This window comes from Euleptes europaea, chromosome 18, assembly GCF_029931775.1.
Source record: "Euleptes europaea isolate rEulEur1 chromosome 18, rEulEur1.hap1, whole genome shotgun sequence".
NCBI classification, from domain to species: Eukaryota; Metazoa; Chordata; class Lepidosauria; order Squamata; family Sphaerodactylidae; genus Euleptes; species Euleptes europaea.
Window position 1 is genome coordinate 2,442,144 of NC_079329.1, and position 125,402 is coordinate 2,567,545.

The 125,402-nt window shown below is 50.6% G+C and overlaps 3 protein-coding genes across 4 annotated transcripts; 1 reads left to right on the forward strand and 2 right to left on the reverse strand.

Moving 5' to 3' along the window:
• Positions 1-270: 270 nt before the first annotated feature.
• Positions 271-56,067, forward strand: CHD3 (chromodomain helicase DNA binding protein 3). Its single transcript, XM_056863463.1, has 40 exons — positions 271-446; positions 10,217-10,335; positions 11,210-11,383; positions 12,807-12,928; positions 20,493-20,764; positions 22,226-22,356; positions 23,236-23,383; positions 24,852-25,027; positions 25,883-26,113; positions 27,068-27,271; positions 27,591-27,802; positions 29,038-29,169; positions 29,330-29,429; positions 30,112-30,303; positions 31,405-31,605; positions 32,045-32,182; positions 32,316-32,437; positions 34,108-34,281; positions 34,858-34,999; positions 35,581-35,712; positions 36,692-36,809; positions 37,825-37,949; positions 39,475-39,706; positions 40,827-40,993; positions 41,124-41,301; positions 41,990-42,055; positions 42,617-42,702; positions 43,407-43,540; positions 44,916-45,060; positions 46,108-46,273; positions 46,851-46,969; positions 47,717-47,876; positions 49,638-49,733; positions 50,130-50,270; positions 50,464-50,572; positions 51,069-51,201; positions 52,519-52,714; positions 53,815-53,978; positions 54,903-55,029; positions 55,888-56,067. The coding sequence occupies exons 1-40, from the start codon at positions 368-370 to the stop codon at positions 55,983-55,985; spliced, it is 5,961 nt and encodes a 1,986-aa protein (XP_056719441.1). The 5' UTR covers positions 271-367; the 3' UTR covers positions 55,986-56,067.
• Positions 56,068-65,506: 9,439 nt separating this feature from the next.
• RNF227 (ring finger protein 227) lies at positions 65,507-65,929 on the reverse strand (the record flags this gene model as incomplete). Its single annotated transcript, XM_056863629.1, has 1 exon — positions 65,507-65,929. A coding segment is annotated over exon 1 (423 nt), but the record flags the coding sequence as incomplete, so codon positions are not given.
• A 12,047-nt stretch (positions 65,930-77,976) lies between these two features.
• KCNAB3 (potassium voltage-gated channel subfamily A regulatory beta subunit 3) lies at positions 77,977-105,475 on the reverse strand. 2 transcript variants are annotated; one of them, XM_056863466.1, is made up of 15 exons: positions 105,240-105,475; positions 93,918-93,961; positions 93,636-93,673; positions 92,541-92,620; positions 90,210-90,254; positions 90,046-90,090; positions 89,684-89,727; positions 88,844-88,930; positions 87,878-87,913; positions 84,784-84,869; positions 83,998-84,118; positions 83,095-83,189; positions 82,333-82,453; positions 81,210-81,298; positions 77,977-78,296 (listed from the first exon to the last, which is right to left on the reverse strand). In XM_056863466.1, exons 1-15 carry the CDS (start codon positions 105,473-105,475, stop codon positions 78,207-78,209), a joined length of 1,257 nt encoding a protein of 418 aa, XP_056719444.1. In that variant the 3' UTR covers positions 77,977-78,206. The 2 variants fall into 2 exon arrangements, with proteins under 2 accessions (XP_056719444.1, XP_056719445.1); XM_056863467.1 differs by lacking the exon at positions 87,878-87,913.
• Between the last annotated feature and the right edge of the window lie 19,927 nt (positions 105,476-125,402).

The window sequence follows — 125,402 nt, forward strand, 5'->3', positions numbered from 1 at the left end:
CAAATGCTGTTTGTCATGAAAGAGATGGCAATTGTAGGCAGGGTATGTAATTTGTAGTTATGGCTACACATTTTCATTGCTACCCTAGTCTCCCCCCCATTGCCTTTCCAGATCCTTTGTTAGCTTTATATAATATATATTTTCAAGGTAGGGAGTAGAAATGTCACGTGTGTGGAAAATTCTAGTTGATTGCTTGCCAAATATAAAAATCTTCTGCGCATGTGTGCCAATATTATGATTAGGGAAGGGGGGAGAGGGGGGAGAGGAATGCGTGCAAGAAGTAGGAGGGAAAAAAAGATGGATAGATGGATTAGAAATTGACAAGAGTTGCGGGGGAGGGGGTGTCTGATAAGCCTTACCCTGATGTATGCCCCCCCTCGTATTTGTCAATTCCATCCCACCAGAAGCGGAAGGAAGGCGGCGTTGTATGAGGGAAATGCAACAAGGTGAATCAGCTTGGAGGATTCAGAGATAAATGTTGTATTGTCAGAAGAAGAAGAAGCTAGGGGTTGTGCCAGATGCAAAATGTAGCAAGCGGAGAAAAAAGGGAGGGAGGGAAGGGAAGAGGGGCCTCAATTGTGGTTATTGCACCAATATCCATTAATCCTGATGGCATTTGTTTTCTGAGGTGGGAGGAAGCTTTTGGGAAGGGATTATTTATTTTGTCTTTATTTGCAGGATTGGGGGGGGGGAGAAATGTTTGGTTGACGAAGGGCGGGCAAGGATTGTGTTAGAATTTGCAGTCTGTGCCCAATTTGAGAGGCTGCCTGTAGAGCAGCATCAGTCCCTTCTGAGTTGGCTAAATCCACAGTTGCTTTTTGCACCTGTTTTTAATCCCGGGCACTAAAATTAGGAGGTCTGCTAGGAATGATACGTTATTTTTGGACTGCAGTTTAAATAGAGGTTTGACCAATCAGTGGTTTGTCTTGGAAATCTGGCATCCTGATGGCATTTGTTATCTGAGGCATCTTCTCGCCAGCAGGGTATGAGTTGGCTGATCTCAGGCAGCAGAGGGTGGGGGGCGCATGAGGGCAGATCTGAACTGGGAGAGGTGGGCTAGGCTGACAATGGCAAAAGTCTAAATGTGATATTTTTTTCTTGCAGGCCTGATTTAGCTCTCAGCATAACTCCCATGACTATTTTGAGTTTGGCACTGATGGAGATGGAGGTTGGGTTGGCATGAGCCAGGAAGAGCTGGCTTGCCTGCAGCATGGATATAAAATCCTGTGGGGAGGGAAAGGAAAGGGTTGGATTTGAATAGGGGGTGGAAACCCACAGGCTGTGTGTTTATCCGCAAAGCGTGGATGGCCTTGCTGTTCCCACGCATGCTGGCTCTCTCTGTAGTCAGTATGTTTAATCTTTGACCTGGAGGAACCCCCCTGCGGGGGCACAAGAGGGCAGTTTAGCTTCCTGCAGCCCCGTTTAGCCTGCGACCTCTCGGCAGAGGCGGCTGGCGCAGGGAGCCAATTAGTGCCAGCTGTGATTTATACAGTAGTTTGTGTCCTGTGGCTCGAGGGGGTGGGGTGATGGGAAATGCGAAAAGAGGGACTGGGACAGAAGAGCAAGATAACACGTTGTGCGTAGGTCATCCAGGAGACGCCGGGTGGCGGAGAGCTGGAGGCAAATGCCTGTGTACTGGCTTTGCTCTTGAAGATGCATACTCCCCTGTCTAGGTCTGCACTCTTTCATCACACAGAGTCTCAAAATATCAAGAAGTGTTTTGGCTGACTGGTGGTGGTGGAGGGACCCAATGAAAATATCTCAGTCAACCAGGGGAAGAAGAAGACCCAAGTGTGAAATGAATGCAAAACTTGGCAGGTGAAATGAAAAAAAAAACAGTAGAGCCAGCCTCTGGACCTGGGAACGGTTATCTCTGTGGTGCTTCTTGGCTGTTTGATAGGCTTTAATTAATTTATTTAAAACGTTTAATGTGTTGGCCCTTGTGGTGACCCAGTGTCAGGTAAGGGCCAGTGTTACAAAGCGTATATGAGAAAGTGATCAGGTTCCGGCTCTCCCGGACAGCCTAGAGCTGTTTCACGCATTATGCATGACAAAGTGGTAGGACAAAAACTTCCCTCCATGTAGATAGTGTCAGAGGGCAGCCGTGTTGGTCTGTAGTAGAGCAGCTAGATTCGAGTCCAGGAGCACCTTAGAGACCAACCAGATTTTTGGGTGTATGAGCTTTTGAGAGTCTTCGTCAGATACCATTTGCCACCTGAACTGGTAAAGTCCATTATTTTACCATCTCATTCTGCAGAACGCGGGTCATGGTTTGCACGTACATGCAGCAGGCTGAAGTAGTAGAGTGCTAAACTGGAGGTGTAGGCTGTACCACTTACCAGATCCAATGTTGTATTCTTGTCTTTGGAGGTGGCTGAGGGGAAATGCTGTCATTTCAACTATGGGGTGAATAGTGATTCAGGTTAAAAATATTTGGGCATGAGCAAAGGCTCACAGTTATCAGTTGACCCAGTTCATGGCTGTGAACGGGAGAACGCTTATGAAAAAGTTTCTCTCAGTCTACTTCTTTTTGTAACTGGAATAGAAATATGTAAGTGAAGTAGATTTTTTAAGTCAGGTCTGGAAAAGGGCACAGTGCTGATTTTGAATCTGCCTTTAGTCCAGCCCTAGTGTGCTTTTGGCAACATGTGTATGCCCTGACATGTGTGAGGGTATGTGTGTGTTAAGTGCCATCAAGTCACTTCCGACTCATGGCGACGCTATGAATCAATGTCCTCTAAAACATCCTATCCTTAACAGCCTTGCTCAGGTCTTGCAAATTGAGGGCCTTGGCTTCCTTTATAGAACCAATCCATCTCTTGTTGGGTCTTCCTCTTTTCCTGCTGCCTTCAACTTTTCCTAGCACGACTGTCTTTTCCAGTGACTCTTGTCTTCTCATAATGTGACCAAAGTACGACAGCCTCAGTTTAGTCATTTTAGCTTCTAGGGTCAGTTCAGGCTTGATTTGATCTAGAACCCATTGATTTGTGTTTTTTGTGTGGGTTTTTTTTGGCAGTCCATGGTATCCGTGTGAGGGTATACTGGTTTGCTTACATATGAAAGACCATTCCCCTACTCCTCCTTGTGTAGCACCATTTTGATTTGGATGTGTACAAGTTCTCCTTCCATCTCTACAGAAGTCTTGCAGCCTCTGATGCGAAGACACACCGCCTGGCTCAGTGGCTGCCTTTGAGAGTCCTTGCTTGGCCTTTCTATCTTTCTTGCACTGCCAAAGGAGGCAAAGGGGGTAACGGGAAGGGAAAACCCTTTCTCTACTGCAGAAAAAATTCTCTCCCTAAACCATAATGCTTCCTCAGATAGTTGCCTAGTGTCAGATTGTAGTAAATCCCACTCTGGTGCAAAGATAATAGAAGTATGCCAAGAACCTCATGTCAGTTATGCCTGTCTGTCTGACTCATGCCCTGCCACTTACGTCTCCATGAGTTAGCTGGAAATGCTCCTGGGAACTCAAGGGCATTGGAATGTGTGTCCAGAGTTCTGAGGCCAGCTGTGTGAAGGAGCAAAGGAAAGACAGATTAGCTAGCAGGTGGCAGCTATAAGGTAAGGTTAATTCTTTTTTATTATTATTATTATTAATTTTTATTGAATTTTACAATATAAAAAAGAAAGAAAAAAAAGAAAAATACAATAATATTAAAAAAAAAGTGTAAAAGGGTATTCATATAACATATTCAGTACCATTCAATTTTCAATACAATCATCAAAAAGTACCCTTTCCCCCCACCCACCAGAAAAAACAAGTGACCCATCACCAGGACTTCCGAAGAAGTGTCTGGTAGTTTTATTTGTTAGTTATCTAAAATTTAGCTTTACCTAAAACAACATTTTCTATAACTCACTAAATAACATAGTAAAATCCATTTTTGCCATCTTATCCCAATATGAGGTGGCCTTAAACCATGTTTGTTTAAACTCTTCCAAACCATTTCCATGTAAAAATTCCGTTAATCTGGCCATCCTCATATATAACCACAGTTTCTCTCTCCAGTCTATAGGTAAGGTTAATTCTTAAATTGTTGCATTTATACCTCACTTTCCTTCTAAGAAACTTGAAGCAGTGTACATTGCGGGGAGAGGGTGTTTGCCAGGCACAGACCTGCTTGTTTTCAGAAGTGTATTCTAACCATATTCACTTCAGACCTTTCCTTGGGTTGAGAGACTTCAGGACGGACAAAAGGAAATACTTCTTCACACAATGAGTGATTAAAATGTGGAATCCGCTGCCACAGGATGTAGTGATGGCAACAGACGTAGATGGCTATAAAATGAGATTAGCCGGGTTCATGGAGGAGAGGTCCATCAGTGGCTACTAGTTATGGCGACTAAAGGGAACCTCCACATCCAGAGGCAGTCAACCTCTGAATCCTAGTGCCAGGCGGCCTCAGGGGAAGGCCTCAGCCTCTAGGCCCTGTTGATGGCTCTCCAGCGGACCTGGTTGGCCGCTGTGTGAAACAGGATGCTGGACTAGATGGATCGCCAGTTTGGTAGTCTGATCCAGCAGGGTTCTTCTTTATTTATTTATTTAGTTAGTTAAACTTATAACCTGCTCTACCCCAGCAATGCCAGGCTCAGTTCTTATGAGACTTGCGAAGGCCACAGAATGAGTCAGTTGCCAGAGGCAGGGCTCCTCAAACACAGGACCTCTAGAACAATGGCCTTCAAGGTTTCTTAACCTGGGGCTGGCATCAGACCTAACTGAGCTGCCAAATCATGGCAGGAAGTTGCCTGATATCCTGGTCAGGTGAGAGGGAGACCAGATTATGACTTCACTGATGTCGAGGCTAGGACCTTGGATAGCAGCCCAAGAGAGCCAGGGACAGGAAAAGCACCAAGAGGAAAAAGCCAAGGGTCAGAGTCATGGACGAGTTCTCTCCACCTCATCTAGCCACCCTGCTGCTCCTGTCAGAGTGCATGCAGACAGAAGGGGGGTAGTGGCCTTCGTACATTCATGCTATCAGCAGATCCAGCTGTCAAAGATAGGACATTTTGGAGGACTTTGATTCATAGGGTCGCCATGAGTTGGAAGCGACTTGACAGCACTTAACGCACACACGAGCAGCATGGCTTTATTGTATCTTTTCGTTTTGCATAAGAGGTTGCCCTGCTGGATCAAACTGGTTGTCTGTCTAGTTTGGCATCCATGTTCACAATGGTAGCCAACCAGTTTCTTAGTTTCCAATGTAACTTGGATGTAGCCATTATTTTCACCCAGCTTGGAGGGCTGGCCAGAGCTACTGTTGGTGATGTGTAAAACTGTATCGTTTGAACATTACATGGCCGCCCACCCCTGTTTCTTTCACTGTCTCCCCTCCGGGGAAACTGTCAAGAGAGAAGACCTGGGGGCAGGTGACTCTACTAATTAGAGGGAGAGTCTGTTTCCCACTGCTTCAATGACAGAGGAGCCATGGCCTGGATTGGAAAGATGGGAAATGAGGCAGATAGAAGCAATCCGCCCATTAATAGTACTCCCTGCCCCTATCAGCACTCTCAGTCTGTCTCTTTCTGTATTCATGTTTGGATAAGGTTTCCCTGCCCTAACTAGTGGAATAGTGGCTGTTCTCTCTGTCTCTGTCTCTCTCTCTCTCTCCCCCCCCCCCCCGGTGTCTGGTAGGTGAATAGACACCTGATTTTCAGGAAAGTTTCAGAGGGTGGTCGTGTTGGTCTGCAGTAGAATAGCTAGATTGAAGTCCAGTAGCACCGACTATCGAGACCAACAAGATTTTGGTGGTTATAAGCCTTCAAGGTTACCGATGAAGGGAGCTCTGACCCTCAAAAGCTCGTATCCCGAAAATCTTGGTGGTCTCTAAAGTGCTACTGGACTCAGATCTAGATATCCAGGGAACAATTGCTTCCCGATAACAAGGGGATATTATATGCTAGTGCTAGAATCACGTGAGCAAAAAAAAATTGTGTTTGTTTTTACACTGATCCCTAGGTTAAGTTCTAACATGTTCAGAGTCATCCAATAAGCTGTCTGGATGAGAAGGACTTGAACGAGAGCTGTTGGGTGTTTCTGTCTTGTCTCCAAGAGGCCTTATGGCCTCTCTCATCCTTTCCACGTACAGTTCTGTATTCTCCAGCCTCAGTAGCCTGGCCTGACCCTGTGCTGGTTGACATTTCTCGCAGCTGTCCAAGGTTCCTTTTTTCCTCTCTTGGCCAGCTTTAAAGGCAACAGAGGCTTCTGTCACCCAGGTTCGGAGGGCCTGACAGACCTTTCCTTCTGGTTGAGAGAAAGGTTTTTCCGAGCACCAGCACTTAGCCGGGTTACGTCCCACATTAATCACAGCCAGGTTAACTGCGAGGCTCTTCTGTCTTCTTCCCCGCCCGCCTTGTCTGGCGAGACAAGAGGAATCGCTCAAGGGGGCAGAGTGGCTCTGGAGCGCCTAATTACCACTGAGCCGGCTGTCCTGTGATATTAACGAGGCGGCGGCGTGTGCAGCCTCCGCATGCGGCTCGTGGTAGATGGAGCCTTCCTCTGTGCACCGAGGGGAGCAGGAGGTTGAAAAGCTGTCGGGGGAAACGCAAAGGATTAATAGTCCCTCCTCTGTCTTAATATACTGAAGTGATTTCTGTGGATGTCGGTGGAGTTGCTCCTGATTTACAGCAAGTGTGAACGAGAGGGGAGTTGGCCCTGGTGACTCCAATTAGGAGCGATGCTTTGTAGCAGCCTCTAACGCATAGCGGTGTGACTTCGTGTCTGTGACCATCGGCCCCTTCCGCAAAGCCCTGAGAGTTTTTCTTTCCTAACTTGCTAGAGTCCTAGGCGAGATGCAGCATAACAGCTAAGGTGTCCTGCGGTGTTTTTGGATAGTGATCCCCTCAGGTTCAGTGAAGTTATCTCTTCTCCCAAGGCCTCTCAGATTGCAAGACTGGTCTTGGGTCTTGATTGCCGCAACACCCCCTGTCCCACATGACAAAAGGAGTGGTCGGATTTCTTAAGGTTGTAGATAGCCCCCCCTCAGTTGGTACCTAGGGAGGTGGTGAGCTCCCCCTCACTGGCAGCCTTTAAGCAGAGGCTGGAGAAGCACAGGGATGCTCTAGGCTGATCCTCTGTTAAGCAGGGGGTTGGACTAGATGGCCTGTATGGCCCCTTCCAACTCTATGATTCATGAAGTAGCCCATCAGGACATGAGGGAAGTGACCCCCCTCACTTGAGTGGAACAGGCAAGTGTGTGTGTGTGTGTGTGTGTGTGTGTGTGTGTGAAGAGCGCAGTTCTGATTCTGGGAGAGACAGAGACCCATTGCTGGTAGCTGGCTGAAACAGCCTAGGGGCTGAAGGATCTTTCTGGGATTTGATATGGGGTAGCAGATCTACTGCCCTATGAGAGCTCTCCTCTGTTTTCACCTGTGCTGTGCTTATACGTTTGGAAATGCAACAAATGCCACAGAATTATCATAAGCCTCCAAAAGGAACCAACCTGGGTGAGCGCCAGCCTCTGGAATCTCTCGCTGCACAGAGAAGTGGGGCGTGTGTCAATCGTGGAGTTGCGTTTCCTCTGAGAGAAACCGTGAGCTCCCGTGTCCGAGCCAGCATGAAGGATCAGATGTTCCTAGAAGAAGCGGCTGTTCCAGACAGCAAGGCCAGAAGCTGGAAGCCAGGTTCCAGAAGTAAAGCCAGCAGCTCAGAAACCAAGCCCTGGCGAGCTTCACAGAAAACGGAGGCCTTTTTGCAACAAAAACCAGCAGCTGATGCATTGCCCAGAGTTTTAAAACATCCAAGTGAGAGCCGTTCTCCTCCAGCCGGTACAGTGGCTCTAGGCCGGACCCAAAACCCAGTTGCAAAGAACCAAGTTGGGGCAGTTCAGGGGGTCAAGAAGGTGGACGAGGTGCTGATGGGCTTGGACTGTGAACTTGTGTAGTCAGTCGCTGAAAAGCAAGAGGCTGTCTCTGCTCTGGAGCCTGGCAGCAATTATGATACTAGTGCGGTGGGTCATCTGCTGAAGCTGGAGGGTGAGAGATTCAAAACTGATGAAAGGAAACATTTCTTTATACAATGCATAGTTAAATTGTGTAACTCCCTGCCTCAGGATGTGGTGATGGCTGCCGGCTTGGGAGGCTTTAAGAGGAGAGTGGACATGTTCATGGAAGAGGGGAGTATTCATGGCTACTAGTAAAAATGGATACTAGTCATGTTGCATACCTGTTCTCTCCAGGATCAGAGGAGCATGCCTGTTATATTAGGTGCTGTGGAACAAGGCAGGATAAATGCTGCTGCAATCGTCTTGTTTGTGGGCTTCCTAGAGGCCCCTAGTTGGCCACTGTGTGTGAACAGACTGCTAGACTTGATGGGCCTTGGTCTGATCCAGCATGGCTTTTCTTATGTTCTTATGAGAGTGACAAACTGGAGTGCCTCAAAGGAGGAAAGGACAATGAATCTCCACAATGAATGGGGTTAGAGACTTTTAAAAAAACTGAAGCTGGGAATTCAGAGAGTTATAACATAATGATATGCCAGTTTTTTTTGTTTTTGTTTAAAAAACAAGCACAAAGCCCTCCAGTGACAGGCAGGGAAAATGGCGTCCATGTGTGCTGGACTGGAAGGATCTGGACTTTCTCATCCACATGGGTGCCAGCTGAGTTTAGCTGTGATCTTTCTCAAAACATGGCCGTGAAGTAGGTTTGGGAAAGATGGGGGAAACCCTGGGAAGTGCATGGAAGCACCACCAGATAAGGATATGTGCCAAGACTTAGTTTTGAAGTTCGGTCTGAAGCCAGAGTTGGGTTAGCCTGAAAACCATTTCAGGAGCAACCAGAAGGAAAAAGAGAAATGGTTTTCACAACTTGTCACAGAGAAACATTTTAATTCAAAATTCTGTTTTGTTCTTAATGCTTTCTCCAAGCAACAGGAATGACCTTTCTTATGTTCTTAAAGAAGAAGAATAGAATCATAGAGTTGGAAGGGGCCACCAAGTTTCTGCCTTCCCCCAGAGTCTCTGTGTGTGTTTTGCATGGGGGGCACTGCCAATTTCTGGGTGCTTCCGAGCTGATGGGAGCAGCCGCAAAGGTGGGGAACTGTCTCACCGGGACTTACAGGGAGGGGGCGAGCAGCAACTTACAGGGAAGGTCTTGGCTTCTATGGCCTGTTTGTTGATCCTCCAGGGCAAGTGGCTGACCACTGTAGGGAACAGGACAGTGGACTAAACAGGCCACTGGTATGGTTGTCAACCTCCACGTGGGGCCTGGAGATTTCCTGGAATTACAACTCCAGACTAGAATCATAGAGTCATAGAGTTGGAAGGGAACACCAGGGTCATCTAGTCCAACCCCCTGCACAATGCGGGAAATTCATGATTACCTCCACCCCCAGTTACCCCCACTACATGCCCAGAAGATGACCAAGATGCGTTCCCTCTCATCATCTGTTTAAGGTTATAGAATCAACATTGCAAGAAGAAGAGTTGGTTTTTATACGCCTGTTTTCTCTACCATTTAAGGAAGAATCAAACCGGCGTACAATCACCTTCCCTTTCCCTCCCTACAACAGACACCCTGTGAGGTAGGTGGGGCTGAGAGAGCTCTTAATAGAGCTGTGACTAGCCCAAGGTCACCCAGGAGGTTGGTGTTCTGTGACGTTATGGTAGAGCAGACCGAAGTTCTCTCTTGGGCTCTGATCATGTGTGGATGGGTGGTGTTGTAACTCCAGAGACCCTTTTCTTGTGCTGCCATCTGCCTGGCCTTGTGTCAGCTCCCTGTCTAGCTGGTGTGGCCATATGTGCTTCTAGCTTAATCTGTCAGCAGGCCACACCCTTCCCCCTCCTCCCCTGGCTTCCAAGTGGTTTTTCTAGTAAAATGAGCCAAAGCTACTGTGGGGAGTTCCTTAGGGGAGCTGTAATCTGTGGCCTCTGACCAGCTTGGAAGGATTGGGGCAGACGGTAGCTCTTCCAACTGGTGGAGGACAGAGGAAGAATTAAACAGCAACACAAAATTAGAAATGATCCAGCCTCTCTGGGTAAGGCTGACCACAGGGGAACCGGACCAGCGTTTCGGCTTCCTGTCGCGTGGCCCCTCAGTGCTTGTAGTGAAATTTGCTGGCAAGAGAGCGCAATGCAGGGGTAGGAGGGCAGGCAGGAGAGAAGATAATCCCTTTGGCATGCCTGTGCACTGGGGATGGTGGCCGGCCAGAAGCAGCAATGCAGATGGGTGAACTATTTTGTCTTTCTTTCTGCCTTGGGTTCTCCACCCTGCGCCCCTGCAGACGAGGATGATGAGGAGCTTCGCAGCTTAGAGAGCCCCCTCATCGTCAAGAAGAAGAAACGAGGGCCCAAGAAGCAGAAGGAGAACAAGCCAGGGAAACCCAGGAAGCGCAAGAAATTAGTAAGTAGAACAAAGCGTGAGTTTCCGCCTTCCCCAAGAGTCTCTGTGTGTGTTTTGCACGGGGGACACTGCCAATTTCTGGGTGCTTCCGAGCTGATGGGAGCAGCCACAAAGGTGGGACACTGTCTCACCGGGACTTACAGGGAGGGGGCGAGCAGCACATGAACACATGAAGCTGCCTTCAACTGAATCAGACCCTCGGTCCATCAAAGTCAGTATTGTCTACTCAGACCGGCAGCAGCTCTCCAGGGTCTCAGGCAGGGGTCTTTCACATCACCTACTTGCCTGGTCCCTTTAACTGGAGATGCCGCCAGGGATTGAACCTGGGACCTTTTGCATTCCAAGCAGAGGCTCTGCCACTGAGCCACGGCCTCTCCCCTTGCAAGAAGTTGGACTCGGTGGTGTGCTGCATCGCCTGTCCTTCTAGCGCTGCAGAGCCAATTAAGAGCAAGCGGCATAACGTGGCACCCTGCCAGGAGCGCCTGCTGGCTCTTCTGCATTTTGAGGGAAAGTGGGTTGTTCGTGCCCGCAAAACATGAATGTTGTCGTGTGCCAGCATTCCCTTGGGTCTCCCTTTCGAGGCCCTGCACCCCCTTTAGGCATCCTGCTGTGCATCAGACAGTTTCCTGCCTGGAGCTGCCTGCTGCTGCCTTGCCTGCCACTTTACCTGCTTCCTGGTTTTTGTCTTGTAAGTGGGTAGAGCCCACAGCCTGTTTGCTTTAGCTAAGCCCCTTTGCTGCCCTGTAATTAACGGGTTACCCTCTTCTTGGCACTGGGCTTGTCTGTGCCCAGCAGTCAGCCTTGTCATTAATTACTGCTAATTATCTTGTTCGCTGTGTCCTCCCCCCCTCTCCCTCTGTCTCTCTCTTGGCAGGTCAGCGAGGATGAGTTTGAGTCGGACCGAGAGGAGTATCGGGCCAAGTCCGAGAGTGGTGGAAGTGATTATGGGGGAGTGGGGAAGAAAAAGCGAAGGAAGCATCGGGAGAAGAAGGAGAAGAAGACGAAGCGGCGGAAAAAGTCGGAGGAAGATGGAGTGCAGAAGCCAAAGGTCGGCTGCCTTTCGCTCTGGGCAAAATCCCCTCCCCTTTTAAGAGACGACAGATAGGCAGGTGGGGAGAGACAGAGTAGACCCATCTGTCATTTCAGTCCTATGCTTCATCTGTTCCTACCCTCCTCCCTGCCATGTGACTGAAAGCTCCCCCTCCCCACCTGGATGCGCTCTCCAGTGTTGTGTTTGGGAAAGGATGGGCCCAGGGCTTGTGGCTTGCGGGTGTACAGTGTCTTGCTCGTGCTCCCGTGTGCTCTGCTTTCCACTGCAGTCCCTCATTTGTTGCTGGTAGTTGCCCCTTTATGCAAGGGCATTCCATTTGAGCTGCCGGTCATCATTCCTCGGCTGGAGTCTACTAGTAGCTTCTGGTAGGCTGTTGCTCTACAAGAATGTCCAAAGGCCAAGCGACCCCCTCAGGGCTGCTCTCCTCAAGGCATCATCTGAACATTTTGTTCAGGAGGCCTTAAAGCAGGGAACCCAACACGGTGCCCGCCATCACCTTTCCCGCCACATATTTTTAGAAAGTGGGTGAGGCCAGGTGGGCTTTTGCCCAGCAGGGCCTCTGATTGGACATTGAAGACCTCATTGGCTGTGCGGATTCTTTAAAAGTTGATTCGGCAGCAGCTGGCACCATGGTACAATGATCTTCACTGCGTGACCAAAGATGTATTGAAGGAAAATCTTTGTTCATTTTAAAAGGCATCCTCTGAAGCAGAGCTTCTGCTTGAAATGTTGAAGAGCTAGTCTTACAGTGCATTCCTAAGGAGAGTTACTCCAGTCTAAGCCCATTCATTTCAATGGGCTTAGACTGGAGTAACTTTCCTTAGGAATGCACTGTTAGAGTTATATATTTATTCACTCCCTGACATTTTGTGGTTATGCCCAGCACGTTGTGTCAGAGTTGCAAAGATTTCCGCAAGCTCAGAAAGGTTGAGGACCCCTGCTAAGGTTTCCAAGATCTTTAATACTTAGGGAATGGATTTTTCCCCTCCCTGCACTAAAGCTGGAGGTATGCTTCACTATAGACTCCAAGACCGACAGACAAAGAGAGAAAGACATACTTTCCTTCCCAGCTGGCAGAACAATGGGCAGGCATCCCCCTTGCAGCTTCAGGGTAGCTCAGTTAATTCAGCCTCGTGCCTCTCCTTCCCCTTCCCCCCGTCAGCCAGGGCTCAGGGATGGGGCCGTGCCGTTGAGGATCGTTCTGTGTCTTGTCAGCTACAGCACAGCTGCCTCAGGGATTGCTCGTACATCCTTGGTGTGACGTTCTTTGACCGTGAACGGGAAAAGTTAGAAGGGAACGATGTTCCGGGGGCTTCTCCTCTCCAAAGAGCGTTGGCCGGTGGCTACATCCGATGTGGTGGCTGGAATTTTCAATGTGGTGATTTCAAACACCCTGAACAATTTGATTGTCCCTTTGAAGGTGGAGCAGAAGTCCTCTGCTCAGCTGCTCATGACCTGGGGGCTGGAGGATGTGGACCACGTCTTTACCGAAGAGGACTACCACACCTTGACTAACTACAAAGCCTTCAGCCAGTTCATGAGGTGGGTTCTGTGGGGTGTGGCTGAGGGCCTTCCTGAAAAGAGGGGTGGAATCAGGATTTACCCATTGAAAAACCATCTAGCAAAAGTAGAGCCTGTCTGTATTTGGAGAGGTGGCTTCCTGAACAGTGTTGAACCCTTATGGAGGGTTGTTTGCTTTATTCGTACCCTATCTTTCTCCTGTCCTGGAATTTATTTGTTTTATACCCCACCTTTCTCCTCACTGGGTACCCAATCAGCTCACATATTACTCTTCATTTTATCCTCACAACCATCCTGTGAGGTAGTTCAAGCTCAGAGTGTGTGAGTAGTCCGAGGTCATCCGGAAAGCTTCTGTGGCAGAGTGGGGATTTGAACCTGGGTCTCCTAGATCCTGGTCCAACACTGATCACTACACCACACTGGCTCAAGTTGGTGAACATGGGGGAGGGTGTGTGTGTGTGCCCAGGAGATCTTCCATGCAGCCAGGCTGAGACCTGCTGAGCTGTATCAAGGTGGTTGTGTCATGTGTGCATGTACGAGCGGGCCCATCGTGTTTGTGTGTTGCTGCTGGGCTCTGGGCTCTGTAATGTCATCCAAGGATATCGCCGGTATTCTCCTGACCTGCTTTCTGGGGAGAAAATAGTTCTTCTCTCAGGGAAAGGGTGATGAATCAGGCTCTGTTCAGGTGCCAAAGATCACAAATGAGCAAATGCTTTAGGACTGCAGGCTTTTGCCTTGGAGCTCCCAGCAGGAGAGCCCTTAACCGATCCTCACTTGTGGGTGCCACACAGCAGTGTGAAATGACTCTCCGTGTGAATTTAACCTCTGTTAATAGGCTGTGTAACAAAAGGGCAGATGCCACTAGAGGAGACAAGGAACCTGCGAGTGTAGGAAGGATGCGGTGCAGATGAGAATATCTCTTGCCGCGTCCGTGGCCTTGTGTAGTTCAAGCACTGGAACAGAAGCCAAGCATACCCGCAGAGCGGAGGGCTTGTCTGGCTGCGACTCAATCCTAGTGAGTCTGAACTCCTGTCAGCTACAAGCAACCAGCCAATGGCCTTGGCAGGCCCTGCCGTGTCTCCCTTCTTTGGCTTGGCGGGCAGAGCCACGTTCTGCCGCCAACAGGCCTCTGTGACCAATGGGAGAAATCCGGCACCGAGGCTCGGGAGATTTAGAGGCCACCTGGGCCTTGCCAGTTTTAATCATGGCAGTGATTTGTGCCAGGTGCTTGGGGGACGGGATTGCCAGTGGGGGCTTTAGGGAAGGGAAAATTCTCAGCCTGGCTCTAATTAGCTCTAAATTGTTTGGCACTTGCCCGTACCTGAGACAGCTTGCCGCATTCTCCCTCTGCTGCCGCTGGGAACATGCAGGAGCTCTCTTGAGACTGGCGTGATGGAGCTCCTGCTGGCGAGGCCCCTTTACATGTTCCTCGTGGCTCCCTGAGGCTTAAACATCTACCGCTGTACGTTTGGGACCTGCTGTGTTCCAAAAACGCAGCGTATAATCTGGGCTTTTGGAGGTCTGCGGAGCTGCCGTTGTGCTGCGCTGTCTGGTGTTGCGTTATCCTTTCATGCACAAAGTGCTGCACGGTCCCTGTTGTTATTATTGCAACTGGCAGTCCTGTGAGGTTATTCGAGTTGAGAGAGAACCGGCTGCCCAAGGCCAGCCAGAGAGCTTCCGGGCAGAGCTACTGTGGGTTGAAGCATTCAGCAAAATCCAGCTTTCTGTACACCATGGTAGCACTGCACCAGAACAGTACCCCAGTGGGAATTTTTGTCTGTTTTTTTTACAGCGTTTTATAGTCTGCCTTTCTAAAGAATGGTCTCTCTGCTGCCTCATACCCAACTCTGCTGCATTCTTTCCTGCACCCCTTGGTCAGCTGTATCAACTCACAGCTGGTGGGGGTAGCGAGATGAGGGGACAGAATGGTAGGACCCCCCCTCCTCACCATGTGGGTTTCATCAGCAGCTTTTTGTGCATGGAGAACAGTTAACGACTCGTATGGCCCAGAGGTCAAGAGAGATGGGCAGCTTTCAAAGTAAGGAGGGAGAGAGAGAAAAACTTGTGTAAGGACAGGAATAAAAGTGATTCTATGACCTTCATGAGAGGGAGGGCATCTTGGCCATCTTCTGTGCATGGAGTAGGGGGTCACTGGGGGTGTGTGGGGGAGGTAGTTGTGAATTTCCTGCATTGTGCAGGGGGTTGGACTAGATGACCCTGGTGGTCCCTTCCAACTTTATGATTCTAAGGTTCTATGATCAGAGTAAAAGAAAAAACAGATGAGCTTATCGCAAGAGGTCTGAACTGGGGAGGAATCTGAAACTGGATAACTTTGCCTCTTATTATTGGGGTAAAACTTCCAGAGAGAGTTTAGCCCGGAGGATCCAGATTCTCCACAAGATGAGATTTGGTGGGAGGGCTTTCCCAGCCCTGCAACTGCCATATGCTGTGGTGGATCACCCCTCCACCACTACCTTCTGTTTTTCTCCCTCCCCCCCCGCCCCACTCCTACCGACCCCTTTCCTCTCCCCTCCTCTTTAATCTGTTCTTAATATTCTGCCTCTCTCTGTTCTGCTGAAAGCGGAATTGTTCCCATATGGAGCTGCAGTCTGAAATATGAAGTAATCCTGGCCGGCAGTTTCTTTATCTTGTTGTTCTGCTTGTCTCTATCCCTTTAGTTCCTCCATCTCCTCCTCCCTACTAACGCTCTTTCCCAGACTCTCTCCGCTCAATAGACATGGCAGATCGGCTGCTGGCGTTTTTTTTTTTTTTTAATGCAGGCTTGTCTTTGTCTGCCAGCCCCGCCTATTTCTGGAAAGCATTTTGAAATGAAATAAATGGCAGATTCCCCTCCCGCCCCCTGGTTCAGCGCAAGCGCTTACCCCCTCTTCCTTTTAACATAAGAGCTCGTATTTCTCTAAATAGTCTGCAGTGCATTATGGGCTGCAGCGACCATTAATAATTAAGAAGTTCAATTGAATAGTCAAAATGAGATCATAGCCCAGGTCGGCGTAGCAGCCTCCTGATTGGCTCAGTTCATCCCATCCTGTAAAACCATGGTTTACATGATCAGGGATGTGCTACTGCTGACGGCCGCCCCCCTCCCTGCCCTCCTCTCATGTACCAATCGCCTTCTCCATTTCCAGGTTGCTACAGTCATAGGCAAAACGGATGCCTGAGCCAACCTCCAAACCCTGGTTGCAAAACCCACTTGGAGGCTTTCTCAGTTTGGGTGTCATGGCAACTATAGTTAGAGCAACCTGTAAATGGAGGAGGGAGTCAACATGTGAACGGGGAGAAGAGTTATAGGGGGAAAATGGAGTTTGCAAGCATGCAGTGTGGGGGAGTGACCAAACAAAGACCTTATGGTCCTTTCCTAACTGTTAGCCCTGGAGTTTTTAGGCTTCTCTCTATAGCCACGAGGGCTAGAACCTTCCTGTTTGGAAAAATATTAAGACAGTTTGCGTCTCAAAGTACCTCAGCAGGGTCAGGCAGAATGGGCTTGTGGAATAGGGAGTCCCTTTTTTGTTAGCCAAGATGAAGCCCTTCAGGCAAACATCTTGGCTCAAATGGGTTCCTAAAAATCGGTTCTCCAGTGTTGCTGGAGCACTCCTTATCCTTGGGAAACGTCTCCTTTGGGTAATGGGCCTGGATCACGTGATCTTTGGTCAAAGCCCTCTTTCTCTTCCTCAGCCCTCCTCCTTACTTAGGGTTTAGGGGTGCCATTTTGGCTTGGTTCCACCCGCACTCCCTGGTCTCCAGCTGGCTCTAGGCCCTTCCACTGTGCAGCTCTTCCTGTGCTTGGCAGCTGGGCTTCCAGCTAGGCTGCCTTGTTGCTTCCGACAGTTGAGGCCATGTGTGCCTCTTTGCTCACCTTCTCCTCTTCACCCCGGCTGTGTGAGTGAGAAGAGAGGTAAGGGAGAGCACACGTCGGAGAAAGGGGAAGCCATGCTGTGGCAGGGGTGGTCAGAGCCTCTTCCCCTTGCCCTCTGCTCTTCCTGTGCTTTTCTTTCCCATCTTCAGTCCTCCTGGAAAGGAAGCCTGTTCATGTCAGCACAAGGACCCTCCAACTTCTGTCCGGCCCCTTTGCTTGCCATGTGCCTGTGCTGATGGCAAGAGAAACTTGAGCCACACAGGGTGTGAAGGTGGCCAGCACACCTTGCTCAACCTCAAATAGCTGAAGCACAGGATGAAGTAAGCTGTTCCGCATGGAGACACTCCAGTTAATTGTCACCCAGAAAGGGGTCGTCCAGCTTCCACTGACTTGTTTAAGGCTTATCTTCATATACTCATCTGACCACCGCTTTGGAGATTATTCCTGAGATTCCTCTGTGCAGGGAATCACTTTCAGTACCAAGCTCTACTATTCAGCCTGTCAGCCACACCCAGTGTATACAAAATTGCTAGTGGCCCACATCTGGCTCCAGTATGTTGCAATTTTCCTTTCCCTGGACCCTCTCTTGATCCAGTCGCCATCCGTTGCACTGGTTCTTCATGAGGTTTATTAGGCAGAAGGCAAAGGCATGCTTTCTAGCATGTTCCTGCCCATCCATCTAATTCTGAGGGTCATCCAGAAGATGCTAGATGAATGAGCAGAGGCGTTGCTGGTACTCCCGGCCGAGTTGCCTGTGGTTCCCCTCAGGTGCCAGTCCCAGACAGCCTGGCAACTCCCAGCATGCAAGAATCTGCAGATCTAAAGCCAGTGGTCCTTCTGCAACTGCAGCTGTTCCGCTTGGCATAAGCACAGGCCACAACACTGAATTGAGGCAGGCCCTTGTCTTCCCTCTCTGTTATGCACCTGTGCTTTCTAGCCTTTCTGGTTGAGATTGCTAGGTTTGAAAGTGTGAAATCATAGAGTTGGAAGGGGCCATACAGACCATCTAGTCCAACCCCCTGCTTAATGCAGGATCAGCCTAGAGCATCCCTGACAAATGCTTGTCTAGCCTTTGCTAGACAATCTCAAGGGGTGGATGGGCTGAGCATTAAAGTCCATGCCCGTGGCTCTGTTCCCCTCCACAGGCCTCTCACCCCTCTCCATGAACAGGATGTGAGCTAGGCAAATCCATGGCGCTGGACCGGTTTACAGGGCATGCTTGATTTGGAACGTGTTTTTCAGTCCTCACCAGGTTTGCCCTGTGACCACAGGCCGCCGTGATTCTTGACTGATAGATGTGGGACCTGAGGCTCCCCTAGTGAGTCCTTGGCAGACGTGGGGCTTGAGGTTGCATCTTTATCCACTGGGTTGTATTTAGGAGTTCACTGCTGCAGTTTCAGGCACTTGGCCTTCCTGTTCGGCCAATAAAAAATGCGTAGTTCTGCTCCTTGTGCAGAAAACCAGGGCCCGGGAATATCTGCCAGCCAAAGTCCCAAGGGTCCTTAGAGTCTGGAGCTCCAGTCGGGTCAGACATCAGCGTGCTGGTTCCTGAGGGCTGTGTGTTGACAGCAGATGAAGTGCTGAGGGCAGCGAGATCAAGGAGGCACAGCTTCTACCGCTAGGATTATTGCAAATGATGGATGTCCTTTGCTGTGGGGGAGCTCTTGGCTGGGGGGGCTGGAAGGAGGGAGGGGGAAGGAGGGGTCAGGGCACTGTGGCCTCTGGTCCTGTACCGCAACACCAAGCTTTGTTCCAGTGAGAGCCTGCCTTGGCCTCTGTCGGATTAAATGGAGCATTGGCCTGTTCTGGTTTGGCAGTTCTTGTCTTCCCTGGAGACCGATAAGATCTGAAAGGAGTGAGCAGCTGTAATCCTCGCTTTGCTGGGCTAGAAGGTTATCACTCTCTGCAACGGGAGAGGGAATAATGCTGTTGCTTTGGACAGGCCTGATTCTGTGTCCGTCTGATCTTCCAGCTGAGCAGAGGGCTGCCTTCCCATGACTCACACGCTGCAGTCATGGTTTCGAGGCCTGGAAGGGCCCGTTCACCCCCCCCCCCGATCCCAAACGTTTATCAATGTTATCTACTGCGCTTCCTAGGATGGGAGTATCTGGGGAGGGCTTGCGCTTTGCCCAGCTGCACCCCTGCTGAAGCAACGCCACTTCTGGCACAGACACCGGGCATAGGGCAAGGGAGCCTTTGGGGGTTTGTTCTGGTTTGAGGATCTACCTGACTAAGCGCTCATTCTTTGCAACTGAAAGGAGTGTTGGGTAAATATATTTGCAAGCTTCCTTGAAGACCTAAATGGTAGAAAGGTGGGAAATGAATCTTGGAAGTCACAGTGCGATCGTGCCCTGGCTTGGTAATGTGATTATTATTGTTCCTGGGAACCACTCCTGTAGGATTCTCCTCTGTAAAAAGCCAACCTGAACAGTGACTCAAATGTTTTCCACCTCTGTCTTGAGATCAGCTAGACCCTGTTCTCATCCCTGTATTGTAGTAGAGAATGATTAATGTTACTTTGGGGGAGAAAAGCAGGGTATAAATTAACTAAATAAATAATATAGAAATTGCACTGAGGAGGCGATTTGAGAAGTGTCCTCCTCTGGTGTAGCTAGTCACCTTCTAAATCCTACCCTAACTGTATGAAGAACCAGACACAGGGAGCTTCGACACTCAAAAGCTCAGCCCCCCAAATCTCGTTGGACACAAAGGTGCTCCTGGACTTGAACCTAGATCTTCTACGGCAGACCAACACAGCCACCCTTTGAAACTATCTGTGACGAACTTGAGCCTACTGTGGATGGGGACGGAGAGGCAGGGATTCATTTCCTTCTGTTCCCACATGTAAAACACTAGTGCAGAATAGATATATTGAATTGTCCTACATATGTTTATCATCTCTCTTCCTCTCTCATATATATAGGAGAGAGAGAGGGAGATGGTAAACATATGTAGGACAATTCAGTACATCCGTGTTGTGTACAGAACTGTTCCACTGGGTTTGAAACCTAGAACTGTGCTGTCACTGCCAACCTAAGCAGTTACACCCTTCTAAATCATTAGAAGTCAATGGGATTGCAAGGGTGTAACTCTGTTTAGAGGAGCCCCGTGGCACAGAGTGGTAAGCTGCAGTGCTGCAGTCCTAGCTCTGCTCATGACCTGAGTTTGATCCCAACGGAAGTCGCTTTCAGGTAGCCAGCTCAAGGTTGACTCAGCCTTCCACCCTTCCGAGGTTGGTAAAATGAGTACCCAGGTTGCTGGGGGTAAAGGGAATAAGACTGGGGAAGGCACTGGCAAACCACCCCGTAAACAAAGTCTGCCTAGTAAACGTCGGGATGTGACGTCACCCCATGGGTCAGGAATGACCCGGTGCTTGCACAGGGGACTTTTACCTTTTCCTTTAACTCTGTTTAGGGGGAACTGTGTGTTCCATATGTGAGGTGGGATCAGGATTGGCAGAGGAGAGAGACGAATTGGGGGCGGGGGAGTCAGGATTTCTGTGCTCTCTGGAAATAACGGAACCAGGACTCCTGGATTGTGCTTAGAGGTAGATATGAAGGGTCAAGCATGTTAAGAGTGAGGGAGGCGGCTGTGAGCCAGCGACATTCTTAGGACGTTTTTCCTAGCCCCAGAAAGAGACCGTGTGGGGGGTTTGGGCATTGACACGAGGGTGCTTGAGCAGCTAATATTCTGTTCCCCTCCCCTTTACAGGCCTCTCATTGCCAAAAAGAACCCCAAGATTCCTATGTCCAAAATGATGACTATCATGGGAGCCAAGTGGCGGGAGTTCAGCGCCAACAACCCCTTCAAAGGGTCCACAGCAGCTGTAGCTGCGGCAGCCGCTGCCGCCGCCGCTGCCGTAGCTGAGCAGGTGTCTGCCGCGGTGTCGGCTGTCACTGCTGCGCCTGAGCTGCCACCACCTCCTCCGCTTCAGCCAGCTCAGCCTGCTCCCCTCCGCAAAGCCAAAACCAAAGAAGGCAAAGGTGAGTGTTGTGTGCAGGGTATGTGTGTGCTGGGCTGGGTTAGACGGGGCTCCTGGCTTGATCTGTCCAATTGCCATTGGTCCTAGAGGCCAGGCCTAGTTTGGGAGGGGCCGTGGCTCAGTGGTAGAGCATCTGCTTGGCATGCAGAAGGTCCCAGGTTCAGTCCCCAGCATCTCCAGTTAAAGGGAACTAGGCAAGTAGGTGATATGAAACACCTCTGCCTGAGACCCTGGAGAGCTGCTGCCAGTCTGAGTAGACAAGACTGACTGATGGACTGAGGGTCTGATTCAGTAGAAGGCAGCTTATGTGTTCAGAGCTGTGAAATGTCCAGTCCTGGGGAGGAGGGGCTGGTAGGTAGAGGGGGTTGGGTGACAAAGTTTGTATTTCCTTTGGAGAGGAGTGGCATCAAGGGGGGGTTAATGCAAGAGCCAGGACTCCTTGGTTCTCTGAGATGGGGCTGGGCCCTTTTGGCTTCTCTCAGAATAGAGAAAAAGAATGGCTTAAACTCGAACACGGAAGTCTGGTGTCCGGGGCAACTGACCTCTCCATAGGAACTCTTAACTGCGAGGGGGCTGGGAGTCTTGGTTCCTGGTCTTGGTGCTGTAGTCCATGAGACTACACTAAGAAGCACTGATGTTGGTCCTCATTGACATTGTCACACCTTAGCCTCGTTTTTCTCTGAAGTTGCAGTAAGACAGGGTGATAAATGGTGGCTTGAGCAAACCCTAGTTGGTTGTTATGTCTGAATGCAGACAGCCCAAGAAACCACGGATTGTTGGTTGACACCGAACATGGATTTCAAACTGGGGGTTGTAGCTGGTTTATTTGTTGTTGTTGTTTTAAAAAAATATCCTTTATATTAATTCTGGTTGGTTTGTGACATCTAATTCACAAGACACAGTTTGTTGTCCAGTACTACCTCTTACGGCTCCAAATGGGGATTTGCAACTGACAGCTGGTAGACTTACAGGAATTAGTCTTGCAAACCACACCTTAGAACAAACCAGAGTTTATTGGGATAGCTCAACACAGCCCAAGAGGGGTGGAGTGCAACGAGTTGGAGCAGGATGGGGTAGCAGCAGAGGACTGTCCAGTTCTTGGGGAGGGGAAGCCTGACTCTTGCCAAGCGGTGCCACCTGCCTGCGGTTCTTGTCGCTTCTTGGAAGCCCACCCCCTCGGCAAGGCTTCTCTCTCTCTGCCCTTTCAAGCGAGAGGCAAACCCTGGCGAGGCTTTTTAAGATGAGGTTAGATGGCCATCTGTCTGCAAGGCTGATTCTATGACCTTAGGCAGTTCATGAGAGGACATCTTGGCCATTTTCTGGGCATAGAGTAGGGGCCACTGGGGGTGTGGGGGGGAGGTAGTTGTGAATTTCCTGCATTATGCAGGGGGTTGGACTAGATGACCCTGGTTGTCCCTTCCAACTCTATAATTCTAGGTCTGTCTGTCTTTGCCAACCTTAGGTCCTGGCCACAAGAAACGGAGCAAGAGCCCACGCATCCCGGAGGTGAAGCGGAAGGGCAAGGGGAAGCGGATGGCACCTCTGAAGATCAAGCTGGGCATGATCGGGGGAAAGCGCAAGAAGAGCAGCTCAGTAAGGCTCGCTTCATGATGGTGATGTGAGAATGTCTGTTGTGATGTGGGGAGCTGTTTGGCAGCATGCAAATTAAATTGTATTTGCATATCCTGATGCCTGAACGTGCTTCTGCTAGCCATTGTGTGTGTGTGTGGGAGAACAGGGCTAGATAAGTCACTGAAGCCCTGGCTGGTAGAGATTCTGTTTGCTCCCCCTCCCAGCCCCAAGATACCCCCGGGTGCTGCCTGCCCACGTTGGTGGATGGTGGTGCTAAACTAGACTCGATTCTGGGTTGCACATTCTCTCTTCCTGTCTTGTCACATGGAACAGTGACACTGAATCTCCTGCCCCAGACCATCACCCGGCATGATTAAGAACCTAAGGAGAGCCTTGCTGGATCAGGCCAAAGGTCCAGCTAGTCCAGTGTCATGTTCCCCACAGTCGCCAACCAGATGCCTCTGGGCAGCCCTCAAGTGGGGCCTGAAGGCATTGGCGGTCCCCCTGAGGTTCAAAGGCACACTTTCTCAAACATAGCCCTTTTGTTACAAGCAGGATTCAGACTTGACCAGGGATGACAATCTGTTGGGTTTCAAGTCCAGCACCTTAACCACTCAGCCGACACGGCAACCTTCACAAAAAGTTACCTTGCTCTGTGGTCTTTCTGAGCCCTGTCATTTGAGACCCCTTTTGCCTTATCACTTCTCTACCCTCCCCCAATTTGGAATGCCAGAGATGGATGGATGGCAAGCTGCCTTCTTCTTGCTTACTCTGGGGTCTAGATGTAAGCCTGAGGTGCCCACTTCCTCCCTTCCCCCTGCAATCCTTTCCCATCATTTCCCCTCATTTCTGCCTCTGGAAGGGCCTTTCCTAATGGAGGGCTGCTCCGGTTATGTACAGCATTTGTTTCAGAGCGACGAGTTGGGAGAGCCAGAGGAGGAATCTGACCTTGACAACTCCAGCGTTCACAGCTCCTCCGTGCGTTCAGACAGTTCAGGGAGGGTCAAGAAACTGAAGCGGGGCAGGCCTGGACGGAAGAAGAAAAAAGGTGAGCTTGGGGCATGGGTTGCCAGCAGGGGACACGCGCCAATGCGGCCGTCTCCTTTCCTGCTGCGCTGGGTGGTCTTTGCGTTTGGGTCCAGAAGAGGCAATCCCTGTAGCTTTCCCCTAAAAACAAAGGCCTCTGCTGAGTAAGAAAAGAATTCTAGCTTCCTGGCTGAGTGGAAAAGGAATCCAGAGTTTCAGCCACACTTTCTTCTCATTTCCCTTGGATAGGTCAGCATAAGCATGCAAGTAACTGTGCGCTCCACACCTGTGCTGATAACTTAGGGGGAAGGTCCGAGCCCTGGACTTCCCAAAGGGCTCCTTTCTGCTCTTTCACGGAACACGTGAACACATGAAGCTGCCTTATACTGAATCAGACCCTTGGTCTATCAAAGTCAGTATTGCCTGCTCAGACCGGCAGCGGCTCTCCAGGGTCTCAGGCAGTCTGAACCATCCTTAGTGAACGTAAGGGGTGAATTGCTGAGCATAAGAAGAGCCCTGCTGGATCAGACCCATCAATTCCAGCATTCTGTCCACATCGTGGCCAACCAGCTGTCTCTAGGAAACCCACAAGCAAAATGACTGCGACAGCGTCCTCCTACCCTCATTTAAAGGGGCATACCGCGTCTGGTTCTGGAGGGAGTCCATGTCCATCATGACTAGTAGCCATGATTAGGCCCATCCTCCGAGAATTTGCCCCCTCCCCTTTTAAAGCCTTCCAGATTGGTGCGGCCCATCATGGCATCGTGTGGCAGGGAGTTCCACCATTTAACTATGAGCTGTGTGAAGAATTACTTCCTGTCCTGAATCTCCCAACCTTCAGCTTCAGCCAGATGACCCCAGATTCTAGTATGGGACAAGGAGAAAAGCTTCTCCTCCACTCTCTCCACAGCATGCATAATTTTATAGACCTCTGTCGTGTCTCCCCTTGGTCGTGGAAAGCGCTGTCAAGCAGCAGCTGACGCATGGCGACCCCTTGGGGGTATTCAAGGCAAGAAACGATCAGAGGTGGTTTGCCATTGCCTGCCTCTGCGTTGTGACCCTGGGCATCCTTGGTGGTTGCCCATCCAAATACTAAACAGGGCCAGCCCTCCTTAGCTTCCGAGATCTAATGAGATCGGGCTAGGCTGGGCCATCCAGGTCAGGGCACATCTCCCTTACTCGCCTTTTTTCTACGTTAAACAGCTCTAAGGATTTTAACTGATCCACATAGGGAAGCCGCTTCTCCCTCTCATTGTGGTGCACAGTTTTAATGTGTTTCAGTAGCATCCCTTCTTTGGGGTTGGTGGTAGATGCAATTTGATTGGTGCCCCTTGATTTCCTGGAGAGGGGTCTGGTTGCTGACAGCCCTCCTGCCCCCCCCCGCCCCCCAGACCTGTCCCTCTTCAAGTAAAGAAGTAAGTTGCACTCAGCTTGATGCCCGGGACGTTCGCTTATGCCTTCTGCTTTCTCCCTGCTTCCCCGCCTGGCAGTTGCTGGTGAAGAAGAGGCAGACGGCTACGAGACAGACCACCAAGACTACTGTGAGGTGTGTCAGCAGGGCGGGGAGATCATCCTCTGCGACTCATGTCCCAGAGCTTACCACCTGGTGTGCCTGGATCCGGAGCTAGACAAGGCCCCCGAGGGCAAGTGGAGCTGCCCCCACTGTGTAAGCTGCTCGCCTTTCTTCCTTGTTCTCTGCACACCGGCACCTCCCACCCCTGCCTCCTCCGCTTGCAGGGAAGGAGCTCGCCAGCTGCAGCCCTTGCTTTGCTCCCGGGATAGGTCCAGCTGCCGTTCCAGAGCAGGGGCCCAGGATTCTGTGCTTGCAAAATAACAGTCCAAAAATTAGGCTGATTCAAATCCTGCAACTGGGATAGGTCATGCAAAAAACACCATGCATTTGCATATGCTGATTCGTAGGGTTATGGGCGCAAAACGGGACATGTTTTTAGGCTAGGGGTGGTGGGAAAGATTGGGGTGCAGAGGGACTGTGGGGGTGCTGTGTGCATAGAGACAAGGAGACGGGGGCTCGGGTTTAGCGGAGGGGGCTGCAAGCGGTCCACTCAGCTGCCTTGTAGTTTCCAGTCAAACCTTCATGTGTTGCTATATTGCTTCAGAACCGTGAGGACCAAAAGTCCGCTCTCAACAAAAATGGGAAACGGTGATGCTTTCCATTCTGGTGCTTTGTTAGGAGCTGCAGTTTGCTCTGGTGGGGTGCAGGCGTCTGGCTCTTTGGGAAGAATCCCCAGCTTAATTCTTGCGGGCAACTCTGGGCTTCCTAACTGATGACTGCTCTGTCGTGGCTACGGCTTTGCCCGTTTGTTGCTTGCCTTTTGCCGAGAATTCAGGCATTGCGAAGTCAGGCGCCAAAATGGCTGAAATCCATCTGAGTGCTTACCAAGATGCTCTGGCTTCTGTCGTTCTGCACCTTTGTGTGCCGATAGCCACGTGGCCCGTATGTCATGATCCAGCTCTCTCTCTCTGCCTCTCTCTTTGGTTGTGCCGTGCCCCTGGCTTGCAGGAGAAGGAAGGGGTGCAGTGGGAGCCGAAGGAGGAGGAAGAGGAGTATGAAGGGGAGATGGACGACGGTGAAAAGGAGGAGGAGGATGACCACATGGAGTACTGCCGGGTCTGCAAGGATGGCGGCGAGCTCTTGTGCTGTGACGCTTGCATCTCCTCCTACCACATTCACTGCCTCAACCCACCGCTCCCAGAGATCCCCAACGGGGAATGGCTGTGTCCTCGCTGCACGGTGAGGGCAAAGGGAGATGGTTGTCATGATGGACGTGGGAGAGACCGGGCTGTGAGGGGTGGGGTGTGATGAGAAAGACCCCAGGACACCCACTAGGTAGTGAGGCGCCCTGGTTTCATTCAGGACCGTCTCCCGAGCAAGGTGGATGAAATGGATGAAGGACTGTCTTCTCCTGTACATTCCTGCCTGGGAACTAAGATCACAGGCAGAAACCCTCTTGACTGTCCCATCAACCAAAGAAGCTTGTCTGGCGGGCACGCAAGAGAGGGCCTTTTCTGTGGCAGTGCCGCGACTATGGAACAGCCTTCTTGGGGTGATGTGTCCAGCTCACTCATTCTCAATCTTTAGGAGGTAGCTGAAGACAGTTTTATTCATGATAGCATTTTATTAGTTCTTCTGCCTACCAGCAGAATTGTAAATGGTTTTAAATGGTTTTTATGAATTTTATGTATTTTGTAAGCCACCTTGAATTCCTATAAGGTGGAAAGGTGGCTAATAAATGTTTTAAATAAATAAAATAAACATAAGTGAATAAATTATGTTGCCCCAGAAGGTCGGAACAGAACCAACGGGTGGAAATTAAATCAAAAGAGTTTCCGTCTAGACATTAGGAAGAATTTTCTAACAGCTAGAGCGGTTCCTCAGTGGAACAGGCTTCCTCGGGAGGTGGTAAGTGCTCCTTCCCTGGAAGTTTTTAAGAAGAGGCCAGATGGCCATCTGTCAGCAATGATGATTCTGTGACCTTAAGCAGATGATGAGAGGGAGGGCATCTTGGCCATCTTCTGGGCATGGAGTAGGGGGTCACTGAGGGTGTGGGGTGGAGGTAGTTGTGAATTTCTTGCATTGTGCAGGGGGTTGGACTAGATGGCCCTGGTGGTCCCTTCCAACTCTATGATTCTATAAAATGGCTGGCTGGGACCTGGTGTCTCTGATGCTTTTCTTTCCCCTTCCCAGTGTCCCATGCTGAAAGGCCGTGTACAGAAAATCCTACACTGGCGATGGGGGGAGCCCCCGACCCCAGTAGCCATTCCCCTGCCGTCTGACCTCAAGCCGGAAGACCCGCCGCCGAAGTTGCTGCAAGGGCGTTCGGAACGCGAGTTCTTTGTCAAATGGGTTGGCCTCTCCTATTGGCACTGCTGCTGGATCAAGGAACTACAGGTACAGCTTTGTCTAATATTGGGAGGGGCCATGGCTCAGTGGTAGAGCATCTGCTTGGTATGCAGAAGGTCCCAGGTTCAATTCCCAGCATCTCCAGTTAAAAGGACTAGGCCAGTAGGTGATGTGAAAGACCTCTGCCTGAGACCCTGGAGAGCCGGTGCTGACTTTGATGGACCGAGGGTCTGATTCAGTATAAGGCAGGTTCATATGTTCATATGTCACCTCTGAGCCAGGTCTGCTATTGGTCTCTGGACTCATTCTTATACTTGCACCCCTATTTCACTCTCCTCTTGTCCTGGCCCTCCTCCCTCCCCACTAGCTCGAGATCTTCCACCTGGTGATGTACAGAAATTACCAGCGGAAGAATGACATGGATGAGCCCCCGCCGCTTGACTATGGCTCCGGTGAGGACGACGGCAAGAGCGAGAAGAGGAAGAACAAAGACCCTTTCTATGCTGAGATGGAGGAAAAGTTCTACCGCTACGGCATCAAGCCTGACTGGATGACCATCCACCGCGTTCTAAACCACAGGTCAGCCGGGGCGTGTGTGTTAGTGAGTGAGTAAGGGAGACAGGCACAAAAACGGAGGCTTTGCATGGCCTGGTGAGAACCCGGCCAGCCCTTGGAGACTCTGTGGTCAGCCCTGATGGAACATAAGAAAGGCCCTGCTGGATCAGACCAAGGCCCATCAAGTCCAGCAGTCTGTTTACACAGTGGCCAACCACGTGCCTCTAGACAACTGCACCAGCCTTATCGTGCCTGTGTTCCACAGCACCTAATATAATGGGCATGTTCCTCTGATGCTGGAGAGAATAGGTATGCATCATAAGTACATAAGAAAAGCCCTGCTGGATCAGACCAAGGTCCATCAAGTCCAGCAGTCTGTTTGCACAGTGGCCAACCAGGGGCCTCTAAGAGGCCCGCAAACAAGATTACTGCAGCAGCATTATCCTGCCTGTGTTTCACAGCACCTAATATCACAGGCATGCTCCTCTGAGACTGGAGTGTTTGGATGCATTAAGAGCTGGCTACATGCACTACTGGGACCACCAGAGGAGCATAGATTGGGGTGCAGATGTCTGTTGCCTCCCACAGGGCATCTGTCAGGTTCCTGTGATTCTTTTCTTTTAAGGACAATCAAGCTTCCAGCTCTCATCACTGTAGAAAAGAATCCACATTGATTTTAAATGTACAGCATTTTTAATATGCTTTCCACCAAGATAATATTTTTGCTGGAAGAAACTTAGTTATTCATGGAGGTGCCAACTCCCCCCCAGGACATGATAATATGTTTTGTGGTGTTTGTATAAAGTGGGGCGGGGAGGGCAGCATGGTACACCCCGATCTTGTCAGATCTCAGAAGCTAACTGGGGTTGTTACTTGTATGGGAGACCACTGAGGAAGACTCAGATGAGGAAGGCAATGGCAACCCACCTCTGCTTCTCATTTGCCTTGAAAGCCCCTTGCTGGGGTCACCCTAAGTTGGCTGTGACTTGACAGCACTTCACATACATTTATTAAGTGGATCTCACCACTTGCTTGTGGCAAGGAGGGCATCTTGGCCATCTTCTGGGCATGGAGTAGGGGTCACTGTGTGTGTGTGTGGGGGAGCTAGTTGTGAATTTCCTGCATTATGCAGGGGGTTGGTCTAGATGACCCTGGTGGTCCCTTCCAATCTATGATTCTAAGCCAGCCCAATTTGCATGTTCTTGTTTCCCCCCCGGTTTTCTCCTTTCCCTTTGTCTCACTTGTTTTCTGCAATGCAGTATTGACAAAAAGGGCAACTACCACTACCTGGTGAAATGGCGGGACCTTTCCTATGATCAGTCCACGTGGGAGGAGGATGAGATGGCCATTCCTGAATATGAGTATCACAAGCAGGCCTATTGGCAGCACAGGTAAGAAGGAGCTGTGCCCCATCCTCATGGTTGCTGGGTTGGAGGGGCATGGAGAGGGGCAGAGCAGGGCAGCATTTGACTCTTTGGGTCGTTCTGGCAGCTGCGGCACGAGGGGCAAGGCAGCAGGTGAACACCTGACTAATGGGTGCCTTTCCTCTAGGGAGCTAATTATGGGTGAAGATCCCGCTCAGCCTAAGAAGTACAAGAAGAAGAAGAAGGAACTGACCTCGGAGGACCCTCCAAACTCTCCCAGCAACGATGTAAGTTCCGGGGCAGTGGCTGCTAGAGTGGTGTAGGCCTGAGGCAGTGCGGTGTTAAAATCTGGTGCTCTCCTCTGCTCTGCTCTGGTTAGACCTCACCTGGAGTATTGTGTTCAGTTTTGGGCACCACAATTTAAGAAAGATGTAGACAACCTAGAACGTGTCCAGAGGAGGTGAGGGGTCTGGAGACCAAGTCCTATGAGGAAAGGTTGAAGGAGCTGGGTATGTTTAGGCTGAAGAGGAGAAGACTGAGAGGGGGTATGATAACCATTTTCAAGTACTTGAAGGGCTGTCCTATAGAGGAGGGTGCCGAGTTGTTTTCTGTTGCCCCAAAAGGTTGGACCAGAACCAACGGGTTAAAATTAAATCAAAAGAGTTTCCATCTAGACATTAGGAAGAATTTTCTAACAGTTAGAGCGGTTCCTCAGTGGAACAGGCTTCCTCGGGAGGTGGTAAGCTCTCCTTCCCTGGAGGTTTAAAGAAGAGGCTAGATGGCCATCTGTCAGCAATGCTGATTCTATGACCTTAGGCAGTTCATGAGAGGGAGGGCATCTTGGTCATCTTCTGGTCACTGAAGGTGTGTGGGGGGGGGAGGTAGTTGTGAATTTCCTGCATTGTGCAGGGGGTTGGACTAGATGACCCTGGTGGTCCCTTCCAACTCTATGATTCTTCCTCCTTGCAGCCCACAGTGAAGTACGACAGCCAGCCGCGCTTCATCACCGCCACGGGGGGGACTCTGCACATGTACCAGCTGGAAGGCCTGAACTGGCTGCGATTCTCCTGGGCCCAGGGCACAGACACCATCCTGGCGGACGAGATGGGTCTTGGCAAGACCATCCAGACCATCGTCTTCTTGTACTCGCTGTACAGGGAGGTAAGACCTGATCCACACTGTCTGTGGATGAGAAGGGCGGCCCTGTGTGAGTTATGCACCTTGCTTGCAAAGGCAGGAGCAGAAAATGCTGAGGAGTGGGGCGGGGGCTCCTCCATTCTCCTTCTGCCCACTCCCCAGAGACTTGGTGTGTCCAGACTCTGCTCTTTTTCTTTTCTTTTTTGCAAACAGTTCCTAAGATTTCCTAAGGAAATTCAGCAGTCCTCCCAGGAGTTTGCATGCTCGTCTGTGATGCACACACATTGCATATAGTTGGCCTGCCGTAGAAGAGCTAGATTTGAGTCCAGTAACACCTTAGAGACCAACAAGATTTTCAGGGTATGAGCTTTTGAAAGTCAAAGCTCAGATACAAGTAGGAATGGAGACCCCTGAGTCCTTATATCCAGACAGAAAATGGCAGGGGTGTTGTAAAGAAAGGAGTCAGGATGCACGGGGGTGAGGGGTGGGGAAATGCAGAATGTAGTCATTTTTATTAGAGCCGGTGAGAAATGCTCAGGGGCAGAAAATTACCATCTGTTGTGAGATAAGAATCCTAAGTCAAGCTGATTGCATTTTGCATTGTACTTCTTCATCCCGACTTCCTTCCTCACAATACGCCTCTCACACATCTGCATGAAATATTGGTGTTTCAGTCAGCATTCATAAAGCCGCCCCAGGCTTTTCTGTTGGAGGCAGGGGGTCAGTCCTCAGGGCAGTGACTGTGTGTGCGTGTCTTGTCCACCTTCTGTGCAGCACCCAGCACAATGCTGCTGCTGAGTAAACGTTTGGTAGGAAGAATGCACGAGGCCTAGGCAAAGGGCCCTTTCTGTGAGCAGCTGTTATTTCTGTATGAACAGCTGCTGCAGCTGGCTGTGTATCAGCAATCCCAGCAGAGCCACGGGGAGAACCTTGCTCGTTCTGGCAGCCAGCATTTTATGAATGGGTTTTTCTTTGCCTAGCTTAGCCCCTGGGAGCCAAGAGCGAAGCGCTGGAGAGTCGCTGCATCAGACTTGGTCAGGGCTGGGAGTGGCTGACAGCCCACTCACTCCCCAGAGAAGCTCCTTCCAGGCCTGACGTGGCTTCCTCATCCTCTGCCTCCTTCAGGGCCACACCAAGGGTCCCTTCCTGGTCAGCGCTCCACTGTCCACCATCATCAACTGGGAGCGGGAGTTCCAGATGTGGGCGCCCAACTTCTATGTGGTGACCTACACGGGGGACAAGGACAGCCGCTCCATCATCCGCGAAAATGAGTTCTCCTTCGAGGACAATGCCATGAAGGGTGGGAAGAAGGCCTTCAAAATGAAAGTAAGTGGGAACACATGCATGAACCTGCCTTAAACTGAAACAGACCCTTGGTCCATCGAGGTCAGCATTGTCTACTCTAACTGGCAGCGGCTCTCCAAGGTCTCCGGCAGAGGTCTTTCACGTCATCTGCTACCTGGTCTTTTAACTGTAGATGCCGGGGATTGAACCTGGACCTTCTGCATGCCAAGCAGATGTCCTTCCATTCAGCCACAGCCCCTACCTACAGGGGTTCCTCTCCCTGCTAGCTGCAGCAGCTGCTCCTTTGTTTACGTGGGAGCTTGCCCTGGGTCTGGCGTTGCTGGGTGCGGACAGTGGGTAGCCACAGTCTGACCCTTTAGGGTGAGAGGCAGCTGATTAACCCCTTCCCTGAAGAGGAGGGGGTAATCCTTGTTGGTCAGGGTGGAGCACAGCTGTGTTTAAACCCCCCCTTCTTCCACAGAGAGAAGCTCAGGTGAAGTTTCATGTCCTCCTCACCTCCTACGAGCTGGTCACCATTGACCAGGCCGCACTGGCGTCCATCCAGTGGGCCTGCCTTGTTGTGGACGAAGCTCACCGACTGAAGAACAACCAGTCCAAAGTGAGTTGTGAAGCTGCGTGTGGCTGGCATGGAGCAGATTCCAGGAGCAGGCGGGGGAGGGGAGCTGTGCTCTGGGCAAGGGGAGGGGGACAAGGCCAGCCGCTCTGACAGCAGCCCCCGCTCTCGGCTCCAGTTCTTCAGGGTGCTCAACGGCTACAAGATCGACCACAAGCTGCTGCTGACGGGGACCCCGCTGCAGAACAACCTGGAGGAATTGTTCCACCTGCTGAATTTCCTCACGCCGGAGAGATTCAAGTATGGCCAAGTCAGCTCTTCCTTTTCCCATTGTAGCCAGTCATCGAGATGCTTGGTCTTAGGGGTGTAGTGGTTAAGAGCGGTGTTTTGGAGCGGTGGACTCTGATCTGGACAACCGGGTTTGATTTCCCCACTCCTCCACATGAACCCTGCTGGGTGACCTTGGGCTAGTCACAGTTCTTTCTGAACTCTCTCGGCCCCTCCCACCTCACAGGGTGTCTGTTGTGGGGAGGGGAAGGGAAGGTGACCGTAAGCCAGTTTGATTCTTCCTTAAGGGGTAGAGAAAGTCGGCATATAAAAACCAACTCTTGTTCTTACCACCATTATTGAATGGCAAAGTAGCCGGCCTGGACGTAATAGGGTGGGATGGCTACAGGGCTTGGCGCCTATGATCTTGCCCCACAGCATGAAGGGGCGCTCTGCCTCACTCTGTTATTGTAAAGAGACTAGGGAGGAAAACTTTACCAGGGTGCTTTTCAGCATTTGAATCCTTGAAAGGATGTCTCCCCCTGCTGGTCAGACCTGCACATCGCCACCACACTGGCTTGGCCCTTTGGTCATTCCCAAGGGAGAAGTGGCCGGTGGAATTTTATTCTGCTGGTAGCGCTCCCTCCACAATTTTGGCTTCTCTTTCAGGCGAAGGAGAATGTCCAGTGGGCAGGAGAGAATTCCCCTCTCATGCTTTTGTCCAGATTTCACAGAGGAAGCTGTCAAATCTATCCCAGTCGAGTCCAGAAAACGGAAATGTATTAAGGCCCCCTCTCCCAAAATCACTGTTTTAGTTAGAGTTGATTGAGTCTTGGCGTTTCCTCTCCTCATTCACACCTCCTGGCCCCTGGCGCTTCGCTCCCTCTGCCACCTCCATCTCCCTCCCACAAACATTTCACCGCAGGATCCTCCGGTTTGCAGATTTAGCAAATGTGTTGCAGCTTAGTCTTGGAATTTGTGCCTCTCTGTTGACAAATGTAGAGGACTTCTCCAGAATCTGAGCAGGGCTGGTGATGACTCGCCTCTCCCCTAAAGTCACAGGAGTGGTTAGCAAGGGTTTCTGAAGCCAGTAAACATTCATGCTTTTAGATTCTGATTTCTTCCCTTATAAATTCCTGTGACTTGAATTCCTGTGACACCTGCAAAATTGCTTCCTCTCTGGCTCATGGTGCCTTCCCTTCTGTGTGGGGCTTTCTCCCTAGTTTCAAGTTTTTATCTTGGCAGATTCATAAATGAGAAAATGCTGAAGCAGCTGAAAAAATGGAGATCTGGCTGCTGCTCTAAGCCACAGTCCTCAGAGCAAACAGTGGCCGGGTCTTTGGCCTGGAGCATCATGCTGCATCTCTTCTAATGTGCCTTGACCTGGATGGTTCATGCTAGCCCGGTCTTGTCCAATCTCAGAAGCTAAGGAGGGTCAGCCCCGGTTGGTACCTGGATGGGAGATCACCAAGGAAGTCCAGGGTTGCTACCAGAGGCAGGCAGTGGCAAACCAACTCCGAAGTCTCTTGCCTGGGAAAACCATACGGGGTGGCCGTAAGTTGGCTGTGACTTGATGGCACTTTCCACCACCCCCTTATGATGTAGCTCTTCATCCCGACGAGGGTTTCTGCCTCTGCCTTTTCTGTGCGTGAAATGGTTCCAGGGGTGTTAGGCTAACCGCCGCCTTGTCACCTCACCCGTAGTAACCTGGAAGGCTTCCTGGAGGAATTTGCTGACATCTCCAAGGAAGACCAAATCAAAAAGCTCCATGACCTGCTGGGCCCCCACATGCTCCGCCGATTGAAGGCCGACGTCTTCAAGAACATGCCCGCCAAGACTGAGCTCATTGTCCGGGTGGAGCTCAGCCCCATGCAGAAGTATGAATGGGGCTGGGGGCTGGGTGGAAGTTGGGGTTTGGATGGGGAGGAAGCAAGACTGGAATTGTGTGGGTATGAGTATCATCCTTGGTAAGAATTTACCAGTGGAAGTGAGGATTCTTCGGTCTGGAAAGGGCGGCGGGGAGATAGAGTTTGCCAGGTCAGAGGAGTTGGCTGGGTTTGTGGGGGGTGAGTCTAGTTTCCTGAATTCTCTGAAAGGACAATTTAAATCATGGGAGGGGAGGGTGGAAGAGCCAAGTGGTGGTTTGGAGCGGTGGACTCTGAGCTGGAGAACCAGGTTTGATTCCCCCACTCCTCCACATGAGCAGTGGATGCTAATCTGGTGAACCGGTTTGGTTTTCCCACTCCTCCACATGAAGCCAGCTGGGTGACCTTGGGCTAGTCGCAGCTCTCTTAGAGCTCTGTCAGCCCCACCTACCTCACAGGGTGTCTGTTGTGGGGAGGGGAAGGGAAGGTGATTGTAAGCCAGTTTGATTGTTCCTTAAGTGGTAGAGAAAGTCAGCATATAAAAACCAACTCTTCTTCCTCCTCTTCCTCCTCCACCCCCCAAATCAGGAAATACTACAAATACATCCTGACTCGCAACTTTGAGGCTTTGAATTCACGTGGAGGTGGGAATCAGGTCTCCTTGCTCAATATCATGATGGATCTGAAGAAATGCTGTAACCATCCCTACCTCTTCCCTGTTGCTGCAATGGTACGTCTTGCCCTGCCAGCGGGGTGGGTGGGGCTAGAGCAGCACAGTCCACTGGGGAGGGGGCTGCGTCATAAGAACATAAGAAAGGCCCTGCTGGATCAGACCAAGGCCCATCAAGTCCAGCAGTCTGTTCACACAGTGGCCAACCAGGTGCCTTTAGGAAGCCACAAACAAGACGAGTGCAGCAGCATCATCCTGCCTGTGTTCCACCGCACCCAAAATAGTAGGCATCCTCCTCTGATACTAGAGAGAATAGGTATGCAGCATGACCAGTATCCATTCTAACTAATAACCATGAATACCCCTCTCCTCCATTAATATGTCCACTCCCCTCTTAAAGCCCTCCAAGCTGGCAGCGATCACATCCTGGGGCAGGGAGTTCCACAATTTAACTATGCGTTGTGTGAAAAAATATTTCCTTTTATCTGTTTTGAATCTCTCGCTCTCCAGCTTTAGCAGATAACCCGGTGTTCTAGTATTATGGGAGAGGGAGCTGATTGTGTGTTGTCTCCAGTGAAAGGGTAAGCCCTCCTGATAGTGGACTTCTGCACTGACGGAGGCTGCTGCGTTTGCCTTGGCAGGAGTCCCCCAAACTGCCCAGTGGTGCCTACGAAGGGGGTGCACTGATCAAGTCCTCTGGGAAGCTGATGCTGTTGCAGAAGATGTTGAGGAAGCTGAAAGATCAGGGCCATCGGGTGCTGATCTTCTCCCAGGTGAGGATGGGGTGGAACCTGAACTGTTGCCCCTTAATGCCGACTGGGTGTGTTTGTGGGTGTGTGTGGGGGAGAGAGGTGTGCCTCATCAGGTTGTGAGTTCGCCCTCCCTCAGTAGATAGCAGCCAGTTTTGTGGTGCAGGGAGACTTACAACACCTCACCTAGAGTCTTCTGTTCAGTTTTGGGCACCGCGATTTAAGAAGGATGTAGACAAGCTGGAATGTGTCCAGAGGAGGGCAACAAAGCTGGTGAGGGGTCAGGAGACCAAGTCCTATGAGGAAAGGTTGAAGGAGCTGGGTATGTTTATCATGAAGAGAAGACTAAGAGGTGATATGATAACCATCTTCAAGTACTTGAAGGGCTGTCACGTAGAGGAGGGTGCTGAGTTGTTTTCTGTTGCCACAGAAGGTCTGACCAGAACCAACAGGTTGAAATTAAATCAAAAGAGTTTCCGTCTAGACATTAGGAAGAATGTCTAACAGAGCGGTTCCTCAGTGGAACAGGCTTCCTCGGGAGGTGGTGAGTTCTCCTTCCATGGAGGTTTTAAAGAAGAGGCTAGATGGCCATCTGTCAGCAATGCTGATTCTATGACCTTAGGCAGGTGATGAGAGGGAGGGCGTCTTGGCCATCTTCTGGTCATGAAGTATGGGGGTCACTGTGTGTGTGTGTGTGTGGTGGAGGGGAGGTAGTTGTGAATTTCCTGCATTGTGCAGGGCGTTGGACTGGATGACCCTGGTGGTCCCTTCCAGTTCTATGATTCTAGTCCAGTCATGGCAGGAGAAGCATTGCTAAAGTTTATGGGGAGAGGCTTGCCCTGGGGGTGCTTGTTTTGGGGGCCTGGTCATGGCTTGGCCCTTAAGACCCGGCGGGGGGAGGAGGAGGAGGCACGTCGGTTCTACAGCGTACAGGAGTTCTAGTGGGGAGTGTGAAGGCACCGGAAGTCTCACCTCGCTCATGGGCATCTTTTTCCAACTCCAGATGACCAAAATGCTGGACCTTCTTGAGGATTTCCTTGACTATGAAGGATACAAGTACGAGCGCATTGACGGAGGCATTACTGGCGCCCTGCGGCAAGAGGCCATTGACAGGTTCAACGGTGAGCGTGTAGGCTGTGGGGCCTGATGGGCAGGCTCTTGGCTGTACGGCTCCACCTGGGTGTCATTGGCAAGAGACGGGTACCGGTCCTGCTTGAGAAAAATGTGTGGGACGTTATCCAAAAATTCTGTGGAGGACAGGCGAGGGAGGGAGGCAGGTCAAAGGAGTAAGGACAGCCAGAGAGAAGAACACAAATGAACGCATGAAGCTACCTTATACCGAATCAGCCCCTTGGTCCATCAAAGTCAGTATTGTCTACTCAGACCGGCAGTGGCTCTCCAGGGTCTCAGGCAGGGGTCTTTCACATCACCTACTTGCCTGGTTCTTTTAACTGGAGTTGCCGGGGATTGAACCTGGGATCTTCTGCATGCCAAGCAGAAGCTCTACCACTGAGCCACAGCCTCTCCCCCAAGAGCAAGAAGGTCCTGAGTGACAGGCATTTATCTAGCTCAGTTTACGTGTCCTGCCTTTCCTCATGGTTCAAGGCATGCAGTGTTCCCACAGGCCAGAATACCGGCAGGCCAACGCCCAGTAGAAGAGAAAACTCCCTAGTGTGAGTATAGTGGGTGTGGGGGGGAGAGATCTTGGGCAGGAGTCTGCATGGAAACCTTAAAATCCTAGCCTTTTTACAGTGTATATGTGCTTCAGTACTTTGCAAAAGTACAAAATGTTGGAACAGATAGTTGTGGTAGCCAGATACTATCTGTGCAATTAATTTAGGTCATATAAAGAATTCCATTCTGTGGGAATCTGAATAGATAAGCCCTTGAAGTGTACATCTTGAGGAGGAGGCCCCTGATCCTTTCCTGGTTGCTCTTTTTGTGCTGTTTAAGGGGGAAAGCCAAGTTCTGTAACCTTTAAGAGCTCTAGTGTGCATGTGTTTTGTCCGTGGGGATCTGTTCCCAAGTAGCAAAGCTCTTTTGTGAAGTAATCCTGCATGTGTGAGTCTGTTTCTGAGCTTGGTTCATTTGCCCTCCCATTCTTGTTTGCTTCCTGAGACCCTTGTTCCTTTTCAGCTCCAGGAGCTCAGCAGTTTTGCTTCCTGCTCTCCACCCGGGCAGGGGGTTTGGGCATCAACTTGGCCACAGCAGACACCGTGATCATCTTTGACTCGGACTGGAATCCCCACAATGATATTCAGGTGGGTCCCTTGCTTTTCTTGCTGTTTGCCTCCTGAATGCTCCCTCCCCTGAGATGTCTGTTCAGGGAAAGTCAAACCCTAACATTTGATGCCTTGATAATTCACAGTGGGTAGCCGTGTTAGTCTGTTTGCAGTAGTCAAAAAGGGCAAGAGTCCAGTAGCACCTTAAAAACTAACAAAAATATTTTCTGGTAGGGTATGAGCTTTCGTGAGCCACAGCTCACTTCTTCAGATACTTCTTCAGAAAGCTCATACCCTACCAGAAAATATTTTTGTTAGTCTTTAAGGTGCTACTGGACTCTTGCCCTATTTGATGCCTTGGAAAGCTACGTTCTGGACTGGATTGGTAGATTATGATGAAGCACTCTGTGCATGCCTCTGCATTTATAGACCATTGCTGTAGTTGCCTCCAGGCCATAACTAATCGCCTCTGCTCTGTCTATTTCGGATGCATTGATTGCTACAGAAAGGGGCAGGGTTTTTTCTTCTTCTCAGGGCTGAATCTTTAAGTTCTTTTGCTTGCCTAAAAGAGAAATAATAGTATTAAGTTGAGCAGGTCAAACTCAATAAATCTGTCTGAGCTAGCCGAATGGGGCCAGTCCAGTTTACACAGCATTATAGATTTGGAATGGATGAGTGGGTGGGTACATGAACACACACATGAAACTGCCTTATACTGAATCAGATCTTTGGGTCCATCAAAGTCAGTATTGTCTACTCAGACTGGCAGCGGCTCTCCAGAGTCTCAGGCAGGGATCTTTCACATCCCGTACTGGCCCAGTCTCTTTAACTGGGGATGCCTGGGATTGAAGAAGAGTTGGTTTTTATATGCCGACTTTCACTTAAGGGAGACTCAAACCGGCTTACAATCACCTTCCCTTCCCCTCCCCACAACAGACACCCTGTGAGATAGGTGGGGCTGAGAGAGCTCTGAGAGAGCTGTGACTAGCCCAAGGTCACCCAGCTGGCTTCATGTGGAGGAGTGGGGAAACCAACCCAGTTCACTAGATTAGCCTCCGCTGTTCATGTGGAGGAGTGGGGAATCAAACCCGGTTCTCCAGATCAGAGTCCACCACTCCAAACCACCGCTCTTAACCACAACACCACGCCTGGGACCTTCTGCATGCCAAGCAGATGCTCTACCACTGAGCCACGGCCCCTCCCCATAGGCCATCCTGGATAAAGTCTGCTTAGGAAAATGGAGATCCTGTCAGTCGCACTGGCTGGGTCTGGTAGTTTTTCCTCTCCTTTCAAATGTGTAGAAGGCAAACAGAGGGCTGGGATTAAGACTTGGGGAATGTCAGCTAACTATAGGAACAAAAGTGGTTTTCTGAATGGCAGATTCCTGTTCTGTTCCCCCATAGGCAAAGAAAGCCCCGATCAGATTGCCCCCCCAACGTCAGAGCCTTCAGCCATGACTGTCCCAAAGACCAAATCTGGACCTCTCCCCACTGTTATCTCTCTTCGTATCATGACTCACTCGTCTCTGATCCTTCATGTTTCTTCCACCCCACCAATCCTGCAGGCTTTCAGCAGAGCTCATCGCATTGGCCAGGCCAACAAGGTGATGATCTACCGTTTTGTCACGCGGGCCTCAGTCGAGGAGCGGATTACGCAGGTGGCCAAGCGCAAGATGATGCTGACTCACCTCGTGGTGCGCCCGGGACTGGGCTCAAAGTCGGGCAGCATGTCCAAGCAGGAGCTGGACGACATCCTAAAGTTCGGCACTGAGGAGCTCTTCAAGGACGAAAATGAAGGTGAGGGCTTTGCGGCGACAGGGGCTGTTTCAGGAGGTGGACAAGGGTAACCCCATGTAGAATGCATTGTAGTAGTCTAGCCTTGCGGACACAAGAGCAATTGCTGCACAGTCAGCATCTCAACAGAAAGGGCTGCAGAGCTGGGGACGTTGTGCCTGGGCGTTGTGGCAATCTAGGCTTCCAGGCACAGCGATGAATCAAGGAGCTCTAGAATTTGAACACTGAGGCAGGTGCTAATGGGAAACAACCACTGCGTCTTGGGACCAACATAGCTGAAGGACTTTCTACTCCCTTATGAACCTGACGGGCCACAATGGTTGTCTTCAGAGGCCTGCTTCGGGTGCCTCCACCTTCTGAGATTAGGCAAGTGGCACCCCGGAAGAGGGGCCTTCTCAGTCATGGCACCAAAACTCTGGAACTCTCTCCCCAGGGAGATTCATCTGTCCCCTTCTGTTGCCGTCTTCCACCAGCAGGTGGAGACTTCTTTGTTTTGTTTGGCATTCCCTCAGTGATCCCTCCTTCCTAACCAATGTTTTCGTTGCTGTTTTAATATTTTGTATGTATTTTAACTCAGTTTTTAAATTGTTTCAATGATGTGAGTTTGGGAGGGGCGTTGATTTTAATAGTTTATTTTTATTTTATTTATTACATTTTACCCTGCCCTCCCCCAGCCCAAAGGCCACGCTCAGGGTGGCTTACAAAATTTAGAATAATGAAACCAATAAAACATTAAAATATAATTTAAATACATTTAAAAATAACCCAATCAGTTCACTAAATAGGGGGAAGATTCTGTTATTCCATATGTACAACACACATCCTTAGAGACTTCCACGCAACTAGTACAAGTCTCACATTCAATTTAAAATGTGCTTTGATTGTGTATGCTTTCAATTGTTAGCCATCTTGGTGGTCCTTATAAGGGCAAAAAGGTGGCATACAAATTTTGCAAATAATAATAATAATGTAACTTGCCAGAGAAGCCTGTTGTCCCAACAGGGATTGGACTAGGGGTGAAATCCATGGTTGTTTGACCACAAATCCGAGCTTACCTTGGGGGAATTTAGCAGCAATTTCCCAAGCCCCAGCCTTGACCCTCTGCCTTCTCTTCTCCCCACAGGGGAGAACAAAGAAGAGGACAGCAGCGTCATCCACTACGACAACGGAGCCATCGCGCGCCTGCTGGACCGTAACCAGGATGCCACCGATGACGCAGATGTTCAGAACATGAACGAGTACCTCAGCTCCTTCAAGGTGGCGCAGTACGTGGTCCGGGAGGAAGACAAGGTGAGAGGGAAGGAGAGGGGCCAGGTGGCAGCAGCTGAAGCCAGCAGTGGTGGCTGCAGTTGGTGGGTCCACAGGTTCACGAGCTCGTGTTGGAACGTGTGCGTCCCTGACCCAACTCTGTCCCCTGCAGATCGAGGAGATCGAGCGGGAGATCATCAAGCAAGAAGAAAACGTGGACCCTGACTACTGGGAGAAGCTGCTGCGGCACCATTACGAGCAGCAGCAAGAGGACTTGGCCCGCAACCTGGGCAAAGGGAAGCGGGTGCGCAAGCAGGTCAACTACAATGACGCGGCCCAGGAGGACCAAGGTGAGTGCTTGGGGGGGGGGGCCTTTGAGAGATCTTAGGTGCACCCTTGGAAGTGCTTTGGTGGGGGTGGAAAGTGCCGTAATGTCACAGCTAATTTATGGCAATCCCTCATGAGGTTTTCAAGGCAAGAGAGGAACAGAGGTGGTTTGCCATTGCCTGCCTCTGCATAGTGGCGTTGGACTTCCTTTACGGTCTCCCATCCAAGCACTAACCAGGATTGAACCCTGCTTAGCTTTCCAGACCTGACGATACTGGGCTAACCTGGGCCATCTTGTGTTTGTTAATGGTTCCTCATCCACTTGGAGAGGAGTGACTAGTGGAGTGCCTCAGGGATCTGTCCTGGGCCCTGTGTTGTTCAATATCTTTATAAATGATTTGGATGAAGGAATCTGCTTATTTGCAGATGATATTAAATTGGGAGGGGTAGCAAATACAGTAGAAGACAGAGCCAGGATACAGGATGATTTTGACAAGCTGGAGAATTGGGCTAAAACCGATAAAATGCATTTCCACAGAGATAAATGTTAAGTTCTGCATTTAAGTAGGAAAAATCATCGGGGTTTGCTATTTTATTTTGCATTTAATTGAAAATGTTTTTGTAAACTATTATTGTAAGCCGCCTTGAACCCCGAGGAAAGGCAGGATATAAATATTTTAATAAATAAATGCTGGCATGGTGATATTTCAGACAATCAGTCCGAATACTCGGTGGGCTCCGAAGAAGAGGACGAAGATTTCGACGAGAGGCCAGAAGGTGAGGACTTTTCTTACCCCCTTGCCCGCCTTGGGCTGTTGTCCAACCCGTCACCCTCCCACTTTTTCACATGGTGTGTGAGTTTCCATCATGCTGAGAACAAATGGGGAATTAACCAAGTGGTCTGGGTGGCTTGCCATTCTGACCTGGGGAGAAACCCTTTTCCTGCTGTGTGTGCATTCATTCTCGAATCTCGGCCTGCTCCAGTCTGTTCCGTCATAACTCCTCTATCTGGCAGGCCCTGTTCTTTCATGTTGGCCTGGCTGAGCGCAATGAGAGGCTCCTTTCTATTACAGTGGCAGGCTGCACTTGCCTCTCCGGGACCCGTGCCAGCCCTCGGTGTGAGCCTGCCAGGGGGCTGGGCTCTGTTTTCTGTCTTCCCTGGGCCAGACGAGCACGCGGCCTCAGGCAGGCCAGCATGAGGGACTTTGGTTCAGCAAGCTCTTTCTTCTGCCAAGCCAGGAGGAGGCTTTCTGGGCACCCAGCCATGCCTTTAGTAACTCTCCAGTGCCAGAGGGATTTGATCTTAAGCCCCCCATCTCTCTCTCTCTGGTTGCCAAGGTCGCCGACAGTCCAGACGGCAGCTCCGGAACGAGAAGGACAAGCCCCTCCCCCCGCTCCTGGCCCGGGTTGGCGGGAACATTGAGGTGAGAGAGCAGACCCACAGGATTGCTTGCGGGTGACGGGGTGGGTGGGATATCTTGGGTCCCCTTCCTTATCAACCCTTGGCTCTGGGGAATGCAAAGTAGGGATTTACCAGCGAGGAGAGGATCTTGTCTATGCAGACAGCATAAGGGAAGGAGGGATTTGTGGGGCAGGCTGATCGGGAGAGGGACAAGATGTTTGGGAAGGCACTCGGGTTCAGAAGAAGAGGAGTTGGTTTTTATATGCTGACTTTCTCCACCACATAAGGAAAAATCAAACCGGCTTACAATCACTTTCCCTTCCCCTCCCTGCAACAGACACCCTGTGAGGTAGGTGGGGCTGAAAGAGCTCTAAGAGCTGTGACTAGCCCAAGGTCACCCAGCTGGCTTCATGTGGAGGAGTGGAGAAACAAATCCAGTTCACCAGATCAGCTTCCGCCGCTCATGTGGAGGAGTGGGGAATCAAACCTGGTTCTCCAGATCAGACTCCACCGCTCCAACCACCGTTCTTAACCACCACACCATGCTGGCTCTGCACCATGCAGTGCAGTGATGCCAGAGAATGTCACCAAATGGTTCACCGGTTGCGTACTCGAGCAGTGGGTGAGTTGCCTGGAAGGACGGCTGCTCCCCTCGACAAGGGCCTGCTCCAGGCACCCAGGGTCTTCTAGTCTCAGCGGCTAACAGTGGTGCTTGCTCGCTCCCAGGTGCTGGGCTTCAACACTCGCCAGCGCAAGGCCTTCCTGAACGCTGTCATGCGCTGGGGCATGCCTCCCCAAGATGCCTTCACCTCCCAGTGGCTGGTCCGGGACTTGCGGGGCAAGACAGAGAAAGAATTTAAGTAGGTGGTTGCTTGGGGGAGGGAAATTGGGGAGCATGCTGTTCTGTGCCCTAAAGTAGTGAGGGGGCTATGGCTCAGTCCTGGAGCAATTGCTTAGCATGCAGAACTTCCCCGGTTCAATCCTTGACAGCATCTCCAGGTAAAAGGGATGATCTGAGACGCCAGCGAACTGCTGCCACTCGGAGTAGACAATACTGACCTTGCATGACTCAGAAGAAGGCAGCTTCATGTGTAACAGAAGCCAAGTCACACACTGTGAAGCTCCTTCTGGAAAGTTGTACGAATCCCATCCTCCTGGTAGGTAAGCAAGGGATGCCCGAGAATGCCATTTTGAAGAAGCAGTTTTCTGGCCATTCTGGCAATAAGATGAGCTTGGAAAAAGGACCGTCTGTGGCTGCTCAGAAGCCAGAGGGAGGCTGGACTGGAGTACTGTGGTTTAGTGGCTCAGGGACTAAAGCTTCTGCTAGGCATGCAGAAGGCCCCAAGTTCAATCCTCAGCAGCATCTCCAGTTAAAACAATCAGTTAGCAGCTGATGTGAAAGACCCTTGCCTGAGACCCTGGAGAGCCACTGCCAGTCTGAGTAGACAGTATTGACCTTGAATGACCTGTGGTCTGATTCAGTGTAAGGTACTTCCACCCCAAAGGAAAATGGAGGGAAGATGTTTGTCGAAGTCACTGGGGACAAAGTTCAGCCTCATTGCGTACCCGGGAGAGAAAGTCTGTGTTGTAACCTATCCCTTGAGCCCTTCTAAGAGAATAGGGTGAGTGAAATCTCAGGCCCCTCTTTGCCAAATGATGATGGTTCTTACTCATCTGATGTTGCCTCCTGAACATTTTTCTGTCTGTGTTTCCTGGAGGGTGAGAGGAAGAGGCCATCCTCCCCTCCCTCATGCAGACACAGAGTGACCCCTCGGAGAAGGGGAGCTGTGGCCCGCTGCACTGGGGGGCCCGAGGTGTGGCTTCTGCCAGGCTGGCCTACAGCGACAGAGACCCAGGGGCTTGCTGGGTGACGATGAACTAGAAAAGTCTGATGGCAAAACCAAGGAGGGGCGTGGAGCAGCCAGGCTGGTCTCCAAGGCCTTTGCAGTGTGTGTCTGGGAGCCATATGGCATACTCTACCCTTCCTTTCCCCATGGGTTTCCTCCACTGGTTTTGGGGGTTACCAGCTGCTTCGGGGATCCCACTTAGTAGAGATCTGCAGCTGAAGTTTGGCCAAAATTGTAGGTCAGCCAGTGGAGACAGCGGAAAGCGCCCCTTCCTTTCCCTTCCCCACAATTAATCTACCTCGTGCAAACCGCAGCAGCTAGCCTGATGCAGAAAGTGGTGCTGGGTGGACTAAGTCCTTCTTCAGCTGTTGGTTTCATGCTTCCTCAGGGCCTACGTCTCTCTCTTCATGAGGCACCTCTGTGAGCCCGGGGCCGACGGCTCGGAGACCTTCGCTGACGGGGTGCCCAGGGAAGGGCTGTCGAGGCAGCAGGTCCTCACCCGGATAGGCGTCATGTCTCTGGTGAAGAAAAAGGTAAGGAAGCCAATACCAGAGCCAGAAAAGCAAGCTCCTGGCAAGGACAAAACCATCCAAGAGATTTTGCATAGGGATGCACGCCTTTAAGAAGACATTCAGAGTCTTTTCTGCAAGGGAAGAAGAGAGAATCTTGAATATCTTAGGATTCCCATTTTCCCATTCTGGTCCTCAGGGTGGTGGAGAAAAAGCCTGAGAATGTGCCACAGTTGTCTGCTTAGTGCTGGAGAATTTATTCCTTTAAAACATTTATTAGCCACTTTTCTGCCTTGTGGAACTCAAGGCAGCTTACAATATAAATAAAGAACAAGAAGTCACAGCAACAATGGCCATAAAATCCACACAACAATATTGTGTATCCCATCACTAACATTAATGAATGGCAAGTGCATAGATACCTGTGGTTATCTGTGAAGAGTATAAGTATGCCTTAGCAACATCTATGCACTTGTCATTCAATGTTAGTGGTTGGATATACAATATTGTTTTGTGGGTTTTGTGGCCATCATTGCTGTGACTTCTTGTTCATTGCTCTATACAGCATGGGTATCAGTTTGACTTCAGTAGCCTACAATATAAGTAAAACAATGATTATAAAAAAACACCTAAAGACCACAATTTACAATCTCCAGTTAGGACTGCCAGTAAATCAAAACATGCAGTCAAATGCAGTCCTAAATAAAATTGTCTTCAACCGCATCCTGAAGGTAGAAAGTGTGGGGTCCAGGCACACCTCCCTGGAGAGGTTCCATACTTTGTGGGGCTGCTGCTCTCGTGTGCTCGCCAGACTAACTTCTTTTACGGGACAGTTAGGAGGGCCTTCCCTGTGATCTTAATTCCCAGGCAGGAGTTGTATTTTGCAATGCTGTGTGTTTGTGTGGGGCGCTGGGATGATTGTGGCAGAAGGGGGCCTCTGAAGGAAGTCTTACAGAGGCAGCAAGGTGGTCTCCCCCCCTCCCCTTGGTGTTGGCTGGTTTTTGTGGCCCTCCTTCCTGTCATGCAGCTCAAATGTGTGCTCACAGAGGAGTATCTCTTTTGCATGGGCAGGTGCAGGAGTTTGAGCATATCAACGGGCGCTGGAGCATGCCAGAGTTGATGCCTGACCCCAGTGCCGACTCCAAAAAGTCCTCCCGAGCATCATCCCCTACTATCAAAACGTCCACCACCACCCCGGACCCCAGCTGTACTAACACTCCCTGCACCTCCAAGCCAGGTACACACCCCAGTGACACAGGGACCCACAAAGGATCCTGGGCCAGGGCGTCCTGTATTTCAAATAACTTTTAATCTCAGACCAGAATCCACCTCTAGGAGTTTAGATTCAAGCCAGCTGGGTACGGGAAAGTTGTTCCTGAGGATTTTAGTTATTAGGATTTCTAAACTGCATTCTCGGTAAGAATTAGGATTGGTTACAGAGATTAGATCGCTCTAGATTACTTCCAGTGTTCAAGGGGTCTGAATTGTGACATCTAGTTTTTATTTATTTATTTATTTATTTTATTCAATTTATACCCCCTCCCTTCTCCTTATGTTTGTACGTATTTGTGTTCGTGAACCCTGAATTTAGGCCCCCTGAATTTAATGAAGTGGCAGCCACATTGTATTAGCACTGGTGTAAAATAGACCAAAATTCAGTTTGTCAAAACGTTAAATGTGTTATTAATTGGGAGTAGCTCCAGTTCAGTTCAGTACATCAATGGTCCAAAGGTATATAAGATTGTAGGGAGATGCGTGTTTGGAGAAGGAAAGGAATGATGAGTATTCCCAGGACTGATTATCCATCTCACCAGCTACCCCAGCTCCAAGTGACAAAGGGGACGGGGGGATCCTGGCAGAAAAAGAGGAGCCGGAGGCCAAAGACGAGAAACCAGAGAAGGAAGCCAAGAGTGGCGAGAAAATGGAGACAGAGGTTGGTGCTTCTACAGGGGGGTCTCTTCCACGCAGCTTCAAAAGAGGGGAAGGGCTATCTCGCAGTGGTACTTTGTAGGGAATCTGGAAGGGAGGTTTTTAAAAGAGCTAGTAGTGAAGGCACCCAGTGAACGTGGGACATGCCAGGGGCCCTGCCCTCCTCCTCCTCCTCCTCTTTCCTTTTAAAAAGGCCTTGACAAATGCTATTGTTTGTTTTTAAAACCAGATAATTCTTATATTTATTTATTTTGCTAAAAATTGTATCCCACCTTTCTGCCCTTACAAGGGCTGCTAAGGCAGGTAACCATTCAAAACGTACATGATAAAATCCCCTTGTAATTCTTGAGTTAAGTAAAGTGATAGTGCTGCCTGCTGGCAGTGAAGATACCACAGCAGAAGGCACCTCACTGCCCTTGAATGCTGTAGTGTCAACTGTCAAACATTTTCAAGTCCTGTAGAACGTCCAGCAGTGATCTCTTGGCACAAAGGATTGCTTCTCTTAAGAGAGCTTAGGAGCCACAGGACAGTCTCCCAAACTGGGGCACTGCATGTGTGCCAAGTGTTCCCTTAAAGGACAACTCCTCCTTATTTACTTATTTATTATTTACAAAATTTGTGTCCCGCCTTTCTGCCCTTACAAGGGGCACCTAGGCAGCTATCCTTGAGCCCTGCCCATCTTGACCTTGTCCTGAAAGCATTCTTCTCTGATGGCCTTCTGCATGTGTCCCTTTTTCTTTGCGTTTCCCAGCCTTCAGCTCCTGAGCAGCCCATTTCTAACACCCTCCCTGCGGAGAAAACAGAGCTGGAGCCGTCCAAGAAACCCGAGGAAGAGGGACCAATGGCCCTGGGAGAGAAGGAGCCGGAAGCTGAGCTTGCAGTCAAGGAAGAGAGAGAGAAATCAGGTAATGGTTTACAGGAGAGAGATCTGTTGTTGTTTTGAAGTGTGTGTGTATTTACACACACACATGCCTTCATTGGCATATAGAAAGAAAAATGCACATTAGGATAGATGGAAATACAAATAGATAAAATTGGATAAAACCAGTGGCTCTCAACCTTTTTTGCTCCATTCCCCACTTTCACCATTGTCCAGAATATAATTCCCCCCTTCCCAAGATAGTCATAAACTTTATTGAATGTCTCAGATTAAATTAAAAGCAAACTACAATTTTACAGATTGTACGTCATACTTTGCTGACTATTGGTACCAATCCCCCCGAACCCTGAAATCCCCCCCAGGGGGGAATTCCCCCCTTGTTGAAAACCCATGGATAAAACAATCCCGAATCACCCATTAAGGAATGCTACATACTATTCACAATACCTGATTGCTAGCTTTAAAATCCTTGCAACTGAATCAATTATTTTTGGATTTTGTGTGGTCATAAGGTAGGATGTCCTAATTTCAACAACATTTCATGTTGTTTACAAACAGCGGGTCAGTGAATTGGGATCGGTTGCAAGCATAAAAAGAGCAATTAAAAAGGACAGGAGCAAGTGATTCTGTTTCATCATTCCCGCAAGGCCAAACTCTATTTGTAAATAGGATTTTATGAAATCTTCCGCGTAACAAGGTGGAGGGTAGTGCATTTAGCTTGGCAAGCATATAGAATCATAGAGTTGGAAGGGACCACCAGGGCCATCTAGTCCAACCCCCTGCGCAATGCAGGAAATTCACAACTACCTCACCCCCACACCCCGTGACCCCTACACCATGCCCAGGAGATGGCCAAGATGCCCTCCCTCTCATCATCTGCCTAAGGTCATAGAATCAGCATTGCTAACAGATGGCCATCTAGCCTCTGCTTAAAAACCTCCAGGGAAGGAGCGCTTACCACCTCCCGAGGAAGCCTGTTCCACTGAGGAACTGCTCTAACTTAGAAATTTCTTCCTAATGTCTAGACGGAAACACTTTTGATTTAACAATATGCTCTACGCTGTTGTGGTACAGTTACAGTATAGCACGATAGATTTGTTTATTTGACCAAGACTCCCAACTCAAGGGGGAACATTTACTATTTGCATGGCTTCTAAGCTCCTGCGTTTCTATATCTAAAAGATTGCACTTTATCACATCGAACACTGACTTTTCTGTAAGGCAATACAGGGAATCTAAAGAAATTCCTATTGATCTGATTTTTTTTCTCAATATGTCTCATCCACATGGATGATTGAGATTCAGTTGACATATGAAAAATAAAACTCCTGTTAACTGGCATTGTGCTGGAGTCAGTTGTGTTTGCAATCTGGATCAGCACAGTCACTGTGACGATCCATGAGCAATAAAGGAAGGGTGTGCCTAGAGTGGTCAGAATGCCTCAGCCTCTTGTCCTTGGCAGTTTCTTACTGCAGCCAAGGAATTAACACCTGCTCCTTGCTGGCATGGAGAAAAGGAATCTGGACCTGAAGAAGGACTTGAATCAATGGAAGCTCCAGCCAGCCTCCTCTCTTGGTTCCTCAAGAGAGCTAGGTACTTGGCTTTTCCTTTCATAAGGAAAATTAAAGAGGTGCTCTCAGGATTGCTGCAGAAATCGCACGCAGCCTGGCATGGCCTTCTCAGCCACCTTGGTTCTCTAGTGCGTGTTGCTAGGGTACCGTTGGACCGAGAGGCTTTTGGCCATGTCTGGCTTTACCCCTTCATGCCGTCCCTTTCCTTACCCATGCTCCAGAAGCTGATCCGGAGAAACTTGCGGCAGATGAAAAACCTGCTGAGAGCGAGGAGAGCAAGGAAAAGGCTGAAGGGGAGATGCCGGAGGTGAAGAAAGGTAATCTGGTCCTTGACAGGCAAAGGGGTATCCACCTGTGGCTGCAGGACATCAGCCTGGCAGCACAACTTGACCTGGGGCTCTTTGCAGAAAACAAGCCTTTTCAGGATTTGGGCTGGGCAGCCTGCCAAGTCCTGAAGACATGAGAGGTCTTTTGACTTTGACTTTGCTTCTGAGAAAGATCTAATGGCAGCAGGCTGTTTCGAAAAGGAGTCAGTCTTTCCTCCCTCTGGTAGACCTTTGCAGGACAATTCCCTGTGGCCATGTGTGTGTGGTTAGAGGTGCAAGGGTGGCTTCTGCAGAAGAAATCGGGGAGACAGGATACGTTTCGGGCAGGGGGGATTTGGGGTCAGCTCCTCTTGCCCAACTTCCCATTTTAACCATCCCTTTTAAAAGAAGAGGCAAAACCCGAGAGGGAGACAGGAAAAGAGCCCAAAGCTGGCAGCGTCAAAGACGACAGCCGGAGCAACGGCAAGAAAGAGGACAAGGCAGAGAAGCCCCGCTTCATGTTCAACATTGCTGACGGCGGCTTCACAGGTGAGGTGGCGTGGGGAGGGGAGACAGCGGCAACGTTGGGGCGGCAGGAGTGTTAACATCTGCTCAAGTCCCAGCGGCCTGTTTGGACCATTCAGGAAAGGAAGCCAGCACCGTGTCCTTGATGTGGGTGTTGCCTAGTTGAGAGGATGCATTGTGAGTGCATGTTGTTCATGTTGATCTCTTTCACTTTTAGAACTTCACACCCTGTGGCAGAATGAGGAGAGAGCCGCCATCTCCTCCAGTAAGCTTAATGAGATCTGGCACCGCCGGCATGACTACTGGCTACTGGCTGGCATTGTCCTGTATCCTTTTTGACTCATTCATGCCCTCGAGATAGAGGGGAGGGTGTCTTTATTTCTCTCCCCCCCTTTGTGGACAAGTAGGAGGGCAAATTCTGCTACACACAAATAACCATGGATCACTGGCAGAGCAACTGCTTGTCATGCAGAAGTTCCCAGGTTCAATCCCTGGCATCTCCAGATAAAAATATCAAGTAGCAGGTGATGTGAAAGGCCTTTACCTGAGATCCTGGAGAGCCACTGCCAGTCAGAGTAGTAAAGACTGACTTTGATGGACTGATGGTCTGACTTAGTGGAAGGCAGCTTCCTATGTATGTAGATCCTAAAGGTGGGAAAGAACCCCTTTGTTGGAGATCCTAGACAGTCCCTTGTGGTTGTGGTAGAGAAGACATTGATGTCACTCAATGTAAGGCGATTTGTGTGTGCCTTGCCGGGGAGAAGCAGCCGGCTCTTTTCCTTCAGCCATGGAGGTTCCTTAATGCCTGCTGTTGCTGTGCAGCCATGGCTATGCTCGCTGGCAGGATATCCAGAACGACAACCAGTTTGCCATCATCAACGAGCCTTTCAAGACGGAAGCCAACAAGGGCAACTTCTTGGAGATGAAGAACAAGTTCCTGGCCAGGAGGTTCAAGGTATGGGGGACAAACAGGATTGGATGAGGACTGCGAGGGGACTGGGGCCAGGCTGAATTCTCAGGCACAGTTTCTGTGCCTTAACCTGAAACCTTGTTTTTAGCATTTTGAATGTTGGGTTTGAGCATATATGGGCAGTGTAGCCAGCATTAACAGTTTGAGTCAGCAGCCTGCAGAGTAATCCCCCGCAGACCTGACCATGCAAGCAGTGTGCAATGTATATTGCGTGGTCCCACAATCGCACTGCACGCAGCACGGAGTGCAATGCTCTGACTACCTCTGCTTTGAAAAACAAATTTCTCATCAGAATATAAAGGTATAATATGGCTGTAAAGTCTCAAAAGCTAGCAAGGGGGGATAAAGGGTGGGTGGGTGACCTCTGTTGACACTTCCCTGCAGAGCTCCTTTCCTTCGAATCTTACATGCTTGGTCAGAATCAAGAAGCAATACCACTTAAGAACATAAAGAAGAGAGGGCAGTTCCTCTAGCCTCCTGGTCATTTTTGACCACTCTTTTCTGGGAGCTGTCTAATGAATCAGTGCTGCAGAACCGGCCCTCCTTGCCGTACATTTAAGAAAGATGTAGACAAGCTGGAATGTGTCCAGAGGAGGGCAGCAAAGATGGTGAGGGGTCTGGAGACCAAGTCCTAGGAGGAAAGGTTGAAGGAGCTGGGTATGCTTAGCCTGGAGAGGAGAAGACAGAGAGGATATGATAACCATCTTCAAGTACTTGAAGGGCTGTCATATAGTGGATGGCGCAGAGTTGTTTTCTGTTGCCCCAGAAGGTCAGACCAGAACCAATGGGTTGAAATTAAATCAAAAGAGTTTCCGTCTAGACATTAGGAACAATTTTCTAACAGAGCAGTTCCTCAGTGGAACAGGCTTCCTCGGGAGGTGGTGAGCTCTCCTTCCCTGGAGGTTTTTAAGGAGAGGTGAGATGGCTATCTGTCAGCAATGCTGATTCTATGACCTTAGGCAGATCATGAGAGGGAGGGCACCTTGGACATCTTCTGGGCATGGAGTAGGGGTCACTGGGGTGCAGGGGGAGGTAGTTGTGAATTTCCTGCATTGTGCAGGGGGTTGGACTAGATGACCCTGGTGGTCCCTTCCAACTCTATGATTCTGCCCAGTCCTGCTGCAGGTTTCCTTGGGTCCGGTTGCAGTTTCAAGAAGAAGAAGAGTTGGTTTTTATATGCCGACTTTCTCTACCATTTAAGAGAGACTCAAACCGGCTTACGATCACCTTCCCTTCCGCTCCCCCCAACAGACACTCTGTGAGGTAGGTGGAGCTTTCTCACCGCTTTCTTCCTCCCCACAGCTCCTGGAGCAGGCCCTGGTGATTGAGGAGCAGCTGCGTCGAGCTGCCTATCTGAACATGACTCAGGACCCGAGCCACCCGGCCATGGCCCTCAACACTCGCTTTGCCGAGGTGGAGTGTCTGGCTGAGAGCCATCAGCATTTGTCCAAGGAATCTCTGGCCGGCAACAAGCCCGCCAACGCCGTCCTGCACAAGGGTAAGAGGCGGGCGAGGAGGCGGGCCCGGAGAGGACAGTCCATGTGAACCCCCCCTCCCCCCGCGCCACTGTGCGTCCTTCTGTACCATGCTCTGAATCCATTAAAGTGCGGTAATGATCAGAAAAAGCCGCTGTGTTCGGTTGTCTCCTTGATCCTGCTCTGTGTATCTTGCTTTGGTCTGTCCGCGGAGTATCTTCTGAGTATCTGCCAATGATCTTTTGTGTGCCCACTGAGCATTCTTCAAGCATATCTCTTCTCTTCTGGAAACCTTCTTTTGCCAAGCATGTCTGCTGAATATTACACAGAGTATCCTTTTGGCATAACAGTGGAAGTATTCCTTGAACTTCTCTTTACACAATCATCTTCAGTACTTTTGCTGCATCTATCTATATATTTAATCCCCAGAATATTCTCTCAAGTGACATAGTGAGTGCTTCTGGCATATATGGTTCACTGCTCTTGTGTATTTTTTTATGTGTATTTTCCCACCAAGTATCATTTGAGTAGCACTGGTTGACATTTGTCCCTGTCCGGTATTAAGTGAATGCCTCTTAAGTATTTCCCTTCCTTCATATCTCTAGTACATTTCTCAAGTTATCTCTATTTGTTTCCTTGTGAGTTTCTCTGGTGTATCCCCCTCCCCACACAAGTATCATGTGAATCTCTCTGGTGTTTAGTTTCCCATAAGTATCCTCAGTTTATTCATTTCCTCCCCACCCCATCCCCAATTCACTCAGCATAATCTGAGAATCTCTAGTGTCCTGCGAGCGGGATAGTTCTCTCTCTCTATGTGTGTTCAGTGATAGACAATCTGGACTATCTGATGGGTAAACGGCTGGAAAAAATATAGGTTTAATTTTAATTAATTAGAGTATCTCTGGAGTAGGTTTAGCTCAGAATTAATAGGCCCCAGGAGAGGGTATTGGGGCCACGTATCCACTTGTTTTGTGAAATAATTATAGTTTACAGAAGGTTGGGCAAGTGGGTTGCAGGTGCCAGGAGGAGTTCCCCCGTGCCTGGGGCTCTACCACCCTGACAGATTTCGGTCTCTCTCCTTCTCTTTCTTCTTCTCTTTCTCTCTCTCCTGCCGGCATGCCAGTGCTGAACCAGCTCGAGGAACTTCTCAGTGACATGAAGGCAGACGTGACGCGCCTGCCTGCCACGCTTTCCCGCATCCCCCCGATCGCTGCCCGCCTCCAGATGTCGGAACGCAGCATCCTCAGCCGCTTGGCCAGCAAAGGGAATGAGACACAGACTACCCCGGTAACTGTCTCCCCCCCCACCCCTGGCCACAGGATTGTGACGAGACTGTCAGCTGGCGTTTCATGATGCTGCTTTGCTCCTATTTATAATAGAAACTGACAGCACCAGGCTAAAGAATCTAAACATTTTATAGAGAGACTAGCATCAATAATTCTGAAACATACAACAATCTATATAAATCACCTAGATACATACAGAAACTACAACCCAACACCACAACAAGGTAAAAAATAAGTCCAACAAAAATGTGGTGAACTCCGTGGGAGAACTTCATCAAAGGAGAACACCAAAATAATCAGGTGAGTGTGGAAGGTAAGCAGCAGTACAAAGAAGATCAGAAGAATCCAGCGGAGATCAAAGGACATCCCGGATACAAATGATTTCCGTTTTCGCCAGTGGCTTCATCAGTCACTTGATCCCTGTAAAGTATGTGTTTTTTCTTTCCCAAAATAAGCTAGTTACCCTGCGAGCAATGGCATGAAATTGACACTGAGAGAGCTTTAAATTTATATGCTGCTTATCTTCCACACTCACCTGATTATTTTGGTGTTCTTCTTTGCTGAAGTTCTCCCACGGAGTTCACATTTTTGTTGGACTTATTTTTCACCTTGTTGTGGGGATGGGTTGTAGTTTCTGTATGTATCCTAGGTGATTTATATAGATAGTTGTATGTTTCAGAATTTTTGATGTTAGTCTCGTTATAAACTGTTTAGATTCTTTAGCCTGGTGTTGTCAGTTTCTATTTTACGTTGTTATTTACAACACTATATATTTTGCTTATGATTGCTTTTGCTCCTGTTTATGCCATTGCAGTCTGAAACCAAAGAAGTTGTGAAAGATTAGGGGTGCCAAACGATGTGCCCCATCTTGCCTCTTGAATCGTTAGGACTGAGTGGCTCCCCTTCTCCCTCTCTTCTCTTACAGGCTTTCCCCCCTGGGCCCTATGCCACCCCTCCGACCTTTGGGGGCTCATTTGGGGCCGGTCCCGGAGGGGTGCTGCCCACCATGGGCGCCAACTACAGCCAGATGCCAACCGGCTCCTTCATCACAGGTTGGTTGTGGGGGACAGAGACGATCACATTGGGGCAGCAGTTGGTGGCGGTGGGGCAGGTGCCCCGTTCCAAGTTGGGGGGGGGACTGGGTCATTGTGGCTGCAGGGTAAGGGCTTGGACTGGTGTGAAGCCTTCTGCATTCACCCCAGGCCATTCATCCTTGTGCGGGAAATTGGGGGTCGATGAGGAATGACGGCGGGTGAGGACTCCTGTGTGGTGAGTAAGAAGGAGGAAGGGAGGGGTTGTGGCTCAGTGGTAGAGCGTCTGAGCCCGAGGTTCAATCCCTGGCAGCATCTCCAGTGAAAAGGGTCAGGCAATAGGTGATGTGAAAGACTCTTTTCTGCCTGAGACCCTGAAGATCAGCTCCCAGTCTGAGTAGACAGTGCTGACTTTGATGTGCCAAGCATCTGATTCAGCATAAGGCAGATTCATGTGTTCCAGAGACGAGGTCGGTAGGGCTGGAATGTGCAGGCAGGGGGACCCGGCATAGCTAGCTTCTCTCCCTGGCTCCCTTGCCCTCTTGCCTCTGCTTTGAGAATCCTGGACTTAGAGCAAGGGGTCATCTGTAGTCCCCTTTGTGCTGCGAGCCTTTCTGGCATGTACAAAGGACATGCAAACCATCCTTGGGGGAGAGATGCCACGGTGGCCCCCGGGCCAGATGGCAGCCTTTGTGTTCAGAGGTGGGGTAACGCGGGGGTGTAGCTGGTGTGAGATTTCTGGGTCTGACGCAGCTGGGCTAGATGGGCTGTGAGCTGAACCCTTGGTGCGAAGGGGTGGGGCGGGGTGGGACAGCAGCCACGGCAGCTTCCAAATCCTCTTGCCAGTTTAGCCTGCTCTCCTCTCTTGTCCCTCTGCAGCCAACGGTCCCCCAGTGATTGTGAAGAAGGAGAAGGAAGGTGAGAGCCTAGAGAAGAAGGAGGCGAAAAGCGGGGAGGTGATCTGCATAGACGACTGAGGGGTGCTTCCGGCTCACCCGCCTGGTCACGACTGGACAGGTTCTGCCTCCTGGCAGGAGGGAGACGCTTCCCCTCAAGCCCCTCCTCTTCTTTTATTTTCTGATCACGTTGACGGCTTTGCCTGGGGGGTTGGGAGCGGGCAGGGGAGAGGGGGCGGATTACCCCTGCCCCACCCCTTCCACATTTGATTTTGTTGCTGTCCCCGTGCCCCTCTCTTTCCACTTCTTGGGGGTAGGGAAGTTGGGTTTCCGAGCTGACTGGCGCAGAGCAACCCAGAGGGGGTTTGGGAGCCAGGACTCCTGGGCTCTGTCCCTGGCTCAGGGCTCGAGGGGTGCAGAGGAGCAGGAGAGGGACAAGAATCCATGACTTGCGTCTTTTGGGGTGTCCTTCCTGTGAGGGAGGAGGGGGCGGCCTGCCTCAGGGCATGCGCCCTCAGCGGCAGTGCCTTTGAGCAACGCTGCGAAAAGCGACTCTATAAATATGAATATATATATAATGTATACACTCTCATCCTGTATGTTTAACCCCCTTCCCACTTGTGCTTGAACCCCATGAGGGGCAATAATGGGGCAGACTGGGGAGAGGACACACCCTCCCTAGTCATGTTCTGTTCTGAGAACGAATTGAGGGGGAGGGAGCAGACGCCTCCCTCCTGGATGTAGGGCTGTGGGAGGGACAGGCGCCAGATCTGTGCCTCTTCCAAGGGTGACTCCTGCTTCGGGGAAGGGGCTTGTCTTTCTGCCCTGTCCCCCCGTCTCTGGTCTTCAGAAGCATTTTGGTTTTTTTTTTGGGGGGGGGGCAATAGGAGGGCCAGGATGCACTCCTGAATTGGTTGCCGATTCTCAAGTCACTTCTTGTTTAAACCTTGCAGAATAAAGGCACACGGTTTCCTTCGCTACATACCCCAGTTGCGTTGCGTCATCTTTGCTTGGATTAGGAACGTGGGCCTTGGAAAGGAATGCGAGTCTCCCTCCCCGTTCTTCCCCCCAGCTTGGTTTTGGTTTGTGAAATTTAATTTAGTTTAATTTAAGGCAGCCTGAAGAAGCCCTGTGGCGCAGAGTGGTAAGCTGCAGTACTGCAGTCCAAGCTCTGCTCACAACCTGAGTTCGATCCCAATGGAAGTTGATTTCAGGTAGCCGGCTCAAGGTTGACTCGGCCTTCCATCCTTCCGAGGTCGGTAAAATGAGTACCCAGCTTGCAGGGGGGTAAAGGGAAGACGACTGGGGAAGGCACTGGCAAACCACCCTGTAAACAAAGTCTGCCTAGTAAATGTCGGGATGTGACGTCACCCCATGGGTCAGGAATGACCTGGTGCTTGCGCAGGGGACCTTTACCGTTACCTTTTTAAGGCAGCCTGACACATTACAGAGTACCTCCAGAGAAGGTGTATTTGGGACTGAATATGAGTCCTGGGAGTAGAGAGCTGCACATGACTATCACACGCTGCTGTGTTTGTGCTCTGAACCACCATGGTTGGTCACGCCACTTTGGTATGTGTGGTTGCACACATTTGCACTTGCCATGACCAACTTGATGATAAGGTCTGTGTGGATTTAACATTGACATCTCCATACAAAAAATGCCTTTCCATATAAGGATTGTTCTGGACAGAAGGGTTAGATCCAGGCTGGAATTTTCCTGGTCTCCATAGGGGGGTGGGTGCAGCAATTTAGTCTGGAATCAACCCAAAATGTAGCCGTAAATAGGAAGTGCATCACCACGCGGTGTTCAGGGAGGGTGCGCGCTGTCTGGGTGACTGCAGGAGATCCTAGGAGGAGGGCCCTGAAGTAGAAAGAAGAGTTGGTTTTTATATGCCGACTTTCTCTACCACTTAAGGGAGACTCAAACCGGCTTACAATCACCCCTTCCCCTCCCCACAACAGACACCCTGTGAGGTGGGTGAGGCCGAGTGTGACTAGCCTAAGGTCACCCAGATGGCTTCGTGTGGAGGAGTGGGGAAACAAAATCCAGTTCACAAAATTAGCCTCCGCCGCTCATGTGGAGTGGGGAATTGAACCCTGTTCTCCAGATCAGACTCCACCACTCCAAACTACTGCTCTTAACCACTACACCACGCAAGGCTTAAGTGGTGCAGCTGCCAAAGAGGATGGGGCTGTGATTGGTAGCCCCGGGTGCCTCTGCTGCTGGTCAGACTTCACTGATGCAAGAAAACCAGCCCTTTATAGAACAAGTTTCCCAAATGGAACAGAGACCTTACCTGACAAGCAGAGCCCGGCAGGTCCCTGGTAGCTCCAGTTGAAAGGTTAACAGCTGCTGGTAAAATCCATCCTCCATGTAGAGAGCATGCAAGATTGAGCTAGACAGACTGGCAGTCCCAAAACTAGGTCAGTTGGCACCAGCTGCCAGTCCAGATTCCAAGTCCAGTTGATTGCTTAATATCTATAGAGGCTTTGTGGAACTTCCATTCGCCTACCACTTTATCCGTTCTGTCTTGTCCTCATTTCCCTTTAGCAAGTGTTCCAAACGTAGGGTCCTTCAGACCTCTGCATCCTACACCAAAGGGGGCATTGGCAGCTTCTGGATCTATCCAGGTTCCCAATGCTTGAGACACACTTAAACTTGGTCATGCTTGGCAGTGGATACCTGGCAATGAAGAGTGTTTCCCTGCTCCTCACAATTTCTCTCACTCTCTCCCCCCCACCCCTGCACACTTGGCTCATCTGAAGCCCAACAGAGATACACACACTACTACTACACCGGAGCCAACTAAAGGTTCGGAGTTTACCTCACCTGCGTGTTACCATCCATGGTGAGACCACCTCACTGTTTACTTATGTCAGCTTGAAAAGCGCTCAATTTATTTCATGATCTTTGCTCTTAGTAAAGACAACGATGATGGTACTCATTTGACCTCCCAGTTATTTCCCCCATGCAATCCAGAGCTTAAAAATCCCTACAATTCTGCTTGGTCTCAGGGGAAAGCCATTAGCCATTCTCTGGGGAACAATTATGTTGGCACAAGCCAATTCTGTGTCGGCTCTAAGCACTTTGCCAAGTCACAAACCCTGTCAGGGAACTGGAGAATTATCTGTCCCAGCCCTCTGCCCAGCCATTTGTGCGGCTCCTGTCTTTGGGGACTCATTTCTGAAATTAAGTCGATCTCACGTTGGGTACCAAAGTGTTGATTGCACTCGAGACTAAATTACAGCAACAGAGAACAATATCCCAAGGGAGGAATTGCCTTACACATATTAAATATTGACATATTTTAAAAGTCCTTTTCCTTATTTAAATGTATCACATTTATTTTAGTAGAAAAGAACAAGAGTCCAGTAGCACCTTAAAGACTAACAAAATTTCTGACAGGGTATGAGCTTCTGGAGAAGTGAGCTGTGGCTCACGAAAGCTCATACCCTGCCAGAAATTTTGTTAGTCTTTAAGGTGCTACTGGACTCTTGCTCTTTTCTACTGCTAGTGACAAACTAACACGGCTACCCATCGTGATCTATCCACCTTTCTCCCTGATAGGAACCCAAAGGAGCTTACATTGCTCCATTTTATTCTCACTACAACCCTGTGAGGTAGTGTAGGATGACAGCATATTTGAGCTTCTGGCACGAATATTTCTACTGTGTTGTGTGTGTGATATATGGATGCAGGTGCCTTGCGTTATTCCATTTCTTGATTTTTGGAAAACAAAGAAAACACGAGAACAAGGACTGGCCCAACAAGAGATTGGCTTAATTTCAGAAATGAGTCCCTAATGATAGAAACCACACAAGCATTGGGACAGGTAAGTCTTGCCAGAAGCTGGAATACACCTCAGCCTAACCTACCTCACAGGGTTGTTGTGAGAATAACATGGGGAAAAGAACAGTGTAAGCTTCCTTGGGTTCCCATCAGGGAGAAAGTCGGGGTATAAAAAGTAAAATAAATAGCTGTGATACATTTTCCCCAATGTTCTGTATCCTGCAGATTGTGACAATATCAAGAGCCGAATTATTAGGTGTGCTTGTTTTGCTCCCGGCTAAGATGGCTGACTAAAAGGGCCAGTTGACAAAGCGGACTCACGTGAAGATCCTCCTTGACGCTTTCTGGGATTTCATTTCTTCATGCTTTAGCATCTTTCCTCCTCTCTTAGTGTATAACTCGTGTGCCAAGGTTGGTTTGATAACAGGTTGCTGTCCTAATCACAGAAGGCTGCGCATTATTACAATGATTGCCAGCCTAATTTTGAAACGAGACTTGTTAGCCACCAGAAGCCTTAGTCACATCCCTCCGCGATTGTTCTGTTTGCAGGTAGCTGGCTGCCTCCCTTGGTCGCTCTGCTAGCTAAGGTGGATCAACCCTTGTGAGTCACACTGCCTGCAGCCCACACAGGGCCATTAAAATATCTCGACCGGAGTCATGAGGGACACACCAGCTACAGGCACAGCGCGGTGATTAAACAGGATGTGATGGAGGAATGCTGCAATCCATTCTGTGGGGAATCTGAGGGACCCCAAACCAAAGTTGTGCCGTACGAAGGAAGTCTGGCTGAGTCAGCCACACGGAGAAACCAGAGGAAGGAAAATCAAGATGCCTGTATTATGCTGGCATTACACATAGGAATTACTCAGTGGTTGGGAAATGGCCAATTAACTGGATGCCAGAACAAAGCCTAGAATATTATCTCCTCAAATGCACAGCAAAGATTTTATTTATTTACTTCATTTACAGGCACACCCTCATCTTTTTCTCCAGTGTGAACCCAAAGCCGCTTATGTTCTCCATTTTATCCTTAAAACAACCCTGTGAGGTACGTTAGGCTGCAAGTGTGTGACTAGCCCAAGGTCATCCAACAAGCTTCCATGGCAGAGTGGGGATTTAAACTTGGGTCTGTACTAGTCAGGCACTCTTAACCATTATACCACACTGGCTCTGTTTTTCTTGGGATTATCTCCTTAAAGAAGGAATCAATTTGTCTTCAGGCAGTACTAGACTCTTCTCCCATCAGAGAGGCTGACTGCCATTTCCAATAGTTCACAGACTTTCTAGAACAGCCTGTGAAGCCAGTTATATGTAGACGTTTTCGTATTCTAGATGAAAAAAGCCAAGGCATGGTCCATGTCTAGTGTGGTACTGAGACAACATATCTCAAACAGTCCCCACTGTCCACATGGGAGAAAATTTCTCCAAACGGTATCACGGAACTTCAGGTAGGCAATGAACTTCAGTTTTGTGAGTCTTGGTTCGTTTAGACCAGTGGTTCCCAAAGTGGGCAGTACCACCCCCTGGGGGGGCAGTGGGATTACCTAGAGGGGCACTAAGGCAAGGGGGCAGCAGGGGGCGCTAGAGGTGGGCCCCTTCAACTGTTGTTCACTAACTTACAATAGATCAAGCTATGGCACCGTGCTGGCAAATTTGGTGGAAACGATCATAATTTTTTTCCAGACTTTGAAGAGCTGGTACCACTGGATCAAGTTCATCAGTTTTGTTGAATAAATTTCAAATAATTAAAACTAAGTTTTAATTTGATTTTGAATTGATGTGCAATTAACTTACTATTTTGAAACTATTATTATCTTCTTTAGTGAGTCATTCAAACCCCTATTTTGAATAATGCTTTTTGTAGGATAGGGTATGGGGTGCTTGGGGTTGAGTTTGTGGAACCAAGGGGGTGGTGGCCCAAAACGTTTGGGAACCACTGGTTTAGACAATTAGAGAATTTTGGTTGACCGCGGTAGTTTGGAACTGAGATGGAAAGCCTGAACACACACAAAATCCCATTTGTGGGTCCCTATGACTCATACATTCGGAAGCAGAAAAACTTTTTTCCATTGGTAGACAACAGCCAAATCAACATTTAAAATCTTAGGTTTTAATTAAATTTAAATAAGTTACAACTGCCAAAATATTGATTGCAAACAAAAAATTAATAAATATGAAATTAAGAACACATTTCACAGAAATGCTTCTTTAAAAACAAGAACTAAGAGTACTTATAACCTAACCTTCCCTGCAAGAAAACTGCTTCTAGGAAAGAGTATCTCTCAACATACATTTTATTTCCAAGTGGAATTTCCACCTCAGACAATGGTTACAGAATCTGCCCTGTACCTTATAATGAATGTAGTAAAAGGAACAAAGGGTGGTTTGGTGAGAGAAAGTAAGGACAAAGCTGGCCCTGGCACGCAGGAGCTGCCTTCTACCTGGCCAGCAAAGGATCCGGGTCCCACTGCCTTCAGGCCAAACTAGTCTTTTATTGCAGACTCCGCCCATCAGGCCCAAAACTGTCACCCTTCGCTGCCTTCAAGCCCCCTTTTTCCATGAAGGCTTTGATGCAACTACTAGCCCTTCTTCCCTTCAGAGATCAGACGTCCCAATCTTGTCCCACCTGCCCTCCCAGGAATCCAAGGTGGTAAATACACAACACGCATTCTCCTCCCCCTCCTGCCTTTTGTGATCTCCCTTAGGCCAAATTTTAAATGGTAACCTCATCAGAGCACAGGCCTGTTTTCTTCCCCTCTGTGAAATATCATGCTCACAGAAAGTATAATAATGAAGTCTTTAAAGGGCTGTTTTTAAAAAACCTTCTCTCAAGGATGGAAACAATACCAAACATAAAACACATTTTTCATTTGGAAGACAAAAAAATGCAGAAGCCAAATACGAGACCGCAATAAGGCCTGTTTCTAGCTTCTCCAAACACCCACATTTAATAAAAATGGTGCGTTCACAGTAGAAAAATGAAGTGCCCTTCGTGTTCGTCTTAGCCATATGGTCTCAATCCACATCTGCCTCTTGAAACTTGCCAGGGGGTACATCGCAGGGCAGTCTGGAGACGCTGACTACATGCCGGAGGGGATTTGCTGGTTCAAAACTGCGCCAAAAAGCGTGTCAGACAAATTAGAATGCAAGGCAAATTGCAATTCTGTTGATTTAATCCAGAAGGGATGCCACCCTGGTTCTCATAGGACCTAACGTGTCTGTTCTTTCCACCACCTCTTCTTTCTTCTGGGGCATTTCACATTGGACAAGAAGCAGCGAGGTCACATAAGCCTATCAGCCTCCAATGGCTCATGACAAATAATTTCAAGAGTAAACAAAAAAACTCTGTTGGATGCTGACCACACTGAGAAGACCACCTGCACACTCTGGGGAACCAGCATTCAATTCTGAGTGTGTCACAAAAGGCAGATTGTGCCAAATCTCACAGTTATCAGCCAGTTCCATTCTGCAGCCAAATGAGGTCAGGAAGTGTACTGGGACCATCTAGTCCTCAGATGACATAGCTCATGAGTGCCAAGTCCTTTATTTGAGGTGCGTAGGCTGTGAGAAAGAATGGAGAGAAACAGTAATGTTGATGCGCCCATAAATTTTAAAAATACATTTCCCCAAGCCCCCTTTCAGCGCAAATTCCACACTACTACAGATTCTCACACCCCTTGTATTTTTATTTTATTTACAAAATTTATATGCCATCGTTCCACCCTCACAAGGGCTATCAAGGCAGCTAACAACTTAAAACATACATGATAAAATCACATTTTAAAACCATTAAAATCATTGTAGCCACGCACTAACGTGTTTACTTAAAGTACAACTGCATTCCTATACTCTGTCATAGAAAGCTGAAGGGCAAACCAGTGACTGGCAGAGATCCAGTAGAATTAAAGGATCAGCTCTAAGATGCTCAACTTCACCCCAGGCCAAAAGGGACGTGGACTTGTCTTCAGGAATTATGGCTCGCAACACTTCCTTGGTCTAACCCTACAACTCTTTTTACCATCTTGTGTCAGCAGCAAGAATCATATTTCCTCCATGTAGATATTTTCAGGAGGGTAGCTGTGTAGGTCTGCAGTAGAAGAGCTAGATATGAGTCCAGGAACACCTTGGAAAACAATAACATTTGGGAGGCGGGGTATAAGCTTTCAAGGGTCTAAGCTCCCTTTGATTCTTGAAAGCTTGTACCCCCAAAATCTTAGCTAAGGTGCTACTATACTCAGAAATGACCCTTGGATGGCAAAAAATCAGACTTTATTTTCAGAGGCAGGAGGCATAGAGCACAACAGTTAATATAAACAGTTAATATAAAAAAAGATGTCTTCCCTGCTGTATGGGCATGTCAGAAAGACAGGATGCCTCTTCTAACATGGTGCCTGCTCCTGTGGTTTTTACAAATGTCAGTCATAGATAAAATATATGTAAAAGTATGTTACATCAATCCTATTTCTCATAAAAATACATAAGCTAACACAGGAACTATAAAAATAAAATATAAATTTTATATGGACATTTCATGGTTCTTTCTTTATTCATGGGTATTACACAGAGGTCTAACACCACCTCAAAGGTTAACATAAATTTATTCCAGCATAATCTTTGGTGAGATGCATGCTCTGATGGTGACCTCTGATTCCTGAGAACCCCTGCTGGGATTGATTTTTAGCGTGAGATGCTGCGGGACTCCTGCTCCATCTTATTACGTCTGATTAACATAGCCACTTCTACACGTGTGCATGAAATTTAAGAATACGCAGTTTAACTCATGTTACATCTGTTGAATTCTTAATCGCTGTGAGTGTCCCTGAGAGAAAGACCTTTCTCCGCCTGAAACCCTGGAGAGCCGCTGCCAGTCTAAGCGGACAATACTGTGATAGACCGATGGTCTGATTCAGTATAAGGTAGCTTCATATGTTCTTATGAAGGCAACAAAGATGGTGAGGGGTCTGGAGACCAAGTCCTATGAGGGAAGGTTGAAGGAGCTGGGTATGTTTAGCCTGAAGAGGAGAAGACTGAGAGGGGACATGATGACCATCTTCAAGTACTTGAAGGGCCGTCATAGAGAGGATGGCGCCGAGTTGTTTTCTGTTGCCCCAGAAGGTCAGACCAGAACCAACGGGTTGAAATTAAATCAGAAGAGTTTCTGTCTAGACATCAGGACGAATTCTCTAACAGAGTGGTTCCTCGGTGGAACAGGCTTCCTCGGGAGGTGGTGAGCTCTCCTTCCCTGGAGGTTTTTAAGCAGAGGTTAGATGGCCATCTGTCAGCAATGCTGATTCTGTGACCTTAGGAAGATGATGAGAGGGAGAGCATATTGGCCATCTTCTGGGCAGTGAGTAGGGGTCACTGGGGGTTTGTGCAGGGGGTTGGACTAGATGACCCTGGTGGTCCCTGATTCTATGTGTGTTCCCATCGCCTACCACCTTGTCCTTTTAGGTGGAGATACCGGAGACTGAGCCTGGGACCTTCTGCATGCCAAGCAGGTGCTCTACCATTGAGCCACAGCCCCTCCCAAAAAGGGCGACAGACAAGCCAGCCAAATCGCTTCTATTCCAATGTCACATATACGACCACACACACGCGGCATAACAAAACACGCGCATTGACTCTGTAATCGACTACTCGCGCCTACCGATCGATTATTCGGCGCACCGGGTAAGTCTGGAGCGCGACACTCACGGTTGATTGGCGGGCTACTTCGAGCGGGCGCGGAGCGGCTCCTCCTGGGCGCATGCGCGCCGCGGCCGGCCCCTCCCTTGAGGAGCCGCTTGAGGGCGCTCCAGAGCCGCCACTGGCCGGCGGCCTCGTCGTCCTGCTCCTCGCCGGGGGCCTCGTCGGCCGGGCGGCCGGCTCCCCGCCGCTCCCTCTCGGCCAGGACGACGCGCTGCCAGAGCTCGGCGTCGATGGGCGGCAGGACGAGGCGGCTCCGGCCGTAGCCGCTGCTGCGCCTCACGCCGGCCACCAGGAAGTTGCTCCGCTCGCGGAGGGGCGTGACGGCGCGGCAGTACGGGCACGTGACCTCCTCCCAGCCGCCCTCGCGCGCCAGCTGGCAGACGCAGGCGCTGCAGAGCACGTGGCGGCAGCGCGAGGGCTTCCACGAGCCGCGCGCGCCCCCGAGCCGGCGCGGCGCGCGCCCGCAGCAGTCGAAGGGCATGCAGCAGATGCCGCACTCCAGCTCCTCGGCCCCGCCTGCCTCGTCCTCCGGCGCCTGGCCCATCCCGCCACCCGTAGCTCGCCCCAGCGCCGGCAAGGACGCCTCGGAAGGCCCTTCGCGCCGGCACCCTCCCTATATAGACGAGGCGGAGGGAGCGCGCTCTCCCTCGGCCACGCCCCCTCCCTCTCGGCCAACGGGGCTCGTGGGGGGAAAGGGGCCACGCCCCCTCCGCCGCTGTTTAAAAGGGTGGGCGTGGTGACGTAAGGCGTACGGTCGCCGCCTTCCCTCTTGCTTAGCAGCTTAGCGAGAGGCAGGAATTAAACCGGTGGAGCCTTTCCTGGCCCTGTGATTGGGGGAAACTTCACCGGTTGAACTCCTTTATGTTTTTTTTTTTTTAATAATTTTATTCATTTTTTAATAAGGGGTACAGAAAGGAAAAAAAAGGGAAAGACAAAAAGGGTGAATTTAACATTTCGTTTTTATGTCGGTGCCCAAGATAAGCCATCAATGCCAAACCCCCTCTGCTTCTCACATGAACGCATGAAGCTGCCTTATGCTGAATCAGACCCCTGGTCCATCAGAGTCAGTATTGTCTCCTCAGGCCGGCAGCGGCTCTCCCGGGTCTCAGGCAGGGGTCTCTCCCATCACCTACTTGCCTCTAGTCCCTTTAAGTGGAGATGCAAAGGATTGAACCTGGGACCTTCAGCATGCCAAGCAGAGGCCCTACCCCTGAGCCACGGCCCCTCCCCTTCTCTGTTGCCTTGAAATGCCCCTCGCTGGGGTCGCCGTAAGTCTGTTGTGACTTTGGCACTTGTGTAAACAGAGAAGACGGACAGAGGGGTCTTTGTCTCCCTGTCCCAAGAGCCCCGTGGCGCAGAGTGGTCAGCTGCAGTACTGCAGTCCAAGCTCTGCTCACGACCTGAGTTCAATCCCAACGGACGTTGGTTTCAGGTAGCCGGCTCAAGGTTGACTCAGCCTTCCATCCTTCCGAGGTTGGTCAAATGAGTACCCAGCTTGCTGGGGGTAAAGGGAAGAAGACTGGGAAAGGCCCTGGCAAACCACCCCGTAAACAGAGTCTGTCTAGGAAATGTCGGGATGTGATGTCACCCCATGGGTCAGGAATGACCCGGTGCTTGCACAGGGGACTTTTACCTTCACCTTAACCATGATGCTACAACTCAGTACTGGAATTTCACCCAATGTTTCTTTGCAAAAGATTAAAGATGGTTAAAAAGGAAATACTTCTTACTCAATGAGTATTTCAGTTGTGGGACTCTGCTGTGGGGTTTGTTTCAGGTGAGTAGCCGGGTTCGTCTGTAGCAGCAGGACAAAATTCGAGTCTAGTACTGTCTTGGAGACCCACAAAATCTTCCAGGGTATAAATGTCTGTGAGTCAAAAACTCTTTGTCTGACACGAAGCTGATCTGGACACAAATTTTGTTCTGCTATGGGGTGGGGGTGGGGACTCATTTAGATGGCTTTAAAAAGGGATTAGATACGTTCATGGAGTGTCAGTGGCTGAATGGGACCTCCATGTTCCAGGCAGTATAGCTCTGAAGACCAGTTGCTGGGAGGCAGTAGCAGGCGGAAACATTGGTCTCCAGGACCGTGCACGGCTGGCCACTGCAGGAAACAGGATATAGGGCTGGATAGACCTGGGTCTGATTCAAAAGGCTTATCTAAAAAAGGAATGACCTATGGAGTCCCTCCGGGAAGATAAAAAAGGGCCTGATCATTGAGTGCCTTGTGTTTCCTGTGATTGGCTGACAAAGGTCTGGCGGGGAGATATGGGGGAAATCCTCTGAGCTAGCAGGAAAGTTTTGTTGACTGTAGATTCCTGAAACTCTGTCATGGTTTCCAAGAGATTTCTTGAACAAATAAGATTGACGAGAAATTGTTGGGATGCTTCTGCTCCTGGATGTGCGGGTCCTGTTTCCTGCTCTGGAAAAGTGGATTAGAACCCGTTACAATTTGCATTCTTCTCACTGGGTCAGCTGTGGGGCAGGATGGGCTGAAAGTCTGCATTTGGTTGTAAAGTGACTGAATGACCCTGTGAAGACAAACTTGCTTACTGTACCTGAAATTGTGTGTCATCTGTCCCGTCTTGGGCCTGGCCAGGGAGTACATTCAGATGAGGCCATGGAGAGTCAGATGGACCTGAAGCCTCAGCTACCACACGGGGTATCTGTTGTCAAGTCACAACTAATTTACAGTGACCCCATTTCAAGGCAAGTAAGGGGCATTTCAAGGCAAGTGAGAAGCAGAGGTGGTTTGCCATTGTCTTCCTTCAGAGCCTTCCCTGGTGGTCTCCCATCTCCCCTGCTTAGCTTCCAAGATCTGATGAGTTATACCTTTCTGCTTCTCTCATCTATCTCCTACCAGGGAAGAAAGAAAAGGGAAGTGGAACCCACGCAGCCCAAAGGTATTTCTTTATTCCTCCGCGTGATGGTTATGATTGACCAGGCTCCGATACAAACCGTTTTTTTTATAACAGACGTATATTACTCATTTGGTTATTGCAGTGTGAAATCGGTCTGCACCTTGTTTCACCTGTCAGGAGGGTGAGGCTCAAGGAAAACTGCATCTGATTTTCTGGATCTTTAGATCTCCTCTTCTCACTGGTAGCTGCTTCCTTGCAAAATTAATCGCTGGTAATTCTGATTTCTGTTGCAATCCACGATTCGTTCTGCTTCAGTTACTCCCAAATGCAGTTTGCCTAATGTCTATTCTCCTGATTAATTCTGTGCATGTTGCAAGAATGTTTTTCCACCCTTGCACATGCCTCAGCTGAAGGCAAGTGCTTTTTTGGGAGAACCTGTTGAGTGTTTGGGTGGTGATATTTAGGACCGCATTTGGTTAAGTTATTAGCAGTCCCTGAATTGTGATTTAAAAATTTTTTTTGTGTTTTTTATGTATTTCATTTTATGTATTTGATCTATGCTGGAAGCTGCCTTGAGCTCCGAAAGAGAAAAAGGTAGCTAATAAATGTTTCAAACAAATAATAAACAGTGTGTTAGGTGCTGAGCCGAACAGTACAGTCCAACAGATTCTGTTGGTGGTGGTTCATAAAGAGAGTGATTATTTAGGTTTTATAAGTACTGGTCGATGTTTGTTTGGAAAGAAATTTTTTAATCCTGTATTATTGTTGATCTTAATAAGTAAATGAAAAAGAACAGTACCGTCCTTCAGCTCTTTGCCAGATTCTCTTGGAAGGCTGGTGGATTGGGTCCATCTGAATGTCTGTTTTTTATCTAATGCCTTCTGTCTATTCCCCAACCCTTACCCTCACCACAGCCCTTTGAAATGGCTAGATTGAAAGAGCATAACTGATTCGAGGTCATCCAGGAAACATCAGGGCAGAGTCTGGATTTGAGCGATGGGGGGGGGGTGTCTCCTGGACCCTAGGCTCAAATCGCTACACCACTCTGACTCTGTGTAGAGGGCGGTGGTGGTGGGGAGAAGAGAGTGCTTCTGTCAAGTAAACGGGAAGCAGACAAACTGGAGAGGGACAGGTGCTCATGCAAATTCCATCCGTTGAAGCTGGAATGATGCACAACGAGGGAATAGAACACACCTGACTATCATGCGGGCGTTCGCAATGGCAGGCAGTGGCTGAATCCGGTGAGATCGCCTCAGTGTGAAACACTTGTGGTAAGGAGGTTTGTGTTCCGGACTGGAACATTGTCCTGGCATGTTGAAAGAAGCTATTTGCAACAGAAGGAAAGCATGCAGCAGAAGGCCCTCCCAACATTACCTGGTGACACAAAAGGGAGGATTTCTAGGGCTTCCAGTGGGCTGATTTCGGCACAGAGTGTCTAGGAAACGGTTCTGCCTTTGAGGCCCCTTTCAGGATATTGGGGGGCGGGGGGAGAGGGAGAAGGAGCCTGGCTTCTTTGATTCTGAAATGTATCATGAGCAGGGTTGCCAACTGATCATCCAGGCTACAGTGGTTGGTACTCCTGGAGAAAATGGCTGCTTCAGAGGGTCGACAGTTTGGCATCACACCCCTGCGAGCGAGCTCCCCGCCCCAAGCTCTGCCCTCCCCAGGGCCCACATCCAAATCTTCGGGAATTTCCCAGTCTGGAGCTGGCAACCCCTAATTATGAGGCCCACTGATGTGCTTTCTTACACTTTTTGGGAACGAAAAAGTCACAGATGCCAACCAGTGCAAGATCCCCGCTGTCTCCTTTGCCCAAACTCAGGTTTCCTTTTGAGCAGGAGTTGTACTCATCGCTCCCCACCCCCATGAGGAGTGGACTGGCACTTTCGTTTTCTGGGACCGTTCCTGGAGGGCTGCTCCTAGGGCAGCCGAGGGTGGGGGGAGAAGAAGAGTTGGTTTTTATATGCCGACTTTATCACTTAAGGAAGAATCAAAGCGGCTTACAATCACCTTTCCCCTTCCCACAACAGACAGTGTTAGGTAGGTGGGGCTGAGAGAGCTGTGACTAGCCCAAGGTCACCCAGCTAGCTTCATGTGTAGGAATGAGGAAACCAACCCGGTCCAGATTAGCCTCCGCTGCTCATGAGAAGGAGTGGGGAAACAAACCCGGTTCTCCAGATCAGACTCCACTGCTCCAAACCACCGCTCTTAACCACTACACCATGCTGGCAGAGTCCGGGGGGGGGGGGGTGGCAGCTTGGCCATGATGAGTCGTTGCTGGCTGGATCAGAGCCGTGGGGACCTGGCGGAGCTGCCGGCGTCCCTGGGGCCACCCAAATTTCACTTTCTCGCTTGGCCGCTTTACTGTCCCAGTCCACCCGTGCCCCTGCGGGTTTATTCCTTCCACGTTCTCTTTTTGCTCATCTGGGGGCCAAGGGGGCGAAGGCAAGAAGTGGAGATTGCCAACAGGGCATCCGGTGGAAAGGGCTGCGGTGATCTTGGGAGCCAGCTGCTTTGGAAACAGTGAGAGTGGCTGTCAAGTCCAAAGCGTGCCACGCCTAAGGGCATAATAGCCAGCCCTGGCATTGCCACAGGCAATGGCAAGAGATTAAAAGAATTCCTGGCCATCATCTCAGCAATCAGAAGGCCCCTATAAGGCTGGTCAGTTTGGTTATCATCCCCACATTAAAGAAAGAAGACCAAGGCCATTGTGCTGTGCCTAAGGCCACCCAGGAAACTCTGACTGGAGCTAAATCTGAACCCGGAGACCCATCTCTACACACCAGGATCATTGTTTGCCAAGGGTGATTGTTACAGCATCCCCCACTGTAATAAGAAGAGGCCAGGTACATATGATGCCGCCTTATACTGAATCAATCCATTGGTCTGTCAAGGTCAGTATTGTCTACTCAGACTGGAAGCGGCTCTTTGGGGTCTCCAGTAGAGGTCTTTCACACCACCTACTGCCTCATCCTTTGCAATGGAGATGCTGGCGGGGATCGATGCCCTACCACTAAGCCACAGCCCCGCCAGGTAAGGTAACAACTTCTCTTGGGCTGAGTCTAGTTTCAATCCATTCCTCAGAACCAAGTCTCACTGAATTAAGCAGGACTTACTCCCAAGTAAAGATACTTAGGATTACAGCCCCAGAGTAAGAAAGCTGAAGTTTTAATGTCATACGTAAGTCCTCTTCAGCACCAAATGGACAACTCGGTGTCACTATGCTGTTTGCTTCTAGAACCTAATGAAGTTATTGCAATTAATGCTGTCACCTTATCCCTGTTGTGTCTCATAATTGGTTTGAGCAGGTTCTGGCTTCTGCCTATTCCTGTCCTAACTCCAATAAATGTGGGCGCTTCCCTGCTCCTGCCAACAACCAAACCAGCCCGATGACTTAATTCTTCAGACGCTGCTCGAGGCAGGTCCAGCCAGCCACCTTCGATTGACTGATTTGCCCTGGCAAACTGACCCAAACAAGAAGGATGTCGGATGCTCTCGAAGGAGAGATTCTAATCTCCCCAGAAGATAATTCCCGTAGATCCAAGCAAGAGGAGACAGCCCTCTTTGGGGGGGGGTGTTTGGGAGCAGCTGTCTACACGGGGCTGTGGTGGAGTTTTGTGCGCTCCATAACGCAGCTTCTCGTGAGCATAGTGAAACTTCTGGTGGCGAAGGAGACCTGGGCTCTGACTCCTGACTCTTGATTCATACCAGAGAAAGAAGGCAACTGATAAGCTATTTTCGTGTGAATAATTATCGTGCAGCTGAGAGGAAGTGCTGTTTACCTCCAGGCGTGGCAGCACATGCTTGTGTGTGTGTGTCTCTCTGTGTCAGCCCTGCTTGGCCAGCTGTTGAATGCGCAAGATGCCCCAAGGCAAAGCTATTGCCTTCAAAGGCAGGAGATTAAAGGCCCAGCACTGGAGAGCGAAGCAGCGCTTCACACTTGGGGTTGGGGCCGTGGGTTGGTGGTAGAGCATCTGCTGAGCATGCAGAAGGTCCCATGTCCAATCCACGGCATCTCCAGTTAAAGATCAGATAGTAGGTAGAAGAAGAAGATAGTAGGTAATGAGAAAGACCATCTCTACCTGAGACCCTGATGAGCTGCTTCCAGTCTGAATAGGCAATACAGACCTTGATGGACCAGCGGTCTGATTCAGTATTAGACAGCTTTGTCTGTGTTTAGGGGCTGTGGCTCAGTGGAAAAGCATCTGAGGTCCCAGATTCAATCCTTGGCAGCATCTCCAGCTAGAAAAACTAGGCAGTAGGTGATGTGAAAGACCTTCATCTGAGACCCTAGAAAGCAGCTGCCAGTCTGAGTAGATAAGACTGACCTTGATGGACCAAGGGCCTGCTTCAGCAGAAGGCAGCTTTATCTGTTTCTGGGTGATAGGTTCAGTATGTACAAGTAAGACATTTTGTGTGTACGTGCAACAATCCCGTTTACTACCCCACAGATCCTACAAATTCATGTGCTGCAATGGCTCATCTGCATATGAGGTGGGGAAGGGGTTGGCGATAGGGTTGCCAGCCTCCAGGTCCTTGCTGGAGATCTCCTGCTATTACAACTGATCTCCAGCCGATAGAGACCAGCTCACCTGCAGGAAATGGTCGCTTTGGCCATTGGACTCTATGGCACTGAAATCCCTCCCCAAACCCCGCCCTCCTCAGGCTCCGCCCCAAAAATCTCCAGGTATTTCCCAACCCGGAGCTGGCAACCCTAGTCGGCAACCCTGCGACATGCAGTCCTTGAGTGATGAAAACACTAGGGTAGAGACTTGGGAGGCGAGGGGACATTTTCGTTTAAATGGCTTGGTGTGCTTTTTGATGAAATCCTGTATGTGTACAAACGATGTGGAGTTATTTTCAACATAATTTAGCTGTTTGTAAGCTGTAATCTAGGCAGCTGCTGCTGCTTAGTTGGCTACCAAATGACTTAATTGTGACTTCCTGCAGCGGCTTTGAGCAGACAAATTGCTCCAGCCTGAACTCTTTCATGGCCTGTTTGCGAGATCTCAGCTCTCAGGTTGTACTGAAAGGTCCTTTCTGACCAGAGACTAGGGAGAGTCGGCAAGGAATTGCTCCCTTGGGCCTGCAGTAGAGTTGCCAGGTCCCTCTTTGAAGAAGAAGAGTTGGTTTTTATATGCCGACTTTCTCTACCACTTAAGCCAGAATGAAACCAGTTTACAATCCCCTTCCCTTCCCCTCCCCACAACATACACCCTGTGAGGTAGGAGAGGCTGAGAGAGCGTGACTGGCCCAAGATCACCCAGCTGGCTTTGTGTGTAGGAGTGGGGAAACAAATCCAGTTCTCCGGATTAGTGTCCATCGCTCATGTGGAGGAGCAGGGCATCAAACCTGGTTCTCCAGATTAGAGTCCCCTGCTCCAAACCACTGCTCTTAACCACTACACCATGCTGGCTCTTCACCGGCAGGAGGTTTTTCAGGCAGAGCCTGGGTAGGGCGGGGTTTGGGGAGGGACTTCAATGCCATAGAGTCCAATTGCCCAAGCGGCCATTTTCTCCAGGTGAACAGATCTCTATTGGCTGGAGATCAGCTGTAATAGCAGGAGATCTCCAGCCACCACCTGGAGGTTGGCAACCCTAGCCTGGTTACCAGCCAGCTCTGGCAGAGCTCCAGGAAAAAGGAATGACTTGTGGGCAGGCGGAATCCATTTGGTCGCTTCATGTATTATTTATTTCAACATTTCAAACATATTCAAAAAAAAAAAATTAAAAGCCAAGTGCCAATTCTACATGTATCAAGCATATCCCACCCACCCCCAAGGTGGTCTCTGCAGGGGGTGAGGCTTAAATTGATGGGTTCTTTTGGTGTTTGGGGTGGAAGCACGGTGCCCTCGCTCAACTCAAGAGGGAGCTGCTTTCCCTCGAAAGGAGCTTTGCTCTTGGGAAACCTCCAAGCTCCCAGCCTCCGTCTAGCTCATCTAGCAGAAATTGGGCTATTTTAAAAATCCTCTTTCCCTTTACTGGTGCGGAAGGACATTAAGTGTAGCAACAGGGCGTCTAAACATTAATAGATGTGGACAAAACCTTTTAGCCTGGGGACAGAACCCAGGAGAAAGGCCTCAGGGCCAAATTGACCAGGATCTCTCCTTCTGGGAGACGGGAAGCCTCTATTAAGGACATGCTGGGGGGGGGGGGGATTTGTTATTTTGTGGAGGGCGGCAATTTCTTTTAATAGCATGTATTCACTCTCTCCCACTGCCCTCTGAACTGTCTGCCTTGATCCTAAGCAAAGTACCAGTCCTAAGCTTGCAGATCGGGACATGGAAAAATTTAGGACGACTAATTAAAATCTGGTCATTGAGGATGTCAGCACCGTTCTCTCTCCATGCTGGGGAACCCTTGACTCACTGCAGTTCTGCCAGGGACAAACCTCTCAAAGGCTACCAGAAAACAAAACAACAATTCTGCCCCTGGACTATCTTGTAAGGGGGTGTGGTGATGGGGAGGAGGAGGGAATGTGCAACCAACCCAGTTAGGGTAGCCAGCTGGCCTGGAGAACAAAAAGGCCCTGTCCCTTGAATAGGCTTAAATAAATGGAATGTTATTTACCTCCATGCCGTGAAAATCTTCAGCTGCCCATCTCTACTCATTAAGACACTGTTAAAGGGGCAGTTGCCAACCCTAAATCTGTAGCGAAGAGGGAGAGGGACAGAGGAATGGGGCTGCTCTATACCGAAAACACACATTGCACCAAATTCCCCCCCCCCTTCTTTGAGACTTTCCTTCCTCTGCCACATTTTGGCACCCAAATATCTAACAACTGAATTTCAAGGCAGCATCTCTCCACTAAGCACCTGGCAGGAAACTATGGGGAATGCAGGCTCTGCAAGAAAGCAGGATGCCAACTGGGGAAAGAAACCATTTTTTGGGTGGAGGGGAAGAGGCTTGAATGGTTCAACACCCATGACAGTCAGGTGATTTTCAGAAGTTTAACATAATTGACGGACGTAATTGACAGACGGGCGTTGTCAAGAAGTTGAGGTCTCTCAATTTCTTTGATTGCATGATTTTTTGGTTCAGGCCTGGGAGGCCTATAGATTTTGTGTTATTGGGATTTTAGACCAGCAAAATAAGTTTCCTTTTGAAAACTGCTTCTATGGAGGTAGTAAGGTAAGCCCCAGCTGGTGCTAGTTAACCTCTCCCCTTTTTGGAATGCAAGGCCGTGCATTGCCATGGTAATTCAATGGTCAGCCATCATGACAATGTCCAGGTGCAGGTAGTTCTGCAGGCTTCCTCACCTGAACACATCTCTGAATGAGTCAGCAATTCTGACCAAGCGATTAATTAACAGCTAAGTGCTTGCGTTTTCTCAATTGGCCTCTATGAGCTCATGCCACTGAGAAAACGAATATAAGGACAAACCAACCCTTGAGAAAACTATGCATGCTTTGGGGTACAGCAGGAGAGCTGTGCTGGCTGCATCACAACCCATTTGATTTTGGCTCTTGAGGGGGAAACTCTGGTCAAGCTGACCTGCTTGGAGAAACCTTTGGACAACCTTTTGAAACTCTTGAATGCTGGAAGCATCTTTGGAACTTGGTAACTATAGACCTGATGCAAGAAACCTTTGCCAATCCTTTTGAACCAAAAGGGTTTTTTGAATGTATTAGCTAGTTATGCTAAATAGTTTATTGTTTTCTTGCTTAACACTTCATGACTTTTCTTTCCTGTAAACCAGCTTGAATCTTATAAATAAATTGTTAGCCTTTAAATGGCTTGTGTCTGTGATTTTAGGATTCCAAGCCTAAATTCTAAGTGCCCTTGTTTGAGTGTAAAAACCACCTACCAAAAACCTAAGACATTTTGGGAGTGTAATCTTTCCCTGGCAGGCTTCTACCTTGCAGGGTAAGCGTTGCACTCAATTTTGGAGTGAGTTGGGAGAGGATTGCCCTTATCTTCCCCCTGGAGCTCAATCTTTTGAAAGGGCTGGTGGCAGCTACTCCTTGGACTTGGGGCGAAAGCCTGGAGTTCAAGGTTTTGTCTTTTGGAAAACTTTTGACCAAACCAAAGCAGCCTCCAACTGGTGGAGACAGGTTGGGGAGCTCTTTGACAGGCGTCCCTCTGCTTTCCTTGAATTGGGCAAGTGTCCAGCAAGGGAAATTTCCCACCTGCCCACAGCCCCAATTTCAGCCCCTCAATCCCAATAAGCTCTTTCCCACCCCTGTTCCTCAAAAGTGTGTCACCTCCTGCAGAGACCCCCCTGAAAGCAACAGAAGTGCTACTCTAACCTTGAAGCAGAATCATCCTCAACAGAGAAAACATAGCGGTCATACATTTTTGGGGCCAGGGCAAGGGGCACGCGTAAGCACTGCTCGCCCTGGAAGCGCTGTGATCCAAAGCCATGAGCTGTACAGAGAAAGGGGTGCCGGGCACCCAGGATCAGGGCCTGGATGCGAAGCCTTCCTCTCTCCCCCTTGCTACAAGGTGACCCTTGGCCCTGAGGGCGCTTCAATTAGGATTATTGCTTTATGAAGAGAATGGCTCTTTCCCTAGAGGAGGGTGGAGATGTTCTCAACACGGAAGAAGTCAAGTAAGAACCAAGGTGGCGAGAGAAAGAAGCCCATCTCGCCCGCTGGGGTGGGGAGACTAGAGAAACATCGGGTTCAGGGAGGAAACGGGTGGCGGAAGCCAACCACGAAAATCAATGGGAGCAAAGGAAGCAAAACAGTGGGTTGAGGTGGATTCAGTTTCCCACCAAAATTGGAGTAAATAAAGGGCTATTTGCGAGGTAAAGCTTTGGTGCAAATGAAATATTAGACAACCTCCTTTGTGGACTTCAGACCCAATTTACCACAGAGGACATGGCATACATTTCCCCAAATCTCTGTTTGACATCTTCTCCCTCTTTCTCTCCTGCAGGATATCGCTGTGGTTTAACAGTTGCGCCTTCTCCCTAAAGAGTCCTGGAAATCGTAGTTGGGGTGGGGCAGAGATCTCAGGGGCAAACCAGTTATTGTTGCTTCCTTTTCAGGTATTTACCAAGTTTTTCTTAAGACCTTTGTATTGGGCTTGTCCAAGGTGTTTGGGCAGAAAATCCAAAATGGCGCCCACATACCACCGATTAGCATGAGACCCAGTTGAATGGAAGTTCTCTTGCATGGGTCCTGCTGAAATGGATGCCATTTCAGTGGGGCTTGCGCGGCAGAACTTCTTATCTCAAGGGATCCGTGGTGTGACCTGTGTCCATCTCCCACTTGGCCATTCTTATTGGCACCCGCTATCTTAGCGGCCGCCATCTTTTGTATGGGCAAAGCTGCTTCTGCCTTGGTGGACCCTGACTTTCTCTCCCTTGTTCCCTGCATTACATCTTCCACCTCCCTCTTCCTCACTCCTTGCTCGCTGGGAATCCTTAAGACCATCAGGAAACCAACAAATGAGGGGAAAAAATATGATCAGAGAAAGAAAGAACAATAAAGTAGAATAGGCAGTAACACAACTCCATACATGGAACCACAATGCTACTGACGAATCGAGGAAGGTGAATTGTTGCCATATAAACCAATTGTGTGCTTATTTTCCAATCACCTTCCCCTTTCCCTTGTTACAGTGTGCCCGACCCTTTAAAAACCAGGCATATCGATATGGAAAGAGAGGCAAAGCGGCTGGTAGTTCTCGCCTTAGCAGGTGGCGGGGCCTCTCACCCGCCAGCCCCACAGCTCAGTTGCTCATGCCATATAGTTGTATTGTAATCTAAGCAGCTGTCACAGGGCAGCCCCCGATCCCGCCCCTCCCACTTCATCCGACATGGAAGTACACGGATATTTGGTTCATGCGCGAAGCGGCTCCTCCGTGCCCTCCCCACAAAATTAAGAGGCAGCAGCTGGTGGAACAGCATGTGGGGAGGAGCAGGTTGGTGGGGACAGGAGCCCCCACAGAGGAGCAGAAGGATACGCAGTCCGTTGGGACAACAGCGTGCACCGTCCCGGGCGCCAACGTGTCCCTACGCCCGGGACTCTTTTTTTGTATTGGGTTTGTTACCCAGAAGCGCATCAATTTCCTGGACCACCTGGGGCGTCAGCTGGGTTAGAACCTGTAAAGAAAGATGGCTTCCGTTAGGAGATAATGCAGGTGTCTTGTATCCTACCCAGAATCCCCTTCTCTTACGAATCAATCATGTGCCTTGTTCTGTTCTTAACATGAAAACTGCAGCCTCAGTTTGCCTTGGGGCCATGTGGGGAACTTAAACTTAAAAAACATTTAATGGCATAAGTAATATTATAATTGTTACAGAAGGCTCATAAAATATGCAGTCATTAAGATAAAAACATAGGCCAGTAAATTCCAATAATAGAAATTACAAACTTTGGGCTTTTTGAACTTTCATCACATCCACTAGAAAATTGGCATCATCTACAGTAACCTCCGGATCGGAATCATTCAATAAAAATTGACGTTTTACTTGGGTAGGTAGGTGATATTTGGAAATAAGCCAATTTTTTAACCATTTCCCACAGGGTATTTCGTATAGAGGGCAGACAAACAAAATATAATCCATTGAGTCCAAGGAATAGGTATCACAGGGACAAATCCTTTCCTGGATTGGTATTTGTTGATACTTTCCATATAGCATCCTTGAAGGAAAGGCATGGCTCTGCGGAGGGATGGGATGTGCAGAGTATGAAAATAATGGGGAATATTGTCAGTTAAATTCTTGAGACCCAACATTGCTGGGGAGCAGACCAAGGGTTGAATGGGGAGTAACTTCTGACGCTCCATATCCAAGAAACGCAGTTTAATAATTTTAAAAATATGGGCCTCAGTAGTTAAAGCCAGGTCATCCACAGAGACTCCAGATGATCTGATTTTGGACAGAATTAGACAATCCCAGGAGGTATTATGAAGTTCTTTTAGCAGCAGAGACATTAGAGAACCACGCTCTGTTCATGTGGGGAAGAAAGAAGAGGTTTAACTCTTCCACCTCCTTTAACATGCTAATAGCGGTGGTGGAGGTGGAGCCAGCGTGGTGTAGTGGGTAAGAGCGGTGGTTTGGAGTGGTGGACTCTGATCTGGAGAACCAGGTTTGATTCCCCTCTCCTCCACATGAGCGGCGGAGGCTAATCTGGTGAACTGGATTTGTTTCCCCACTCCTACACACGAAGCCAGCTGGGTGACCTTGGGCAAGTCACAGTTCTGTTCGAGCTCTCTCAGCCCCACCTACCTCACAGGGTGTCTGTTGTGGGGAGGGGAAGGGAAGGGTGATTGTAAGCCGGTTTGTCTCCCTTAAGTGGTAGAGAAAGTCTGAGTATAAAAACTAATTCTTCTTCTTCTAAGAGTGAGACCGAATGGAGGTGGAGGGGTTAAATCTCTTCTTTCTTCCCCATCATGACTCTAAGGCAAACTGAGGCTGCAGAAGCCTGCAATCTGCATTTTAGAGGTGTGTTTTTCATCTAGTCTGTTTGAGCTTTATGTAGCACCGTGTGTATTCTATATGATGCAGAAGAAGAATTATTAGCACAGAAAGTTTTCGGAACATAGAATTCTGCACCCGGGGAGGGGGGACACATCACAATTTTCATTTTTTAAATGTTTCTAGTCCTTATGAATGCAGTGTTAGGCATGTCTTGACAAAAGCAGGTGGGAATTAGCAGGATTCCAGGGATCAGAGTTGTGGGGTCTCTTCTCCAAAGGATGGGGTGTCAATAGCTCTGCTTTAATTCAACTATCCCTCTGGCAGCCAACATTTTGTGCAAGTATCTAACAAATCTAGTCTGAAGCAGGAGACATTCTGATATACATTATCAGAGAGAAAAACAAAACAGGAGCTTTGTGGCACCTTTTGTGCCAAAACAGTCATAGAATCATAAGAGTTGGAAGGGACCACCAGGGTCATCTAGTCCAACCCCCTGGCAATGCAGGAAATTCACAACTACCTCCCCCCCACACATACCCAGTGACCCCTACTCCATGCCCAGAAGATGGCCAAGATGCCCTCCCTCTCATCATCTGCCTAAGGTCATAGAATCAGTATTGCTGACAGATGGCCATCTAGCCTCTGCTTAAAAACCTCCAGGGAAGGAGAGCTCACCACCTCCCAAGGAAGCCTGTTCCACTGAGGAACCGTTCTGTTAGAAAGTTCTTCCTAATGTCTAGACGGAAATTCTTTTGATTTAATTTTAACCCGTTGGTTCTGGTCCTACCTTCTGGGGCAACAGAAAACAACTCGGCACCCTCCTCTATATGAGGGTGTCAGCCATGAGGAGGTACGGCAAGAGAAATGACTGAATCATGAATCATATGAGCCTACCCATACACTTTGGTCATCCTTGGATGCCCTGCTTTGAGGGGGGGCCCCCGCCCCCGCAATTGAAGGCTAGACAAATGGTGACCTGGGAAAGGGCCTTCTCGGTCAGGGCACCAAAACAATTGGCAGGGCCACCTGTCTCCCTCTATCGTTGTCTTCCACCAGCGGGTGAAGACTTTTTTGCTTCATTTTCCAAATAATGGCTACAGGCCCTCCTTCCTGGTTCTGGTGTTGTTTGTTTATGTGTTTTTATTGAATTATTTTATAATTTTAAATACTATTTTTAATTGTTCAAATAATTGTATGTTCGCCGCTTTGGGGACCCTGATTGGGTGGAAAGGCAGCATAAAAATGTTTAAAATGAATAAATGAACACATGAATCCATTCCAGCTTCCATTTGCCAGCCATCTGTAGGGCTTCAGAAAGAGAAGGAAGCCGGATGGAAATTCTGATCTGTTTCCAACATCATCGGTAATCTGCCCACGGCTCATTTTCCCTTCCTCTTCCTCCACCATCTCACCAAAAAGTCAGTTTTGTAACTGCCTGTGGCAGTTTTGTTAGAGCACAACTCAATTCCTTAGTCCCCCCCCCCCCACTCCTATCCTTTTAAAAATGTAAAATTGTCACTATAAAGTCAAGGCTTGGCAGAGGTAATCAATCGATTCAACAGCGTAGCTGGAACGACTCGGCTCTCTCCTTACCTGAATGGATCCCAAATTCTCAATGAGTTGATCGGTGCTGGAGACGCCAAGGAGGACGGAGCTGACCCCTTCCGAACGCAGGCACCAGGCTTTGGGGAAGGGTGGAATGGGGTGCGGGGGGGGGGGAGAAAAGCAAGAAGCATGAGTGAATGCAGGCTCCCAAAGACTTTTGGAGGGTTTCAAGGAGATCAGTAACCCTGAATGAAATGCATCTTCTTGAGACCGAAGCCAGTGAAGAATTTCTTGACCAACCACTGGCAGCTTGTTTGCCACAAGAGAATCTGAGCAAATGTTTACAATCCTAGAGCAGAAAAGAAGGTAAAGGCACCCTGGGCCAAACCTTGATCTATGACATGAACACATGAAGCTGCCTTCTACTGAATCAGACCCTTGGTCCATCAAAGTCAGTATTGTCTACTCAGACCAGCAGCAGCTCTCCAGGGTCTCCGGCAGAGGTCTTTCTCATCACCTACTTGCTGAGTCCCTTTAACTGGAGATGCTGGGGATTGAACCTGGGACCTTCTACATGCCAAGCAGATGCTCTACCACTGAGCCATAGGACCTCCCCATGGCTGTTACCTGCTGTCTGAGTCTCTCTCTAGACCACTGTAGTTGCAAGCTAGAGTACTGTACTACTGCAAATTACCCACACAAGCCAAGCTGACCCACCAACAAACACACAACCCACAGGGGCGACCTGTAAATTGTAGGCTGGGTCAACTGTAAACATGAAGCTGCCTTGCCTGAATCAGACCACCGGTCCATCAAGGTCAGTACTGTCTACTCAGAGTAGCAGTGGCTCTCCAGGGTCTCAGGCAGAGGTATGTAATGTCACCTACTACCTGATCTTTTTAACTGGACATGGCAAGGATTGAACCGGGGACCTTCTGTATGCCAAACGGAGGCTCTGCTGCTGAGCCACTCCCCCCCCCCATAATATTTACACACGCTTCCCCACCCATTTCACCCCTGCCTCCTTACTGAGCAGTGGTGGGCTGAGAGGGTGGAGGGCAGGAGGTCTCCCGCTGTAGCAGGAGTCCTGGTATGCCCTACATAACTCCATTTCTGGGGGCGCTTCCATCCCGCCCTTTGCCCCCCGCACCACTTCCTGCCTCCCCCTCACCGATAGCCAGTTGTGCCACAGTGCAGCCCAGACGCTCGGCAATGGGGTGGAGCTCCTTCACTTTTGCCTGCTGCTTCTTCCCATCTTCGCTCTGCAGCTTCTCCTTCAGCCACTGGTATCCCTGGGATGGAAAAAAAAAGCAAGCGCCGTCAGGAGAGGGGCCCAGAGCTAGGCTGGGAGCATTCCCCCCCTTCGACTGTGGCCAGCATTACTGTTTCATATCTGCAATGCTAGAAGAGACCCTGTCGCAGCAGTGGACTTGTGGTCTGCCTGGACTCCAGGGCCCAGGTAAAATATACCTGCCCTTCCGCTGCTGCCATGCTTGTATATATCGAAGAGTCCCTAAGATCAGTCGTGGGAATGGGCACATTGAACACATGATGCTGCCTTCTACTGAACCAGACCCTCGGTCCATCCAAATCAGTATTGTGTACTCAGACCGGCAGCGGCTCTCCAGGGTTTCAGGCAGGGGTCTTTCACATCACATACTTGCCTAGTCCCTTTAACTGAAGATGCCGGGGATTGAACCTGGGACCTTCTGCATGCCAAGCAGATGCTCTACCACTGAGCCATGGCCCCTCTTCTAAGCAGGCAGGACGGGCTCCTTCTGTCCAAGACCCTGACCATGGGGATTGTTAGTTCAAAGGTTCAAGGGAATGTCCAGGAGAACAAGACCCAGCAGGATCCTCCAGGGTCCCTGCACACTTAAGGGACCAGCATCCCTGCGCAAGGGCCGAGGAAGGGGATGTAAGGGGACCCTACCTTCATGGATGCCCGGCAGTTCTCCGGCACCCGCTCCTCGTACTTCCCGGTGATGAGACCACATGCCAGAGGGGACCATGTGATGGCCCCCACCCCTAACAGAGCAAACAAGAAAGGTGGAAGGTAAGGAGGATGAAAAACTGACTGCTCTCTTCTTCTCCTTCTGCTCCAAGGCTCACTGAAATACTGCCCACAGACCTTCCTTGCCCATGGATCACTCTGGTCCAGGCTGTGCCTCCCAATTTTGCTTACCCATGGATTGCTCTCCATGAATTCCTGTACCCCCCCAAGGAGAACCCTCCTCTTGTCCCCCTGAATCTCCTCCCCTCCTCCCCTGATCCATCTCACCTCCTAGATTGTGGTCGCATGAACACATGAAGCTGCCTTCTACTGAATCGGACCCTGGGTCCATCAAAGTCAGTTTCATCTACTCAGAGTGGCAGCGGCTCTCCAGGCTCTCAGTCAGGGGTCCTTCCCATCACCTACTTGCCTAGTCCCTTTAACTGGAGATGCTGAGGATTGAACTTGGGACCTTTTGCATGCCAAGCAGAGGCTCTACCACTGAGCCACAGCCTATGTCCTCAACATATGGGTGCCATGGTGTCTACTGACATCTTTCCCACTAAGTGATTTTAGAACCTAGGAAGGGCTGGGTGGGGCATTTGTCCAGCAGGGCGTCTGATTGTGCAGATTAAAAAGCATCCTGTTAAACAGAGTTTTGGCTGTAACCTCGCTTCATGACATTTCGTGGCTGAGTCCACTGCCCTGTGTTCCAAAGGGACCCACAGGCTCAACAAGGTTGGGGACTCCTGTCCAAAAGGTAACCTACAGATCCCTCTGCTAGTCCACAGCTACCCCCGATCCACTCCAATAAAACACCACCACCCTGTCTTCCCCCCTTACCGATTTTGTGGTACAATTCGGGGAGCTGCGTCTCCACCTTGTCCCGCTGGAACATGTGATACTCAGCTTGCTCGCAAACAGGGGGGATGAGGTTGAACTGCCGCGCCACCGAGTACGCCTCCTGGTTTGGGGGAAGAGGGAAGGCAGCTGAACAGAAACGAAGGGTCCCTCGAGGGAAAGAGCACCGAGGGTCCCAAGCCTGGGTCCCAAGAGTGGAGGGAAAGAGTGGCAGAGATGTGGGGTGGTGGAAGGAACACGGGGTCACCAAGGGTCACATTTGGGAGAGGTTCCCCTATGTTAATAGAGCCCCAAAGCAAACATGCACAGGACAGAGGAACACATTAAAAGTGCCTCATAGTGAATCAGACCATTGGTCCATCAAGGTCAGTATTGTCTACTCAGACTGGCAGCAGCTCTCCAGGGTCTCAGGCTGAGGTCTTTCACATCCCCTACTGCCAGGTCCTTTTTAACTGGAGATGCTGCTGGGGATTGAACCTGGGACCTTCTGCGTGCCAAGCATAGGCTCTGAGTCACGGCACCTCCCCATGAAGCTGCCTTATACTGAATCAGACCATCAATCCATCAAGGTCAGTATTGTCTACTCAGACTGGCAGCAGCTCTCTATGGTCTCAGGCGGAGGTGTTCCAAATCACCTACTATCTGATCCTTTTAACTGGAGATGCTGTTGAGGATTGAACCAGGGGCCTTCTGCGTGTCAAGCAGATGCTCTACCACTGAGCCACGGCCCCACCAACAGCCCAGAACCCCCACGAACCCAGAGTTTACCATAATCTCCATGGCGCTCCAACGAGACGTCCCCCAGTACATGGCCATCCCCTGGTTGATCACATACGTCATGGCCCGGACAATCTCTGAAGGGGGGAAAGGAAAGGTGAGGCAGGGGCTGGGTTGGGTCTCACCCTTCCAGATGTCCTCTCTCGTTCGCAGATCATAGAATCATAGAGTTGGAAGGGACCACCAGGGTCATCTTGTCCAACCCCCTGCATAATTTAGGGATTTCACAACTACCCCGCATCCCAGTGACCCCTACTCCATGCTCAGAAGATGGCCAAGATGTCCTCCTCTCATAATCTGCCTAAGGTCATAGATCAGCGGCCCCCTCGCCTTACAGAGTCATCACAGGGGAAGTGATGGAAGGCAGGCCGGTAGACTGACTGTGTCTGCTAACTGCTGGGAACGGAAGCTCAGCAGGTGGAAAAGCCGGGGTGGGGGAGTTGCATTCAACTGACCACCCCCAAATCTGTGTCTAGGGTTGCCAGCTCCTGGAGATTTGGGGGGTGGAACCTGGGGAGGGTAGGATTTGGAGAAGGGGTGGGGGACCTCAAAAGGGTATGATGCCAGAGAATTCACTCTCCAAACCAGCCATTTTCTCCAGGGGAACTGATCTCTATCATCTGGAGATCAGCTGTTATTCTTGAGGAACTCCAGGCACCACCTGGAGGCTGGCAACCCTCTCTGTGTCCCATGTGGAAGACTGAGTGTCTGATTATGTTTGTGCTGCACAGCCTGCCGGTTCACAGTGGACAAGAACCCTCACTGGACTTTTCCTTAAAAAATATAAATTACTGCCTGGGATATATTGTTTATTTCAACCTTTGGACAATTTTATTCAAAACAAATAAATAGGTGTCTAGGAGTTTTCCATATTTAAAATATCAGCATTCAAATTGGTCCCCCCCAGCTCCGCAAATCGCACAATAGGTTCAGTTGTGGGTACATATGACACTGCAAAAACACAACTGCACTTCTGCTTGCAAATGCCATTCACAGCAAGCAAGCAAGCGCGCACACACACACACACGCAAACACAAGTTGCCCAAATTCTAACCCTTCTGCATTTATTTGCCATGGGAGCAAATGAAATTTGCCTCTCATGAAAAGCGTCACCAGACAGTATCTGTAGAACAAGCTGCCATTAAAGACGTAAGAGCAGCCCAGGTTGATTTTTCCAGGTCAGTTGGCAACCCTAACACACACACACACACACACACACACACACACAGTTTTTATACACTAGGTTACAAAAACGCCACAAAGATTTCTGTACCCACTCCCCACCTGGCGGACTCTACATGTGGGGGGGGGGACATGGGGGGTCTCCAGGGGATAGCAGTTGGGTTATGCACAGAGGGGTTTTTATCTCACTTAGGGGCTACGCCAGCTATGCAGGAGGGGGCATTATGGGATGGGTTAGGATTTACAAGGACCTGGTGCGGAAGGCCATTTATTGGGGGAGGGTATTGGGGAGGATATTTGCAGACAGCACTGGGATTCGGGGGTGGGGTGGGGCTCACATACCTCTCAAGTGGCTACCTGGAATGCAATTTTTAAAACTCTTCTTCTGCTAATCTTGTACACCCATGGTAGTTTCTGCGGGTAGCCCTGTTGGTCTGCAGCAGAACAGCTAGATTTGAGTCCAGTAGTGCCTTAGAGACCAACAAAAATTGGGGGGCTAGGGTTGCCAGGTCCCGCTTCGCCACCGGCGGGAGGTTTTTGGGGCGAAACCTGAGGAGAGTGGGGTTTGGGGAGGGGAGGAGCTTCAATGCCATAGAGTCCAATGGCCAAAGCAGCCCTTTTCTCCAGGTGAACTGATCTCTATTGGCTGGAGATCAGTTGTAATAGCAGGAGCTCTCCAGCTAGTACCTGGAGGTTGGCAACCCTACTGGCAACCCTACTCCACCCCCAAATCTCAAGGAATTTCTCAGCCTGGAATTGGCAAACCTACTTCATGGGGTGTGCATAGGGTTGCCAGGTCCCTCTTCACCACTGGTGGGAAGTTTTTGGGGCGGAGGCTGAGTAGGGTGGGGTTTGGGGAGGGGCTTCAATGCCATAGAGTCCAATTGCCAAAGTGGCCATTTTCTCAAGGTGAACTGATCTCTATCGGCTGGAGATCAGGTGTAATAGCAGGAGATCTCCAGCTGGTACCTGGAGGATGGCAACCCTATTGGGGGGTGAGCTCTGACTCTCAAGAGCTCATACCCTGAAAATCCTGTTGGTCTCTACAGTGTCCCTGGACTCAAATCTAACTCCTGAACAACTAAGGATGCCTTGTCTTACAGCTGCTGCACAATCCACCAACCTAAAGGCTTATTTACTTACACGAACACCTCCAAATGTCCCACTCCTGCCCTGAAGTAGGATAGCATCATTTGCAAAGTTATGGCGCTACTTCATTTACTGGAAGGGAGGGAGCGCACATGTGTCTTTTTTTCCTTACCCCAAAGTTCAAACATCTGCAGACACCACAATAATCACCAGGAGACTATTTCAGGAGCCCCCAGGCCAATCTGGGACAGGTAACAACTAAGGCTGCTTACTCTGGGTTGGGAAATTCCTGGAGATTTGGGGGTGGAGCCTGGGGAGGGACCTCAGTGAGGTATGATGCCCTAGAGCCCGCCCTCCAAAGCATGCATTTTCTCCAGGGGAACTGGTCTCTGTAGTCTGGAGATCAGTTGCAATTCTGGGAGATCTCCAGGCCCCACCTGGAGGTTGGCAACCCTAGACTTGCAAGCCTACCCTGGCAGTGGGCCCCCATGGCATGAGGAGCTGCTCGGGTGGTCCGGTCAGCCCCTCACTTCCCAGCAGAGCTCTTTAGACCACATCTCCGTGACCCCGTCCATCAAGAACACAACCAACGCTTTGACTTCTCTCAACTCACGATTCTTCCCAAGATAGCCCCCAAATCTCTCCATGAAGTAGCTTAATTTCAAACATACGACTGAGTCCTGTCCTTCAATGAAGGACTTGAGAGGTATGGGGGGGTCAGGACTCTCAGGCAAAGGATTTGGGGAGGGGGGCAGCCAGGAGGATGGTTTGTGGGTTTGTTTTGAGTTTATCGGGGGGGGGGGGTCTGCAGTACCTTCCAGCAAGAGCAATCGGAAGTTCGGGTCACATTCTGCAAGGGGGAAGGAGAGAACTAGTGAGAGACGGTCGGAGTTCGGGAGTCTGCCCAGCAGCGGAAGAGCCGGACTTTCGACTCTGGGCCTCTGCCCCAGGTGCCTTGGTTTGGCCTCGGGCAAGTCACACACTCTCTCAGCCATGTCCCCGCCCCCCCTCCTGTGGCCCCCCTCACCGTATTGCTGATGTGAGTGAACACATGAACACAGTGAATCAGACCCTCAGTCCATCAGAGTCAGTATTGCCTACTCAGACTTGCAGTGGCTCTCCAGGGTCTCAGGCAGAGCTCTTTCACATCATCACCTACTCGCCTAGTCCCTTGAACTGGAGATGCCGGGGATTGAACCTGGGACCTTCTGCATGCCAAGCAGATGCTCTGCCACTGAGCCACGGCCCCTCTCAAACATTACATTAGTGCAAAGATTACATTCGTGCAAACATTTCAGTTAAATACTGTGTACAAATCCAAGTAGGATATGCAGAGGAGCTACGGGGGGATCGCAGAGAGATTCTGAGGGTCTCCCAGCCACAAAGGGACGTGTTTCATCCACCCTGTAAGCTGCCTTGAGTTCCGTAAGGTTGGAAGGCAGCTGAATAATGTTATTTATTTATTTATTTATTTATTTATTTATTTATTTAGAAAGAAAGAAAGAAAGAAAGAAAGAAAGAAAAAGAAAGAAAGAAAGAAAGAAAGAAAGAAAGAAAGAAAGAAAGAAAGAAAGAAAGAGGTGTAGCGGGGAACTCCTGAGTTATTGGAGGGGGCCATTGAGAGGCTTGCTGACTAGGACGGGAGGGGCTAAAGGTATGGGGGGGCTTGCTAAAAAGACCTGGGGGCACATGTTTGATTTCCCCTCCTGCTATTGCAAGAAGGAAGGCCAGGATGCCAATGCATAAGAACCCCTTGAGGCTTTGTGAGGGGTTCACTCACCTTCCATGGGGCTGTTGGCATCCATCCGGTTGGCAAACACAATGTCCACGTATTCTAACTGAAGCCGCTGTAAGGAACCTTTGAGCCCTGAAAGGCCAGGGAGAGGAAAACATTGGCATGGCAGCCCCTCCCAAACTTGACAACACCCCTCAAAGTACTTAGAAACAGGCTACCCCTCATCTCCCGCTCCAGGAACCCCCAACCCTCTACTTTCCAGGCTCTAAATCCACCAACCCTTTCCTGGCTAAAAAGAGAGGAAATTCTACTTCCCTTCCCTAGACTCATGACAATTCCATCTGCACCTTAAAACCCCAAACCCTCCCCTCGTAGGGTTGCCAACCTCCAGGTGGAGCCTGGAGATCTCCTGGAATCAAAACTGATCTCCAGATGACAAGAGATCAGTTCCCCTGGAGAAAACAGCTGCTCTGGAGGGTGGGCTCTGTGGCATTATACCCCACTGAGACCCCTCCCCTCCCCAAACTCCAACTTCCTCAGGCTCTCCCTCCAAAATCTCAAGGAATTTTCCAACCTGGAGTTGGCAACCCGATCCCCTCTTCATTTCCTCATTTAGCAACCACCCCACATCGCCCCTTCCTTATGACCCCCCACTGATCATTGCCCTGCCTCCACACGCCTTCACCCCCTATTTATTTATTTGATTTGTAACCCACACTTTTCCATCCAAGGTATGGCTCAGGGTGGCTTACATCAGTCGAAATACAGCCCTACACCCTGATCTAGCCTCCCTGCCCCCCAGTCCTGGCCATTCCACCCACTCCTCAATATTCTGCTCACCCAACTCCCAGCCGTCTCCAGCCCCTTCCCCCACCCCCACCTTACCCTCAATTATGTGTTTCCGGGATAAGCCCCTCTCGGTCTCAGCCCTTTGAGGGAGAAAACAAAGGAAAAAGAAATGGGAGGAGGGTATTCAAAACATGACCCTCTTCCCACGATAATCCCTCCAGTAGAGACTCCGTCCAATGCCACATTTCTTGGAGATGCCTGCTTTGTGAACTGTCGAGCTCCAGACTCAAATTGTGTCCCTCACCCAAGCTCGCCCCTTCCTCTGCTTCTCCCTGCAGCCAACCCCCTTGGCCCAGACCCCTGCTGCTCTCCTTTACAACATACAAATTCAGTGTCCCCCCACCATAGAAGACCCTCAATCCCCCCTCTTCATCTCCCCAGGTGTTCTTTGCACTTACTGGCCACCCCAGTAGATCTTTGTGGTGACAACGTAGCTCGAACGCCTGCGACAGATGGAAGGGAGAAGGTTAATATGGGGGTGGTGGTGGAGCATCTCCTATTGAATCTGGGGAAGGCTCAAGGCTGAGGGGAGAGTCTTGATGCTGGGGTGGGGGGTGTTTACCTCCATCCTTTGCTCTTCAGGATGTTCCCTAAGGTTTTTTCTGCTCTGGAAGGAGGAAGAAACATGACAGGAAAGGTAAAAATAACGCCAAGCAGAAAGCCCCGATCGATTTATCCAATTACTCAAACCAAAGATGCGCTTCCGCCTCCAGCATGATCGATTAGTGGGACTGATGAGGACACAAAAAGACTCCAGAGTTCTCAGGGAGAGTCACCCTGCAACTGCACAGACATGGGGGCTCCTTCCGCCAAGCCAGGTGGAAAGATGGTACAAGAAAACCAGGTTCCAACGCATCACCCAAAGCATCACTTAGCAGTGTGCGTTTTGGGGGCGAAAGCTGTTTCCCTCTAGCCACATAGAATCATAGAGTTGGAAAGGGTCACCAGGGTCATCTAGTCCAACCCCCTGCACAATGCAGGAAATTCACAACTACCTCCCCCCCACACCCCAGTGACCCCTTACTCCATGCTCAGAAGATGGCCAAGGTGCCCTCCCTCTCATCATTTGCCTAAGGTCATAGAATCAGCATTGCTGACAGATGGCCATCTAGCCTCTGCTTCAAAACCTCCAAGGAAGGAGAGCTTACCACTTCCCGAGGAAGCCTGTTCCACTGAGGAACAGCTCTAACTGTTAGAAAATTCTTCCTAATGTCTAGACAGAAACTCTTGATTTAATTTCAACCAGTTGCTTCTGGTCTGACTTTCTGGGGCAACAGAAAACAACTCTGAACCATCCTCTATATGGCAGCCCTTCAAGCTCTGTGCTTCTGAAAGGGGACCGTGTTCACCTCCGGCCTGTGCCGAATTTTCCACTGAGCCATTCTCCAAAAGTGATGGGCCTTGAACTTGTTTGCCTTTGTGGTGATTTCATTCTTATTTTCTGTATTTGATTAGAAAGGGGTCCTCCCCCCACACCTTTCCCAGCTACAGTTTTCTGCTGAGCTCTCTTGATCACAAGTATCTTGAAACCCCAGTCGCAGATGTGAAGCCCCTCGGCAGTCCTGCTCTCAAGCAACTCCACATTTAGCTCAGGCCAGCCTGGGACTGCCTGCGTTTGCATTCTCTCACCAAGTCCTCCTTCTGAACATTCCCCACCCCCATTGCCTGACATCGTCTTGCATCCTACTTCTTCCTTCCCTTCTAGCTATCCCTAAATCTGGCCTGACAGAATCATGTCATGGGGTTTTAATTGTGATTCTGGAAAGTCCTGAGACAGCTCTTTGCCTAGAAAGTGTCTGGCAGGCAGAAATAACACAGGGTAGGCGGGGGACAGTTTAGAAGGCGGGGGGACTATTTAGATCTGAGAGAAGACAGAAGGGGATGGTTGATCTTTGGTAACTAGGCAGGGCTGAGCCAACTAATAGACCCCAGGGGGCACACGCTTGGAAGAAAGGCCACTAACTAGCAAAGAAGAGTGCCCTGGGCATGTGCAGAGTGCCTTTCTTTTATTGCTGAGTTCCCACAGATGTCAGGGTTTAAGCTTACAGAATGAAGCGCCAGAATCTGTCTTTTTAGCAACTGGCTCCTGAGAAAGGAGATCTGGCAGGCAAGACTTGGGAGCTGACACCTAAGGACCTTTGGCCATTCGGCCCAGAATAAAGGTAGCAACTACCTAGGGCTCATTTTTTTTGGTCTTGCCTTCTGTAGCACCTTGTAGAAGGAAGGAAGAATTTCATATGGTGCTGCTTCACCTGTTGAATTTCTCCTTTCTATGGAACTATTAAAAGCCCCTTAGCGCAGAGTGGTAAGCTGCAGTACTGCAGTCAAAAGCTCTGCTCACGACCTGAGTTGGATCCCAACAGAAGTCACATGAACATATGAAGCCACCTTCTACTGAATCAGACCGTTGGTCCATCAAAGTCGGTATTGTCTACTCAGACTGGCAACGGCTCTCCAGGGTCTCAGGAAGGGGTCTTTCGCATCACCTACTTGCCTGGTCCCTTTAACTGGAGATGCCAGGGATTGAACCTGGGACCCTTTGCATGCCAAGCAGATGCTCTACCACTGAGCCACAGTCAGTTTCAGGCTCAAGATTGACTCAGCCTTCCAAGGTCAGTAAAATTAGTACCCATCTTGCTGGGGGTAAAGTGTAGACGACTGGGGAAAGCAATGGCAAACCACCCCGTAAACACAGTCTGCCTAGTAAATGTCGTGATGTGGCGTCACCCCATGGGTCAGTAATGACCCGGTCCTTGCACAGGGGACTACCTTTACCTATGGAACTATTAAAGGTGCAGAAGACCTGCCAGAAAAGCAGGGACTGTCCTTAGAGATGCCCTTGGGTTCTATGCCCATTTCTCAAAAAAGACGTTGAGGCTATGGCTGAACATACTTGCCAGAAGCGTACACTTCGGCCGTGTCAAACAGGTTGATCCCGTTCTCATATGCAATGGTGAGCACGTTCTCTGCCATCTAGCATGCGGGAGAAAGAGAGAGAGAGAGAGAGAGTCAAATGACATGAACGCTGGTAACAGCTCCATCAGTTGGGTTGCCAACCTCCAGGTGAGGCCTGGAGATCTCCCAGAATTACAACTGATCTTCAGACTACAAAGATCAGTTCCCCTGGAGAACATGGTTGCTTTGGAGGGTGGACTCTACGGCATTATACCCTTCCCCTCCCCCAACCCTGCCCTCCTTAGGCTCCACCCCCAAAATCTCCAGGCAGTCAAATGGCTGTGAGATTCTCTCATGGAATTCAGGAACTGTACGTCTCTGGGATGAGGTCTTGTGGTCACTAATAAACAATTACCTACAAAGGTGTAGAATCATAGAACCATAGAGTTGGAAGGGACCACCAGGGTCATCTAGTCCAACCCCCGGCACAATGCAGGAAATTCCATACGACCTCCCCCCCACACCCCCAGTGACCCCCCTACTCCATGCCCAGAAGATGGCCAAGATGCCCTCCCTATCATGACCTGCCTAAGGTCATAGAATAAGCATTGCTGACAGATGGCCATCTAGCCTCTGCTTAAAAACCTCCAGGGAAGGAGCATTTACCACCTCCCGAGGAAGCCTGTTCCACTGAATCATAGAATCATAGAGTTGGGAGGTCCCATCAGGGTCATCTAGTCCAACCCCCGGCACAAGGCAGGAAATTCCATATGACCTCCCCGCCACCTCCCGAGGAAGCCTGTTCCAGAATTCCTAGGGTGGTCAGGTAAGCATGCAAGTGTGTGTGGGGAGACCCACAAAACTCAGTGGATTTAAATACACAGTGTGGAATGCCCAGAATGAGGGCAGGGTAGTTTATTCTTCTTGCCTCCATTTTATCCTCACAACAACCCTATGAGGTAGGTCAGGCTGCCCCAGCAACCTTTCATGGTAGAGTGGGGATTCAAACCGGGGTCTCCCAGATCCTAGTTGGACACTAACCACTGCACAGTGCTGCCTCTCAAAGCAGTTGTTGCCTGCAAGCCACACTCACCTCATCGGAGATCTGGGATCCAAAAGTCACCCACGTACCTGCAGGGGGACATGAAGATCAGGAGACGGAGCCACAAAGATGCTCCCAAACAGGCCGCGCTCCTTGCACTGTGTCCACCCAGCCCAAAGAGGCCTGCTGACGCCAACCCAGCTCAGCCCCCGCCCTCCACAGTAGAATTGGATTTTCGAGATGGTAAAAAGTGCTTCTGAACATGTGCAAAACACCCGTCTCTCATGCTCCCGGGCAACCCTTCCCAAGCCCCTCTCCTCCAGGGGAACTTACCAAGCCCGAGGCATGAAACGCGGAGTCCTGACTTCCCCAGGTTCCTGCAGGAGGTAGAAAGAGAACATGGGGACAAAGGTCAACCTTTGGGGTGGCAGGGAGTCCCCAAGAACCCTTGGATCATACCTACAACCTCTCTCTTTGTGTAAAGAACCGGCAAGTCGCAGCCGAACCTATGGCAACCCAGTAGGGGTTTCAAGGCAAGAGACCAACAGAGGTGGTTTGCCATTGCCCTCCTCTGCATAGAGACCCTGGACTTGAACACATAATACATGAAGCTGCCTTCTACTGAATCAGACCCTCGGTCCATCAGAGTCAGTATTGCCTACTCAGACCGGCAGCGTCTCTCCAGGGTCTCAGGCAGGGGTCTTTCACATCATCACCTACTCGCCTAGTCCCTTGAACTGGAGATGCTGGGGATTGAACCTGGGACCTTCTGCATGCCAAGCAGAGGCTCTACCACTGAGCCACGGCTCCTCTCATCCAAGTACTGACCAGGGCTGACCCTGCTGAGCTTCTGAGATCTGTCCCATCCAGTCAGGAGACAACCTCTGTACCATTTCATATATCATGGCAGGGTCCTGAACAGCACATAGCAGGGTGGGATTCAATCTCAGCCTTGACGGTTTTGCCATAAGCACCATGATACAGCCAATGCGGGGTGGGGTCCTAAGAAAAGGATCTTCCAACAGTCTTGGAATGCAGGTTCAAGGGATATGATTTTGAGCAAGCTGACGAAGGGGACACTTCCTTGTGGCCAAGGGGCATGTCTTGCCAAAGCTGGTGTGAGATGCACTACCTTGCAAATCGCCATGTCGTCAGCTGGATCAAGGCGGGTTGGGGCTGCTGATATTATTGGACTTGTCAGCGGCTTTCGACATGGTCGATCACAATCTGTTAGACCACAGTTCTGTGAAACAGAACTGTTCCACCAGGCCTACATCTGAGGGCAGCCGCAAGCCTTTTTTAAAGCTGTTCTCCATTTTCATCATTTGCTGGCCTCCCCATCCCCCCCCAACTAGATCTGGGGGGGGGGGTCTGCTGTTCTCCAGGCCTATTTAGGGTCTCTAGTGGCACAAATGAAAGAGAATGCCACCTTGTTCTATTGTTGTAATGTAAAATGAAGAATGATTTTTATAGTATGTTTTAATATATGTTCTAACCTATGTTTTTATCCTTTTGTCACCCGTTCTGAGCCCGGCTTGCTGGGAATGAGGGCAGGATAGAAATGCAATAAATAAATATCTTTCGACAACCTGGAGAGCACCTTTTTTTTACCTGACCTGCTCATTCCATGCAGGGCTGGTTCCAGATTTGCCCCCTCCCCCGCCTGCCACCAGCCCCCCACTGGCACCTTGCTTTCCACCCTCCAGGCATCTATCTCCCCCACCTGCCTGCCTGTCCACCTGCTCACAAGCCTACTCACCGCCCGCGCTCACAGCCGCCGATACCACCTGCGTGCTCTTTGCCTGACCGCTCAGAGCATTGCGTGCACCTGCTGTGCATCACACCTGCATGCTCTTCCCCAGCATGTTTAGCCGGGAGCACAGGTACCAACGCGCTCACAAGCAGGTGGAGGAAGGATAGGCAGAAGGAGAGGGAGGGATGGTGGCCGTGGACCCCGCCAAAAACCCTGGGCCCTGACAGCTGCCCCGCCTCAGGCTATGCTGACGGGGGGGGGGGGCAATGCTATGGATTAGAATGACTTAAAAAAACATGCATATGTGTGTAGTGTGTGTGTGTGTGTAAAGCTGCCCTTCCACTCCCACAACTGAGCACAAAAGGACACCAGATGTCAATCAACGGTTCTCGTGTATGCAGCATCAAATGTGTTTGGGAGGAATGAACCCACCCCCACGGGTTTCACGTGCCCCTTTGCTGACAGAGACAAGGTGGGTCAGAGAGCCAGAACTCCTGGGTCCTCTCTCCAATGCTGCTCCCGAGTTCCTAGAGTTCCTGGGAAGGTGTCGGGCTCCCCTTTTTGGCCCCCCTCACCCGTTCATTAGAGCCGTGCCGCTTCTCTCCTGGCTTCATTAGTGAGTCAAACCACCGCTGAGAGCCGTAACGTGATAAAAATAGACCCTCGTCAGCATGCTGAGCTGGGGGGCTTCGAAACAGGGTCAGTTCTGCCAATGGCTGGAAGTTTCTGCTACTCAGACAATGGGGTGGAGGATGGAGCAGAGCCACAGGGAGCTTGCTGGTCCAATGTCCCTCCCCTCCCACCCCCAGTTTGTGAACCAAACGGACAGGAACACCAGCTGCGACAGATGAACAGGGGCTGTGTAGCCCCAGCTGCTGGAGTAAATATTGGTAACAAGCTGGACATGCGGGGGTGGGGGGACCCTGCAAAAATGCTTTTGCAAAAATACTCAGCCCTGAAACATGTGGATGAGCAGTACCACTGAGAATGTGCAGAGTGCTTTTCTGTCTCACTAAGTACCCATGCCCTGCCCTAGATGGCCCAGGATAGCCTGATCTTGTCAGATCTCAGAAGCTAAGCAGGGTCAGCCCTGGTTAGTACTTGGAGGGGAGACCACAGAGGAAGTCCAGGGTTGCTATGCAGGGGCAGGCGATGGGAAACCACCTCTGAACGCCTCTTGCCTTGAAAACCCTACAGGGTCACCAGAAGTCAGCGGTGACTTTCCACCACCACCAAGTAACCATCACTATCCAATGGGGAACAGGATAAGGCATAGGTGGTGAGACCCCCAACATCTCGTTTTAAAAACTAAATCCAGCTGGATTCATTAAGCTCAGAGATTCAGGATGGGACTCAGCTATCCTCTTCCCTTTACTCTTCATTCACCCTGATGATCTCCCAAGGCAAGACAGCTAGACTGGGAAACGAGTGCCAATTTGGGGCCCACCAACTCTTTGTTTCTAACAGGCCCTGCTCCTGTGCATTCATCAGCTCCCTGATACAGGGAAACGAAGCCGCAGCCGTTTTCCGCCTCACTTCACTTCTGTGATAGTTAAAAGCATAAGAGCTGGGCCAGCCCAAAAAAGTTGGCAGTCTTTGCCTTGGTGTCTGTGTGTGAAAGGTTGTGAGTCTGAGAGAGGGGTGGTTGTGCCCAGCACATTGTGAGGGTCTCTGTTTATGTGTCTCTGCTTCCCATCACCTGCTATCAGTGAACTCGTAAAAGCAGTTCACACCTTCTGGTCTCACACCTTCCGCAGCAGACCGCCCCTGTCGTTGTGCAAGGAGCTCCACCGATGGTAAGCGCCCAAGAGGACAATGTGTATGTGCGTGTTCACCTATCCCTACCCAAAGGGGGTCCCAGTTTAGAATTCCCCGCCTTGGTTGACTCGGGGTGTGCCCGCACCATGATTAGTGAGGAAGCTGCCAAGAAACTGGGAGTCCGGCGCAAGCGGCTTCCGGGACCCCTCCGCTTTTCCCAGATGGACGGGAGCGATTTTAAACGGGGCCCAGTGACCCACCGAACTGCAGCCGTGATTATGTCTGTGGGAGAACATTGGGAACGCTTGTATTTTACCATCGCCCCTATTGTAACCCCAGTGGTGTTAGGGATGAACTGGCTACGGGGACACTACCCCTCCATCGACTGGGTTAAACGGGTGCTCTCGTTTCCCGAAAGCCCCTGTGGGTTGCATGACAGGGAACGGGTACTCAGGACTCCGGCCGCCGCATTGGTAGGGTCCCCCACCCCAACCTCCGTTCCTCATCAACTGCCCACAGAATACTCGCAGTTTCCGGATGTCTTTGATGTTAGAGAATGTGACGAACTACCTCCCCACAGAGAGACGGACTGTGCCATCGAAATTGTGGGGGAAGGCAAGCTGTCTAAAGGGAAGGTCTATCCCATGAGCCCTAGTGAGAAGGCGGTGTTACGGGACTGTCTGGATGCCAACTTGGCGAGGGGTTTTATACGCCCTTCCAAAGCTCCTTATTCGGCCCCAGCCTTCTTTGTGAAGAAAAAGACGGGAGATCTAAGACTGTGTATTGACTTTCGTAGGCTAAACGCGGTCACCCAGTCTAACGCTTACCCTCTTCCTCTTATTCCCGACCTTCTAGCACAATTGAAGGAGGGCCGAATCTTCACCAAACTGGACTTGGTGGAAGCATACCACCGCATTCGCATTAAAGAAGGAGACGAACCCAAAACGGCCTTTTCCAGCTGTTTTGGAATGTTTGAATATCTAGTCATGCCGTTCGGACTTTCGGGGGCTCCCAGTGTGTTTCTGCAATTGATTAATGAGGTTTTACATGATTTGCTGTTTCGGGGGGTGGTGGTATTTCTCGATGACATACTTATTTACTCTGAAACCATGGAAGAACATGTGCGCCTAGTGCGAGAGGTGCTCCAGCGGCTGCGGGAGCACAAACTGTATGCTAAGGTATCCAAATGTGAGTTCCACCAACCTTCCATTACATTTCTTGGGTACGTGATTTCCCACCAACGGTTAGAAATGGACCCCGCAAAGGTCCAGGCGGTGCGAGATTGGGAACCCCCCACTACCCGCCGCCAGCTTCAGCAGTTTTTGGGATTCGCTAACTTTTACCGAAACTTCATTCCCAATTTTGCCCAAGTTGCGCTTCCTCTCACTGCCCTGTTGCGTACCAAGGACAAGGGGGCTAGCGCCGCGCTTCCCTCAGCCCGTTTGCAATGGTCCCCCCAGTGCCAGCAGGCTTTTGAACGTTTAAGGCTACTTTTTTCATCCGAACCCGTTTTGGCTCACCCGGATTGCACCAAGCCTTTCGTGGTGCAGGTGGATGCCTCGGATGTGGCCATGGGCGGGGCCCTATTGCAGAGGGATGAAGGGGGGCGGTTGAGGCCATGCGCCTACTTCTCCAAAAAGTTTTCCCAGTCCGAAATCAACTGGGCTATTTGGGAGAAGGAGGCGGCGGCGGTCAAACATGCCCTCACCATATGGAGACACTTCTTAGAAGGTGCCGAACTGCCGTTTGAAGTGTGTACCGATCACAAGAATCTCGAGGCTCTCAAGGGAGCTAGAAAGCTCAACGCCAAACAAATTCGGTGGGCCCAATTTTTCGCCAAATTCCGGTTCACTCTCAAACATGTCCCGGGCAAGGAAAATGCCCTAGCCGACGCTTTGTCGCGACTTCCCCAGTATCGCAACGATTTCGATCGCCCTGTCGACTCCCTGTTCACTCCTGAGCAGCGTGGGGAGGTCCCCAGCTTAGCCATCACTACCCGGTCCCAAGCCCATCGACCAGAGACCCCCCCTATGCTCAAAGGTATCCCGGAAGCCTTCCAACAGCGGCTCCGGGACGCTTCCTTACAGGAGGAGGAGCACCATCTCCTCCCTACTGGCCTGGAACGAACCAACACTTGGTGGATGCAAGGGGGAAAACTGTATGTCCCATCCTCCCTTCGCAAAGAGGTATTGGGACTTGTACATGGTGCCAGGTTGGCAGGTCATTTTGGTTTCATAAAAACACTTCACCTGGTACGGAGGCAATTCTGGTGGCCTGGTATGAGAGCCGATGTGGAGCTGTATGTGGGCAGCTGCCCCACTTGCGCCACAGCTAAGAAACGGATGGGAAAACCCCCTGGGCTTCTCAAACCGCTGGAGAACCCCTCCCGCCCCTGGGAAGTCATAGCCATGGATTTTATCACCGACCTACCTCCTAGTCGGGGAAAAACGGTTCTCTGGGTAATCACGGACCTTTTTTCCAAACAGGTCCATTTTGTTCCATGTGCAGGTCTTCCTTCAGCCCAGGGTTTGGCTAAACTGTTTGTTACACATGTCCTCAGGCTACACTCGGTCCCGAGGAAGGTCCTCTCCGACCGGGGGGTCCAGTTTGTTGCCAAATTCTGGCGAGCCTTCCTAAAGCTCATGGGGGTGGAAGAACAGGGTTTGTCTTCCGCCTATCACCCCCAGACGGATGGTCAAACGGAACGAGTAAACGCGGTGGTAGAATGTTATTTGCGTTGCTATGTAAATTTCCACCAGGATGACTGGGTCGACCTGCTGCCATTCGCCGAATATGCGTACAACAATGCGCCTCATTCCTCTACCGGCTTTAGTCCCTTCCAAGTAATATACGGGACGGAATTCGGTCCTTTCGGTTCCGCCCCCGTCACGCCAGAGCTCCAAACCACCCCTGATCTTCAGGAGTGGGTCCAGGCAGTTAAATCTACCTGGCCATGGCTGCTCAAAAATCTTGAGAAGGCAAAAAGCAAGTACAAGGAACAGGCAGACAAACACCGGTCTCCGGGATGGGAGCTAAAGGTGGGGGAGCAAGTGTATCTGTCCACAAAAAACCTCCGCTCTCTTCGTCCCTGCAAAAACTAAGCGACCGTTATGTGGGACCTTTCCCCATTACCAGAGTAATCAATGAGGTCACTGTGGAACTGAAGCTCCCAAAGACCCTCAAGGGAGTCCATCCCGTATTTCATATTAGTCTCCTCAAACCTTATGTGGCAGCTCCCCAGTTCCACCCCCCTCCCGACCATGAGATTCCTACTGTGGTAGGAGGGGATACCCATCTGGAAATATCCAAGGTCTTAGATTCCAAATGGAAGAAGGGGAAACTGTTTTACTTTGTTCGTTGGAAAAACCTTGGGTCCGCTCACGACGAGTGGGTGGCCGCACCCCACATGGCGGCCCCTCGCTTGGTCCGAGAATTCCACCTCGCTTATCCCGATAAGCCTCGCCCTCTCGAGGACCCCGGAGGGGGGCCTTAAGGGGGGCAGAATGTGAGGGTCTCTGTTTATGTGTCTCTGCTTCCCATCACCTGCTATCAGTGAACTCGTAAAAGCAGTTCACACCTTCTGGTCTCAGGCGCCAGGCCTGATTGCCCCAAGTATCTTCCCCCCCCCCGCTGTTCTTCCTGTCAGTACTCCCTCAGGCCGATGCGGCCTTGGAAGTGTGATAGCTTCACCAGACTTCCTGGGACTCGTCTGATGTTTTGTATTATGCCAAGCTTGTAACTTCCCATAACAATAAGTGTGAACCCCAGTGCCCCAGTGCCCTGGAGTCAATATATTCTGTAAACCCGATTAGCCCCTCACTTGCAACTTGCTACCTGTGCCTGTCTCATCTCCTGATGTCTTCAATAAATCCTTTGTTTCTTTATCAACGTCTGAACATTTGATTTGGAGAAGTTAACCCAGAGAGAGGGGATCTCTCACACACATCCTCTTCCCTCTCTCCCCCGCCCTTTCTGCCCTGAAGAGGAATAATGTCACAGTCCCCCAAATACCAGATGCTGTTGATTCAGATCGCGACTCAGGCTCATAATTAAACCATAATGGATCTGCAGAAAACAGACCGTGGGGAGGGCCAGAAATACAATCCGTGCTCCCCCGCCTCAACTCCAACCGTGCTCCAATGGGTCAGAACAATTTCACCCGAGGACTCCATTGGACTTCACGGAACAAGGACTCCTCTCTCATTGCCCGAATAGGACTCCCCCCCCCCCCATCTCTCTCGCTCTCTTCCAGATTCTCTGTTGCAAAACAAGGCCAGCCCTTTTTTGCTGGGAACCTGCCCTGGGAGAACGGGAAGAGAGGGTGCTTTTTGGAAGTGAAAGAAAGAGCCAGACAGGTCTTCCCACCACGGATCTGAATGGGGATTTCTTGCCATGGGCATCTCAAGAAAGCCAGCCAAACTACATGCAGAAGAGGACGAGCAAAACCTCCTAGCAGGGTTCCTCTCTAACATTCTTCATTTCCAGAAAGAGATCAGAGAGGAGGGAATCAGTGGTTTCTTTGCAATCCACAGAAACGTCTCCAACCCGGTTGCCTAATCCAAGCTAGCCATGCAATCGTATGACTCAGAAATTTGTACTCTGAGTAAGAAACATTATTCACAAATTAAGAAGCTTTTACCTACTTATAATAAGCACCTTCCTTAAAAAAGTAATAACTGCCTTCCGTTTCTCCTTGGAGCACTCCAGTATACCCACTGCCAAAGTGGGGAGGGTGTTATTATTTTACTTGTGTAAAATCACTTACAGGTGTCAGAATTCCAGCATAAACCCACCCTGATTTGGAGCAGAAGAGGGTGGGCAGAAGTGAGTGAGATGCTATGGCTTGTGGGGGGGGGGGGGCACTTGCTACCACAATTTAAAACCCTCAACAACTTTCCTGTTCTAAAGACAAGGTCATGAAGCTGCCTTCTACTGAATCAGACCATCAGTCCATCAAGGTCGGTATTGCCTACTCAGACTGGCCGTGGCTCTCCAAGGTCTCAGGCTGAGTTTTTTCAAATCACCTACTGCCTGGTCCTTTTAACTGGAGATGCCAGGAATTGAACCTGGGACCTTCTGCATGCCAAGCAGATGTCCTGTAACTGAGCCACAGCCCCTCACCTTAAAATGTGGACACAGATGAAGCTGCCTTCTACTGAATCAGATCCTCGGTCCGTCAAGGTCAGTATTGCCTACTCAGACAGGCAGCAGCTCTCCAAGGTCTCTGACAGAGGTCTTTCACAGGAGATGCCAGGGATTGAACCTGTGACCTACTGCATGCCAAACAGGTACTCTTATTGATGAGCCACCCACAGCCCCTCCCAAAATATGATTAGCTTGAACACATCCCCTCCTGGGCCCACGCCATCAAGGCTGGGCTCTGGCTGGCAGTGGCAGGGCTCTGGAGGGGAAGGGTACATTTTGCTTAGGATTGCAAAATGAATGCATTTTTTGCATTTATTTATTTATATCCCACTTTCTCCACTTTCTCAAAGCAACTTTAGAACATCGTCCTCTCCTTCATTTTCTCACATCAGCAGCCCTGTGAGGTAGGCCAGGCTGAGTGTTTGTGATGGGCCCAAGGTCACCCAGCAAACTTTCATAGTTGAGGTAGGGATTCAAACTCGGGTAGCCCTAGGGTTGCCAGCTCCAGGTTGGGAAATACCTGGAGATTTTGGGGGTGGAGCCTGAGGGTAGAGTTTGGAGAGGGGAGGGACTTCAATGCCATAGAGTCCAATTGCCAAAGTGGCCATTTTCTCCAGGGGAACTGATCTCTGCCGCCAGGAGATCAGTTGTAATAGCGGGAGATCTCCAGCCACCACCTGGAGGTTGAAAACCCCTAGATCGCCCAGGGACCTAGTCCAATACTCCATCCACTACACAATGCTGGTCTTGCACCTGCCTGGGGGCAAACCGGATGAAAAGTCACCGAGATAAACTAATAACCCAAAAGCAAAATTTACAAAATCAGACTAAAGGAGATCAGAATGGCCTCCCCATAAAGAGCTGTATTTAGGTAGGGTCTGCTAGAAATTATTTCATTGGGAGAGGGGTACGCATCCTCCAGCTGCAGCCACGCAATTTGCCTCCCTCGCCCCAGGCTGCTGTCTGGCCTCGCTGCAGTCTCAAGAGACCAACATGACCCCCCCATCACCACGAGTCAAAGCCTGTCCTTTTAATCTGTTGTTCCGGCAGCATCGCTGGCTGCAGCCCAGGGGAACCTGAGCCGGGAGGCTGCAGTGATGGGATCTGCGAGGCGGTTTGGAGGGTGGCCAGGCCCAACAACAATCCGACTCGCGTGCGCCGGGGGGAATCGGACCCCGGAGTCCTGGCTGCCGTCCCGGGTGGCTTCGCTCCAAACTCCCTTGGCCCAAGGCCTCTGCCCGAGATATCGGGAGTCCTGCCTTCTTATTCCTGTCATTGACTCTCCAGGATTCTGGACTACCAGCCCAAACTTTGTCCTTACACATTAGACCCCCCCCCCAACTCTCAGAGACCCAGGGAACCCAGGAGTCCTGGCTGGGCTGCAACAGCTCCTCCCTCCCCCCATCACCCCTTAGGCCCTTCCTGTGACCAACCCCTACAGCTGAGGGCATTTCCACATTTGGGGGGGGGGGTCTAAATCATACTGCAACATGAACTCAAAACCACAAACTTTGCTTTCTTTTCTGCGGCATTATGATCAGCAACAACATGGTGTGCATGTGTCAAAGGCAGATTTTTACAGGCTCCCCCTCACCTCCCCCACAGGACACGCATGGCTTCTCTTCTGGCACTCTTCTCCATGTTGCTTTGACCCGCCCCCCACACCTTCCAGATTTCCCTTTGGGAGGTCCTGGCTCTGCCTCTGGACAAGCCACAGAAAGTCCTTCTACGCACAATGCGCCATTCGCTTATGGAAGTTGCTGCCCCAGGATGTAGGGAGGAAGCAGATCGTTTTGAAAGAGGCCTTCACCAGTTCATGGAGGAGAGGAGGTTTATGAAGGATTACATGGAGCCTCCATGTCCCAAGACAGTGTATCTCCAAATAACACTGGCTCGGAGGCAAACGGGAGAGGGGGTGTTGACTTCCTGCCCTCTTGTTTTTCCTGGGGCATCTTTCTGGCACCCCCAGGAAACAGAATGCCGGTTAGAGATACGCTGGGTCTTATCTCGCAGAGCTCTTCTTAGGCTCTTTGGCACCCCCTCTGTACCTGGAAGCCAGAAGCCTTCCTGATAAGTGCCCCCCCTCCTTGCTGTACCCCTGAGACCCCCAGTCCTATCGCAGGGGTCCCTGGGACCCAAAACACTCGGCTGCTGTTCCCCTCTCTCCCCCACCCCCACTTCTTCTTTCTTGCAGCAAACTGATTCACTTCGGGGGTCAGCAAATAACTGACCTGCCTTTAATTAAAATGCTAAACATGAAGCCGGAGGATTAAATGGAGGGGGGGGGAGAGAAGGCGACAAATGATTCGTTTGTGCAGCTAAATGTTTGGTTACATTGATGATTTGGATCCTTCTTGTGCGACAATCCACCCTGCTCCCCCCCCAACAAACACACCCCACCCCACTACAAAATCAAAGTTGACGTTCCTTTCCATTCCAGCTTTTGGGAGTCAGGAAGAGCCTCTCTTCCCAAGAAGCCCCCCCCCATCCCCTACTTTCTGACTCCCAGCAACCTCTGGGGTAGGCCAAGGCTAGAGAACCCGAGAGCCCCCCCATCAGAGTGGAAGTATGTAGACCCTTTGCCTCCCCCACGTGTGTTTTGAACTTGCACCTCCCCCTCCCACGGTGCACCCCCAAATCCCCTGCCCCCAAACCCATTCTTGGCCTCTTTATCCCTGCCTCCCCCTCACCACAACCCTTGACTAAAGTCTCTTTGAAAGAACCCCCCATGGAGTGACCCCCCCTTTGCTGTGCCTGCAACTCTTCTCTTGTCTGCAATACCCCCCCAGCCCAGAATCTGCCCCACCCACCAAAGGGACGCCCCCCTCAGTTCCACAGACCCACTTTGCTCTCAGCCCCCCACCAGCCAATGCTCAGGGCCCCTGACCCCCCCCACACCCACCATGCAACCGCTCACCCCCCGCCCCGCAGCTCCCATTCCCCTTTCTCCCCCTCGGCCCCAACAGGTCCCCCCTCCGCCGCTGCAGCCGGCCCCCTACCTGTAGTTCATGCCGGTGGCCCGGCCGGTGGACTCCCGCAGGACGAAGGCGATGTGGGGCAGGTTCTGGCCCAGCGCCCGGGGCCCGACGGCCAGGCGGGTGGCTTTGCCGGGGGGCTGGTACCCGCCGTTGCCCGCCCCCCCCGGGCCCTGGCCCCGGCCCCCCCCGCCGCACAGCCGGTCATCGCTGCTGCGGCTCCGCAGGTTCTGCTCGGTGCACGCGATCGACACTTGCATGGCTCAAGGGGGCCGGCCGGCGGGCGGGCGGGCGGGTGGGGGCAGCCCCCAAGCCCCTGCCCGGCTCCTGCGTCTCGGGGGGCCGCTCGCCTCCCGCCCCCTTGGCAGCCGCCCCAGAGATGCCCTTGAAGGGTGCGGCGGGAAGAAAAAGATGGGGAGCGGGGGGGCTGCGGGGAGGAGTGGGGGGCAGGAAACCAGCCCCGGGGGGGGGGCGTCCTGGGCAGCCGCGATCCCGCCGCTGGGCTCAGCCGGCCCTCATTTGCATGCCAGGCCCCTCCCACCCGGCCTTGCTGGGGGCAGGCGGGCCGGGGGCCACCGCGCCGGCAGGGATGCTGAGGAGGGATGCAGGCGAGGATGCAGGCGAGGATGCGGGCGGAGGATGGAGGCGGCCCGGCCCTGGCCGGGTGGGAGCGCTGACGACAGGGATGCGCGGGGGGGGGGGGGGCGCACGCAGGACTCCTGGGTCCGCGGAGATTGGCGTGTGCGGCTCCGGATTGCCCAGCTGGGGGGGGGGGGAGGGCGGGGACGGCAACGACAGATGCGGGAAGCTCGAAAGGGGGCACGTGGTTCCCGGCCCCTTTCTGCCTCTCCGCTCCCCCCCCCTACCCCAATCCTCTTTCCTGTTGGCTCAGATAATCCTCCCAAGCAGAATGATGCAAAGTTAAGATGCGGAGGGAAGGGGGGGAAAGGATTGGGGGTAAGAGCCATTTAGCGAAGCGGTCATCAGCACAGAGGGGGGATGGGGGGGAAGAGCAGTGTACGCATGGACACATGAAGCTGCCTTCTACTGAATCAGCCCCTCGGTCCATCAAAGTCAGTCTTGTCTACTCAGACCGGCAGCGGCTCTCCAGGGTCTCAGGCTGAGGTCTTTCACATCACCTACTTGCCTAGTCCCTTTAACTGGAGATGCCTGGGATTGAACCTGGGACCCTGAGCAACAGCCCCTCCCAAATACACATGAACACATGAAGCTGCCTTCTACTGAATCAGACCCTGGGTCCATCCAAATCAGTACTGCCTACTCAGGACCGGCAGCGGCTCTCCAGAGTCTCAGGCGGAGGTCTTTCACATCACCTGCTTGCCTGGTCCCTTTAACTGGAGATCCTGCTGGGGATTGAACCTGGGACCTTCTGCATGCCGAGCAGATGCTCTGCCACTGAGCCACGGCCCCATCCAATCAGGAGGGAGGTGTGTATAAAGAGTTTCAGGGATTGGGGAAGATGCCAGGGGAGGAATAAGAAACCCAGAAGCCTCAGCCTCCCTCTTGCTCTGCACTCTCTCTCTGTGGGGCAATTGGCAGGTCCCCTGGCGCTCTCTGCTGGTCACGGCTAAGGAGGGCAACCTGGATTTCCCCTATCTGAATAAAAACGGGGCTATCCAAATTTATTTTATTTGCTTCATATATACTCCACCTTTCTCCCCAGTGGGGGACCTGAGGTGGTTTGCATAATTCTCCTGTTTTATCCGCACAGCAACCCTGCGAGGTAGGCAACCTCACAGCAACCCTGTGAGGTGAAGAGTGTGATTGGCCCAAGGGCACCCAGCAAGCTTCCATGGCAGAATGGGGATTCAAACCTGGGTCTCCCAGATATTAATCTGACTCTCTAGCCATTACCTCACGCTGGCCTTTCTTTTCAGGAAGTCGGTTTATAGTGCAAAACATACAGAGCTGCTCAGTGAGGAATCTACATTTCTTCCCTTAAAAGAAGCATTGGTGATTCTGAAAGGTCTCATTTCCCTCATACTTAAGACACAACCTACTGAGTCCCAGAGCACAAGATTAGCCTGCTTCCTAGTGCTGGGGGCAAATTCATTGTCAGAACATCTCAGGGTCCCTGCCACACAATACCAGCCAGCAACATTGCAACCCCCCCTTTGCCTAACATCCACCAAGCTCAGCCTGAAAAAAAAGGATACTCATAGGAGTATGTGTGTGCCTAAAAATCCCTTCCAAATCGGACAGGCAGGAGTTCAACAGGTTCAGCTGAAGAAAGTGGCACCTATTGAATTTCTAGCTGCAACCCAATTGCTATTGGCTTTAATCAATAAATGCAAAATAAGAACATTATACACACATTTTAAAATGTAACCTTGGGGATGTACCCATACTTCCAGCAGCCCAAGACTTTTCCATTAAAAAAAATCTAGTCTATTGGGTCATTAACACAAGCTTCAAATCTTGGTGGCAATTCATAGTATTATTTATTCATTAGGTTATTATCCCCCCTTTTCTGCAAGGAGCTCAGCATCACATGAACACATGAAGCTGCCTTCTACTAAATGATCCATCCCTTGGTCCATCAAAGTCAGTACTGTCTACTCAGACCGGCAGCGGCACTCCAGGGTCTCAGGCAGAGGTCTTTCACATCACCTCCTTGCCTAGTCCCTTTAACTGGAGATGCCGGGGATTGAACCTGGGACCTTCTGCACACCAAGCAGATGCTCTACAAACTGAGCCATGGCCTATCCCCATGAAGCGGCCTTCTATTGAATCAGCCCCTTGGTTCATCAAAGTCAGTTCTGTCTACTCAGACCGGCTGCAGCTCTCCAGGGTCTCAGGCAGGGGTCTTTCTCATCACCTACTTGCCTGGTCCCTTTAACTGGAGATGCCGGGGATTGAACCTGGGACCTTATGCACGCCAAGCAGATGCTCGACCACTGAGCCACAGCATCACTGGCCTCCATCCTAATTTTATCTGCACAACACCACCAGGAGAGACCTTAAAGTTCCAGGTTGTTCAGTGAAGAACCTGTCATCTGACATCATCCTGGAAGTCAGAGAAGCAAGAGAGCAGTTTATGTCTTAGACTTAGTGCACCACAAAGCCCCTCGCCTGGAGGGGGAAAATAAGCTATGCAACAAACTAGCACACTCATAATTCACTCAGGCACCAAGTGAAGTCTCCTCATGGTAGAATTTGGAATACTTTGCCATAGACATTTCCATTGGCTTAGCCAGGTGGATGCATTGCTTCACCTCTGCTTATCCAACCTAAGGCACAGGGGTGGCATCAAAGTGTGGCACAGTTGGGCAGCCTGTTGCCTGCAGATATGCTTGGCCCATCACCTCCCATCATGCCACAACACCCTCTGGGGCATCTCCTACTTCACACGGGCAGGAAGGGAGAGCAACCAGTCATCTTGCAAGGCCCTGGTTCGAGTGTCCCCGCCTTCTGTTATTAAGTGTGGGGTGGGGGCGGGTAACCCAAGCGAGGGCCTTCTTGGTCATGGCCCCAACACTCTGGAACTCTGAACACATGAAGCTGCCTTATACTGAATCAGACCCTGGGTCCATCAAAGTCAGTATTGCCTACTCTGACCGGCCGCGGCTGTCCAGGGTCTCAGGCAGAGGTCTTTCCCATCACCTACGTGCCTCGTCCCTTTAACTGGAGATGCTGGGGATTGAACCTGGGACCTCCTGCATGCCAAGCAGAGGCTCTGCTGCTGAGACACAGCCCACAGGGAGATTCATCTTCCCCCTTCTGTTGCCATCTTCCACCAGTGGGTGAAGACTTTGTTTGCTTCATGTGGCTTTCCCTTGGTGATCACTCCTTCCTGCCCAACGTTTTAATTGTTTTGATGTTTGGAATGTATTTTAACTCTGCCTTTTGAATGAATGGTTTGGTGGTTTTAATGGTTTTTAATCTGTGGTTTTATTATGCATTAATGCATTAATTAAAATGATTGCCACAGCTTTTCAGTAACGCAGTGTGGATCCTTGTGCTGTGCTGGCAGCTGCCGCCAAAGCAAGGTTAAAAAAAACAATCTGCACATCCAATCAAATCTCCAATAGTCAATCAGAAGCCTTGCTGGGCAAAAGCCCTGCCTGGCCCCACCCACTTCCTAAAAACAATTGGCGGCTACCAGGAAAGGTGACATGGCCCCGGCTCTAAACAAACACCCAGAAACAAAAAGCTAAATCACTCCGAGGCAGCAGTTTCTGAATGCAATTGGTAGCTATTCCAGAATTGGAAAGGCAGGTAAGAGCAAGAGGAGGTTCTACACAGAAGAAATAAAGAGAGTTTGTATAATGCTGTCAGGCTGCTATCTCGGTTTCGTTATTGCCTCTGTCTCTGCGCTGTATTGTCTGCCCCCCAAGGTCGCATACCTAGGCCTGGGAACTCAGCTCCTGGGAAACTGTATTCAGCCTGTGCGTGTAATCTCCCGCCTTTCCTGCCTTATAATATCTCCCAGCTAGTGAGTCTCTCATAGCTGTCATTTTATTCGTTTGCACTGTATGCCTATTTGACCAGTAAAAGCCATCTGTTTGGACTCTATCTGACTTTGTGGTGATTTCTGGTTCTGTGGGCCAAGGGCTGACAAATGCTTTCTGAGTTCCAGGCAACTCCCATGAGTAGTAATCCTTACACCAGTCATACACGGGCCAATATTTGTGTGTGGCAAACCAAAGAACACCTGCCTATACCTAGCAACTTTGTGACTGAGGGTGAGATTTGAACCAGCAGCAGCACAGATCTTTTCCCTATGGTCTGCACCACCTCATAAGAACATAAGAAAAGCCCTGCTGAATCAGACCAAGACTCATCAAGTACTATTCAGACCGTGGCCAACTGGGTGCCTCTAGGAAGCCTCCAAACAAGACGACTGCAGCAGCACCATACTGCCTGTGTTCCAAAGCACCTAAATATAATGGGCATGTTCCTCTGATCCTGGAGAGAATAGGGATGCATCATGAGTAGTAGCCATTTTGACTAGTAGCCATGAATAGCTCTCTCCTCCATGAACATGTCCACTCCCCTCTTCAAGCCTTCCAAGTTGGCAGCCATCACCCCTTCCTGGGGCAGGGAGTTCCTCAATTTAATTATGCGTTGTGTGAAGGGACCTGGGCCTTTGCAATGCCTTCCTTCTCAACAGGCATACCTGGCTGGCCTTCATCAGTCCCCCATGCCCGCCCCGCCCCCGCCCCCCCGGATGGAAGCCGTCAGCTCTTTGCTTTCAGGCTTCCTAAAGCCGTTGTCTGTAAGACAGAGCTGGCTGGGCCCTCTCTAGGAGACTAGCAGGGGCCCACACTGTTCAAGCCTTGCAGTGCTATGGGGGCCCCTCCTAGCCCTCGCCCCCCCCCCGATTTTTGAAAAGCTTCTTTAACATAAAAGACCCACATGGAACCCTGCTCTCATGCCCCTGCATCTTGCCCCTGGGAGCAGCTTCCTCTGGTTCCCTCCTGGCATGGCTTCCCAACCTGAGCTTGTCTTCAGATTAAGGCTGCTAGCACAGGACAAGAAGCAGAAGAGAAGTGAGAAAGAGTTGGCGGAAGGAGAGGGGGAAATGCAGCGTCGGCTTTGGGAGAAATGTGCTGAGGAAGGCATGAGGGGCCAGAATGCCACGGGAGTGTCCGTTCAGCTTAAGAACAGCTCCAATCACGCAATTAAAAGCTGGACTCTTCAGCCGAGAGACTTGGAACGACAGCACAAGGCACAAGTCTCCCCTCCCCACAGCCCATTCCTGCCCCCAACCTCCAGGCGGGGCCTGGAGATCTCCCAGAATTACGACGGGTCTCCAGTCTACAGCGATCAGTCACAACCCACCCACCCCCGGAGAAAATGGCTGCTTTGGGAGCTGGACTCTATGCCATTATATCCTGCAGAGGTCCTTCCCTTCCCCAAACCCACCAAATCCACCTCCAAATCTCCAGGAATTTCCCAACCCAGAGCTGGCAACCCTAAGCTGCCCTAACGCAACAGATAAACAACCCTTTCCCCAGACCCAGGGAAAGAACCCCAGAGAGGGGGGAGATCCCTCATTCCCTGCCCCCCATCTGCCTTACGATTCTGGTTTTTGTTTGTTACCTGTATCTCATTAAAGGGCTGGGCACAGTGCTGATGCCATGGCTAGTCAGGAACTCATCTAGTCCACTTGGGGGGCTGTGCCCCTGGGGGCACGGGAGAGCTGACCTCTTTCTCTTCAGGCTCTCCCTCCCCACTCGCAGGGGCCCCCGCCGCAATGGGGTCCCGAAAGCATCAGTGCCGTGAAGCTTGTAGGGGAACATGGCCAGCGCACGTTCACAAGCGCAAGGCTGAGGCGGAAGGAGAGAACATGGCGGTGGCGGAGGGGAGGCGGCAGCGGGGGCAGGAGGACACCCCCTCCTCGAAACGACAGATATGTCACAGCCGCCTTTGTATGCATCCAGTGAAATGGACAGGAAAAACCATGCGTGTGTGTGCACACATCACTTCGCATTTGTTGAGACGCAAGGTGTCGGCTGAGTAGGCACGCGGGGTGGGGGGATGAGGAGCCAGGCTGGGTGGGAGGGGGCCCAGACTGTGTGGCACTGGCGAGTTATTTCTGGCTGTCTTGCAGGAGGTCCGCTCCGGGCCTTCCATGCTCTTTTGGGGCCTCTGAAGAAGGACAGCCAAGATCTCCGTGTTGTGACGGCTCTTAGGGGGAGAAAGAGAGCGGGGGGGGGGGTCAGAGCACAGACACCCCCAGTGGCCGGAGACCCAGCTTTACGGAGGGAGAAGCTTGTGTGGATGAGAGTTGCTGAGCTCAGTTGAAGGCATTGGCTGTCACATACAAAGCTGTTCAGGGCATCTCTCCCTGTGCGCCACCAAAACAACTTTGCTCAAGTCAGCAGGGGCTTCTGCAAGCGCCAACCTGCAAGGGGGCAAAACCATCAGCTGCACGTACATGTGCTTTCTCCATTGTGGCTCCCACCTTGTGGAAGGGCCTGCCCAAGGAGGCCAGGAAAGCTTCCACTCTCCTGGCTTTCTGCAAACGATGCAAAACTGAACTATTAGAGGGGGGGGGGTTATGCACAGATAATAGGGCTGCACTGTACAGAAGGGTTAACAAAGTTACTTGCAGTTGTTCCTTTGAAATGTGGTGTTGGAGGAGAGTGTTACGGATACCGTGGACTGCCAAAAAAAAACCAAAAAAAAAAAAAAAAACCCAGTGCGTTATAGATCAAATCAAGCCTGAACTGACCCTAGAAGCTAAAATGACTAAACTGAGGCTGTTGTACTTTGGTCACATTATGAGAAGACAGGAGTCACTGGAAAAGACAATTGTGCTAGGAAAAGCTGAAGGCAGAAGAATAAGAAGAGCTGGTTTTTATATGCCGACGTTCTCTACCACTGAAGGGAGACTCAAACCGGCTTACAATCACCTTCCCTTCCCCTCCCCACAACAGACACTCTGTGAGGTAGGTGGGGCTGAGAGAGCTCTAAGAGAGCTGTGACTAGCTGGTTACCCAGCTGGCTTCATGTGTATGAGCGGGGAAACAAATCTAGTCCACCAGATTGGCCTGTGCCGTTCATGTAGAGGAGTGGGTCATCAAACCCAGTTCTCCAGATCAGAGTCCACCGCTCCAAACCACCGCTCTTAACCACTACACCATGCTGGCTCCTGCAGCAGGAAAAGAGGAAGCAGCAGGAAAAGAGGAAGACCCAACAAGAGATGGATTGACTCTATTAAGGAAGCCACAGCCCTCCGTTTGCAAGACCCAAGCAAGGCTGTTAAGGATAGGACGTTCTGGAGGACATTGATCCATAGGGTCGCCATGAGTCGGAAGCGACTTGACAGCACTTACACACACACACATGGAGTTGCTGCGAAAAAGGCAAATTCCATGCTGGCCATAATTAGACAAGGGATAGAGAATGAAACTGCTGCTACCATGCTGCCCTTGTACAAATCTATGGAGAGACCACACTTGCAATACTGTGGACAGTTCTGGTCACCACACCTAAAAAAGGATATTGCAGAGCTTGAGAAGGTGCAGAAAAGAGCAACCAGGGGACTAGAGCGACTGCCCTATGCGGAGTGGTTGAAACGCTTTGGGCAGTTTACCTTGGAAAGAAGGCGGTTAAGGGGAGACATGATAGAGGTCTATAAAATTACGCATGGTGTGGAGAGAGTGGACAGGGAGAAGCTTTTCTCCCTCTCTCATAATACCAGAACGCGGGGTCATCTGCTGAAGCTGGAGGGTGAGAAATCCAAAACTGATAAAAGGAAGTATTTCTTCACACAATGCAGAGTTAAATTGTGGAGCTCCCTGCCCCGGGATGTGGTGATGGCTATCAACTTGGAAGGCTTTAAGAGGGGAGCGGACATGTTCATGGAGGAGAGAGCTATTCATGGCTTCTAGTCAAAATGGATACTAGTCATGATGCATCCCTATTCTCTCCAGGACCAGAGGAACATGACCATTGTATTAGGTGCTCTGGATCACAGGCAGGACGGTGCTGCTACCGTCATCTTGCTTGTGGGCTTCCTAGAGGCACCTGGTTGGCCACTGTGTGAACAGACTGCTGGACTTGATGGGCCTGGGTCTGATCCAGCAAGGCCTTTCTTATGTTCTTATGGAGGACAGGGCTATCTGTGGCTACTAGTCCAAATGGACACTAGTCATGATGCACACCTATTCTCTCCAGGATCAGAGGAGCATGCCTATTATGTTAGGTGCTGTGGCAGGACAGTGCTGCTGCAGTGGTCTTGCTTGTGGGCTTCCTGGAGTCACCTGGTTGGCCACTGTGTGAACAGACTGCGGGACTTGATGGGCTTTGGTCTGATCCAGCAGGGCTTTTCTTATGTTCTTATGAGCTTTGCACATGTGCAGAAAGACCTTCACTGTCCTGCTTGCGCTGAAGGTGAGGAGACTGGCCAAAGACTGGGTGTACCACACTCAGAATGCTTGCGCATGTGCTGAATAAAGCACTTTCAGTCCCCTTCAGCCATGTGTTGCAAAGTGGATTTTGCCGTTTCACACAGTAACACCCAGTTGCCAAGTGCATCTCCAGCTTGTGTGAAGGTGCCCTGGGCTGGGGAGACCCCAGTTCAAATCCCTACCCAGCCATCAAGTTCGTTGGGCGACTTCGGGTGTCAAGCTTTCCGAGCCTGAACAACCTGAGGATAAAACAGAGGAGGGAAAGACGATGTATTCCACTCTGAGAAAGGGCCGGATGAACATGTGATAGACAGAGGTTCCATGAAGGAAAGGGCCACAGCAGCTGTAGGCACAGGGTTGCCAACCTCTAGGTAATAGCTGGAGCTCTCCTGCTATTACAATATTACAACTGATCTCCAGCCGATAGAGATCCGTTCACCTGGAGGAAATGGCCACTTTGGCCATTGGACTCTATGGCATTGAAGTCCCTCCCCTCCCCAAACCCCTCCGTCACATGAACACATGAAGCTGCCTTATACTGAATCAGACCCTCGGTCCATCAAAGTCAGTATTGTCTACTTAGACTGGCAGGGGCTCTCTAGGGTTTCAGGCAGAGGTCTTTTGCATCACCTACCTGCCTAGTCCCTTTAACTGGAGATGCCGGGGATTGAACCTGGGACCTTCTGCATGCCAAGCAGATGCTCTACCACTGAGCCATGGCCTGCCCCTCGTCCTCAGGCTCCGCCCCCAAAACCTCCTGCCGGTGGCGAAGAGGGACCTGGCAACCCTACGTAGGCATTAGAGTTTAGGTGCCAGGGACAGAGACAGGCAGACCTGGCCCCAGTCTACTGCTTTTGTATTCTTGGGCACTCCCATTCATCCCAACGAAGCTTTCACAGGTGAGTGTGTGTGTCAGGGTGGGGGATATGATGTTGGATTGTCCGTCTCAGCCTCTCGCTGAAGTGCTTTGGCCCACATTTCCAACTATGACGATGTCTTTAATTGCTTCCTTCTGAGTCCGTTGGGTTACTTTAAACTGAATTAAAGCCAGAAAAGAACCTTGTACAGTTCTTCTCAAGCACATCGGAGGAGGAAGGAGAAATGCACAAAGAGGGCCTTGACCAGCTGACCCGGGGGAGGTGAATCGTCCTTAGCAACAGGACCTCGATCTTTTGTTCAGGAAGGCATTTGCGTAAAGGTAGGAGGGCTACGTTATCCTGAAGTAGTTCAGGGAGATGTTTTTATAAAACGAACAGGACTGCAGACGATGCCACGGAGTAGGGCAGGTATTATTTTTTCTGCTATGTGTTACCCTGAATTGTTTTCTACTTCTGTAACACCTTGCATTTTCAGTGTGTGAAAGACCACGCTCAAGTTTGACAGGCAAAAGGTGGATTTTTCCAATGTGTGGCCAGCCGCTCACAGCTACATGAAAGGGTGGGACAGAACTGAGCTCTTTCAGGTCTCTTTCCTCTTCATGCTGTACTCATCCTTCCAAAAGAGCAATGTGGTACGGACCCTGCTGCACCCCAGCAAACACAAAACCAGGCCATGGGAAGGCAGAACCCCGAGAAGCCCCAGGACATTTGGAAGACTGCTGCACCGCGCCAAAACCCTCCAGGAAAAGAGAACAACTTGTGGGCCAAGGCATTCTGAAAATGCTGGACAACTCTAAAATGTGTTTCTTAGCAACAGAAGAGAAGAGTAGCTTTAAGAGAAAGGAAGATTGAGAGAAGCTATGAAACCCCTCCCCAGGTCAGATTCCAAAAACATGGAGAAGGCACAGATCTCTGTCGGTGCTGATGACCAATTCACTAATAAAGCCATAAGGGCTAGAAAAATATAAATGGAGCCCCAGTGGAGTTGAAAGAGCTTTACCCCCAATCTGTGTTGAGCTTTCCGCTTCCTGATTAAACAGCTCCTCTGCATGAGCTTGCAAGAGATGCACCAACATCAGGCCGCCCTCTTGACCTTCTCTGAAAGATGCAAAACAGACTGCGGGCCATAAACCAGAGGAGCATTCTCAGGGAGATCCTAGCCGATTCCGATTTTTCCTTCCTTCTAAAATTGGGCCCAGCAGGAGAGCAGGAAGTGGCTGCTTGGCTGGGTGCAGCAAGTCTGAATGCATCACAGCCAAAAAAGAGGGAATGACGCATGGCCCTGTATTGCAGCAACAAACCATGTGCCGTAGGGCAGGCAGAATCCGACCTCCAGAGCTGCGGCTCTCCAAGTGAAGAGCTAGTCCACTCCTTCACACACGGACCCTGGCTGCTGTCAGGAAGGTCACAACGGATGTGAATCAAGTCTCTTTCATGCTTCAGGGAATCACCAAGGGCAAGTCCCAGGCACAGACACCTTTCCCAGTCCTATTTGCCACAATTCAGTCATTCCAGAATTAGGAAAGGGAAAACAACAAACCCAAGGCAGGACCTCGACTGTGCTCAGCTACTGAACCACAGCCTAGCTGAACAAGACGGTAAAGATGCATTTTGTGTGTGCGTGTGCACATCCCCCAAGGTGGCTTACAGGTTTTAAAATCACAACATACCCACAGCGCACACACCAGAAAATCAAAACATAAAGCCAGCAAACAAACCCCAGCAGCAAAAGAAAGGCTTAGGCAGGTATCTGATCAGTAGTGACAGCACCAGGCAGGTTTCCTGAGGGAGCGAGATCCAGAACCAGGGCACCACCACCAAAAAGGCCCCATTGCTGGTAGCCAGCTGCCTAACCTCAGGAGGCAGAGCACCTGGGACAGGGGCTTCCAAGGATGAATTAAGCTCCAGGGCTGGTTCACACAGAGGTCTTCCTGCTAACACCTCGACCCTCAGACCATCAAGGGCTTTCCTTCTTCCCTCTCCCCCAGCTGAAGAGACAGAGCCATCATCTGCTAATCCATTAACACAAGAATAATCTTAGGCGATTTTTGGTATCAGGAAATGATTTGGCATTTATTTTGATTGGAGGCTCATCTTCCCAGGGACTTGGCAAGCAAGCCTGCAATGCCCGCTCCCCCAGACCCAGAATGCCCCCCCTCACATGGGCTCCGTTTCCTGGAATCATTAGCAGGTTTATTGTGTGCCTTGGAAGACCTATTTTATGACCGAGGCTGTTTGCCGGTGTCTCCATACCCCACCTTGTTCCCTCCATCCCTGTCTTTCACATGGCCCTATTGGGCGCCCGGTCCATTCCAATTACGCACCACAATGCTTAAGTGTGAACCAAGAACTCCATTTCCAAGAACAGACAGAAGTGTCAGTAGACATCTCCATAACAAATTGCTATCAAGCCTTGCTAATTTTTTGGAAGCCGAATAAGCTCTGGTAGGGCAAGGGAAAAGAAAATCCTTGAGAAAAGGGTTCTGGTAGGGCAAGGGAAAATAAAACCCTTGAGAAAAGACCAGGAACGACAACCAGGCCGAAAGCCATTCCCATTTGCCCCTCAGAAACCGTTCCCTCTGTGGTTTCAAGCAGTCTCCGCACCCATATTTGCAGAGCTTCTTGGTCCACTATGAGGGCTAGAAACTTGAAACTGAGATTCCCCACCAGGTCCCCCCACACTCCTTGCCGCCCTTTGGACTCGCCAATGCCTCTGCAGAAACTGGTACCTGTACAGCATGCCCGTGCGGCCGTTCTCCAGCTCCTCAAGAGCAATCCCAGCCTCCAACAGGTAGCTCTCCAGCCGCCGCCTCTCCAGGAGCCGCCTTGCTGCCTCCAGCACCTGGGCAGGGGTCAGAGTCGGCCCCTCTCGCACCGACGAGCCCCCCTGCGAGACCTGGCTTTTTCGGCGGACACTTTCCCCTCTCACGAGTTTGTTCTTCTTGGGCAGCCCGTACAGCTCATCCACGCTGTATTTGCCTGCTGGCCCTCCGGCACCCCCTCGGCCTGCAGGGGCCGGGCCACCCCGGGAAGAACTAGCAAACATGATGCCCGCCGGGGGTCTGCTAAGGGCCCGGCAGAGATGCCCACAGCGCCCGAGCCGAGGACAGCAGCTTAGCTGCAGCCACAGCGCTTAATGCCTGGAGATTCCCTTCTCATTCCCCTTCCCTCCCCCGCCTACTGGGAAGAGAACATGTGGGGGATTTACTGGGCTGGCAGCTGGTGAAGCATGGCCTCCGGTCGGCCTTTTCCCGGACCCTCTTCCTTGCCTTATGTGCCTGCGGCTGAGGGTGCCGGCCTTCTCCTTCTGCTCAAGCTGGCAATCTATTCCCTAGCAGACAGTTTCAGAGGGTAGCCACCTTGGTCCTCAGTAGAACAGCTAGATTTGAGTCCAGTAGCACCAACAAGAGGCCAACAAGAATTTCGAGGTATGAGCTTTCAAGAGCCAAAACTCCCTAAGCAGTCATGTTCTACCAGCCCTGAAGGTGAGTTCAGAGGGGAACAGTGCTGGTCTGGAGTAGAACAGCTAGATTCATATCCAGGAGCACCTTAGAGACCTGTAAGATCTTCAGGGTATGAGCTTTCAAGAGTCAACGTTCCAAAATATTGTCGAAGGCTTTCACGGTCAGAGTTCATTGGTTCTTGTAGGTTATCCGGGCTGTGTAACCGTGGTCTTGGAATTTTCTTTCCTGACGTTTCGCCACAGTTGCTGGCGAAACGTCAGGAAAGAAAATTCCAAGACCACGGTTACACAGCCCGGATAACCTACAAGAACCAGTCAACGTTCCCTTTGCCAAATACCCAATATGACAAAGGGACCTTTGACTCTACAAAGCTCATACCCCCCAAAATCTTGCTGGTCTCCAAGGTGCTCCTGGGGTTCAAATCTAGCAATTGGCAATCACCTTCTCTTCCCCTCCCCACAACAGACACTCTGTGAGGTAGGTGGGGCTGAGAGAGTCTGGCGAGGTGTCTTTTTGGAGTCAGAACTCTGCTGTCTTTGATGTCTGTGGAAAAGAGTTCTGACTCCAAAAAGACACCTCGCCAGACTCTCTCAGCCCCACCTACCTCACAGAGTGTCTGTTGTGGGGAGGGGAAGAGAAGGTGATTGTAAGCCAGTTTGATTCTCCCACAAGTGGTAGAGAAAGTCTGCATATAAAAACCAACTCTTCTTCTTCTTCTAGGTATCAGGTACCAATCTTCTCAGTGTAACACAGAATAAGGAATGAACTCCTCATTCACATTCTTGCCAGAGTTTTATGTTGGGGCTCAGGGGCACGGAATGTGCTTTGCATGCAGAAGGTCGCACGTTGAAGCAGCCACATCTCCAGTTAAAAGGACCAGGTAGGTGATAAGGAAAGATTTCTGAGACCCTGGAGAGCTGTTGCCTGTCTCAGCAGACAAGACAGACCTGGGCAGACCGGGTCTGACCCGGTATGAAGAAGTTTCATGCATTCATAAAAACATAGCCTAAGAAGAGCCCTGCTGGATTACACCAGTGGTTCATCTAGTCCAGCATTCTGCTTCACTCAGTGGCCAACCAGGTGCTCTGAAGGACCAAAAAATAGGGCACAGAGGCCAACCCCCCGAGGCTGCCTGCAAGCACTGGGATTCAGAGGCTGACTGCCTCTGAACATGGAGGTTCCCTTTACTCACCAGGGCTAAGGTCACAGAATCAGCATTGCTGACAGATGGCCATCTAGCCTCTGCTCAAAAACCTCCAGGGAAGGAGAGCTCACCACCTCCCAAGGAAGCCTGTTCCACTGAGGAACCGCTCTAACTGTTAGAAAGTTCTTCCTAATGTCTAGACGGAAACTCTTTTGATTTAATTTCAACCCGTTGGTTCTGGTCTGACCTTCTGGGGAATCCTCTTTGGGTGCACCCAATTTCTAGTATTATGAGAGAGGGAGAAAAAGTTTCCTCTAGCCCCCTTTCTCTGCAGCATGCGTAGTTTTATAAACCTCTCTCACGCTCCTCCCTTGGTTGTCTTTTTTCTAAACTGAAAAGTCCCAGACTCTTAAGCCTTTCCTCATGGGGAAGGTGCTCCAACCCCCCCCCCCCAGACCTCTTGGTTGCCCCTCTTCTGTACTTTTCCTAGCTCTGCGGTGTCCTTTTTGAGACATGGTGACCAGAACTGCATACAGTACTCCAAATGAGGACTCCCCATAGATCTATACAGGGGCAATACAACTCAAGCACACATTCACTTTACAAAGCGGTTTAAGGGAAAACCGATTTAAGCCAGCGGTAGGAAAAGGGACCATGGGAGGACAGGGGCCATTACCCCTCCTCCCACGAGAGGGAAGCTTTTTCAGTTGGTAAGAGCTTTTTAACCTCAGGAGAATTTACCCTGCCTTAGAAGGCAGGGGAGTAGAATGCAATGGTTAGGGACTAATGCAGCATAAATTCTGAATCCTTGGCAGACCGGCTGATTCTGTTCCCATTTAGAGCATTACAGGAATTAAAGCTCAGGAACTGTGCAAAAATTAAAGCTTCTCAACTCACCCAAAGCATCCGAGCGACCGGCCTAACACCACCTGGTCAGCTTGGGGAGATTAGCAGGAGGTTGGATGGGGGGAAAGAGACGGCCACCGGGGTGGGTGGAGGGCAGTGGGGAAGCGACGGGCATGGACGAGTGTGCCACACAGCATGGCTGGAAGGGCAAATGCCTCCTCTCCCAGCAAACAACAGCACCAAAAGACGCAGGTCCTGGATCCAGCTTCCCCCCTCTGTGTGTTACGTGCTGTCGGGGTGCTTTCCGACTTATGCCCCCCTGTGAATTAATACAGAGGTCCCCAACCTTTCTGAGCCTGTGGGCACATTTGGAATTTTGTGAAGGGGCGGTGTGCGCCATCCCAAAATGCCTGCCACAGGATGCGGGCAGGATGGAATATCTTGCTTCTTACACTTCCTGGGAAGACAGAAAGCCTGATGGTTAGACAGAGCCACGCACCGACTATGGAATGCCCAGGTGCTGACCAGTCCCCTTGAGCCTCCAGTGGAAAACCCTGTCATCTGAATGAGGGCAGCCAATAACAAGCCTGCTTTGCAATGGCTCCACCCTCTTTCTGAAACTTGGCAGGCACCACGTTCGGGTCCCCTGAATTAATAACCTCCAAAGCATCATAAGAACATAAGAAAAGCCCTGCTGGATCAGACCCAGGCCCATCAAGTCCAGCAGTCTGTTCACACAGCAGCAAACCAGATGCCTCCAGGAAGCCCCCAAACAAGGACTGCAGCAGCACCGTCCTGCCTGTGTTCCAAAGCACCTGTGCTCCAAAACATCTGATCCTGAAGAGAATAGGTATGCATCATGACCTAACCCTAACCAGTAGACATGGATAGCCCTCTCCTCCATGAACATGTCCACTCCCCTTAGTCTTCCAAGTTGGCAGCCATCACCACACAGGATCTTAAGAAAAGTCCTGCTGGGTCAGACCAAGGCCCATCAAGTCCAGCAGGCTGTTCCCACAGTGGCCAACCAGGTGCCTCTAGGAAGCCCACAAACAAGACGACGGCAGCAGCAACAACCTGCCTGTGTTCCACAGCACTTAAGATAATACACCTGCTCCTCTGATCCTGGAGAGAATAGGTTTGCATCATGACTAGTATCCATTTTTACCAGTAACCATGGATAGCCCTCTCCTACATGAACATGTCCACTCCCATCTTACAGCCTTCCGAGCTGGCAGCCATCACCACAACCTGGGGCGGGGAGTTGCACAATTTAACTATGTGTTGTGTGACAGCCTTGCTCAGGTCTTGGAAACTGAAGGCTGTAGTTTCTTTTCTTGAGTTCTCCCCCTAGCCCCTCCCAAATACTTCCAACACCAGCCCCTCTTCCCCAGTGAGGCAGCCACACTGGCATACTGGACAAGCAATCGCTTATGGAGGGCCAGGGATTTGGGGTCAAGCTCCAGGGCCCCTATGCAAAAATGAGGGGTGCAGCACAGTCAAGCGGTCTATTCTACAGAGTGCTTAAGCATACCAGAACTTTTGTGGCAACAGAAAAGTCTAAAATATGAGACATTTCTTAACCAAACATGAATTAATAGGAGAACTGGAGATCTGAGGATCTTTGTAGCCATTTGGGAAAAGTCCAGCTCCCCTCCTTTCCTGCATCCAGAGGCCAAACCTCTGGAGCACAGCAAGAGGGATCACCCAAGGCAGAAAGCATCTTCTGGGAAGGCCGGGCCAGCGTGGTGTAGTGGTTAAGTGTGGTGGTTTGGAACGGTGGAGTCTGATCTGCAGAACCGGGCTTGATTCCCCCACTCCTCCACCTGAGCGGCGGAGGCTAATCCGGTGAACCGGGTTGGTTTCCCCACTCCTCAACATGAAGGCTGCTGGGTGACCTTGGCCTAGTCAGAGCTCTCTTAGAGCTCTCTCAGCCCCACCTACCTCACAGGGTGTCTGTTGTGGGGAGGGGAAGGAGATTGTAAGCCGATTTGATTCTCCCTTAAGTGGTAGAGAAAGTCGGCATATAAAAACCAGCTGCTCTTCTTCTTCTAGTCCCCGCTCCTGGGACAGTACAAGGCATGGCAGCAGAGACAGGCTCCGGGATCCTCAACACAGTTCTGACTCCAAAAACACCACGCCAGACTTTCCCTTCCGTTTTTAGTGTACGGTTTTGCAAGGGCCAAAGATGAGGCCCACCGGAATGGCGTGTGATGTTCACTAGGACAGAAATCAGATGAAATGGTAAACCCCCCAGTGACAAAGACCTCCCATCCCCGGTCCACCTCCTGCTGCCGCCTACCTGCTTGTCCTGGAGGATTAAACAAAGATAATCCCCATCAGACATTAAAACCCGGCATGGAGGACAGACGCTCTGCCTTTTAGCGGGAGCCCCCTGGCAGCTGGCTTGCCCATGGGGCCCTAACCCTCCTCTCCTTCATGCAGAGGCTGGCAGGAGCGAGCCCTCCTCTTGGGGACTGAACCAATGGAGGACGCTCAAGCCGTCAGCCTTGCGGGACAATTGGCCGCCTGCTTCTGCTTGGGACGACACCCAGGTTTAAGCGGCAACAAGGAGAACACGAAGCCATCTTGTACTGGGCCAGACTGCTGGCTCTCCTGGGTCTCGGGCAGAGGGTTTTCACATCCCCTACAATGTGATCCCTTTAATTGGAGATGGCGGGATTGAACCTGGGATTTTCCGCATACTAAGCAGATGCACTGCCACTGAGCCACAGCCCCATCCAAAGCGATCCCCCCACCCTTGGCCTGCAGCTGCTACTTAGTCACTCAAGAGAAACGAGGCAAAAGGGAGATGCATCTAAACATTAGGAAGAACTTTCTAAAAGTCAGAGCGTTCCTCAGTGGAACAGGCTTCCTCGGGAGGTGGTGAACTCTCCTTCCCTGGAGGTTTTTAAGCAGAGGCTAGATCAGAGGTGTCAAAGATAAGGCCCATGGGCCAGATCCGGCCCCTTGAGTGCTCTTAACCGGCCTGCGAGCCAGCCAGCCACCCCCACCCCCCCCGGTCCCCATCTGGGCTGGCGAGGCATGGCCCGGCCGGACCAAGTGACGTTTATGTCATATCCGGCCCTTGTAACAGATGAGTTTGACACCCCTGGGCTAGATGGCCATCTGTCAGCAGTGCTGATTCTATGACCTTAGGCAGATCATGAGAGGGAGGGCATCTTGGCCATCTTCTGGGCATGGAGTAGGGGGTCGCTGGGGGTGTCGGGAGTGGGGAGGTAGTTGTGAATTTCCTGCATTTTGCAGGGGGTTGGACTAGATGACCCTGGTGGTCCCTTCCAACTTTATGATTCGATGAGTCTTCGTGTATTTCCTTCTACTCTCTGCAATGTGTATCTGACCGCAGAAAAGAAATGGGGACCATTCAGCTCAGTTTGCCGCTATAAGGAAAGATCAGCCACTGCTCAACTCCTCGTCCCCAAGATAACCCAGTCCAGGATGTCCCACAAGCAGAGTACCCAGCTGTCTGACAGGCAGGACCTTGGCTCAGTGGTTGAGCACCTGCTCGGCATGCAGAAGATCCCAAGTTCAATCCCCAACAGCATCTCCATTTAAAAAGACCAGGCTGCAGGTGATGTGAAAGACCTCTGCCTGAGACCCTGGAGAGCTGCTGCCAGCCTGAGTAGACGGAACTGACTTTGATGCACCAGTGGTCTGATTAGGCAGGGGTAACCAGGAAACCTAGACTACCAGGAGTTACTGCGTGGATGAGAACTACTTTGCTGCTGGGTCACACATCTCTGTCGTAACCGAGGGAGAAAGAGACATCAGCCAGAGTTCATATAGAATTGGCCAGGCCCCTCCCAGGCACATCTCTTTGGCTGGGCCGTCACAAGGGAAATCTAACTGGATCCCCTTCTAGGCTAAGGCCCCCTGCTTCCAAGCGATGGCAGATCCAGCACAACACGGACGAGGAGGAGGAGCACGGCTTCCTCCCCAGCCCACCTGGTGTCTTAAAAGCTGGAAGGCAGCTTGCTGAGCGGCACACAACTCCTTCCAACAGCTTAAGACGTTGGGATCAAAAAAACTGACTTACACAAAAGGCTCTGCCAGCCGTAGGCAAGGCTACTGCAGACAAAGCAGCAAGAAGGCAGTTAATAAGGCACTTACATGGCAGCCTGCGGGGCAAGTGGCTCGTGCGCTGTTCGCCTCCTTTTATTCTCTGACCGTTTCAGCCCCAGGAAGAGACTCACACTGTTTAAAAGATTAAGGCCGGCATTTTACATTTACGCAAAGGAGAGGGGGGGAGGGAAGAATCGCAACTGTTTTAGCTCTGGATTTCTGGTTTATTGAGACAGCTGTGATCTACTACTAAGGGACATGGGGGGGGGGCGGCGGGATGACCGGGCCGTTTCCAGTCCATGCAAGCCAGAAGAGGCATCTGGGCAAAGGCGACTGGGCCGGGCAGCTCAGCTGGCTACTTGGTAGAGCTCAGCACATCTGTAGCAAGGCCCTCTCCCTCCGATCCCTATCGGAGACCGCGACGACGGGAGGCCAATCCAAGGACACTTGAAGATTCCAGACGCATTGCTGCTGTTTAATTCACGCAAGCCGGCCTCGATTGAAAAAGGCGCCAACTGTTTCCGAACTCCAGGAGCTCACCGGGGCCGTTCCCAGAGGTAGAAATCAGAAGTCCAGCCGCTAATCCAGCTTTTTGCGAGATCGGTTTGGGAAGGAGAGGCCCTGCCACCGCTGCATCCTTTTGTGTCCCTGCAGCCCCACAGGCATGAGATGTTGTGGCCAGGCTGGGTGAGCACTGAACTGGAAAAGCAGAAGGGACTGGCTATAAATAGAAGGGGTTTTTTTGGGGGGGGAGGAAATGAAGTGAAAAAGAAAACCTCTAGAAATAGAAAGAAACAAGGCTGGGCTGGCAAAGGACTGTGGGTAAGAAAGGAATAGCCCAGCAAATAAAGAGTGGCTGTCCAGGTCACGACAACAACAGATATGGAGCC

Bases quoted from the DNA above. Each gene is read 5' to 3' on its own strand.
- CHD3 (XM_056863463.1), top strand. From the start codon at position 368: ATGCCCCCCCTCGTATTTGTCAATTCCATCCCACCAGAAGCGGAAGGA. The intron at 36,810-37,824 runs GTGAGCGTGTAG...GTTCCTTTTCAG, and splicing joins GGCCATTGACAGGTTCAACG to CTCCAGGAGCTCAGCAGTTT. The intron at 37,950-39,474 runs GTGGGTCCCTTG...CCAATCCTGCAG, and splicing joins ATCCCCACAATGATATTCAG to GCTTTCAGCAGAGCTCATCG.
- KCNAB3 (XM_056863466.1), bottom strand. From the start codon at position 105,475: ATGCAAGTGTCGATCGCGTGCACCGAGCAGAACCTGCGGAGCCGCAGC. The intron at 93,674-93,917 runs GTAAGTTCCCCT...GTCCCCCTGCAG, and splicing joins CGTTTCATGCCTCGGGCTTG to GTACGTGGGTGACTTTTGGA. The intron at 83,190-83,997 runs GTAAGGGGGGAA...TTGCTCTGTTAG, and splicing joins CGAATTGTACCACAAAATCG to GGGTGGGGGCCATCACATGG.